The sequence below is a fragment of the Liolophura sinensis genome, chromosome 9 (assembly GCF_032854445.1).
Source record: "Liolophura sinensis isolate JHLJ2023 chromosome 9, CUHK_Ljap_v2, whole genome shotgun sequence".
Classification (NCBI taxonomy): Eukaryota; Metazoa; Mollusca; class Polyplacophora; order Chitonida; family Chitonidae; genus Liolophura; species Liolophura sinensis.
The window spans coordinates 14,469,325-14,613,503 of NC_088303.1; the positions used below are offsets into that span (position 1 = coordinate 14,469,325).

Below are 144,179 nucleotides of genomic sequence, written 5' to 3' on the forward strand. Positions count from 1 at the left end.
TATATAATTGTAAAAGTACAGCATAGTGACATCTTCTTGTCTCTAACTTGTCGACTTTTTTAAATCGCTGACTCACCTTCTTTATGGAATGACGTTTTTCTAAATTTTCCTTTGGCACACATCTTTTAGCTTATTCGGCGACAATATAGAAAGACTATATCAATAATCTGAGGTACAGTATTTCGGTTTTAAAATAAACTATGATAAAAAACCCTTAAAAAATGGACAAAGAAAATAGCACTTTCGAGATCTATTCTAGCTTTATTTTTTTGGGACAAAAAATATATGTAATAAATATATAGTGGAGGCAACCAGATTTATATTTAACAAAAAAAATGACTTCTTGTCTTGACGTACTTTAGTACAAGTCTTACTTTTATAAGGCATGTGTACACCATTTGGAAGCTGTATACTAGCTAATGGCAACACATATCATAACATATCATATCATTTTGAGGCGGAGGAAAGTTTCATCTAAGGCTTTATTAAATGTGATGGCATCACAGCATTTTGGGTTAATCTACTGGTGTGGCGCGGAATCCTTTATACAGCAATTAAAAACGCTGCATTTTATTTCCTTCTTGGGCGCGTGTTACTGCTTAAGTATTCACATGAATACTTAGAATAAACCATCTTAAGCTAAATTGGTACAGATGCCCAATTTCTCTGGTTACTAGAACCATTTGCTATTTATCAAATTGTCGTCGCTGTTCGGGTTTTATTGTCATTTCAGTTGTCTTTTAGAGTGGGATCCCTTGTACTGAGCAGAAAGAAAACGCGAAACACTATTCTTTGCTATCTACCAGTCTTAAATTGATAAACATTCTAGTTGCCTTTAAAGAAGTATTGTGTTAATTATTTGGCATGTAAGCCATAAAGTCCATTTCTCAAGACACACAAAAGACATTAAGTAATATAGACGTTAAGTGCTGTCAGGCGCTGCCTGTATTTCCCCTTTAGATCCTGCTTTTTTTCCTGTCGAGTAAAAGTCCTTTCATGAAGAACAATACATTCAACTACAATACATACAATACAATTAAACATGAATAATAACGTATTCACATTTGTTTCACAAAATTAGAATCAGGCGCTCGTGGACAGATCTGCCTGAAAATGTGTGTGCAGTTGTGGTTTGACCTAATACCTTTCCTTTATCAACTGTTGGTCTTTTATGCCTAAAGACCCGCTGTTAAACGCCTTGTGCACGGCAAATTAGAATTTGCCCTTTACATGTGGTATTGTAAAATTGTGTCTCTGACGTGCTCTACTCCCCTGAATGTAAAAATAAACTCATATTATCGATTTTAGTTCGGTATTTTAGTTGTTTTAATATGGTTTCTTTCTTGACTTGATAAAAATTACTGCCGAGTTGAGGGTAACATTTCCCAGCTTCCAGGACGAGAAAGAGCGGTGTGTATTTTATATATACTGACGTTTCTCAACACGGCTGTGATAAGACGGCGTTCAGCCAGATTTGTGAGAGTCTTGCTTTGTTTATAGAGTTTATTCGGAAGCCGCACAGGTGCTCTGAGGATCAGAGTGGCGGAAAATGGAAAAATCTAACAGCAGCTTAACATTGAGGGGGTTTTGGTCGTGTCTCTTTTATTTTATATTGCTAAAATAACCGGTGTAGGCTCAGGAATCAAGAAAATTTCCTCTCAAAGGCAGTGCATCGTTACCATTTAAATAAGTGGACCTAAAAGGGATGAAGGTATGGTTTGGTTTATTACAAACCCAAATTATTCTTCAAGTTCAATAAAGTATATACAGAGTTAAGAGAAATTTGCATTTGTCAATGATGTCATCACTGGTTTCAGTGGTTCTATGGAGCACCAAACCTTCCACTGGCTCTATTCACATCAGTTGCGGTTACACTTGGGCAAATTAGTGGCTGGAGAGCGGTTCCGACGTTTACACTAGCGAAAAGGGGTCACCTACACTAAGCCAGTTTTATTTCTGATCCACCAAGTTTGGTGACTTAAATTACAGCCAGTTCCGTTCTACGTTGTTGTTCCAGTTTCATCCTTATTAATTTCTGGAAAAAAGTCTGTCCTGAGACTTTCTCATAATTCTAATTTCACCTTGATCAGATTCCCCAAAATGCTTGTTAAATCTGTCTTCATACATTTTCCCTTACTTCTCCCTTACCCGATTTTAAAGTATCATTATTTTACCCGCATAACATTTCACAAGATGCTTATTTTAATTTCACAGGATATTAATTTCACCCTGACCTGGTTTTGTATGATGTTCATTTCGCCGTAACCCGATTTGACAATAAAAGTTTCCACTGAAAATTATTTTGGGTAACATGAGCACAATTTTGATTGTACACTTATACATCAAGGTTCATCAAGTACAAGAACTTATATTTCCAAACTGAACGGTTACCCTTTTAACCCAGGGTATATTTTTTACATAGGTTGAGGTAAGGCGAAGAGAACAAGTTCAATATGATTTGAAATCCGCTGTAAATATCCCCACACGTATGTTTGCAATACATGTCCTAAACTGTCTGCTCAAAAGCTATGGATATCTCATGCATGTGTTTCGACGAGTAGATCCATAAGTTTCTCTTGCCCAGATTCCCACTATATACAAATATATCCTGAACGTCTTAACAAATGAGGATGGTGGTGGTGGGGGATGGGGGGGGGGGGGCTCCATTGCTCCGTGTCGATTGCTCTGAGTTCAAGTCCAGTTCATGCTGGCCGTGCATGGGAATGATGATGAATTGTTTCCCCAAGGCTATGCCCGGTTTCCTCTCACTATATTGCTCGCCGCCGTCGCATAAGTGAAATGCCCTTGAGTACAGCATGAAAACATCAATCAGATAAATAAATAAATCTACGTTGTCCTCCCTAACATGCCTTGTATACTGTGACCTCAACATCTAAAGGAATCTCTTAAATGCCCTAATTTGTGAGCACTATGTCCTCAATATCTCCGAACTCCTCCAATCCGGACTTTAGACATTTGTTCTAAATTGCCCTCATAATAATGTCATAAGCTGTCTCCACAAAGCCAACCATCTTCACAAATATCTGCATTATTAACGGACTTCACAGATATGTGCTCGATTAGCCTATATTGCAATTAACATGACCGCAGATTTTTTACCTAATTCTGCTTAAGCCGCTGTGCTAGCGTTTAAGCATTTACATGAACGGTTAGAATAAAACCCTAACTGAGGTAATTGACAAGAGACCGTATCTCACAGGTTACGTGTGACCATTTGCCCGCTAACACACTGTCGTCTCTGCTTTGGTTTTTCTCTTTATGCTGTAAGTCTTAATTATATTCCAATTCCATAAGCCAACTATCACAGTGTTGTATGGTTGCTCTAATTTTACTCAGCACGCTCATCTTTTGTATTGTAGTTGTTTCTTAATCGGACATCAAATCATCAACTGAAGAGGATTTCTTAGCGTAACACATCCCATAACAAGCGACAAATGTTAACTTCAGTATTAAGATAAGCAAACCTTGTCACTAGTACCAAGACAAGTACTTCGTCTTAAATGCTATGTGTAAATGCTATCAAGACAAAATAAAGTCCCTTAGATTAATTTGTAAAGTGGAATTCGAATTGTACTTTATTTAATGCAAATATCGGACATGTCTTGTTTGATTGATACATTTTCCAAATGCGATACGGTTGTGAAAAAAATATGTGAGGAGAATATCTATAATGTTAAACTTAATTCTTTTTGGTGCGGTATGTGAGTGTCTTTCTTGACTGTTTTTAATACAAACATTTTGATATGAGAAGTCACTCTTAGTCTAGTACTTGTTGGCGACTGGTGGCCGTCCTATGGTCGATGTAATCGTATGCTGTTTCCTTGGTGATAACGCATTTCCAGAAGTTTCTAGTCAGCTCATTTAATTCCCCCGCCCCCCCCCCCCCCCCCCCCCCCAACACCACACTCACATACGTGAAAAGTGACTGCCACCAATAAACACGGTTAATTCCAATAAATGTAATATACCTTGTGCTTATGCATTTTGTGTGGGTGTGTGGTTCAATAAAAATGATGAAGAGGTCAAGGTATCCGTACGTAAATTTAGCTGACCTTCTTTCTCGTCACTGCCACACTTTCCTTGCGCGTGGACTATTTTAAAGAGCTACCAATAAGACGATGTGTCCACGAGTGTATTGCAATCAGACTTTATTCGCCTTTGATGGAACGCAATACTTACGTATTTTTGGTGACTTGACTGCCTGTCTCATTACCATGACCCCGAAGACCCTTGCTAAGGATCTGTGTATGCGCTTTGCTATTGGGTGAGTACAGCATCATGATCAAAGTTCCACTTTAATGCAGAATTTAATAACCTGAAGAGTATTAACTACAACCGCAATCCCCGGGTTTGTCAGTCCTTGTGAAGAAGTCGATGAAGCCCTGTAGGCTATAAGGCCTAGACACATGGGAAAATAATTTCAACGTCTACCTTACTCTGTGTAGGTACCTTGCATGATTAACTATAATTAAGACACACACATAATTAGTATGTGTAAAAGTTTAGCTTTATCGCTGAAGACTACATCCAGCTTTTGCTGACAAAGGTACATTTCTTCCCTTTCCCAAATCAGATACAGAATGGCCTGAAGTCTTGACCATGTTCTATTAAGAGGTTTACGCAGGCGCCATTATGCTTCTGAAGAGAACAGATAATACGTTCGATGCCCCCGGGCTAGAATTGCGATCCAGTCAACAGCTTAGAAGCACACTAAGTGAATGATTTTTTTCCACTGATAGTTCCACTGATGACGGATGCCCGTGATTGTTCTCCAAAGATGTAAAGGTATAGCAAACAGGCCACAGCTCAGTAAAACCAACAGCCTTTCCACTCAATACCAGATAAACTTGATGACTTAAACATACAGGGGAGCCAGCGAGAGCTCGGCGCGAGCACAGGAACGAACCCGTGAAAGGCTGTTGTTTCAGTGCACCATTCTGGATTTCTTGCATTTACAGCACTCTCGGTGAGTTAGATTGAATGAATGATAGTGGCGGCGTCTCTGCAGTTTTTCAGCCATATATCGTGGTGAGCACACGGTCAGTTGTACATACTGTGCTTAATGACCATGGTAATCATCAGCGAGAAGCCCGGCGCAAGTGCCAGTTACATGCCATGGATGTCATCACGCAATGCGGGATTGAATACCTTAAAAATTAAACATTTAATTACATTTATTCTGTCCAAAAAATCTAAAAAAGAAAAACAGCTAGTTTTGGTTATAATATTTAGTAGTGATCCAACTGGAGCTTACTTAATTTTTTTTCAGTGATTCCCAGAAACTGTTAATTTAAACGATCGGATCGGATGTCCTATTTTCTTTAACATAAACATTATTACTGAAATACATCCTAGTTATAGATGCGTATAAAAAGACTACAGCATACAGACAAAAGACAGAAACGCGACCATACCATGATAGCTGGCAAATGGTCATGCGTAGCTGGTGAAATCCAACTTCCCGTCAGTTTACCTCAGCTAGGTTTTAATTCTAACTGTTCATGTAAAACTTTAGGTAGTAGCAAATTACACGTTCCATTGCATCATAACTTAAGCAGAATTAGTTTTAAATGATGCACTGATGATAATTGCGGTGTCACTGGTCTAGAAATAGCTCAGTATGGCGCAGCAATTGACTGGAGATACTCATCCAGTCACGTCTGTGAGTAGTGATTAAAATCTGTAAAGCCCATCGCGCAATGCATAGGTCATTTCGTATGGAATGATCTAGTTGCCGAAGAAGCGCTTGATTGTCCAGTGGTCTTTGAAAGGATCGCAGACATGCGCATGCGCATGGGTCCTTCATGCTGATATTGGTTTCATCCGCGATGTGTTCAATTATAATGTTCCCATTGTAGGAATCCAAACGAGTATTGCTAAGGATGGAATTTAACAGTTTTATGGTCAAAAAATACCGTTCTTACTTTGGCTTCCTTGATGTTTACCACGAGGGGTTCATCACGAAGGCTACGTTTGATCAGATTTGTGAGAACCTTTGTAGAGTCTACAGCGCCAGTCCGGAAAAAGTGCGTTTGCTAAAAGCTGAGGTCCCAAAATGGTGGGTACATTTCCAGGATCTTGCAGAAAATGGAAAAGTCTCCGAACAGCGCTACATTGATGTGATTCAGTCTTGTTTTTTCCTGCCCACGACGCTCAAAACTTACAGGGACAATATGGCCCGAGCTTTTGGAATTATATTTGACATCATAGATGTGGATGGAGATAACTACATTTCCATTCAAGAACTCCGTAAATATTACAGCGCTTTTGGATGTACTGATCAGAAGTTTTTGAGGAAAGTATTTGAGGCGCTGGACATCAACCGCAATGGGCTGATTTCTAAAGAGAACTACATGGATGTTAACGACAAATACTTCTTCAGTAGGGATAGTAATTCTGGATGTGCTTTTTTGTTTGATTGGTCACGAAGTGGGGACTAAACTTTACAATTAATCTGAAACTACAAGACAGTTCCTGGTGTGCTCAGTGTCATTCTCGTTTACATGGTCACTACGGGGGCATTTACGCTAGTCCAGCACAACGAGCTTTCATTATATTTACAACTGTAGCCTCTATTTTCGAATTGTTTATTTTGGAGGCGACTCAGTTCTGATTTTGGAGGTGACCCAATTTCGAATTTTTTAGCTTTGATCAGTCTAAACGGTTTTGCGTCAAATTAGACTGCATAATAAATCAATGTAGGCTGATTAAGCAAAAGGTAAAAGGAGAACCATGCAGAAGGATGAAAGTCGAGCCTGAATTATTTGACTTGATATCTGTCGTTTTGAAATATGTTCCCACGGTCATTAATAGTCTATTGCATGAAGATAACAAAAGACTCTCAGGGCTAAAGATGGCAGGTGTAATTGGTAATATTCGTATAATTTGATGTTTCATGAATACAGCGGAGATGTCACAAACTTGTGAAATAACAAAAAGCATACGATCTGGATTGGTTTTTATTTCTTTCAGTTTTACCATGATGTATTAGCACTTCTTTTTGTCCTGCCAACAAGATCTACTTGGCTTCTGGCCTAGGGCCTCAACAATTTTCAGAAAATTACCAGTTTTTACGTTTTGCTACCGAGCAAGTTGCATAACTTTCTACAAAAAGTCTGCTTATAGTCACAGACAAACATTGGAAATTCAAGCAGCAAGTCAAAAACCTATATTTATATATGACACGTGGTATGATACAATATGAATTTTCTATTCTGTACAACACATCATTTTTTGACCAGATTTTTTGACTTTGCTGCTTTTCTCTCTGTGCTGTATGTCTATAATTATGTTATATGCGTATACCTATATAATATAAAATACCATAGTTTAGAGAGCAAATCTTGAGCAAAGACGCTATTGTGATAATTAGCTTAATACTTGCCAGTTGTCTATAATTGTGAAATAGGAAAAAATACTTTAACTATCTTTTGACTTGTTTGTGTATCACCCTTTGGGAAATACTAGCATCACCAATTACGTCTTGATCAACTTTTCCTATAAATTGCAGTGTGTACTTAATGTACATATGAGTTCCACAGGTTGGACAAAATAGCTAGTGCTGCCTCTCTTAACTATTCCGTTCGCATGAACTACTTGTGTTAAGTAAAACTTAGCATAAGTTTTAAACCTTGGTCGACGAGTTGCCTCCCTAGAACGCACAGCAGTTGGGTTGCATCTGTCACGTGTTTTGAATATTCAATCATTTTCTGCTCGTCTACTCTGCCATTTGGTATTGCTGTATTTGTACAATTCATACTGCTCCCAAACCCCGGGATGTTTCAAATCAGACGCAATTAAGATATGATTTGATTTGATTGAGGTTTTATCCCGTACTCAAGAATATTTCACTTATACGACGGTGGCCAGCATTATGGTGGGAGGAAACCAAACAGTGCCCGGGGAAAGCCACGACCAACCGCACTTTGATGTCAGGTCTTTCCATGTACGGCAGAAGAGTCAACATGAGCTGGACTTGAACTCACATCGACCACATTGGCAAAGTGGCTTTCGGGTCATTGAGCCGCGCTGGCACGCTAACCACAGAGGTCACCGCGGCCGCAACGATTCAAAAGTGAATAGCGTTATATAGTTCAAGCTGAAGTAGTCACATGAATGTACAACTTCTTTTTATTCGTAATGAAGACGAAAATAAAGAGAAGTAAAAACAAATGTATAGGAAAAACAACACTATTTATTAAATTGCAATATTTGTCGTTCTATGTTTTTCATTCAGTTGAACGTAAGCTATCCGTGTTTATATCTTTGTTGGATAACATAAATGAAGACTGTGGGAACATATACTCAAAACCACATGTGTTGCAAAATGTAGATGTACCCGACTAAATGCTTTCAAGCGTCCAAGTGGGATAGTAATAAATATAAATTCATGGACCAGTGTAATATTAAAGAACCCTGGTTTAAGTATGAAACTGACTGACTACAATAAAGATAAAAACAGTGTGTACTATAAGGTTAAAATCTCTTTTTTCACCATGTCAGCCTCTGTCTTGATCAAACGGCAGTATGTTCAGTACAATTTAGTATGTTCCCATGGAGACCAGATTTACATCACACTTGGAGTCATTTCACGTAGAAAGGGAACGAGGTTTCAATAATATAAACGCTCACACCTGTGTGAATTAATGTTTAGTCTAACAATGCCAGGTTTGCCAGATGTGCAAGGTTAAGTTTTGTTTGAAACTTAGCCAGCATGTGCGATCGTCATTGTCTGAATGAGAAATGTGAAAGATCTAAGTGCTACTAAAATCAGCTCTTACTCATCCTAGGTCAGCATTAACGTCATTACCTTGTGATTATATGGGTAGTGAACATCGTCTGGATTTTTTGTTTTGGTATATCCATTAAACCATACGGACAACTCGTATTGTAGATAGTTTTGTGTCTAACAGACATAAAATAATGAGTAATATTTTTTTCGAATTTGTTGAACAGGACATTGTCGTTCGAAAATGTATTAGCTAATACTGATATTAAGTCATATTATATATCTGAAATTTGAACCAAACCCAGCAATCAATGTAATTATCAAAGTACAAAGTGTAACAGCCACAAATTTAGTTCATACTTAATATACTGTTACGCAATTAATTTTGGCTAAGTGCCAAATTGAAAACTAAGTTAAATCTAGGAATAAGTCTTCAAACAGTTTTGAACAACCGGTCCTAGATATAGATAACAAATAAGGATGATGTTAAACCAGGTTAGTGACAATGCCGTGATTGACATCTGGCTAAAGACGATCTGTAAAATATTGTCACTTTATTCAGTTAATGTTTTTTCACTCTTGTTAAGAACGTCTGAAGGGAAAGAAAACATCTGGAACAGAGCCACTTATTTCCGTCATTTTTACTCCTCATGAGATCGCATGAAAAGAAAGACAGTCGCTGAGACAAAGACCCCTTAATTCAGTCATGTTTTTAACTCTTCGAAACAAATGAAGGGTTTCGTATTGTAGACCTCATTTAGCATTATCAGCTAACAATATAACAGTTTAGAGAATAAAACTGGCAAATAATCACGTGACCAATCAAATTAGTCCTTTTGAAAATTTCCACCAGGTTCTGAGAGTTCATGCAAATGCTTACATGGCGCTATGGCTTAAGCAGAATTAGCTAAAAAAAAAGTTAGTTTCAGTTGTTTTAGAGGGTAATGTGCATCACGCTTGGGTGAACTATGGCATTTCAAGGTCAAACAAGTTTCGTGCGACATGGGTTAAAACTGGGCAAATACAGAGACAAAACACTAGCGAAAGGTCATGGAAACGTCTATTCCCGTGACGTCTCTTGTAATAATAAAAACGTTTTTTCAATAAATCCAAGCCTTGAGTGCTCATTGCTCAAGTGCGCTGGGAACATTGGACATATGTTGAACAACGTGAAGCAAAGCGATTGCAGGGCGATAAACCCCGAGGCCTGATCCCACTGAATTCTTTTCATGTTGATTAAATGTGTTGATAACACAGCATTTAAGTAGTTCTGGACCAGTGACGTGAAACAAATTAAAATCACTGCACTTTCTTTTTACCTAATTTTGTTAAGGCCATGATGCTAAGGGGCATTTAGGTCTCCACTTTCTAAAGGGTACATCAAACGGTATTTTACAGCGAAGAATATGGTTTTACGGAAAATGAAAAAAAAATTAGAAAAAAATATCATTTTTGAGGCGCATTTTACATTTTTTAACCACCTCTCTATTTATTACATATTGCCCTTCAATGCTGGGATATATTCGGAAATGACGTCATCGATGAACAAACTAGCAACGCGGGACCAGCGAAGCGCCCAAAATTCGGACTCTTCCCCGAAGACAAGATTGTTTTGTGGGCTATCAACGATGGCATCAACACTACAGGCTAGTTAATGTCCGGACTGACTGTTGAAGATGTAGGAAAACTGTAGTTTAAAGCCATTTTACGCCCCAAGAACAAAACCGATAAGCTTTTTCGTATTTTTATATGTTAGGCTACATCATTTTCTCCGTATTAAGAAATGAAAACCAAGTGTTTCAGTATTCTGTAATAACCATTTACATGGATGGTTAGAAAAAAAAAACTTGACTGAGATAAACTGACAAGTATCGGAATTTCAAAGGTTACGTGTCGTCGTTTGCCAGCTATGGCACTGTCGTTGTTGTTTTGGTGTTCACTCTCTGTACTGAAGTATTTTGTATGATTGTATGATTGAGTATTCGGATTGAGTATTCTGTAACAGGCAAAAATCACTGATTTATTTCTGAAACCAGGTGTTTGACATATCCTGTATTCAGTTGAAGCGTATAAACTTCATTAGCCGTAAACGGAACACACTAGGGAAATATTCACACCAACTTCCAAACAGTCGCTGTATGAATACAAATTACTCTGCTAGCCTGGAAAAAAAAGTAAAAAAAATCCTGAAGGCTGGGGACGTAAAATGTTTTAGACGCCATATATGTGTTACCAGTGTGCAGATCACTGATATCAGAGCACAGATCACTGTTATCAGTGTGTAGATAGTTGATATCAGTGTGCACATATGTATGTCCTCAATGTCCACATCTTTACTAGGTAACATTAGAACAGCAAAATAAATATCTGAAATTCTAACATCTGGAATCATTGGTTGGCATATGGAATCAGAAGATCAACATTAACGTGTGATATCAAAAATAGTCTTTTAGTTCTTGACATATACTGAAAATTATAGAAAATCGGACCTACAGATTCTAAATATCTGATGAGATGATGCTGGATACAAGTTGTGTTATAACAACGAACATATAGCCACGGGCCGTGCCTGGTGAAGAAGGAAACTATCTGTTACACGACAATTCCTTATGAAGCATCTCGTAATGAAACTATGTGTTACACGACAATACCGGGTGAAGCATCTCGTAATAAAAACTCCACGTTAAAATATTTGTAGATTATTGTGGAACTTGCTGACGGCATTGAGCAGAATTCAAGAATTCCAGGCTTGTGCGACAAATAACGAAGAGGTTTCCCAGGACAAAACTTGTTTTCCCTGTACGACGGTATTACCATGGTTAATAATGCTTGATTTCTAACGATAAAGAGCCATCCCAGGATTTAATACAAGGCTTCCAGGACTTTGTAACAGACCGAAAGGAAAGTAGAGATTTGGCAAAAGATAACTACATTTTTTTAGCCAATAACCTGTAAGCAGAATCTGCAAAGAGAGGTTAATGACAACAAATAAATGACCCCCTCCCCTACTTGTTTTCGGAAACAGCCCTTTAAGCACCTCTGTCCGTATCAACATCTGAGTTAACCACTCCAAAAGCCAGAAAGTCACTTAGCCAAAGGGGTTGATAAAGATGAGAATAAAAAGAAAGTCAGTTTTCAGGCGCCAATACTGCTTTATAAGGAAGCTCTTACCTCGTCTAAAGACATTAAAAAAGGTAATATTAAAGACTTAGAGCACAGAGAGAAAATTAAGAGTAGCGACGGCAGTGTGATAGTTGTCAAATGATCAAGCGCTGCTGGTGAAATACGGCCTCTTGTCAATTTACCTCAGTTCACGTTTTATTCCAACTGTTCGTGTAAATGCTTAAGCAGTATCAAATTACACGCCCCTTTCATAATGGCTTAAACAGAATTAGGTAAAAAAAAATGCATTGATGGCAGCTGCAATTTACTAGAGGTCAATGGTTTGGAATTGCTCCAAATTCTAAACCCTTGATCCATTTAGCTCTTTGTTTGACGCTTCACAGAGAGTTCTTTCTGAATGTAACTGATGCGTTTGGAAAATGAACATCTAAAAATTATTTTTGTTTGCTGGCAAAGGACAATGTCATATTCTTTGATTTTTGTTACTTTGTCACTTACCACTCAACTCACCATCATGGTGCAATCGTCTGCAGTAATTTATTTTTCTTCCACCTGGCAACAACATCTTTTAATATAAAAATACATCATTTCATCAAATAATAACCGCTCACTGAAAGACATTTAAAACTTACCGAGATTGATATTTAGGTGAAGACCTGATCCAGGAAAACATACTTGTCGCCAGGGAGCTTTGAGTTGCTATTGATGAACAGATATGTACCTCTACTGATTATAAGTCAAACATTTTTATAACATTCCTCGGATATGGCAAGCAAGCGCCATGCAAAAACTCAGGATGTTCACTGTGGCTTTAGTTTGTATTCTTACACGCAGGCAATTGATTCATGAGACAACAACGCACGAACAAGACGGCGTAAGCCATTTTCATTGCATCTATTTGTCAAAACAGACACTCATATACCACTCATCGAGCAAAATTGACGTTTCCTATCAATAATCGCAAGGCCATTTCCCAAAACGACGTTTAGCACAAACCACCTAAGAAATTAGGCACAGTCACGAAACAGAGTGCCAGAGATCATGAACGCTCTTTACTTAAAAGAGAATTGTACCCGTAAAAATTAAGAAATTTAGCGTGAAAGCGTTTGGTGGAATAACCCTGACAAAGTAGATTTTGCAGAAGTAACTTGTGACGTGGATTGAAATCGTCACACAACAATCAAGATCTAACAGATGCTACAAAGCGAGATATGTACACGTCATGTGCAGGACCATCCGGAATATTGCTATCCAGTAGCTTCGTGAAATTTATTTTAGCGATATTTATATATTTGATTGTTGATTAGCGTCACACTCAAGAGTATTTTACTCATACGATAGCAGTCAGTGATAGCGTGAAATTTATTTTAGCGGCATTTATATATTTGATTGTTGATTAGCGTCACACTTAAGAGTATTTTACTTATACGGTAGCAGTCAGTCTATTGTTGGATTAAAGCGGCTTAAACCATCGACCTTTGTCAAGTTACTGACAAATTCCTAAGATTTGGCGTACATATATGCACACCACATGGATCTAGGTCAAATGGTCTTCTACGAAGGTTAGACTATGCAAACAAATTGGGTGTCGACCGCTTATTGTCACGAAGCACCTACATACAGTGACAACGCGGGAATCCAGATATTTGAAAGCTGTCCAATGATGAGTTTAACCCGCATTACGATTGAAGTATTGCAACTGTTTGTGCATAATTTAGTCCGAGGTTTTGGATTCCAAACTTTTACTCTGTCACTCTATTGTTTCGTTCAAAACGAAACTATACAAGTCTCAGTTTTCAGACATTTGTAGTACACGTTGATATTATGTAGTTTACCCGGCTCGGGGAAACATTAGTCAGATATCATTAGTCAGTGATAGATAGATCACTGTGTTTTATTAGTTATACATCAGCGAAATTACAGTATTTCTTTCATTGATAAAAATGATATCTTCATTAGTTAGATGTCACTTTTGCTATTACATTTTGCTATTACACTGCTGGAGACCGTGAAATCTACGTGGACCGCATCACAAGGCCGTGCACTTCGGCGCAATATATAGTTCGCCAAAAAAGACGTAGAAATTCTTCATGTGTAATTTACGTAAATACCTATATTGCATTAGCATCAAGCAACTTTGTAGAATGTATAACTACTTACAGACAGCGTTTAAAGCTGTAAAAAGGTTTTGTGAGCGCGGACGTGAACGAAATTGCAGCGCGTATGAATAGAATCAGAAAAACGACGAAGATGGCACATTGCTTATTTTTTAAACGGATGCTACCGATAAACTGAAACGCATTTATATACATGTAGAGAAAATGTTAGAATATAAATAATAAATAGAATATTGCAAAGTGAAGATTGAATACCATAAATATTGTTCGAGTGAGGGGTGGAAATGGCATTCCATGAGGCGCAAAACGTCGAGTGGGTTATCATTTCTACCTTTCCTCTATTTATTGTTTGCAAAAAATTCTTTTTTTCGTATATGAATTTGTACTATAGCGCTTATTTCATCGTTTACATTGTGTATTTTTCCTGTCTAGTAGCTTTGCTGTTTTGGTCTATCGACTGCGCTCTCCTGCAGGAATCTTGGCTTCGGCAGAAAACTTACAGATCAAATAAAATGGTATTAAGGCTTCTCTTCACTAAAGCAACATGCTGACAACACCGCAAATGTTAAATGAGGCAAGATAAAAAATAGCCTTCGATCAATCCATTGTACCGCCAAGTCCGCTCTCCCAAGGCACTATTTCACTATACTATGTTTGTAATACCGGTATTGTATAGACGTGACTATTAGATCGTCCGCATTGGCTGATGTCCCGTCCCGGGTTTCGAGGCATGGCGCCTCAGGAAGACAACACACAAATGTATAAGTATATGAATACTACAGGGAGACACCTTGATGATATTGCTGACACCCCCAAAACACGCACAAAGACCACATAATGAGCATATTACTCATTGGCGTGAAAATGAGATCCAGTGAAATAGTTCAAGGGCTTCAGATAAAGTGACATTCGGGCAGACATACGCATCAGTTAAAGCCATCAGTGTAACGAAGATACAAGAAAAATATGTACCACCAATTTTGTTAACACACAGAAGGAATTATATTGTCAGTACAGCGAATTACTGTTTATTCGAAATCGGTGTAGATGAAAGATAACTATGCTCTTTAATATATTTAAAGACGTATACCACAGAGAGTAAAAGAAAAGCAGCGACGACGCAATGGCAAATGGTTTAAAGACCCACTCTATACATACATAAAAGCCCCAAATAAATAGATAAATATTTTGCAATATATATAATGTTGTGTTGTTCTAGGCGTTTAACACTTTTTATTCCTTGAGGTACAGACTGCATGCAGTCCATAGACTTTTAGTGCCATTCTAGCATATTCTGTATATACTTGTATCTATGTGAGTAGCTTATAATATAAAGGCCTACAACACAGCGTGTACAAAACAAATCAGTGGTGCGATGGCTGGTAAATGGTCATTTTACCTCAGCTACAGTTTTATTGTAAGTGTTAAATGGTTAAAATGCAGCAACATAATCAAACCTGTGAGACCAGTAATGAAGTCTCCACAGAGGTGGCCACTCGCTTTGATTACGGGTGTTGAACGGTCATATAGATGTGTCTGACCATTTGTCAGCCATCCCACTATCAGTTTTACTGTCCATGCTGTATTTTTGGATAATGGAATGCACAAATTGTCGGAATCGAATGGCAAACGGCAAACTTTTTCGACTTCATCCAAGACATATATAAGTATATGTTACTAATACAGAGATGATGACATATAATAACAGATAACAGAGCATAACACTTTATAGGATAATTAATAATGGATTTGCTTGTCAGGATTTGGGGTGTATTTATCTTAGATTAGAATTTATGCGTCGAAGCCGACATTCGTATACCAGCCGTCAACCAATATGAACGTTCCAGGTCAATTAGCAAGACCAATTCCCAAAACGACTTTTAACACAAACTTTCAAAACTAGGAAAGTATATAAAGTACAAAAAATAGGGAAAAAACATGCAAAAAGTCTATTCTCAAGTTTCAGGTTTTCTGCTTTAAAATTTGAAAAACAAAAAACAACTGTTTTTATCAAAACAGATTATTGCTGATGTAAATTGGAGATAAGGTAAGTTATTTTGAGATTTTCTTGAGAAACTTCCAACTTCTTCTGGCCATTAGTTGCCATGCCGGAGTCTGAAAAAGGGGTAATTCGGTGAGATCAGGGTTCTGTGGAAGATTACAAAGCTGGTTATGCTAATTTTTTAACATCGCCATTAACTTCAGCTAAGGATATTGTCCGACGGTGTGCTTGCAGATCGAAACGTCTATTGTTTCTTGATTTTACAGTAGGTGAGAGGCTATAGCGCTAAACATCAAGCTAATAACTTTAAAAATTAATATGTTAAAGTAGTCCAGGTACTGGTCGAGACATAAGAGAGCACATGTCCCAAAGGAATAATGAAACCAGGCTACCGACAATCTCCTGAATGCTATAATGGAAAAAAAATCTGCTACTGGTTATGAAAATAACCTGTTCGTTCTCTTTCTGTTACAAAACCGAAACTAATGCATCTGGGTATTTGTCATTGCGTTGATCCAGTGAGTAATGAAATTGACAACGCCAAAGATCAAAGTCAATGAGATACAAAGGACATTGCACTGCTTCAAATACATGGTAATACACGCCGGATTAACATCTGAGAGCACGATGAGATTAAGCTTTCTGGACTGATGTCTTTGATGCACCGCGTTCTTGCTTGTTCGACTAATCCCCACAAAGTCAAGTCTCAATTGTCAAGACTACGGCCGACGGAAGGAAAGCGTACCGAAAGGGCTCTTTTTCACAAAAGTAGTTAAAAACTGAAATATACTGATCAGGAAGGTCACATATGAGAACAGACATTTAGAATTACGTCAGGGGGGCGTTGACGGTTCTTTAGTTCTAAAACGTGATCGTTTTGGTATTTTTAACCTTTTGATGTTTTGCTCAACGAAAACAAGCTTCTTCTCAAGGTAAGTCAAGTGAAAAAAACACACTTTAGTGGCGTACATCAAAAAAGACTACATCATACAGAGTAAAACCAGACAAACGAGGACAGTGATAATGGGCAAGTATATATGGTCACCTGTAACCGATGAAATCCGGCCTCTACACAATCAAATAACACCGATATAACTGTGAGTAAATATATTTATTGGATTCATGAATTTTCACAGTTACAGCCTCAGTTGCTGAAATATAACAGTTAAATGAACGTGTTTTCTATGAGTTCAGGATCTACATAAAGGTATCTAACACCAACGACACCTGTCACTGCAGTGACTGAACGATGACGTGTGTTCTTGGATACGACACATGATGTTACAAACACAGACGAACGTATGCACTGGGCTGAGTTAAGAGCGATATTAAGAACCATGAAATGTTGCATGAACTGTGCATGAGTTTGATACAAAACTTCACTTCAGGCCCAAACAGAAACTGTGTAACATTTAATATCCCTAAAATGAAAGCCGGTATGAAGTAGTACATGGAGGGATTTCCCTCGTTGTATATCAGACAAGTTCTCGTATATAAACCATTGACAGGTGATATGTAACTTAAACCCAAATACAGAACATGTAGAAGGCTTAGCATGTTTATGAAAAATCAAGAATTCATGACAAACAAATGGAGAGATATATATACAAGCCAAGAGCATGAATATCGGGATCATAGTTAAGTTCATGTGCAAGCTGTAGATTTCAAGTAACAATGCACATGTACACGCATGATGCCTAATCAATTACCTGCAATGACTTCATCATTCAGTCTTTTCATCTAGAGGCAGTTCAGCAAACAGTGCCGTACGGTCCGTGCATATATCATATAGTTAGTACTACTCGACCATGTACATTGTATCTACCTGTCATACATGCAATGTACATGACAAAACTAGAAATTGTTGCTGAAATAGTTGCTTTGAATGTATACTATCAAAAAGTAATTGGTGACTAAATAATACAGTATCTACCAATAAACTGGAACTGATATGATATGACCTCTGTAAGCGTTATAACAACATCAAAATGAATAACTCAACTACACAGATGCATGTCCCATAGAAATGTGTTAATGTGATTAATATGAGGTTAACTGTTGAAATATTAGTTGGGTCGGTTTGACACCAGTGTTGATTTATCTCGTGTAGCATGTAGAGGACCTTGGCCCTAGTTAATTAATTTAATGATTCTGTCATAGAGAGCAGCTGTAGAAGGAATGATCAGAGTGCAAGTCCTAAGCCAGTTAGAAATGTTCTAGGATTAGAAAGAAGCATTGGCGTGATCTTCACCATCAATAAGTACGGGGCATGATGTTGAAGAGGTTTAGACAGCAGGCACATGTATGCGCCCCGATGTATTTCACACACATCTGTATATGTAATGAATGAATGATTATGGCTTAACGCCACATGTATATGTTATGAGCAACCTTGCCTTGATAGTCTATGTGAGTTATGTGGCGGCAATCGTAGCAATGGCAAAGATGACCATCTGTTGCCGTGCAATATGTGATTGGGTGGGATTCCCTTGGCATATTCTTCAGTACCAGTGCTTGCAAGATATGGCTTGATTGTATATGATTGTAGTAGAAAGTGCTAAGTTGCTAACACAATGTGCTACAAACATAATTAGTGTGTTCTCAGAAAGTATAGGTAGCAGAAGATATGAGCATGGCGTCCCAAGCATAGCGATGAATTCTGCTTAAGCCATGGGGCAAGGGGACGCGTGAATTGCAATTTTTGCATTTACATGAACTTTCAAAATAAAATCCTGACGAAGGTAAACTCATAAGGGGTCGTATTTCACCGGTTGCGTTTCACACTGTCGTCCCTGTTCAGGTTTTACTCTTTTTGCTGTACATCTTTAATAACATTGTAATAAACATTGTAGTGCGGTGCGGTGCAGTAAAATTCCAATGCACTGGGCTTTATTGCATGGTTAATTAATAGTGGTCTATACTGTTCGGTCGAATATTGCGGCTTGAGAAAAGGTATCAAAAAAAAGAAGATTTTAGGGCTTGAGCTAGAGCCGAAAGCCAACCTGACACAGCAATAATACTTACCCTTCCATTTTATGCAGAGCGGGTGCCAATGAGATGGCTTATTGGGTAGATTCCTGAAAGCATCTTAAATTTTTTTTTCGAACAACTGCGAAAGAGTGGTCATCTTTAAATGTAAGGTTGTTAATGTCGTCATTATGAGGACGCTCATAAGAGGAAGCCAGGTCAGTGAAAATCCGGTTCTTCCTTGAATATTTCCCTGTCATGACATGTGGAAAGATCTGCAAGTTTATGGACTTCAATTTAAATGGGGTGAGATGTGTTTGTGTTAGTCACATCTGACGATCTTTACTATTTCTGTTGTGTGAATTGTTCTCTACAACATATTTGGTTGTTTTTGTAGGACAACCGATCTATGGTTGGACTTATTACAAATATCCCTGTTTTGTAATAAAGCTGTCCAGGGACCATATCTGTCAAAATTACTCTTATTTTCTTCCCGAGGTAGACTGTGTACATAATTAAGCTTTTGGCAAAGCAAAACAGCCTATTTTCGCTTTGATTGCAACTGCTCATACATCCAACGTAGGTATCTAATTCAAAACGATGAATATATCGCCCATGGCCGATAGGGTTTAGCGGAACACAATCATAAACTGTGACATTGATTGAAGTCGGAAGGAGGGTTGAGGGGGTAAACTAGAATTACCGTCTGTTTGTCTGTGGACACCATTTTGTCCGTGCATCTCCTCCCAAACTACTGCGCCGATTTTGATGAAACTTACGACTTACTTTAAAAATTTAATGGCAATCGGGTAAGCATTTTCATAGTTATTCTTATTTAGATCTTTTCTTAACAGCGCTATTCCATGTATTCAGATATTGTCCATGCAAATCTTCCTAAAGTACTCAACCTATTTCCATGATACTTACCATACATCTTCCCAACCATCTAAACTTGCGCATGCTTAAGTTTCACTACAATTGGGTAATTGTTTTCATAATTACTCCCGGTCACGTACTTAGTGCAACAATGGATTTTCATATACACAGATGTTGTCAATGCTACACCTACTAAAGTGTTGTATTCATTTCCTTGCAACTTAAACGCTCCAACTTGCCTAGCAATGGTGCGTGTCACAATCGACACATTTATACACGTCCGTTATATGATGATCTACCTCTAGTAGCCAGTCGTCGATACATGGCGTAGTGAAGTGATATATAATTTACGAAATATAATTACTGACCTTACGTCAGACAAAAAAATGGACTGACACAAGGTCTCCTAGTTATAAGTGTGTAGTAAACAGTGTTGTCAGCTCATTCGTCATTACTGCCGGTAAATGATTTAATTGGCTGCATGTGAGGTCCCGCAATCTGAATATGCGGAATGCCTCTGATCAAACCATTAATACTGAAGCACGTCCATGTGGCCCAGTAATGTGAATTGCACAGAATGCACTCAGTCAGCCGATTGAGTTCCAGTACTGATATTATTTTCAATTTATTATACGTCACTCATCTAGCATTACTGAAAATGTCATGTTGCCATCTCATTTATCAATATATAATCACATTAAAATAATGCCAAGGAACCATGTCTCGTTGATGCTTATTCCATCAGCAGAATCCTGGTTTCTTCGAATTTAGCACATTTGGTTCTTGGTTTATAAATGTTATGTTCATTAGAAATACTGCGCTCTCGGCACATTTCAACATTTAAAGCTCATCGTTTTTTTCGGAGAATGTAGCCAGCCTGATGCTGACTGGGCTCTCAGTGAAGATGCTGGTGAACACTACCTACATTGGTTATTCTCTGAGTTCTGCTTGGTTTGACTTTGACCTAACCAGCGCTGAGAACAGGTAAAAAGTACCAGGAAGACTAGCCTATGATCAATATATAACCCCAAAACAAATGTCCGTTGATTTCAGAAGGCTGGTTAGTTACATGAACCTCACACAAACTTCAAGTGGGCTTACAAGTTATACTAGCGTGTTGGCATTGTACTGTTCTTATTTCAGTCATGGATACTACATCAACACGATGGTAGACTACAAAATAGATACACGCAAAAATACATAAATCAATAGAAGAAAGCCATGTTATTTTTATATGACGTCACATTTGCGTACTCGAAAAGAACATTGAATGGTACCAACAATCACGGAAACAGGGAGTGGAACGCGGACCTCAACTGTAGAGCATGACCAGTTTTTCAAGAATCCAGTTGTTCACCGTCAGGTCACTTTTTCACATTTTAAGCGGTTTTAGGATTTGTTTGCCCTTGCCCATATTTTCCGGTCCATTGATCAGCAAATTTGTTTTGGACATATTTTAACTATTATATGGGACATAACTCTTGTATCTTTTGGAACATATTTCTTTAACTCACACCGATTTGTAAGAAGGCCTGAAATGATGCATTGTCAGATTATTTGTTTCACATTTTTTCTGAGTAGTTGTCTGCACTTGTCCGTACGGCAGAATATATACGTTTAATTAAAGACGTGCAGCAAACAGAGTAAAACCATAGCAGCGACGACAGTTATGTAGGTTGCAAATGGTCACACGTAACCGGTGAAATACGGTCCTTGTCGGTTTTCCTCAGTAAAGGTGTTATTCTAACTGTTCATGTAAATGCTTAAAGAGTAGCAAATTAGCAACATGGCTTAAACAGAATCAGGTAAGAAAAATACGATGATGTTGATTGTAATTTGTAAGACATGACTGAGCTAGAATTACTCAATTGCTGTGTTGTCATCACATTAAACATGCCTGACGATTGTTGTAGCCTCCCACCAATGAGAGGTGTTGTACTCTCCATGATTCTAAGTGGGTAAGCCAGTGTTAGTGGAAGCTTGCCGAGTAGCGTGTCGTCCTCCTGGCTTTGTCAGGCTTCCTATATATATATATATATATATATATATATATATATATATATATATATATATATATATATATATATATATATATATATATATATATAAGAGAGTAGTACAAGCTATAACCTCCTCCTGCTATTTTTCTTGTCGTGCATTTATCCATGTTGTCCAGGTTTGGTTTCATTTGCGTCTTATGTAGGTTGTGCACAAGTGCAGTCAACGTTTTAAACTTATGTTAATACTGCGCAATAGCTGATTTTGCTGTATTTATATTTTTCTGGGGGGATTACATCTTTGCAATTTCTGATTGCTTTCTTGCCATTATCATTATTATTATTAGGAATAATGATACATGCATATTACAACAACGCTATGCTATGCGCATTTAACTATAGGGTGGAAATCCTTTGTGATCGGATAAGATGAGAATTGGCCAGACTTATTTAATAGAGCATGTGGTTCTAAATATTTCTTCCCAGCTGCAAATTTTGTTTGTGTGCCAACGTACATTAACGTCCATCCTTCCCAACTTTAATGTCGTTTAGTTTCAATCGTACAGAACGATTGCCTTCACCTAAAAAGTTGACCTTAGTAAGTGGTCCTGAGTGCTGCGGCAAACCTCGAATTAATTGAATAAATAAGGTAATATTTATGCTGTTTTATCTACATATATGAAAGGTATCTACATATATTTGTATCTGTTGTTCAAGTCTTTTATCTATGTTTTTTTCAAAACAGCTGTGTTTTATCAAAGCACGTTTACCTTGACCCGGTCTTGTCAACTGTTCCAGATCAGCATTAATTAAGATTTCCCTTTCACGTTAGATCGACAGAAAACAATGAATGCAAGGCTGGAAAAGTAGTAGACCTTTATACACCTCTAACAACTGGGTAAACGTAGTGCCTTATAAATCTTTTATAGAGTATGTTTTCGTTTTTACCATGAAAACGTTTTTTTTTTCTATCCCAGCTTTTAACACTTTAATAAATCGGTTGCACCATGTATTTAGTGCCATGTATTGTCGACATTTTATGAAAAATCCGAGTCAGTAAGTACTTCCAACGTCCAGAAACTAAACATTATGCAGTTCATATAATTAAGGTATTGATGGCAATTAGATTACCTCAGCCATGTTAGCGGGATGGGAATTTGTTAACATTTAAGGATTTACATGAACAGTTAGAGTAAAAACCTCTATGGCCAAGGTTGACGCAGTGACGCAGGAGCCTCTCACTAACGCGGTCGCTGTGAGTTCAAGTCCAGTTCATGCTGGCTTCCCCATAAGTAGGAAGGTCTGTCGGCACATAACACGCAGGATCTAACAAATGCTACAAGGCGAAAAGTGTATACGCCAAATGCAAGACCCTTTTTGTATAGTGTTGTCCAAGTAAGGATAATTTACAATGCCAAAATTGAAATTATCCCTCCTGTCGAGGGAAGTCTGCGAGAGAGGAAACCGAATGCATCGAAGGTGGGTAAATATCTTTACAATAGCTATCCAATCATTAAAATACCATTTAGTGAATGAGAAAGACCGCACTAGTGAGGATTATTCCTTAATAGTTTCATCATATAGTCGTATTCATGTGAGAACAGGTATAGGTCGGCCAAAAGAGGATTTGAGGCATGGGGGGACCATAATATATCTAAGCTTTTTTCATATTTAACATTTTGATCTAAGCGACCCGAAAGTGTGTACTTTTCGCGGGTCACTTTGAAATCAATTCACTTTCTTATATCACAGCGTTAATAAATGCTTTAAACAATTGCTTTATACTCCTGTGGATATAGACACGGAAGTTTCTCGCTCTTATAATCTCAAAACTTACAGTCTGAAGTCCATATCCAAAATGCCCAGGCACCAGGAACGCATGCAGGTAAAAGTATATACACCAACTCGGAGACACTAACAGAAATCGATTGACATTTAAGGGCAGTAAGTAAATACCTGGCGTCTGTTTTATCGTTAATTGTTTTATCGCCCGTGGTTGTTCACCATTTTGATGGAGCGCCTCAATAAAAAGGCGTAAACACACACGTACACAATACCATCACATCATATGATAAAATACAGAAGGGATATGATTAGTAGGTTCTGATAACATATGTCTGTGACACCTATCTTGCTACATTAGTATTACTGAAATCTGCGAGCTCATGTTAGCTTCCTCTCCCGCCGTAAGTGGGAACGTACAAGTGAAATATTCTTGAGTACGGTGTAAAACACCAATCAAATAAATCGAATAAACAGATTCCTGCAATCTGACTTGTCAACCTACACCCTACCGTACTGCGCGGTAAAACCATCCAGCAGTATTGTTTTTTCAAAGCCACGGAGCAAACAGTATAGATATAGAATGGTATAGCATCGTATTTATTTTCTTTTTCTTCCAAAACATGTCATGGTTCAGAAAACAAACATTTCTTTAATGTAGCTGGTCGGTAGACTCGATGTGCTGCCTCACTAAAATCATCGCGTCAAGCCAGGCATTGGTATTCCACTGAATGAAGGGCGGTCCAAGTCAAAAGAATTTAAAACACCAGTTCACAAAGAAATATGTAAGAAATAATATATAGATAGTAAATAAAGTAGGTAACATGTAAGCGAGGAGCAGACAACAATTTTCAGTGATGCATGGAAGATTTTCTTGCAATAACATCTAATTCAAATTTCGTAGCTCGTGAATAACGTTAACGTTGAAAAAGTCTCAATATCGGATTAAACCGGGTTGGGAAATGAGCTTTCCCGCCGCATCTTTCCAAAAGATGTCTTGACAGCTGAAGACTCCAAAACACTACAAATCTAGCAAAAACAGAAAGCTTCCTAAATTAAAGGATGGATACATGTACACACAAACTGTTTGTTGGTGCAACACTAAATGACACAACACACCACATAAATACAGATTTTTCCAAATGCAATTTATTATTCGTGCGTACAGACAGTAAGATATTCCCATCTCCAAAGATTCCCCGTTAGAATAGCATTTATAGCCCCTTATTTCCATCGAAACATAATATTTCAAATATAAAAGAATGAAATATCAATTTGTATATATGGAAACATAAACTAGCCCACACATAATTAAAGCCACAATCCACTTCTTAGATAAGGCAGAAAGGCTTTTTGCGAAATATTAGTCTTTGTGCTGTGTCCAATCAAACAAATATTCACACCCTGAACTAATGTCGCCAACGAAGAAGAATTTGTAGAAAATGTCCATGAACTCTTCTTTCGAGATTAGTCTGTTTTTGTTTGTATCAATAGTTCGGAAAACTTTGTCCAAGAACTTTTCATCGGTGCACCCAAAAGCGCTGTAATATTTTTCAAGCTCTTGAACTGATATATTGCCATCTTTATTGGCATCGATGATACCAAAAACCATCTCGTTACCGCGAACAACATTGTCTTTGTAGGTTTGGAAAGTTACCGGAGTTGAAAAGCACGACTGAATTACATCAATGTATTGCTGCATGGTGACTTTTCCATTTTTCGCTATTGCTTGGTAATGGATCCACCATTTTGGAATCTCAGCTTTCAGCATTTCCACGCTTTCTGGAGAGGCTTTATAAGCGCGACAAAGATTCTCACATATCTGGTCAAACGTTGCTTTAGTGATAAACCCTTCGTGAAAAATGTCGAGGAAATTGAAGTAACTACAGTATGTCTTCTCAAGAAAGTGGTTGAACTCCATTTTCCTCAACAGCGTTCTGATGTAACCCCTGCAAACAAACGGAGATTTGGTTTAATTCGTGTCCTAGAATTTTCACCTCCGGTTTGGGTTCCAACGCTGGTCAAACCTACTTTTGAGATCGGCTGACCATGTTACCAGCTTCACTTCCACATTTACCGCTCTGAATCTTTACATTCACTAATCTGGTATTTAGTTGTGTTGTCGCCAACATTTAAAGCTACATAAATAAGACCACATAATACCACATAAATAAGATTCACATAAACTTGCTGTAATACTGACTTCAGTGCACCTTGTCCGCAAAACTGCGGAGGCCGTGGGTTTCTTAGGGCTTTGCCCAGTTTCCTCCCACTCCTGGCCGCTGTGGTAAGTGAAATATTCTTGAGTAGAGTGTAAATCATTAATAAAATAAATAAATAAGTAAATAAATGAATAAATAAATAAATGAATAAATAAGTTTTGTCCATGAATTAGAAAGATAGCTCAGACAGCATGTAAACATTGCCAACCGCCAATGAGCATCACGTTGTTAGTCTTGTCTATAATACGTGGCTTGTACTAGTTAGTTTCTGGCGTTACGACATCAAGGTGATGTAATATAACGTCCTCACTTTACGGCACAGCGATACAACATAACAATAATATAAATATATTTATTCATATAATTTCTCTGGGAGGAGTTTTCATGCACATGTATAACCAAAACCAAAAGGGCACCTGATCTGTGCTCTCTACCTGTAACGTATTAATACCATTAAAGACGTACAGCTGCTGCTGGAGTAGCTGCTGGAATACGTATTATAGCGTCAGTGAAGAGCAAATGGATGCTAAGTGGTCATATTAATATCATGTAGATTTTTGTTATTGCGGATTTATCTACTGACTTAACAGAGAAATTAACCAAGATGTTTTCTTACAGCTTGGGGTTCCCACACTGTGATGTTCCTAAAGCTAATTCAGTGAAACGACAATAATACCGTAAATGGACCTCTATCTTCTCAACTCACAGCAACAGCAACAGCGCGGAACGACAGATATAAGATAGCTCTCAGAATACAGATCTTTTATTCAGTAACCAGGTCCTCGTCCGATTATACACCCTGTGCTGTCATCAAATGTTCTGTAAGTGGTTTTCTGTAATTATGAAGTAATTCTGACTTTAAATTACTTAGTAGTTCAGTTCGTGGAGAATGAAGATTATCACGTCACAATTAATATGAATGCATACTCTCTGAAAATGGAAACGTATTATACAACTTTAATAATGTTAAATCCATCATTATGGCGGTGGTGGACGAGAGAAAGCATTTATAACGTTAACTTGACGCTTCCTGTTTAGAAAATGTCGAGGTCTAACACAGTTAACACTTTCAGGTGTCGTATTCGGCACCACAAACGTTAGAAACCGTGTAATATTAGAAATCTTCTAAAAAAATATTTCAGGAAAGAAAAGTCATTATGCATGACATTGTTAACTATTTCTTAAGAAATGTGTTTTCACGTTTAACCAAAGGACGAATGGGGCTTGTGAATATTTCTGGTGTGAAGATGTTTATTTATTTTATTTTATGTAATTTGATTGATGTCTAGCTTCGTACGGCTGTTGGTGGTCAGGACAATCAAGGAACCTATTGAACTGAGATAGACGAATAAAAAAATGGATTCCCGCCATGGGAAAAAAAGAACTTTAACATCAATGTACAAAGCGAGGCATTTGATGAAAGGAGACGATTAAATTCATGAAGCAAAACCTTCAAGAAAAAATCATTTAAAGGTTAATACATACAGCATAAAGTGAAACTTTACTGTCTAACATTTTGAAACACTGTCGTAACATTTAAATGTCTCACTCACCTGTTGAAAATACAGTTGCTTTAACGTTCGGTCCCGCTTTTCCACCTCCTGTCCCGCTTTTCCACCTTCTGTTGAAGATGAATAATTTATTCTGCCCGATGGTTGAAAAGATCTAATATTTACAAGCCATGGACTGGCCTCTGGGCAAATACAGATAGGGACTGAGAAAAAATTTTAATTAAAATTACAGATAGCCTACAGATGCACATCAATCAGCCCGGCCGGTTTAATGAAATCGTACAAAAAAATCCATTATTACACATCTGTGAACCGGAGCCATATTCTTGCACATAGATGAATACATGCTTGATAAACTGCGTGCACACAAATATATATAGGGTCGGCCAGAAAAAAACGATAAAACTTTCAATCGAAATTCTTATTTTTAAACGTGTGTGACTGAGCATGGGAGCGATGTTGCTAAATAATAGACAACGCGATTCAAAAGAACTGTTGGACATAATTTTTCGTCTCCAAATCATGATGAGTATGGTCAATTTTGACATACCTGTTGATTCTTTGACCTGAACAGCATCATCTGTTGCTTTGCAGTCTGTGCAAGAAATTGGCAAACTTCAATAGTAAATGGTAAATGAACAACATGGCCCCTCTTAATTAACCACAAATTGCCCAAAACGTCTCGATCCAAATGAAATTCGCATAAACTCACGTTATAATACCCCTGTGAAAGGAAGTGTTCCAATGTACAGCAAGCACGATTATGGTGCAACCCTCACGTACGCTTCCAACATTCGCCACCCGATACCCCAGTAGGTGTGGTTTCAAAAGTTACCACTACTGTGGGGGCAATACAATTTTATATTTCATAAAAGATATATGTATTCATTCACAAACCTGTTCTTTCTGGAAATGCTAAACATTAGCAATAACATCAGAAATCAGGTCACACATGCTCACCACGAACTCCACACGGAGAAGTACCCAGGCCATGGGCGAAAGCATTATACTGGCATAGGATCACATGTAGCTGGTAAAATCCGGCTTTTGTCGGTTTACAACAGTTATGGTTTATTCTAATGTCCATGTACAGTCAACTCAGGCTAAAAGTCAGTTGTTTACCGCTCGTATCGCGCTCCGAGATAGTGAATAACGCTCCACAGGCAAACTCTCTACTGTGCTGTATCGGAGATGTGGTGAGGCGCCAAGGATAATCGTCGGAAGGTGTGAATATAGTTCCGCCTACAGACACTGACCTGTCCTAGTTTGCAAGCGAAGGTGCAGTCCCCGTGTTTCAGCCATTTGAACATATACTAACCGTAAAAAGCGGAAAATTTATCTCGCAATATATAACCTACCTCTGCACAACAAAATCAGTTCATCAACTTGATTAAGAGAGTAAACGTGTGATCAAAGTCTCCGACTGGTGTCAACGGGTCGGCACGCGAATTTAGATCTGCTTTGTTGCTGTTGCCTATTAAACACTCATGATATTTTTTCACACAAATATAGTGAACACCAAAACATTACTGTCCAAACTGGTTCCTGTACTGTTCTTTGGCTGCCACCATTTCTTCAAAGGGATTCCCTGGTAGATATTAGTGACACCATCAGAGTAATTAGCCAGATCTGTATCAATCAGCTTTACTATCCTAAGCTCTGTCAATATTTAGAGCTCGATAAACATGTGTTGAAAATTATATGAATACATTATACTGATAATATCAGATGGTAAAGTGTATTTATATGTTTTGATTTTCTGTATTTGAAAGATAAAAAGGCCCGCTTATGGTTAAGTTTAATAAGAAAATGTGTCCAGCGTGATTTGGTTCGGAACTGAGAATTCTGCTTTAGGGAGTTTGAACTATATCACAAATCTCGTCTTATTTATGTTATGTGAATAACTGCCGTCAGCTTCTAAATTTAGCTTGCCACTGTTTACATATGCTGAGTCCGGGGCCTGCTGTCTGCCTCTGCCTTAGAATATGCTCAGTTCGGGGCCTGTTTGTTTACAAAAAGTGTTCTAGAATTTTCTTATTCTATAAAAGGAGAAAGGAGAATTATTGAGAGTTTTGGATACTTTCGCTGTGTGTTACTTTAGTAGGCCTTTGTGCTGAATTTTGGTGTCTTTATAGCCTCTGGCTTTGTTATATCATATTTCCACCGAGCACTTGTTCAGTCTGAACTTGTATATTTAATTTGTGCTCTTGTGTACACAGTGCTTATTAGTACAAAGACCCTGTATGTGGAATTTTGTGTATATTTCGTCATACACTCAGTTATACTGTGGATTTTCCCTCTTGTGAATATTGCCTCTGTGCATTTTTAAGCATTGTGGAGTATATGCGTCCGTTTGGACTTGACACCGTTGTACATGTAAGTACTTTAGTATTTGTATAGATATTGCTATCCTTTCTTGTTAAACTTAAGTACCTTAGTATTTGTATAAGTCTTGTTATCTGTTCGTTTTAAACCTAAAAAATTGTTGAAAACTAAAATCTGCTGGTTTGGTTACTTTTTGTGCGGCTAAACTATCGAGTATTTCGAACAAGCCATCTCTTTATAATACAGACAGTTTGGGTCGTAACATTCATAATGTTGCCTTCTGTTATCTTAATGCATAATTAAAGACGTACTACACTTTTACACTTTTCGAAGTGACTAACCTCCTCTATTGTGAACAAGCAGGGGAAGTTCGTTTTCATTTGTCACCGCTGTTTCCATATCTCCAATTATTCATTTTTGGTCGATGGTCTTGGGTAGTAAAAGTTGTCTTGGTTGAATTCTGTTTTTCGCTTTTGTTTTCCATTTCCATCCACACTATATGTCACTATGTATATATTTGTCACTGTGCTCTCCACATGGCCTTTCTATAGATAGAACCGTCAACTCTCAAGAACTCACGTCTCAAGTACATGTGGATAGTTTGGAAATTGGGCAAACCATAAGCCAACGGATGGAAACCCGTCACACAATGAGGACCTTTTAATTTAGGCTCTTGCGGCTGTTTCTGGCTGTGCTCTAAGGAGTTCTGAAAACGTCAATGAGAACAGATGTATTTGAAATGATGAAATGATTTTAACCCAACCGGTAGAAGTTAAATAATTAAGTCACCGCTACTTTTACTGACTTCTGATAGCAAAAAAGTAAAAACCCTTGTGAAAATTCCACATCAATGTCGCTCTTATGGCTTTAATTCAATCAACTCTATCATCTTCAAGCCTGGAAATAAGCTGCCTCTCAAAAAGAATGTAAGGCAGCATTTTTTTGAATATAATTAAGACATATAGCATCGAGAGAAAAACCAGGGCAGCGACGACATTGTGATAGTTGGCAAATGGTCACACGTAACTTGTCAGTTCACCTCAGTTAGGCGTTTGTTGAACTGTTCTTGTAAGTGCTTAATCAGTAGCAATTTACACGCCATCTAGCACCATGACTTAAGCAGAATTAGGTAAAAAATTGCAATTTATTAGACGTCACTGGTCTAGATTTACTCAAAATGTTGTGTTGTCGTCATATTTAAGATACAATATCATTATACCCTCGCAAAAGGGCATTGCTTAATGAATAGTATGATAGAGTTTTGAAAAAAAATGTCCAAACGGAATTAATAAAAAAAAAACATGCTCGAGAGTTAAGCATATATCAAAAAATTAAAATGAATGTCAATAAATAGTGCAAACTTACTACAAAATTTACATCATTTTTGCGTCGGAAAACACTTTTTGAGTATTGCGCAGATACTAGTTTCCGCAAGTTGGCTTGAGACTCTTTCGGGTCTCAAACTATACAGATTTCGAAGTCAGTCACTTTAACTTACTGTAAGACCTGAAGACTGAGATTCTAGGCTTGAAACTGTCATATCCCAAGTTTACAGCACTGCAATATCTGTACTTTATTCAATAAGTTATTTCAAAACGAAAATAAGGTTCCTATATATATCACTTTCTAGATCACAAAGTACTTACTTGAGAATACAGTTTTTGGGCTGGGGTCTCCCATTTATTTATTGATTTATCGGATCATCATTTATCCGATCGTTGTATACAGATAGAGTTCCTGGTATCACTAGACTCGATGCTGGTCTTCCGATCTCGGGGCGAACGCTCTGAGCATTACGCTACCCAGTGCAATTTTAAAGTAAAACTGATGATGACACTCTGTCACCTCAAAATAAATGAAAAATCATGATCTAGTAAGAGGTCAACCTTCCACTTCTATTATAACAGTCCACCACACTTTCTGACTATAGAAATCGTGTTTATAAACATCAAATCATTTATATTTATTTATTTATTTATTTGATTGGTGTTTTACGCCCTACTCAAGAATATTTATAATATAAATATATAAATATATGATATAATTATGGTTCGAAGAAGCCGGGCAGAGCCCGGAGAAAACCCATGATCATCCACAGGTTGCTGGCAGACCTTCCCACGTCCGGCCGGAGAGGAAGCCAGCATGAAGTCATTTATACATCATGAATAAATAACATTAGCAGCTATGGGGTTGCTATTTTATAGGTAGCCGACCTATACAAACACTGAGTTATGAGCGTATAGTGATATATACGATAAGGTATAATCACCTCCGACAATAATGCAACTGAAACATTAAGTAGGGTTAAGCGGAAACACATTTTCTAAGTCACCTTTCCTGCAAATATTACTCAGACAAATGCAAGCGCAGACAGAATCAAGATTGCCACTCTAGTTTTTTACCGTTAGAGGTACAGCACATTTTCCGCTCGAGGGTACATACTTTATTGCTTATCCTTTGTAAATTATTGTTCAAGGTTACATTTTTCATGGGTTAAATGTAACCATTAAAAATATAAGCATAAGGACAAGTTCTGTCAATGCCACATTAAAGGAAATGGACTTAAAGCACCAAGGTAAATGAATACATACGATCTACTGAAATAGACTCGTTCTTAATCCAGCTAGCTGAAAGGGTAGGGGGGCAAGGTTGCTCATTTGTTAGCGTGCCAGCGCGGGGCAATGACCCAGGAGTCTCTCACCAATACTGTCGCTGTAAGTTGAAATCCAGCTCACGCTGGCTTCCCCTCCAGCCGCACGTGGGAAGCCCTTTCAGCGACCTGCGGATGGTCGTTGGTCATGGACTCTGTCCGGTTTCCTCGAACCATAATGTATGCCGTCGTCGTATTAGTGAAATATTCTTAAGTAAGGGGAAAAACATCAATGAAATAAATAAGCTGTATTTTTCATATCAATTTATTAGATGTAAAATCCCATTTCTATCGGCGGAGAGACATCAGAGATTTGTCAGATAAAAAGGATTATCTCCAGAGTTAATCCGGCATGTGGAGATCACTGACTGTTGAAGCACTGACTACTATGATTATTATTGCTCTGCGTGAAGGTATTTATAAATTCTGTGTTTCATTTACACTGAACAACATCCATTTAAATTTCTTTAATTCAATTAATTCTTTGAATTGTTTCTTTCATTTGAATCATATGCGCTCATCTGTGCTTCATTTATTCTTATTTGTGTTCATTTACCTTCATTTGTTTTTATTTAGTATCTTTTTGTGTCATTTTACATTCATTGTGGATATTTGTGTATTTCGTAGTAATGAATGTGGGTTAGTACAAACATACGGGCTTGTGGTCAGAAGTGCACTAGTAGTTCTACTCTCGTTACCTGCTAATTAGAGCACCATATCATATTACTGACCAGCACTCATATTTATCCCTTCGTTTTTGAATTTATTTACGAGAAAAAATTTACGACAATCTAGCAAACATGATGTTAAATATTTATTGGCGGGAATTCATATAGTGGACTTGGTTTTCCTGTCGGTTTACAGGCATGTTATGCAATTTTTTGGCCTTACACTATAGCAGAAGTATTTAGAAATTTAAACTAAATCATATTATAGTTCACAAGAAAACTTTTGAATACTCTTCAAAAGAATAAAAAACAGCAATTCACTTTTATATGTTACTGTGTATTTTTTTCCATTTTGCGTGCCCTACATGGATGTATATGACAAATAAAACGAATCAGTGATCTTAACGTTAAAGCGGAAGCATTCTATATTACTTGCATAAATTAAAATATATATATTCCCCGAAAATCGAGAAATACTAAAGAAGTCTACATTTATGGTTAACAATTGCCGTGTTGCAGCTTGTGTTAGCGTTTATTCCTCCATAAATGTAGACTTCTTTAGTTCCAGGAGGTCAAGCATTCTGTTTACCGTTGATTTACAGCTCTTTCCGATGTCGTAAAAAACGTTAGAATACGTGGAGGCCGAACGAATAAGAAGGGGCTCTATTGATTGCAAACACGTAATGAAATCTGAAATGTGACTTCAGGGAGAGTTTCAAGTTTTATCAAACAAGCAAACAACTTATGTCATTTATCCATATACACTTCATACTGATCAAGTTGCTTATGTCCTCCGAAGGTTTTGTCCGTGGGGGTTTTGTCCCCTGGGACCTTTGTCCCATGCCCGTAATAAATACCACCTCTGGATATAACACATATTTAATAAATATAGTGCACTAGAATTTGATCTCTTCGGCTAACAAATTGATCACATTTATTTTTAATATGTCAAATGCATGTGTTTGCGTAACAACAAATTTGCATTCAAATAAATTTATTAGACATGCATCACATCCTTTTTTAGAACCTTACTATGTAAAGACAATATACTCTAAGAGGTGGTCCCAAATATATACCACCATACAAAAATAGCTTTAAATACCATTTTTTACATGAAAGAAAAACAATATTTGCAAATAACTTTTTACGCTCTTTCACCTGATTGTGGCATTATTTATATGTTTTATTCTCCTTTAACGTCAAACTAAACAAATTGCCACGTATACGATGGCTGTTCTACCACTAATGATGGATATTCAGATTATAACTGAAATAAACTTTTTATTGGGTAAAACAAATGAAATGAAATATCATGAATTTTAAATGTTCCGGTATCATCATAGAATCAAAATAGATAAACATGGGGATAATGCCTATACAGTGTAAAACATGGACAAAACGTACGACAAAGCGAGGTAAACCAAACAGAGTGAAAAATGACCTCTGGTCACAACAACAGCCATTTGATAGTGTGATAACTGACCTCTAACCTCACAAAACCGTCAAGTACATGTACAGCCACTTTACACAGTTAGACTGACCTCACAAAAGATCCAAGTACACATACAACAACCTGATAGTGTGATAACTGACCTCTGACCACACAAAACCGTCAAGTACACATACGGCAACCCGATAGTGTGATAACTGACCTCTGACCACACAAAACCGTCAAGTACATGTACAGCCACTTGCAGTGTGATAACTGACCTCTGGTCACACAAAACCGTCAAGTACACATACGGCAACCTGATAGTGTGATTACTGACCTCTGGTCACACAAAACCGTCAAGTACATGTACAGCCACTTGCAGTGTGATAACTGACCTCTGACCACACAAAACCGTCAAGTACACATACGGCAACCCGATAGTGTGATAACTGACCTCTGACCACACAAAACCGTCAAGTACATGTACAGCCACTTGCAGTGTGATAACTGACCTCTGGTCACACAAAACCGTCAAGTACACATACGGCAACCTGATAGTGTGATAACTGACCTCTGGCCACACAAAACCGTCAAGTACATGTACAGCCACTTGCAGTGTGATAACTGACCTCTGACCACACAAAACCGTCAAGTACACATACGGCAACCCGATAGTGTGATAACTGACCTCTGACCACACAAGACTGTCAAGTACACGTACAGCCACTTGACAGTGTGATACCTGACATCTGAATACAGAAAAGTGATGAAGTATAGCACTTGATACCTGGTGTGATACCTGGCATTAGATCCCGCAAAACCTGTGGAGTACAGCCATTTGACAGTGAGATGACTTACATGACAGGGTATAAAAATGCTTTATGTCGAATGTTTGTCTTCATACAGACTCGTGTTCACGTGTCAGTGATAGAATTTTGAAAAATATCTCACACTTAGAAACGGGATTTCGCATTACATGAACGGTGTCCCCTCTTGACAGTGTAATATCTGATCCCTGATCATACAAATCCGGTGGAGTACATCTGTTGTTGTACGTGGGAAGGCCTCCAGCAACCTGCGTGTGGTCGTGGGTTTCCTCCGGGCTCTGCTCGGTTTCCTCCAACCGTATTGCTGACCGCCGTCGTATAAGTGAAATATTCTTGAGTACGGCGTAAAACATAAATCAAATAAAGAAATACATCTGCTGTTCATTACAATCAAGGTCTACCCCTTCATACCAACACAAACAGCATGATATTCAGTACATCCCTAAGACTTGACCAAAACTGACTGGTGGGAATTTAATTATAGCTGCCATCTGTTTACGTGATCACACAACTCTCTGTAACTCCTCTGTCATTGAATTCTGGTGGTCGATAACGTTCCGAAGATCTACTCCAAGTGTAGCTATTTCTTCATCCAAGTGATCAAGGCGTTTCTCAAGCTTAGTCGTGACTCTCTCCAGGGTTCGTTTCAAAAGATCGTCTTTAGCCGAATCTGAAATGGTATACAAATTTGTAAATGCTGCATGAAACTGTAAGAATTTGTTCGTATTCTGTACAAAGGCAAGCTTAATTCTGCGCTGATATCGGTACATTTGTAATCTGCCCGGCTACGTATCTGCTGAATGTGACGTCACGCTACCGACACTGCTGTGCAACGTTCAGCGTCACTAAAATTATGTAATGTGACCCATTCGTATGTTTTCAGGTATCCAATGCGCTCACAAAAAGGCATTGTCTACTTACTGTAGGCAAAAAAAGTAGTTCGGTCACTCCCATTTGTTAGTGATTTTTCATTCTGACAATGATTTTTATAGCAATTTTCAAAACATTCCGAATGTTAGAAGTGAATCGAAAATCCATGCATATATCTGTGTGACTTGCGATCAGAAGGGTGCCCAACACATGGATAGCACGTGGCCCACAATCATGAAATTAATCCCATGGATGGTAAAATTATAAAGTAAATCCTGGTATTTTATTTTTACACTTCTTTTATTTCAATAAGGCGTACAATTATCTTTCATAATAATCATTAATTATAATTATCACATAGCACATTTTTATCCACAGCAACATGCCACTTTAATCTGACAAAACAGAGCAGTGTGATAAGTATCTGCCAAAGAAAATCTGCAGGGAAAGAAAACTTAGGCCCTATCTGTAGCAGACATATGAATGCAAAACTTCAGCTCAATGCACAAAGTACTAGAGTTAAAAAAATAAAATAATATGCACACAAAGCGATTGAACCTCCCCCTTGTGTCACTGCGTTATAAACATGCAATACTTCAGCTAAAAACATGGAGTACTTTTTTGAAATACCCCCTTAACACTTTTTTTAGCATTGATTAGGATATACAATACGGTAAGTGAGGGAGTCCGGCGTAAAACACCATTCAAATAAATCTAAAAACTAAGTCATGAATTTTGTAATGAACAGTATTTAGTATGCACATCCCTGTCGTGTTATTGTGCTCTACATGTGGGAAAAACCTGAGCTGAATAAATGCAGTGCATTTTAGAATACCACCCCTGACATTTTGTTTAACATTGCCATCAAGTTAATTGGACCCCGACACCGACGCTCGCGGTATGACATAAGCTACGAGCATAGGCGAGCTCAAATTACAACCAGCCGAATATATGGAATCTTAGGAGACGCATACTGCAAGCAGTGTGGAAGTCCATGTTATCACATTGATGTTTTATTTGTTTGTTTTACGCCGTATACTCAAGAATATTTCACATATAACGGCGGCTAGCATTATGGTAGGAGGAAACCTGCAAAAACCGGGGAAACCCACACATGTCCGCAAGTTGTTAGCAGGCCTTCCCACGCACGACCAGGGAGGAAACCAGCATGAGCTGGAGTATAGCTCACAGCGACCGCGATGATGAGAGGCCCCTGGTCGATCGTTCTGCTCTAGCACGTTAACGACTTCTTCTTACCAGAGGTGGAATATTTTAGGTACAGTGACACTTCCATAAGCCCAAGGCTTACCGTGGAGAAAACCTTTATTTGAGCCTGAAATATTTTCACTTACCTTCATCTTCTTCAAGCCTATCTCTCTCCTCCTTCCTGACATATCTCCGTACGAGTCGAGACAATACACCCTAAAGTAAACGGATGGAAACACTTTAACATCCCTGTAATAATCTGCAGGGTTTTTTACGCCCCACTGTTGAATGTTTCACGACGACACTTTAGGGTTAAGAACAACCGATGGCTTTTTGATTTATTTATTTATTTCATTTTATATTGGAGTTTTACGCCGTACACAAGAATATTTCACTTGTACGACGGCGGCCAACCTTTTGGCGGGAGGGACCTGGGCAGAGTCCAGGGGGATCCTTCGACCATCCGTAGGTTGCTGCAAGATCTTCCGACATATAATCGGAGAGGAAGCCAGCAGGTGGCTTTTTGAGTGTCAAGACAAAAAGATTGATGATACAATACGAGGACGCTCAGATTCGAGGGTGAAGAACACTCGGTTGTTCAGATTTGAGGGTGAAGACACCCGATTGCTCAGATTTGAGAGTGAAAAACACCTGGTTGCTGTTTAAATGTCATAACAAAAAAACTTATGATATAGTACCACGTTCAGGCACATTACTGGTACGTAGAGATAGCAAAGCAGCATATTTTTTATTGCTCCACCTCGGTGATAATTCATTTTTTTACTGTTATCGAAACCATATGTAAAGGCATATTAAATAAGCACCATTCTGCCATGATTGACGTAATAAAAGGTTTTTTTTCTGTTCGGTGTCTTATAACAGGACATTTTGTTACAGGAAACAACAAGTGGAGAATTCCTCCTGTATACACTATAACAAAATAACATTCTGTTTGTTGCCTGTCGAAATTTTGACGAAAATATATTCAGGGGGCACCATTCTTAACTGATGCCGGATAATTTTCTCTCCGTGAGTCATTATAAGTATTGTTTTCTTTTCTTACAGCAATAATAAGGAAAGTGAAATGTTTGCAATGCACATTTTTGCCATAAACAGAATATATCAAAACATTACCAGATTTAATCAACAATTCGTCATGAAATTTTTAAAAGACATTAAACTGTATCGTACCCTTCGAACTTTTTCCGTTTCCGCTCTTTGTATCAGTCCAATTTCATTTGGAGGTGGAGAGAAAAAGTTGTTGAGTGTGGAACAGAAGCCCAGAATGCTTTTCGTGCTCGGAATGATGTTAAAAGGAGGAGGAACAGCACTTCCGGGCTCTATAAAATTCAACCATAATTCCGTGCGTCCAAATTTCCATTCAACTTCTCTCTCGTCCTGTTAAGACATAGGAGGGCAAGGCAAGTACTGATGAAGGATCGATAAATATATTACGGCATCAAATATACACATTGGGGGTAATTGTATAATAAATAATTTGAAAACATCATCGATTCGTTTATTTGTTGTTCGACCCTAATTCTAGACCAGTGACCTCTCATACTAGTAACTTGCAGACACATTACTCCATTACATTTTTTTACCCAACTCTGTATAAGCGATGGTGCTATGGCGCGAGTGCTTTACTACTATTTAAGCATTTACATAAACAGTTAGAATGAACAGTTAAACCGAACTGAATTAAACTGACAAATAGTCGTAATTCCCGTTTACGTGTGACCGACCATTTACTAGTTATTGCACTGTCAAAGCTAGTCATGTTTTACTCTCTGTTCTGTACGTTTGTCATTCTATCGTCGCTTATCAGGTTCTCTTCTCTGTGCTGTACGTCTATCACACTGTCGTCGACAATCAGGTTTTACTCTCTGTGCTGTACGTCTATCACACTGTCGTCGCCAGTCAGGTTTTACTCTCTGTGCTGAACGTCTATCACACTGTCGTCGCTCGTCAAGTTTTACTCTCTGTTCAGTACGTCCATCACACTGTCGTCGACAATCAGGTTTTACTCTCTGTGTTGTAGGTCTATCACACTGTCGACGCCAGTCAGGATTTACTCTCTGTGTTGTACGTCTACCACACTGTCGTGGCTTGTCAGGTTTTACTCTCTGTGATGTGCGTCTTTTTTTTAATACTTTATTATGTTTTACACGGCCAGTTTCCTTGTATGTATTGTTGAAAAAAGCAGCTGCTGTTTATATGTTAATAAACATTAATATCCCAATTTTCGCTACGTAGGTGTATTTCGGTCTACATGAGCTACATGAGGTTAGGAATCAAAACACACTCTACACAATGTCTAGGAACCGCGCTGTCAAAGTACAGTCCGTCGACAAATATGACCTGTTTATATGACATCTTATATTCTCAATCCAAAGGCAGAAACTTGTGGTAACATGGTACATGGTGGTCATCATGTGTAATAACAATGGGGTCTGTTTTCATTGAGATTACAACACATCATGCCATTAATATCTGCATATCTAAATTATCTGCATTATTGTTATTCCAGGGAAATAAATCATCACCATCAGCTAAGGATCGCTCATTTTGAAGTCAGTCATAAAGGTTATCCTGTATGATAATCACTCTTTGTTTCAGATCATGGGATTTAGACGGCTTTTCGTATCACAGCGTTGTCTCTGTGTCATAGTTTACACGTTCATAATGCTTGACTGAACACTGTGGCGAGGGCACCAGGCATGGCGTTTGACGTCAGTTATTCTGGAATTGTACAATCTGGCTTCACAAATGAATTTAAATATAGTGTCCTTGTGTTTCGCGTTACACGTCGTTTGAGAAGTGGCCATGCGATTACTGACCCGGACAGCCCAATCTGGTTGGCGGCTGGCACACGAAAGTCGAAGCATAGATTCTCGTCGAAGTACTGCCGTCTACCGTGGAGAGTTAGAGGTACATTTAGTGACAATGGGCTGCCCTTAAGCGACAGTACTGATGCTGTCACAGTTCAGACATCTGTTGTCACATCTAGGATGCATATGAATAAGCCGTCTGTTTCTCTATATGTAAAACTGACAGTCAGCCTAACCATATGACACATCTGACTGTACACTATCCTTCAAAGTATATGAGACCTCGACCTAGAATTTATTTGTTTATCCACTTGATTGCTGCTTAACGCCACACTACCTTGACCAAGAAATAAACACGAAAGAAACGTGAAACAGAAATGTGTGTAAAAGTACGGATCACAAAGTTCAGCATGACTATATGCTGACTATATGCTGATATATATATATATATATATATATATATATATATATATATATATATATATATATATATATATATATATATATATATATATATATATATATATATATATATATATATATATATATATATATATATATATATCGACCAGCATATATCGACCAGTAAACCTACCTGAATGTCTTGAAAAGTGTTAGCCATCATAGCAATAAGTAAGTTCATCAGAACCACGGCTGTTGCAAAGACAAATATCATGAAAAGGATGGAACCGATGTTAGCGATGATATCTGGCCGAAGTGGGAAGGAAGGGTTAGGCTCAGCCTCTATATCCGTCGAGGCGCTGTCTCCCATACCAAACATCGCCCACGTCAGTGTCCGCATCGTCTCGATTAATCTGGGGCAGGAAAAGTGAGGCAAAGCTACAGGTACAATCAGGAAATATTACAGTGTAATTAAAGACACCGTCGTGAAATGAACGAAATAGTGTTGAAAACGTCTTTTTAAAACTCAGAAGCAAACAAAATGACCGTACAGTTGAATTGAAGTCACACCAGAGGAACAGAATGTGACATTCGCAGCTTTTCGACGAGCCACATAAAGACTCGATAATAATTATATCTCTGTTACTAGATTCCGTTCTACCTGGTACATGACATTCTTATGGTATGAACAGAATCAACTAATGCGACTTTCCATCACTTTTTGAGAACGAATACAGAAAATTATGACCATTGTTTGGCACCCTTACTTAACATCACTATTGTTTGGGCCTTATAGCTTGAGTTTTAAACACAAGTTTAGTTTCGATATACATAATACATTCCCGCTCACCCAGCAAACTCGGAGTTGTTGCAGGCCTCTGCTCCGTACAAAACCGTCATCCCACAAGAAAAGGCGACGAGCACGAGGATAAACATGGAGAGGAGTTTTACGATGTCCCCCATCGTTCGACCGAAACTGACCAGCATAGTGCCGAACTGCTCATTAGACGGCATGATGAAGGAGAAGCGACTGATGCTCATGAGGACGGCGATGGAAAAGGTGATGTCGGAGAGGAGGGACGGGTCCGGCAACCAGCTGGGCTCCCACACGACTAAGGTTTAGAGGATAGATATAAAGTTGTGCATGGTCGCTGTGTAAAGTGATTGGTTGACTTCTTGATTGCAGACTAATGAGGAACTGACGAACCACTACTATAGATTTGAGACTATTCTGAATTAAAATTGTGAAATTTGGAAAAGAAAAGATAACGTCGGGGAATCAAGTGTATTGATCCTGATTTACATACATATGCTGTCATTTCCCAAACTATGTTGAATATTACAGACTTTGGCTTTCAGAGCAATGGTTTCGCCAGGCATAAACGTTAGTGAAGTACATTTTGTATCTAGCTAGTCTCAAAAAGCAAATGTGTACCGTGATGTGTGTCTGTGACACACATCTTTGTACTTTTTGTATACGGTTGAGTTTAGAGAGTAGCTGAACACCCTCGGATTAATTCCCCTATGTTGAAACTTTGTCTGATTGCATATATAGTCTGACTCACTTAAGGGCTGTCTGTCTTTGTAGATGTTTTCACAAGTGAAAGAGTTCTCTCTCAGTTTGGCGCAATAATCCGGTTCTCCAGTCGTCGCGTACTCCCGAATATACATGTTCTGCAGAACACGTGGACCAATCAGCTCCAAACTAAACGTACACATGTACAAGGACAACATAATTGTGTCCAGGATGTTCCAGAAAGAGGAAATGTATTCCTTCCCGCCAGCCTCGAATATCTGTTTACTCTCCTGCCACATCAGCGCTGTGAATGTAGGGACAAGAGAATATATCATAGAACAGAACGGAGAGTAAAACTAGGAGAGTGACGATAGTGTGATTGCTGGCAAATGGTTGAACGTAACCGATGACATAATAAATATTTACTTTATAAATATATTCTTGTCAGGAACAAGAATACCATACACGACATTCATAGGTAATATATGAATAGAATGACTGATTTTTGATTACTGCAGATCTATTAAGCCTTGTAACAGTTGAACAAAAGCCAGCGGATCTGGCAGTGTTTATCATCATTCACGATCATCACATCGGGAAGATAATCACACCGGGAATACAAGTGCACCTAAAGAGCTATATTATTGTCTTCAAGAAGGCCTGTATAGATAACATTTTAAATAGTAGATACAATAATACTATTATATTCATAAATTGGTGCTTTATTAAGAATCCTACAAATTAACGCATCCTCGTATAACACCTTTTTGGCCCTCTCTGGTCTAGGTTGTTCGAGGAATTTGGTCGTCTGTGCATAACTTCGAATGACAGAGCCACAAATTGTATTTGGATAGTTGCAGTACTTTCGAGTCGTATTTCTTTTTGAACACAGCTTCGATAACATAGTCTACGATTTGAAATAGTCTACGATTTGAAACAGATTTCCCCTATATCCGTGAGACGTTTTGCCTCTTATGGACTCATTTACTTGAATATAATTGTATCGAGATAATTTAAGTCTCATTGAATTTGATGGTTGGCAAATCACGGATTTCGTCCAGTAAAAAGTTGTAATATTCTTCTGACATGGAATGCACAAGCCTTTCCAAACTCGTGCCTACAGACAATGGCTTCCTAAACAGCAAATGTATATCTGTTTGGAATTTATTATCATTTATCTCTGGCAGGGGCGTATTTTAGCTCAAATATTTATCAACCTGTTTTCACTGGGTTATATCCACGGCCGCATCACGACTGTAGTTCATTGCAGCCAAATGTTCCTAAGTCATAACCCTATCTCGCTGGCCCAGATGACTAAAAACTCTGGCCCGCTGCGAGCATCAGGCCATGGGCTAATGACGTCACGTGTTTGAATTCAGCTCTCAATATTTCGACTGCGGCTTTGAGTCAAGACGTTTGCTAGGTACCTGCCGAATGTCGGTGGTTTACTCAAAGCAATGTTGTCTCTACCATCCGTAAACAAGACTGCCGCCATTGAAAGTGCAAAATTTTTTAGTATGGTGTTAAACACTAATCAAATATGCACCGTGTGGTAGTGATTAGCGTGCTAGTGCTTACAGAAGAGCCAGACCAGTAGAAACCCGAACAAGCCCTGCTGTACAGGACTGATGATGTTACATCCGATTTCATTCATGCTCATGCCGTAGTTGAGCTTTGCCACCATGACAAACACCAGGAAGGAAATGTAGGAGCAAGTGTAACTCACAAATCTCATGATCGGGGTGTTCAATAGCTCGCCCACCTGTGGATATAAAATTGGATAAGAGAGACTGGAATGTTTTAGTCTGTGAATATCACAATAATCTCTGTCCATTCTAACACTATTTACTTTTGAGTATTGTTTTAAACAACATTCAATTAATTAAAATACACCATCCATTCACCCATGCATGAACACCTCATCTGTTCACGCATGCATTAACACCTCATCTGTTCACGCATGCATAAACACCTCGTCTGTTCACGAATGCATAAACACCTCATCTGTTCACGCATGCACGCATCCACCAATCAATCCACTAACGCATCCATCAGTCAATTCCTTTCTCCATTCCTCTATGTTAAAAGTACGGCATCCACTTCAACGTATTTTTTATGGGAAATACTTATCTTCCAAGTACTGAATAATTATAGTACTAAATTGATATTTGCAAAGTTATATTTGAACTACAGAGAGTAAACATAATACAGCGACGACAGTGTGATAGATGGAAAATGGCCACACGTAATCCGGTCTCTGATCAGTTTACCTTAGTTAAGCTTAAGTTAAAAAAACCAAAACTCCAAGACGATCCTTTAGGTCATCCTGTGTCAAATGTGGAGAAAACATAAAAATGGAGTAAACTTCAGACGAACGAAAGTGTAAAGTTATCTGTAAATATGATCATCAATAATTTTTCCGATTTTTCTTTAAGGAGAAAATGACATTCGTAAATATTTTTTGTATGGTGAGTATTTGGTACAACCCCTTGGTATCGTCTGTGCATACTACAGGCCTAAATAAGGATGTGACTAATGTCCAATAAATATATTTGGCCATGGATTTGGATTTTCCTTCTAGCAAATGTTTTTAAAAAATAAATATTATCATAATTCATATTGTACGCATGTGTTTAGATATAAACAACAAATTTGCATTCAAATAAATTTATTAGACGTTCGTCACATAATATGGAACATTATTATATAAACACCATAAAAGGTGATCCCAAATACCCACCATACAAAAATTATTTTCAAATATCCTTTTTTCCTAAAGTGAAAATCGAAAAAATATTTGACTATCTTTGCGAATAACTTTTTGCACCCTTTCATCTGAAATTTGCATTATTTTTATGTTTTCTTCTCATTTAAAAAGTAAATATGTTAGTAATCTGTCTGTAGTTTTACACGCGACTACAAAAAATCTCAACCTTTAATATCTGCTTAAACCATTGTATGCAACGACTCTAGGGACTCGCCTGGCTGCCTAACACACCGGTTATAAGTCCAGGTTTCTATTTTCATGTACTTCTTCTTGGTGGCAAGTTTTGGAATTTATTTACATGAATGAAAACTTAATTCTGTACTCCAAACCCTTTCTTCAATTCTTTTATTTTTAATTGTCAATCGTCCATGCATTGGGCGACAGCCCACGAAGAGACAAAACACTAATGAGAGATGAAACCATTTAATAGTCACCTTGCTAAACGGAAGCATGAGGTAAACAAGTGACATGAGAGGTATGACAACCATTCCTACGGGTATAGCACATGCCAGGTAGCCAAATCTATTGAGGTAGCGCAGCGCGGGTTGACCACTGAACCACAGCTGTGCAACCTGGGCTTGGCAACCCGGGTGGGCAACAAACTGAAAGATGACAAAACAAGAGAGCAATAGAATAGTTACCTGCTGAAATCAAGTAAGCAACATGAAACTGAAACCGGACAAAACGAGAATGGTTAACAGGACTGGCAATTGCATTACAATTCACTAAAAAGGAACCAGCCTCTTCTTCGCTAATACGCAATATTTTCCATGTGTTTGCATGTATATTTAGATAAGATGAACACAAGGTTACATAACCAGGGAGATGCAGCACAAATTCTAAAAATCATAGTCATTTTTTGTTATATTTTGATGTTTCAAATGCAATACAGAGAAGCTACAGACAGAAACAATGTAGGAATTATGTAAGATTTGTCGAATCGAGATACCCAGCAAGCAACAGTTAGTACAGCTAGGCTGATGTGTGGAGATGAAAAGGAATATCTTCTTTCTGCGGACGAAGTCGGGAGACCCGGGATCAAACGCGGATCGGGTCATACCAAAGACTTCAAAAATGGCACTTGCTGCTGCCTCGCTTGGCGCTCAGCACAGAGGGGTAGAGTGTGAGTATAATATAACTGGATGGGGTGCCATGTCTGGTGTCTCCGGCATGATTTTTCAGTGGCGGTAGCTTTTTACGGCATGGACTCGCCTTGTCACAAGGAGACACTGTATATACACATACACCTAACGACTCCTCATTGTCATATGACCGAAAAATGGTCTTTTTCACAACTCCCACCTAAAGTCTTTCGGTCGTAAGCTCTGCAGTTTCAATGTCCTTTTCTACATTTACGATGACGTTTTATGGTTAAACCGCAACGTATCACTCCATTATTGCAACAGAACAGAGGTCATTTAAGCTTGCGCCCGAGTCACAATTGCACAGGAAAACGTACTCCAGTACAGTAACAAACTAAAGGAACAGATTAGCCAATGGGCTAATGACGAAAGCACTATGACTAGTGTGCCGCCACTCACCCGTTTCTGCTCAAGACGCATGGCTAATTTGAGGACGGGCAACATATCGTCCTCTCCATCGGAATCCTCGTCCACACCGTGCCCACCGGTCACCTTACCAGACAGAACTTTGGACACCTCCATGGATGTCCGGCACTGGTCCACCAGATCGATGGCGAACTGCTGACACTGCTCGTCTAGATCTAGATAGGTTTGCTGGCAATGTGACAAAGCAACAACAATTAAGTCATAATAGACTCGATATGGTTTGAGAGGTTGGTCAAGACCAACGATAGAGTCATGTTTATTTAATTACATGGTAATTATTTCTGACTGCAACCCAGAATGTAACAATGTCTGGAGAACAAGTCGCAACGTGTGTCAGGAATTTGTGGAACGCCCGCTTTCACTCTTCGTTAGGCCTTGGTGGCACTGAAGTGGACGGCCCTCGTTTGTACCTTTGCCCAGTCTTAACAGCAAAGAAATTAGTGACGCGAAGTTTATGTCAGACGAAAGACTATTAAACTCCGTTCATAAACTTTGAATTCTACCATGGCCTTTCTGACCATATTAGGACTAGTTACGTCACATCAGGTTTTTACCACTTACCACACAAAGAGTGTTAGTTATTCTGTTATTCAAAATGAATATGCATATAAATACATTGTCGAATGAACCTCGAAACGAACTGTTTCAAGTAAAAATATGGAAGTGACGTGACTGATGCCCTGTGGGTGACATCAGACAACCGTGAGATCTGATGTTTAAAACCATTTTGCTTGGTTGGAAAAATTAAAAAAAAACTCGAAATATTTTCTTGAACAGTGTTTAATGGTCTTTCATATGATAAATACTTTATCTTAATATTTTCTTTGTCTTTAACTATTGCCGAAGACCGCTTGCCTTCCACTAACATGGTGTGGGCAAACATACGTCACACACAGAAAGTTACAAGCAATATTAGAATTGCCATATCAATGGCTTCGTCCACCCGTGAAGCACTAGTATGATTGCCATATCAATGGCTTCCTCCACCCATGAAGCACTAGTACGACTGCCATATCAATGGTTTCCTCCACCCATGAAACCGACTACCATCATATAAGTCGTACATTTTTGAGTGTGGCTTTAAACAAAAATCCAAAAAATAAGAAAATGTAATGAGCGTTTTAATCTTGTGCAAAACTTGTGGCAATGGGTGGTGATAATGCCCAATGTGTTATCAAAGATTGTCTATAAGCAACTCAGTGTGTAGCTTAAACTTGTCAATTCACAACCTGACTGCACTGTTTGCATTTTAAAAAAATAGTTTCTCCTTTATCTTGGATTTGTTTCTACATTTCGCTCGCGTATGTACGTTAAGTCCATATTCTGAAAATCGATAGTGGTCCACTAAAACATTTACAAACAAACAAACAACGTGAAAGAGGTGCCCAGATCAGAAAGTATACAATAGTTCTTTGTTGTTTCTCCCTAAACACAACTATCAAGCTGACTCAAAGTCATATGGGTCAATGTTGAAGAACTTGGCGGTGATTCTAGTGTCACTTGGAGAGCTGTCAATGATCTCCCAGCGAAAGAATACACAGTAAATCTGCACTAGGTGTCGGTGCTGTACACGTACCTCGTTTGTGCATTACTCAGGGTTTGTTCACTCATGCTGTGTTTATTTGATTTACTGATTTGATTGGTGTTTTACGCTGTGCTCAAGAATATTCCACTTAGACGACGGTGGGCTAGCATTGTCGTGGCACTCGCACTATGGTACATACATATTAATGGCTTGAAGAAACGGGAATGCACTGAGGAAACCCCCGACATTTGGCAAGTTAAACTGGTGAACTTCAGAACAGCATACACCTTACTCGACCAAGACCCGCACCTTCCTCTACATGTGAGTAAACACGTTCTGCGAAAGAGGTAAGGATTTTATATGGATAAAACATGGCGTCGTACAAACATAATACTTGCGCCATAATATCAATAGATCATATATAAAAATAGCAATACAACAATAAATGAGAAAATAAATAAATAAATAAAGAAACAAAATGTTGTTTGTACCTTATATTCAATTTCAATATCCGAAAGTTTTCGGAACTTGTAGCTCAGCTGAAACGAGCCAACAATAGGGTCCTTTTCCGTGATAGAGATATAGGCGGGGCTGGCCAGAGCTTTGAAAGTGTCTAACCGTAATTTTGTGTACTGCATCATGTCGGAAGCCTTTTGTGTGGTACAAAGGGTACACAGGCAGAAGTAGTCGTGAGGCGGGTCTATATAGGCCCCCCGAAGGACCAGCGTTCGCACAATGGAAAAGTTACACTCTCTGGCAGCTAGGGTGAGAGCTTCCCTCAGCAAGGAACTGCGATCCTTTGGAATGTCCCCCTCGGGGTCCTTGTTTTGAAACGTTTTATTTTCATACATGGTGTCCTGTTGTAGTTCCTTGACTACTTCTGTACCTTCCTCCTGATACATTGGGTGTTCCAGGATTTTCTCAAAGATGACATTGCGATCATTCTCAACGGCGCAGAGGAGCGCTCTGTGGACAGTGGAGTGGGAACACTTAGGGAGCAGATACTCCACGATTTCCATGTTATTTCCATCAACGGCCAGATCTAGAGCGGTTCTCCCGGAAAGATTCAATGCCTCCACGCTAACATTCTCGGTCTCCAAAACCTCGATCAGTACATCCTTGTCACCCACTTCAGCCGCGTCCAAGAATTTCCTCTCAGACTCGGAAGAGTCGGCTTGTAATCGCTCCTCCACCAGTTTCCGCCGCTTGTTAAATTCCTTCCTGGAATCCGGCGCTGGCGCCTTTGAAGCAGACATCTTGAAATTTCTTGACAAGAAATCCGAAATACCCAAACCAACCTCCTAAACTTTCTGATGTGTTGTCCGTACTTTAAACTTTATCAACAAACTTCCTGTACAAACACTTTAAAGCCTGAATATCAACACATCCAGAATGTAGTCTAGCTGATTTGAGCTCATGTGTCATCCGTCATCAGAGTCGATTGACGTCGTTCAGTACGAATAACCGCGTCACATTCCCCCCCGTCCTTAAGATGTCCTTGGGCTGACCTTCTCTTGACTCAGATACCTGTAATAAATACAAAGAGTGCATACCGCTTCTCATGTCTTTGTCACAGCTCAATACAGATATCCAGAATCTTGTAATGTGACTCTAAGAGTTTTAGACTAAGACACTATTTCCATAGTGGAACATTTCAGAGACTTTACCTCTTTCATACTTTGGAGGGTTAAATAGTCTTCAACGTTCGATAAGTTCAAAAACTGCATTTGTGCACTCCGTCATTCTAATATCAGCGAGATGCCCACCTGTTGCACCTGCTAGCGACGATTGATCGTGATCTCAAATACACTCTAGTGGATGTAACAAGTGCGGATGTCTCCGTTATGCGATCTGCATACAGCTGACAGCAAAGATCAATAAGTCTACTACAGGCGTTCATTTTGACGGTGTATCCCGTATTGTTAGTTATGCTTATTGATAGTGGTATTAACATGAGGATGAAAAACATTAACATAATGTCGTAACCACAGGTGTTACACCACGTGTACACAGTTTTAAAATGTTAGCTCAGGGCAACCTGACCCTTTGACCAAATGAACACATGGGGAGGTTGTGTTCGTACAACTGGTTAGAAAACAACACTGTGAAAAGCTCTCATCATAGGCTGACCTGATGCTCCTGCCCTAGTTTCACCCTTGACGAGACCTCTCATCCTAAACTGACATGTTGCTCCTACCCTGGTTTCACCCTGTTATCCTAAGCTGACTTGACTTTCCTACCCCAGCATTACCCTTGATGAGATCTCTCATCTTAGGCTGACTTGATGATCCTGCCCTAGCTTTACCCTAGATGAGATCTCTCGTCCCAAGCTCACTTGATGATCGTGCCCTAGCTTTACTCTAGATGAGATCTCTCATCCTACGCTGACGCTGTTCCTACCCCAGCATTACCCTTGATGAGATCTCTCATCCTAAGCTGACGCTGTTCCTACCCCAGCATTACCCTTGATGAGATCTCTCATCCTAAGCTGACGCTGTTCCTACCCCAGCATTACCCTTGATGAGATCTCTCATCCTAAGCCCACTTGATGATCCTGAACTGGCTTAACCCCACATTTGGTACCACATTTTTTTAAGCTCACATCTTGCAAACCATTGGGTGTAAAAATTTAACATTCTACAAGGGTAAATCAGGCCTAATTTCCTAAAAGTTCAGGAAATTATGGGGTTCTGGGTGATTTCACACAGAAGGAGCCTTAAGCAAAACTGTATCTGGGTGATTTCACACAGAAGGAGCCTTAAGCAAAACTGTATCTGGGTGATTTCACACAGAAGGAGCCTTAAGCAAAACTGTATTGCTCAGTTGAGTAACTTATGTCTTGTAAAGAAGTTCTTTCGCAAACATTCAATGCTGGGCTTAAGAAAAAAACTACTCACTTGTTTACTGAACACAGGAAGTAGCCAGAAACCCTGACCCAAGAAATGAACTGACAAACAGCCCAGCTATATAAGCTGAAATCTGTCGTGAATGGCCCAAGAACTCAACCTCTGTAAAAACTTGGCGTTTTCCTCCATGTAAGTAGATGAAACTCTTGCAATAACATTATAACATTAACATAGGTACACCCACCAATACACAGAGGTATGACCATGTTCATACCTCTGAGACAAAAGTGCAAAAGTACATGGATAAAACAAATAAAAAGAACCAAACCCTCATTTATGAAGACTTGTTTTGTGTTTATTTTTTCATTTTTTGACTTTACATACATTGGTAACCACATTAAATAACATAAACATGGCATAAACCCTTTTTGTCGGCACGAAAAACAGATATTTTCACATCTTCATTTCTTTATCATACATGTAACTATAAAATCACAATGTGACATATCCTGTTTCATTTCTGGCAAAGATCTGCATGTTGAATTAACCCAAACATTAAGCCAAAGAATAACACTGGATATCGTCCATATTCCACATTTAAAATCTGCATGTAAGACAAAGTTGAAATTGTCCGTCAATCAAAGCTGTGTTGATTTCACTTTATACCATATGTGCATCATCAGGTAAATCACATGGATCAAAGCATAGTAAACAGAGTCACACATGTATATGTACACTTATGACAGAGCATCACCTGTGGTCATGTCCATGTAGCACTCTGACTCCAAGCATATGGTAAATCAGACTAGTCTATTCCAGCTAACAGATGTACTCTGTCATGGTCAAATTTTAAAATTTGCATAAATAAAAACCTTATCTATCAATATCACAGTAGGTTTTGACTGTTTCTGTCACTTAGGATCACCTGCTGTTCTCAGCTGTGGGAATCTGCTGCTGTCTGTGTTTGTCATCTAAAGAAATCTGCCCAGTGGTACAAAGATCATCTGACCCATGTCCATCTTGCCCTAAATTACCACTGCATTCCAATCCAATACTGTCCTTTGCAGGGTTCGAGTTTAAAAATTCTGACTTTTCCTTATTCTGTTCAAAAGTCAGATTTACATTGTCGGTATTATTATCACACAGTACACATTGAACATCTGGGCTTTCACTCTGTTTGCTGTCACTTTCATGATCAAAGTTTTTACCTAAGTGTTTTGAGCATGAAATTAGAGATGAATCTTCTGATTTTGCCCCATGACTTGAGGCACCGTCTGAAGCACTAGTAGTCAAAGTCTTAGCTGACTCTTCTGACTGTCGAACATCGTTATCGTCGCGAAATGCATCTGCTGGAGTCATCATTCTTGGGTCTTTCAGATTGTTGTATTTTAGGAAAACCAACGCTGCCGCCTGTTCTGTACACTTTTTGGACTTCTCCCTGTAAAAAAATCCCACAATTTTGCAAGCTGTTACTAATACAACAATATCTGAAAAATTTGTATATTCATTGTTGATTCATGTCAGACTAAGGAATTTTTCACTCTCACAACGGTAGTCAGTTGTTTGTATTGAGTGCCCAGAACAAACCACTGTCCTTTGGCAAGTTACTGATAAACTTTCCCAGTTGTGATGTACAGACTAGTATTTGAGTAAGGTATGATGTCATATACTTGTAGCACACAATGTACAGCTCTTTTAATAAGGAGTACACCAAAGTGACTGAAACATAAAGGGAAGTAATTCTGATTTAATATCTGGGCCATGAAAATTATTTAAGTACAATTTCTTTCAACTGGGTGACATACTATTTTGACCGACATTGGTAACTGATCAAACCAACCAACCCAGACCTATCACATACCCTAAATTACCGTAAATTTCGTCCATGACTAACTTGCCCATACTTCCTGATTCTGAGAGTTCTATTGATTTTAGAAAGGTGTTTTGAGGTTTGCTTGGAAGATGGGATGATAATCTACTGGAAAATTGTAAGTTTCAACACTGTAAATAACATTTTGCGACATTTATTTGTCTCTTAAAATGCACTTTAGAGGGTGAAATTTTAGGCCATTTATCTGCCACACTATCAAAATTTTACCTGTATTTAAAGACACAATATTCTAAAAAAATAAGTAAAGGTATTTTTCGGACAGGTTTCTCACAGTCTTTCTGATGATCTTTATCACATTTTTGTGATTTTTTTCCTTTTTAAGGTGATTAAATGGCAAAGAAGATGACACAAATATCTGTGCTTCAACCTAATTAAAAGTCTTCATCTGTATGGTTACATGTACTGTGAAACATTACAACTTTCCTGTCTCAAGCTTACCATGAGGTAGCAGCATACTTAACATCATCAACAACAACTGTGCAGTGAAACAATCGCTCCTCAGCTTGATAGATCTGCAGTAAAGAACAATGCTATGTGAGACATAACTATGTGTATTACTTACGTGCATGTACCTGCTTACGAATAGCATTACTAAACAAAAAGTTTAGTATAACATTCATCATGCGTTGATGAAACAATTCAATCTCGATTGTACCATACTAACATAGAATATTCAGAATTGCAAGGATTTACTAGAGCATTCTCTATGGTCTCTCTCCAGAACCCCCTAAAAAACAACCACACCTCAAGAACGTACCCCAAAATCCCGACATAAACTTGTGGGAGTTCAGTTGGTCTTGAGTAAAGTTTAGTGACTTGGAGTTCATTTCATGGTGCTATGTGCACTTATCAACTACCAGGACAAGGAAATACAGTCCTGGTTGCCATGGTAGTTCACTGCATGCAAAACAATGCGTGCACCTTGTGAATCCCAGAACTGAGCCAGTGCACCCTCAGACTAGCAACGTAGCTATACATTTCACTCACAGTCTGGTATTCCGGTGGAGCCAGTTTATTCTTCTTGGTGTACTCAAATAGGATTAGTTTTGGGCTGCAGCCTTGACGGTAATACTTCCTGGAATTCAACAGAAGTGCAAAAAAATAAAACAATAATAAATCAATAATTAAGCAATTTGTATCAGGATATGTGGATTTAGTAAAATGTATTCCGCACCAACTGGAGTCATCAGAATAACAGAAACGTGTACAAGTTAGGGTACAATCCACAATGTAACAAATATGGCCATCATTGGTATGAAAATGGATGAAAACTACCCAAAAAATGAACCTTATTTGTAACTAGTCTCAGTGAAGTCCTGCACCAATCTTAATTCATTAGCAAAGGAGCAAACCATTTTCCAAAACAAATGTCTGTAAACATGTACGAAACAAAGTGCAGCCATAATTTCGCTAAAAATTACACAAATCCTCACAAACTTTTAACTTGGTCTCTTACCAATATGAAGCCATTTGCATGTTACACCAAACATGAGGACCCATTTTGCAAAAAAGTCCTGAAAACTGTGGACCAAGTTTCAATTCTATAACATGAACCATTTTCCTGTTTTAGGGTATTTAACCTCTAATTACAGGAGTGCACTATTGCCTCTTGTCATGCTTGTAGGGTAGAGCAAAATGTTTCATTTGAACCAGAGTAATATTTTAAAGTGAAGTCTTCACTTGGACAAGAAAACTATGTCCACCACTACCATAATTTTCCTTAACATTTCCAATACAATACAATCAATACTTGCTGCACTGCTTTAACCATTTATTTGATTCTTGCTTAACATCACATTCAAGACATTTTTTTCCCTGACCTCTTACTGACCACCTTTCCCCCATGTGATGAAGAAAGTGGAAGAAAAGTGGTCTTTGACAAACATTAGACAGCAAACAGCCTTTGTGGCAGCTTGTCACCAAGCCTCCAAAAGCAGTGAGAGTGGACAAATCTACAAATTCACTGTTCACTTATTTATACATCCTTACATTTAATGATGGTAACAGCCCTAAATGGTTAAGAGGAATATCAAAAAGGACAGTCAGGACCTACCGGATGTATTTCAATGGCATTTCTATGAGAACTCTGCTGTCGTCAGACTTTCGGCGTTTTACTGACATTTCTCCACAGGTTTCCTCTGTACAGAGCTGTCCCCTCAAGGCTTTCAGTCTGGTGCGCATCTCGTTGTAGAAGTCTGTCAGACCCCAAATAGCACTGGAAAAGAACATTACATAGCATGAAGCCTGTTGCTGCTTCTGCAAGTCACAGTGAAACTATACCCTCTAACCTTCCTTATATCAGTCAACGATTGCCTGAGGCATATTGGTTTATTTGCTCATTTCTCTGAATGATATTTAACACCCTTCTCAAAGACAGCCGGATTTGAAGGTACGACCACCCGGAAAATTGCAGCAAAGCAGCATTAGAACGGTCTCACTCAGGGAGATATTGGGCACACTCATAACAGCTTGTCAATCTTCAAGCTGCTGCCAAAGTTGCTTGTTAGTTTGCTTTCCAGAATTTTGAACTATTTTCCTTTTTTTTTCTTTTTTTTGATCAAGCGCACATATAACTGCCAAGCACACATTTTTTATACTCGGCTCAAATTTCAAGTTTCATTTCACCGAAAAAATCATAGTCATCAATGCAAATACTTCAACAAGACTACGCCTATCAGTTCAAATAGCTCTAAGAAAGTAATGAATATCCAAATAATATTTAAACTGAAAACTGGTTGAACTTTTTCTGTGGTAATGACCTAGCATACACCTTGTAGTCCTGTCGCCCAATCATAGAGGCCAGGCTACCTTTTTGGCAGAACTCACAGCATTTTGTAAAACCAAACATCACCATTCTATGACTGCAGCTAAATGGGCGTTACTGCTTTCATCTACTGAAAAAATGTACACCAAATGGTTTGTAGTGAGATACTGCACACATGCAAATGCATCTGGCTTGTAACGAACAGCACTTGCAGACACACAACCAGCTGGGCCTTCAGCCTGGAATGTGGTCTATGTTTCAGTATACAACACATGTTTACATATGATCTGGATTTAACTCTTCTCCTTTCAGGGTGTACCAGTAACTGTACAATAAGCAGGAGATATCTGTAACTAGCACTACTAAGGTTAATTAAACTAGGTAGTACAGACTACTTTCTCATGAATCTCACCATGTGTCCTCCATAGTATAGGCATGCTGAGTTGCCTCCCCTTGTGGAATGGTGCTTATACCATCCTGTAAGGATCGCAGCACGCAGTACTTCACCACTGGCTGAGGAGTCTCGTACCGAATTGTCTGAAAGACATGTCAAAACAAAATACATGTAACATAACATGTATTACAAGTCTTCAAGAGGCAGAATAAAACCAGAAGCTTGAGAATATCCTGAGACAGTGTTCATGAAGATTACTTAGGGTTAAGTTGCCCTTAGCTAAGTGCCCTTTATATCTGTAACATTCGTTGTCAGGGTACTTGAGGGCATACTTAACTAAGTGAGGTTCATGAAACCGGACCCAGCTCTTAGCACGGTGTCTGGCTTTGATCCTTGTCTCAAAACAGTGGAGACCGTTTATAGTTGCCGTTGTAGCTGTTTCCAATGCATCTGCTTTGAATTAGCTAATTAATTGTAATAAATGATGAAGATTAAAAGAGGAAAAAGCATTAAAATGATGCAAATTTCAGATTAAAGGCTGTATGTCCGGCACGTGGGAATGAGTCTTGTTATTCCAATATACAGGCACAGGTACTGCTGATAGACACAATACCAGAAGCTAAACAAATGAAGTTGTTCTTCTGTTCTAACAAATAATCAAAGCCAATCCCAAACATTGGAATAAACTTCCATTCAAAGAAACCTTTCCTATAACATCCCAGGGCCAAAGCCTCAACCATGGAATCAAAATGTCTAAAGACCTTGTTGTTATCCAGTAAAGCATGCAATGTGTTGAACTGTAACTATGGTGATTTACACTTCAATGTTAACGTCAATCTGCTGAGGTATGTACAGTACATTAAATGTAGCCATGTAAAGCCTGTACCCACTTGGTACATTACATATTGCTCATATAATTCATGCCTTAAAAATACAGTACATTAGAACTCTTATAGAATGAATACCATATATGTGGAGTTTCTATAGGTTCAGTTTATATCAACTGTGCTGTGTGAAATCTGGATTTAAAACACTAAATACTATCCAGCTATTTAAGGGTTCATTTAGTAGTTCATTGATTCAAGTTGAACTCACATATTTTATGTACTCCTTGAGGACGTCTATGATGGGAAGCTTGCCTTCCTTTCTGAAGACTGAGTAATTCCACAGTGCGGCACGAGCCAACATGACTGATCTACACCCCGTCGCCTGCCGGAAAGTCTCTATGTCTTCATGTGTGGATATAGCTTTGGAACCTCCACTGTGGAAAGTGGATCAAAGTCAGTGCACAGGAAAAAAACAAAAATCAAGGCATAATGGTAACACACACTAATAGCAACAATCCACATTACTGATAACTGATACACACACACGTATAAAGATATTACAGTTTTGTGTCAGGCACAAAACTTACAAGACAATCCCGCAAACCTCCGCCACAGCTACAGTACCACCCGGATCCCGGATGAACATCCTATGCCCCCATAGCCGGATCATACCCCAACATGCGTGGACCCCGATCCTCTCCCTACTGCCATCCTGACACGTTCGTCCGCCCATTGTGGAGCCATCATAGTACCATCATGAGCACATCATTGAGCCATCCCAATCAAAATTTGCTGAGTTTGTTACAAACCTATTTCGTAACACCCATCGTATCTCCATGTAGATAGAGAAGTATGTTTTTCTGATCTCACAAAATTCGACAGTACAAGTGTAGCATGTGTGCGTTAGTAGCCCACTACTTCAGACTTTCCTGATGTTTTAAGCATGCATACGCCAAGCACATACATGTATAATACCATGCCGTTTATAAACTTGCCTGTTTGTAAATCCTGGGAACATAGGCGAATGATGCTGTGACATCATAATCAGCTACTAGATACTGCACAAAAAGTTACATTGTTGTAGAATTTTCACATTGACGTATAGGCAGAGGCTGAACCTGGATGTCTGTTTCGTGACAAATTCTAGAGGAATGCAGACTTGTGGATTTTAATGTAGATTAACATTTGATTACCACTGAAAAATGCTGACTAGGCAGAATTTATTTATTTGATGGGTGTGTTACACCATGCTCAACAGCATTCCACTCACACAACAGCAACCAGCATTATGGTGGGAGGAAACCATGGGTGTGTTACACCACGCTCAACAGCATTCCACTCACACAACAGCAACCAGCATTATGGTGGGAGGAAACCATGGGTGTGTTACACCACGCTCAACAGCATTCCACTCACACAACAGCAACCAGCATTATGGTGGGAGGAAACCATGGGTGTGTTACACCACGCTCAACAGCATTCCACTCACACAACAGCAGCCAGCATTATGGTGGGAGGAAACCATGGGTGTGTTACACCACGCTCAACAGCATTCCACTCACACAACAGCAGCCAGCATTATGGTGGGAGGAAACCATGGGTGTGTTACACCACCCTCAACAGGATTCCACTCACACAACAGCAACCAGCATTATGGTGGGAGGAAACCATGGGTGTGTTACACCACGCTCAACAGGATTCCACTCACACAACAGCAACCAGCATTATGGTGGGAGGAAACCATGGGTGTGTTACACCACGCTCAACAGGATTCCACTCTCACAACAGCAACCAGCATTATGGTGGGAGGAAACCATGGGTGTGTTACACCACGCTCAACAGGATTCCACTCACACAACAGCAACCAGCATTATGGTGGGACAAAAACCGTGTCGACACGGCTGTAGAACTTCTGAGTATCATTATATGAACGAATTTGTTTATATGTTAAAACGCGTGGCTGTTGTAGCAAAAGGCACAAGTATATATGTACATGTGCTCGTCTAAATGTCATAAAATCATACAGCAATCATGCGCCCATGATGGCACAATGATGGTACCGTGATATGAGCATCATGATTGAATCAAATGCTGATGATGTACCAACAACTGAACACCATCCAACCATTAAGGGCACACCATACGCAGACCGAGTAGCCAAGACGGGCGTAAGATATTCGTCTAGGATCCAGCTGTACCGTACATCTACAAATTTCCCAACTACAGATAACTTTGTAGACTATATTCAGCATTTCCATCATATCTGTCAATGGTCAAGAAATGCTAAAAAAACATTCCTAGTTACCCTGAAGTGCACTTAACCTAATACATATGCTCGTCACTGGTGAACTTTCAAATGACCTCCTAATCTTACTTACCTCTGACAAGGTATCTATTTCACTTCCAATATCCTCATCATGTAATTTTAACAATTATTTTACTCAAGTACAACTTGTACCTTGCTGATGACCCTATGAGACACATATAGACAGACCAAAAACCTTACTTAGCTATGACTGGTATGTTGACCTCCGCAGAAACAGCTTTGATATAATCATTGTGGTTATAATGTCTTGGTCGTTCTTCTTTGGTTCGACCGTGAACTGCTATGGCCTTGACCCCAGTGCTTTCTATGAGCCGCACGAGGGACAGAGTATCTTCAAGCTGGTAACAGAAAACTAATCATTACCATTGAGTGTATTTTACATTATCTATCTGATTGGTGTTTCATGCTGTACTCAAGAGTATTTCACTTATACCACAGTGGCCAACATTACTGTCGGACTTTATACACATTATGGTGTGTATGAAGCAGTGGTCACGTTTATGTGTGGACTAAAAATGATTCACAAATCAAAAGGTATCATTCAACACTCCTGACATAGTCACATCCAACCAAACAGAATACATTTTTAAAGGCATAAACTAGCAGTACAAATTATTAATAATGGTAAAAAAAAAAAAAAACCCAGAAAACTCTTCATCTAAAAATGCTTGCTTACCGACGGAAGGATGCGTATTTTACATGTCACGGGAATAGACAACCCATCCACTAGTGTTGTTAGAATCTGTAATCAACAAACCATGCAATATGGGTTGAACTGGATGATATGCTGTAAGTGCACATATTCAAAACTAAAGACGGTTATATTTGCATGCTCCTGATGGAAATATGGTTGTATTCATAATTTTGTGACATTCTAAAAAACCTTCAATGCTTAAAAAAGAAAGAAAGCATATCCTCAAGATGTGACAAGACACAATCTGTTTTGACAGCAATTTTTTAAACCATGTTACACGTAAACTTATCAACAGATTGAAAGAAAAACCCCATAATAATGTCGCACAGTGAAGGAGAGACTTAACGCTGTTAACCTAATAACATGCACAATAATGTTCTTTGAAATTTATATACAGATATACAGAACTAATACATCAGCAAAATTTAGATTTTTCTCCATCACAATATGAACTTTATGTATCCTGTTCTCTTCAAATAGTAGGAGTAACAATTTCAAATGTCAACTAAAGTCAAGTACATTGCTCTTCGTGGTCTACTTTCTTACAAACCAAACTGCAAGCCATATACAGAAATTGGTCTTGCTCTTAAAAGCATCTGTTCAGTTTAACAGATATCCCCAAGATATACCAAAAACGAGGTCAACGTACTATTGTACGTATTAATCTCATCAAATAAAATCATACGAGTCCTCCCAAGCATCCATTCAAAACAGGAATTTGTTACTATTACATGCAAAAATGCAAGAAGTTGCTTCCATTTTCCCTATTTTTGTCAGAGCTTTACTTTCAACTGGAATTCGATTCCTGTCATGATAACTCGCGTAAACCAAAATTATGGGAATCCAAGTAGATTGAAAAAAGTCACATTCAAACTCATGTACATATTAAAATAGAACATACATTATTTCGCATCGTTAAAGTTATGAACATGGAACCATCAAACTTCGCTCATCTTTTTATGTATTACAACCTTGACTTAGAGCAACAGACTTGTAGTACTAGATTAGAATGAGACTCTTCAGGATTCCTGTAAAGCAAATGTACGGAAATCCTTTTAGACTCTGGTAAGGAACAATGAAACTGAGCTCTAGATTTAAAGTGCTACTTTGACTTCTTTCGAACAGGATAAATACAACATGGCAAAGGTTACATCTACATATGTTGATATGTACGTCTGTCCTTTGATTTTCTCTATCACCATTCATCAAAGTAACCGACACGCTTGACATGCGGATTGCTGAGGTCACAAGCAAAAGCAGTGTTGTCATTTTGCAAAAAATTCTGTCGTATGTACAAATAAGGAAGTGATGACATTATAATCAGGCAATGCACTTGTGTTCAGGTAACCATCTATTACTAGTATCCTTACCTCTTTTATTTTGTCTGGTTTTGTAAGAAGAGCAGCACCCATACCTCCCTTAAAGAAAGTGAAAAAAAAGAGTATGTACTTTTCAGGCCTTTCTTTACTGCTTTACCTCTGTAGGCTCTTGGAAAATAAGGTTTAATTGGGTGTTAAATGTGTTTTGATAAGAACTGAAGATAATGAGGTCAAAAACAAAAGTTATTAGCCAGAGATAAGGGATGAATACCCTCTGAATGTCACAGTATGAACAAAACTTTGACATGTCCGAGTTGAACTATCAAGTACTCTGATTCTACAACCTTTTCAAACAGTAAAGCATTTTTTTCAGCATACACTTATTCAGAAAATGACACTAAAAATGATTTGCTTGTGTCACTAAAGATGCAAGCTTCATAAAACTGTGCATATCATTTCAGTACACTTCTCATGGAATCTTTCAAAAAAACTGGTTGCAGAGATGGTTGAAAAGGTTGAAGAATTACGATATAAATCTCTAAAAAGAGGATATTTGGTTGTCAAGCCAAGATGTAAAGTGTAGGCCTACTTAGCAGAGCTTGTAAAAATCATAACTTTGTAGGTTTACTACTTAAACTCATAAAATAAGTTGTGAATTCGAGTGAAGTTCACACCTCCTGTTCACAACATTCCCATGCACCACATGAGTGGAATGTAAACGCTCTAGATAAATGTACTGTAAACCAAAGACGTTGTACACACCTGCAGTGAGAAGGATTTTGGACAGCCCATGTTCACATCGATACCAGCTACATCTTTTTCTCTGAAGTAAATAAATATACTAGTCAACAATGTATGTGGCATCAAAACTGAACACTTGATTGATTCATTTATTTTCATACGTGTGAATTTGCAATGTTCAAAAACCATTCACTACAGGAAATGGTTTTTCAGCTTGTTCTAGTACCACATCATTTCAGTTGTCTATTTGTTTTATGTAAGAAATAGTTATACAAACCATTGGGTCTAAAAATCATCTGGAGAGAATTGGATGTCTTCATTCAATTAATTATCTGGAGTTTAATGCAATACTCAAAAAACATTTCCTTTTTTAAAACAAGTGATAAAAAGATAAACACAAATCCTTCACCTTATCCTGAAAATAGTTATTTTATTGAGGGTTTTTTCAACACCTTGACTTTCTTCATGTGCACTTACACTTTTCGGGCAGCAGCCAGAGCTCTCTTACCATTGGATGTGCCCTGTGTAGAATAAAACACATACACGTATAAATGACCTGGGCAGTGCACAACACAAAACTAGTCAAGCAGAAGATCAGAGACAAATTTTCATTTCAACATCAGCAGAAGAAACAAAACTGATAAAATTTGCAGATGATTAAGAATTCTATGTGAACAAGCATATCAAATGAAAAATCTTTATCTGAAGCTGTTTAACTTGTACAGAGGCCACTTTGTTGAAATTAAAGTGTTTAGCTCTTTGTCATGGAAACTAGAAATTTGATCAAAATTGTCACAGTTTACATAGGAACTTAGTTCTCCTCAATGTCAACTTGTATACCCCCAAAAAAAAATCCTTATCTGAAGCCACTGACTTATACTGTGATTGTGTCATGTTTATACAGACAGACTGACAGACAGACATCTTGACCCCATGCATAATAAAACAAGGATAATTTCCTATTGTTTTAAAAATGGAACATTCTCTATTTCTAATAATCTGCCAATATCTTTTTTTTTTAAAGAAGGCATCAGTTCAGGCTACTAGGACAAGTATGTTTCATTCTATGAAGCAAATGTGGCCCGCATAAATACATGTAGTTTGTTTCCTTTACAAAGACACTTGCCATTTGGAAGATGACTTTTCCCTTCTCTCTGGCACATGTTTGAAACACAACTGTTCCATCGGGTAACACAAAATCCACTGTTTTCAGAATAGCTGTAACAATGCACGAACAGTTCAAATACTGTGAAACTGAAATCTGAAAACAATATTCAATGGCTTTCATACCTTTCTGCAGAAAATTCCAGATATTATTATTTAAATAAATATTTTGGGTTAGACACATTACATGTGGTTCAAAGTTTATTGTACTAGTCATGTAGAAATAAATATTTAAGTTTGACAGAGTCAAATAACACCAAAAGTACATTACCTAGAAGTATGCAACTTGCCTATAGCTAGTCTCCAAACCACAGTACACATATAATGTCATCTGTAGACGCCCGCGCCACCTGGTGGGGAAATATGCCAACCTCTTGTGTGGAAATTGTGAACTGAATCATGGGTAATCTAAACGTAAATGGCTGCTAGAAGAACCGGCCACACCTTGAAACCGAAACTCAGTATTTAATAACTACCATTTCAATAATCATTGTTTGCACGCGGCTATAAACCCACTTGCTATTTTTATATTTAGTCGCAAAACAATTTCTGTCAAAGACATTGCTGTCCTTATACAACACTCTTCGGTGTAGTAATTTTTTTAAAGTCTATTTCAACACAAGCGTGTTTGGATCCCACCATGCATCAGCTGTTTCTTAAATGTTAGTTACGCAATAAAGAGAAAAAAAAATATGACTGCACAGAACCATCACATCATGTGTTAAAGATGGCAGAAAGGTGCTGTGGAGACTAGCTATAGGGAAGTTGCATACTTCTAGGTAATGGACTTCTGATAACACAAGTATCCCAGAATGAAAAGAATATATTCATGCAAAATGCATACATCTTTTAACGAAAGAAAGGAAAACAAATTGTTACTCACAGTTTTCTTGTCTTTTGCAATTCAGTATCTTGAAGTCAATAACTTCCTACAAAATAAAAAAATCTTCATCATGTTCATATATTTCATATATGTTCATATAAGGCAAGTGTGTGAATATAAATGTAAGACCTATATATAGACCCATACAGGACTGATTTCTGTGTATGTGTGTTAACACATGGACCTGTTCTTGATATGACATGGTTGCAATATTGCCAAAGTGGTGTTAGTCCTTAATCCTTCATTAATTCATCAAAGAGTGAAGTCAATAAAAGTAAATTCACTTAAATCTTTGCCATTGTTTTCAGAATAGCCCAAATGACCACCTTTCACAAAATGTCAACCTCCTCCATGCACACGTTACCCGGCTGAGACCGTGGGAAGCACACAACCATCTGAAGGTTGTGGCAAGACCTTCCCACATATGATCTGAGAGGAAGCTAGCATAAGCTAGACTTGAACTCACAGCAATCGGTGAGGGACTTCTGGGTCACTGTGCTGCGCTAGCACGCTAACCACTAGGCCATGGAGTTCCCTTTAAATTTTATATCTTTTCAAGCTAGAATTATTTTACCACTACAGATAGGACAGGTGCGAGTCTGATATTTTTCAAAAGGTAATAATTTGAACTATTCTTGACAAATGGAGAAACTTTGATTTGATCAGCCTCTTTAACAAATGAGATTAGACACATGTGGACGTTTTGAGCTTCATGTGAGCTGTCACAGTTCAATTTACTGCCACACAATGTGCACATGCTCAATCTCATAAATCCAGCATGGCTTCAATACTGTACACGCAGGAGTCTAATCGGGTGCAGGCAAAATCCAATTATCAAATCAAGAGTTATTATGCTACGCCACCATAGACAGCATGACTGGCAAGTGGTCAACTGAAGCAAGTTATTTAATTCAAGATGAGTTTCAGCTGAACAATTGTGGTGTTTTCAGTTTTTTTCCGGCTACCCCTGGTAACACAGGGTAACTCAACCAGACAGAATGCTCAATCCTGCCTGGGTATATTTTTTTTAAGCTGTGTTCAGCTATTCACTTCAGATTAATGCAAATGCTTAAGGCACAGGTTATCCTAAATTCTGAATCAATATCTATGTGACTGCTTACATAACAGTAAAATATATTACATTTCTAAGTCAAGTCCCTTTTGCTTCTTTTTTTTTTTTAATGCAAAGACTTGTTCGGATAGGATTATGTCTTCTATTTATTTACCGGTACTTTTGATTGATGTTTTATGTTGTACTCAAAAATATTTCACTTATACAACGGCAGCCAGCAATGGTGAACCGTGAGAAACCTGTGATCATCTGGAGATTGCTGGCTGACCTTCCCACTTACGACCGGAGAGGGAGTCAGGATGAGATTAACTTCAACTCACAGTGGCTGCATTTATGAGAGGCTCCTGAGTTGTTATGCCACACTGGCACACTAAATCCTTGGCCACAGAGGTCCCTACTTTGATTTAGGAGGTAAATGAATATGTTTCAAATTGAAGCCAGGCAATGTTCTTTCAGCCACAAAGGCAGGAATGAACTTAGGTATTTTCTTTTTATTTGTGTTTTAAATCGTTCACGTGGTTTGTTGGGTTAAGCGGTCAAACATTACAGTGTCAACCTCTGGCAGTGGATCGATCATTTGACTAACCTCTGAATACACAAGATCGGCACCGTAGTCAAGACCCAGTAATCGTGCAGGCAGCAGGCTGACCCGTACCATGGGTCCCATGATAAGCGCATCTCTGTACAGATCAGAGCCAGGACTGTCCCCCATCTTTTCTCGCCTACCGGTACTGCTAAAATACACAGCACAATTACAATTTTTCTGCATATGATTTACTATGACCCTTGAACCAAGCTGAAACAAATCATATATTCAAATATCCTTATTAATTACTTCGTTACTTGATTATCATTAAAGGTGCACATTTTACTCCGAGTGTTACACTGTACTGAAGTCTCATCTTCTCAAGAACATTGGAGACTTCTCAGGTTTATGGTCGCAGAAAAGCGACAGAAATAACATTAAATCGCTTATGAAAAAAATACAGTCACCACCTAGGCTAGTGGAAACCCATGCTACGAAGAAAACCAGATTGGACAGATTCAGTAATATCAAATCATGATGATATTTTTTGCTGTTTAAACTTTAGGCTTAAACGGCAAACTTTTACTTTTATCTTTAATTCACAGCTGTTAGACAGAACTTAATCACTCGTTATTAACCCAATACAGAGCATAGAATCTAAGGAACAGGAGGATCTTACTTTGCGACAATAAATACTACTCGGATATAAAAAAAAAACAAAACAAAACAAAAAACAGACGATGTAAAGTGTTGTCAACACAACACGTGTAGAAGTCTCTCAGGCTGATGTTACTGTTGTTGTTGTTGCGTTGACGCGCCCTCATGCGATCTTCAGGCATATCAAGGGCAACTAACTCTTCACCCTGAATCAGTGTTTTAGTCCATATCAGATCCTATTTTCATCATGTTGTGACAGTGTTACAACTCGGCCGAAAAAGGTATGTTGTGAATTTTGATCTTCATTAACAAGTTGTAATACTTCATTTATTGTATACATGTACATGCTCGATTTACGATCTTGAAATTCCATGTGGCTGTCCACATGGAGCCATACCTCGAGCCTGTTTTAGGGACTAAAAGGCTAGTGCCCTTAACCCCTACACCTATGCTCCATGCCAATGTGCTTTAATTACTTAGAAGTATAAGATCAGTGCTGTACAGGTAAATAGTAAGTGCAGCATTTTCACTTTCTGGACATGAGTGGAAACCAAGTGAAATCATTGCATCTGTCAATTAAAGCAGGTTTACCTAATTTAAAAACCTATAGCTGAGCTAACAAGGGTTGGATTTGAACCTGTGGCCTCACTGGTAAAGGATACAGTTATCCAATATAAGGCATGTTGATCCGGATATGTGCAACCTATATAGTCTACAGTGAAATGCCACTCACACACCTTAAGTTATTCTCAATATAGAAAGAGTTTAGGCTTTCGGACACGATTCTGTGCGTAATATAAGATTTCTTTTACCACTTGATTAAATCTGCAATCAGGCCATAGGAACTTTGATTTAAACAAAGTCTATCAGAATAGTCTGGTATTAGCAAATGACTCTTAATTATTACTATTTTTTACCACCTGCTCACAGAGGCAGGCAGCCATTAACAAAACATAGAGATGATGCAAACTTAATCAGATGAAAGAGCATGAATAGTTACCCGTAAATAGGATTCACAAATAATTTTTGCCCCCAGATTTTTCTCTCAAGAGAAAGGAGTGTTTGAAAATATTTTTTGTATGGTTACCACCTCTTGGCAGGCCTACACATCATCTTAGCCTTGGAATAATAATGTTATAGATATATAAGGATGTGATGTAAGTCTAAAAAATGTATTTGAATGTAATCTTGTGTTCATACATATACACATGTTTAATCCGAATTATGACAATGTTTATTAAAATAAATGTGAATTTATTTATTATTGTTAGAATTATTATGCAAAGCCAATATATACCAAGAGGTGGTCTCAAATACCTATTGTACAAAAATTATTTTCAAATGTCCTTTTCTCTTTAAAAGAAAATCCAAAAAATACTGAACACAATATTTACAAAAACTGTAGCTTTTCACACTCTATTATCCAAAGTTTACATGAATTTTATGTCTTCTTTTATTAACTGTTTTTCCAACAATCAACATAAAATACATGTAGCTCAAAGTGCTCTCTTAGAAGGTGACATTTTATTAATAAAACCTGTAAGATATAAAGACATTTGACACGCATACATACATGTATGACTATTAACAGTTATGACAAATTAAGCAGAATTAACTTTGCCATCACACTTGCATTCCATATGCTGATAATCCTGCACTTCATTAACCTTGCAAAAGTTTGTAATCACAACATTACAATGATATGTCAACAATCTGAAAACATGAAGGCCTACATGTACTTTGTACATGTACATATACATTTGGAAAAATTAAAAGTAAACCTTTCCAATCAGAAGATGAGCTTACACTGTAAGCAAATGTAAATCTTGGTGAACTCTGTGAAGTAATTAACAAATTGAGCAGGACACATTAATAAAAATTACACTTTGACACTGGTCAAAGTCAAAAACATTCCAAAATCATGAAGAATGTAAAATCATTGGTCAAAAAGACAGCCACAATTTTCATTTGTTGTGTAAATTCAATCAAAGTAACTACTGTAACAGAGATGTAAAAAAAAAATGTTCATTTTGACACCACATTACACAGGCTTCATTTATTAACAACATACATGTTTATAGATCATATAAAACTTAGATATAGCAACCAACACATGATTTCCATATCATCTTTATTAAAGTACTGTTCAATTTTTTTTGGTGTGTTCATGGCGAAAAATATATTTTCTGCCTTATACATTTATAGTATGCCTGATGACATATTGACCTTTGGTTAATGTGATGCCCTTTGACACAGAAGGTGATATATACGATTTGCACTTGTATGTTGCCACATGTTTAGACACACACAGTTTACCTTCAAACAGGTACACATACATGTACATAAAGACAGAGGTTTACAACAACAACGTTATTAACGAAAATACACTTAAGTGTAGACTGTATATGCATGCATGGGGATACATTCATTATAAGATAAAATGTTGAAACATGTTCCAAAGGTATGTGAAAATACTGGGGTAGGTATCACAAAGCAATATTTGAACAAGTGCAGAAACCCTTCAGTTTGGCATGCAATTTCAATTTTTATTAAATTTCACATTTGTTTCTGTTGCATTGAAGAAATGTTAGTTTTTACTTTTTAAGTAATAGTATACTTGTTACTCTGACCCTCTTTTGGGGCTTGTACTAATGACTTATGTTTCCAATCAGCACTGGTCTTTGCATAATTTATCAATATTTTCTTACACTTCATAAATTTTAAAAGTAATTAAATTATACATTTGAATCAATTAGGGATTTGCAATAACTATAGTTATCAAAAAGTTTACATAGCCCATTGATCTGATAATGTCTCAACATATACACATCATTTAAACTTAAACACACGATTAATTTTTCACACTCTAACAACTGTACTTACGTACTGTAATGACACAGCACACAATGACAGAAGTAAAGTAGGACAATCATCAGTTGATTGAAAGAACTATGGTGAACCTTGGTGACATAATCCAAACAGTATAACCTAAAAGGAGCAAATTTCAGTGCGGCTTATGTACATTTTTAGTACGATTTTGGAGACAAAACTAAATTGGATGTATTGGCCAATTTCAGGGCTTCAAAACAAGTATAATTTCATCAGTCCACACAGACTAATGTCATCAGAATATGCTTCAACACTCTCCATACATGTGAAAAGTTTGAAGAATTACAGTACAATACTCACAAACGTCAACATCAAATGCTCCATTTGAGACATTTTGTTTTATTGAGATTGCATGATTTTTTGCTTTCGTCTGTTTTGTTTAATTCCATGCATGAATTTTTGGGCCATTTTCAACATAAACAACATCTGACACTCATACCTACACGTAATTTCAAAATGCTTTACCACCCATCATGTTAATGAGGATGCTGGTACCAAAAATAAGAACATCTTCCGCTAGTTTAGCCCAAAATTTTTCTCAGCAAGCAATACATATGTTCTGGTAATGGAGATCTTCTGTGGAGTCTCTGCGCTACATGTGCATTGACATGAAGCCTCTCAAATTTTCTGCAGATGTACAGATTTTCCCATCTTGTAAATGTACAAGTAAAATGCTGAATGACTGTTGGAATCACATTTCAGTACATGTGCATCCGTCTTCGGATGATAAACAGGCTGACCTTGACCTTCGCACCAGTTAGTTTCGATGCTTCATTTCTGTGAGTAAAAGAGGTAAAATTCAACATATTAACATAACCACTAGCATATCTATATTATAGAGTACATGTACATAGAATAAGTACTGTACATTGTACATAAATAAAAATACAATGGTTTTTAGTGCTTCATTTCTGTGAAAAACAAAGGTGAAATAAACTTTTTACATCACAACTCTCATATCTCTTTTACAGTTGACATACAACTGAAAATCTCCGGCAGTGAAGAAGCAGAGTGTAAGTTACCACTCCTTCTGCTTCCCATCACACAGATGACATGTTAAACTACCTTCCAGATGATTTTAACTGCTAATGATATAAAACCAAGTGGTTAACATATCTGTGTTATAGAAGTGGAGTTTGGAGGAGACCCCACATATAACAAACAAAACAGGTTTATCCATATGACAGCAGACTTGTTTATGACGAAAACCTCCGCTCACAGATTTGCCCCCATCCTAGCTCTCTGAGCACACCAACGTGTACCTGTCTACATTCACCTGATCTCTGGCATGTTGTAGTCAACCTATCTGAGGTACAGTTATACCCCATAGGTCCCATCCTAGCTCCCTGAGCATACTTCTGTGTACCTGTCTACACTCACCTGAGCTCTGGCATGTTGTAGTCCCTCCTCCAAGGCTCTCAGGGCCAACCTATCTGAGGTACAGTTACACCCCATCAGTCCAATCCTAGTTCCTTGAGCACACCTCTGTGTACCTGTCTACACTCACCTGAGCTCTGGCATGTTGTAGTCCCTCCCCCAAGGCTCTCAGGGCCAACCTATCTGAGGTACAATTACACCCCATCAGTCCCATCCTAGCTCCCTGAGCACACCTCTGTGTACCTGTCTACACTCACCTGAGCTCTGGCATGTTGTAGTCCCTCCTCCAAGGCTCTCAGGGCCAGCCTTGCATTATCTGGGGTACAGTTATATCCCATCAGTCCCACCCTCCAGATTTTTCCTGCCAGATCACCTAAACCACCAGCAATCTCAGTATTGTACCTGGTAAAAATAAAGTCCATCCTTTCATTCTTTTGATTTATTTCATTAATATTTAACAATGTATTCAAAATTATTCCACTAATTCTTGTCAAATTTAGTTATATGGTTCTAAGCCACACACAAGATCATTTGTCTGAACACAATGATATTGTGGATCACTGGTCTGGGAAAGCATGGCAACTCACCGGGTACCTGATAAACCTCCCTACATAAAACCCCAGCCAACCACAATGGTTTTAGATGAAGTTCTATTCAGTTGTGTACCCTCACTGGACAAGGGCTAGTGGCCTGAATTCAGAGAGTCTCAGAACCCATTAGACTGCTCATCATTCTGGTTTCAAGGCAGGTTTACAGTAGAATGTCCAATCTAACATCAAAACTAATCTCGTTTTTAACTTACTCTTTCATGGCAAAGTCAGACACAACTTTCCAGTTTACATCATCTGGGACTTTAATACCTGTCACTGTTGGCAACTGAATTGACTGAAACAAAGAGCAGAGTTACTGAATAAGAGGTGGGAAGTACCTTGTGTCATTTAAAATAAGAAGTATTTCTAAAGACTACATTACCACACTTTCTGTACAAAGGGAAGGTAACAAACTCAGCACAAGACTATATCCGATTACCATTTTAACCTCCGTCTTATAAAACCTTTTTTTTTTGCAAATGGTGCACACAAAATAAAATTACTATAAAAATGTGATGACCAGTGCCTAAATACATTCAGCTGCACAGTATCTTAGCATTGTTTAAAGCATTGGTAAAGGACAACAGTCGCTCTGGTTTCCTTTACACATAAACCTGACAGTAATCATGCAGGTCAAAACAACATCAAACATTAAACACTACCAGTAATCAAATAACTTGATACATCAAAAAGGACAGTATTTTTCTTCTTCCTGTGTGTATGTTGCTTACTCTTTCAGTGTTTTAATAACAGTGACTTTAATATATATCGCCCCAGAATATTTGATTTCTTAAACACTGGAAGTGAAGCCTATCCTAAAAAGACGACCAGTACAGTGTGAGTACCACCTGTGTTTTCACCTACCTTATCTTTGACCAGCAGCTCCAGTCCTAGCCTCTCCAGTCCGTCATACAACACCTGAGTTACTTCCCTTTGTTTGGCCCACATGTTTTCTAATCCCTGGAGAAAAAAAGCATTTACCATTTCTTACTTTGACCAAAAAAAAAAAAAAAATAACAATAGTTCTACAATACATGTGCTGTCTGAAAACAAGTAGATATGTGCCACAATCCAACCTACTTGTACATGTTAATCTATCTTTTCTGAAGTTTGTCTTGCACAGCACAATTCGAAAAAAACAACACATGCAGACACTGCCAGTTAGTGACAGGATTTACTTGCACAGACATGGAGGTCAGCATGGGAGCTAATACAAAACTCTGCATCAAAACATAAAACCAAAACTAGGTTTTGTTCACAATTTATGTATGTTATGTAGGCCTTTCTGTTGCCTTAAATTTCCAGTTGTTATCATAAGTTTCTGTGAACTTTTGCTGATATAATTGTAGTGAAAATACAATAATATCATCCCTGGAACTAACAGAGCTACATGCACATACCTCCTCAGCTACTCTGGCCAGGCCTTCTCGGATAGCAAATATTGTACTGATGGGTGCAGTGTGGTGGTATCTAAAACAGAAAGTAAGCAGGTCACCAAATAGTAACTAATTTTAAACACAGCCACTGACTTATAGGAATTACTGCATATACAATGTCTTTATATTAGCCTGATTAAAAACAGGTAATACTTGAGATCCCCTTGCCGCCAATATCCCTATAGGCCACAGTGGAAATGAGAGGTTGATGGTTAGATGCATGGTCTTACATGAAGTTACCTCACACCATTACGGCAGGTTGTTAAAAATCTATCTTTTACTTGCCCATGTTTGCTCCTCAAGCAAAACACATACATCTTAAACTGAATGCAGTTGTTTAGGTGAACAGTTCTGGAGAACAGGGTCAAACATCAGTGAAATATGTAAAAGTAGTTGTAGAAGCCACATACAGAGAGTTTACCAAATATATAAAAAAAACATTTACCAGTTTCCTTGTTTTTGTTGGTAAACAATCCCAGGCAAGCACTGTACACAACATGGTATCAAGAATACGTTTGCACTCTGTTATGGCATGATGTTTAGAAATTTTGAACACTAGTTTTCTTGTGACTATTTTCAGAATGGGAGTCTCTCCATGGATGAGGAGGCACGCATTGTAAGCGCGGCGCAATGACCAAGGAGCCTCCTCTTCCAGCTACCTGCAGATGGTTGTGCATTTTCCCGTGGACTCTTCCTGGTATCCTCTCACCATAACGCTAACCGCCGGCGTATAGGTGAAATGGTCTTGAAAACGGCATAAAGTACTAATCATATAAATAAATATTTTCAGAAATGGCGTTGTAAACCATCTATAAAGAGATTCTTGTTAAAAGTCAGTTCTGTAAAGTTTTGTCAATATGAACCATGATTCAGAACAAGACAAAAAAGATCTTTGGGACAATTTACTTCACCTAGACAAAGCTTCCAAATATATTTTTTCCTCACTTAATGATAAGTAGTATTACCTCCTTGGTTTGTCATCACAGCCCCAATAATTGGCTAATTCCATAGCATCAAAATAATATGACCTTGGCTTTGTTTTTCTGTTGAGAACCTTTTGTCTGCAGTCAAAATAAAGGTAGACTTTATAGCATCTCAGCAACAACAAAACCACCAAGAAAATGAGTTATCAATACAAGAATTTCAATAAAACATTTAACACTTTGTCTTCTATACCTATGATTCTTATAAATATCAACTAGGTAGGCCTGTCAAATGCATGTTTGTTTATTTGTTTGCTTTCTTTATCTTTGTTTTAAATTCCCTTAAATTTTTTAAAATTACAAATAACAATTCAGGAAACACCAGGGCCTCATCACATAAGTGAAAAATGATTCCTCATCCGTAGGTTTACATTTAAATGTCTGTCTCTTGTATGCCTGACATATGAAGGTTCTTAGCATTATTGTAACACCACGTTACTCATCTGTTTTCATGGAGTGCTTCACTGTTCTAGGCATCACAGGCCTGCCACATTAACATGTACAGTAGTACAAATACCTGGCTCTTTCACTGTAGGAGATTGGACTAGCCCCAGGGGGTGAGCTGAGAACTTTCTGCGCCCCGGAGTAGAGACAGTCAATACCTGACAGGTTAGGAAACAAATAAGACAGCATCATCAGTTTTATATTATTTGTTTTTCCTTTGATTGTTGTTTGATACCTAGATCAAGAATTCTTCCCATATACATCACTAACCTTTTATAGCGAGGCACTGACAAACTTTCAAACATGTGACGTAATGGTATGCACACCATATTGGTGGAAGACAAGATAGTGTTCAGTGAACGCTAGACTGCAAAATGGCCACATGATTGACTTACCCCAAGCATCCATGAAGAGAGGGACTCCACCCAAGGCTGCGACTGAGTCTACCACCAACAGGCAGTTATGTCTGTGAGAAAAATAACAATATTATATTAATGCTTTCTCAAAGTCTGAAGTACTTAGGCAAAACTATGTGATGCTCTAAAAAAATCAAACAGAAAAAAAGCAACAACGGGGAAAATCAGGGCAAAGCTTAACCAATGTTCATATAAAAACAACTTTTTGTAAAGTGTAAAATAACAAAGGGGTATGTCTAGACAAAACAATGCCCATCAAAACAAATTTAGAAATTCTGAGAGTCAACTCCATAATCTTCAAGGTAAACTGACCAATTTATAAAGGCCAAACAATGGCAAAACAAAACTAAGAAATGGCTAGAGTGGTTCAGTTGTAAATTCCATTCATAAAGTATGATCATCTTTTAAGTCAAACCTTTCTCAGAACCGTGTTAATCCATAATCAAACAAATATATAATTGTGTGGTCAAATATAGTTGCAACTAAAATGATTAACACAATACTCTAAGTAAACACAAATTTCAGTGACACAATGACAAGTCCCTCATTGATACACTGTAATTGCTTGGCAGTAACCCAGTATTCCAATTAACATATTCACATTCTTTTCAAATTTTTAAACTTTGTATTGTTCATGGTTATTTATAGAATATTCCCTGACCTATCCGTGCAAACCTTCTACTCACTTGTGACACAACTCCCCAACCCCCTCCAAAGGGTGACAGGTGGACCCTGATGATTCCCCCCTGGGTCAGAAACAACGCCGCTGGCTTGTGCTCCTTCAAGCCCTGGTAAGATTTAAATTCGCAGGTTTTTCATTACTCAGTCTTAAATTATCAGTATCCTTTATTAAATTGCAAATATCTGTATTGTTATTACATGACTGTACACAGGGTCAGCTGGTCTGCACTTCTTGTCACTCTCTCTGTTGAATACATTTTCCGAAAGCAGAAAGACTTTGAAAACGCTATGAGTTCTTTCTCTTGAATCCCTGGATATCCCATGTATATTACTGCTAATTACTAATGTACCAAAGGATTTCCAGTTTTTAACTGCACTAGAGGCTAGTTTGTAGCAAAAAGCCTCCTTAATTTTCCAATAATAATCCGGCAGATAAAAGGTTTTGGAAATATTAATGCCACAATTTGTTCTTGTCTGAACATTATCATTATTAAAGTTAATTGAGGAGTTTCGAGTTTGAACTCTTTTGTCGCTAAAATAAAAATAGTCCTTTCATATCATATAACTTGTCAAATATGTTAAGTAACATTTGTTGACATTAATTTACTTATCAGCTGTCTCATCATTTTTTAGATACACAACTGACATCGCTATTCTTCAGGAACTTCTAAAGCTCACAAAATCTTTCTTCCTCAATCCTCTTCGTTGTTTGTTTATTTTAAACCCTTTTTCAGGTACCCATGTTATAATAAATATAATCAAAAATAGTTGTCTAACATTTTCTACCTGTTCTATTTCATCCATACTAAACACATGTCCCTGAGGTTTGGTCATTCTTTGAACCACACAACCTGCAAAATTAATAAGATGTATTCAGATCTAGCATATTTTCCATTTTATTTATTGTCAGGATCAGGGGAGATAACCCAAAACACAAGTGGCAATCAAGGGGAGACAACTTAGCAACCTTAGATCTCCCACAATGAATAGTGTCAAATTGTGACAATAACAAAGTAAATTGTATTTCATGAAAAACATTTCTGTCAAAGCATGTGATAAAGCAAAATTAGGAAATTAATGTTGAATATTTCCAACGATGGAAAGTACAAAGTAAATCAGCTTTGGAACTTTTAGATGTACGAAATAGCTAATTAGCATGACAACAAAGCCATGAGAATCTGGGATCAATACTGAGAAAAATAATTACTTATCTATATATATATGTGTTGATATTAATAATACATGTATATTGAATCTGTTTAGACACACACAGAACTCACCATTTCTGTCTGCCATTTCTGCAAACCTTTGCCCCCAGAGCCCATTAATACCTACAAGCGCCACCTCCCCAGGTTCTAATAGATTACAACATGCGGCTTCCATAGCACCATGACCTGTTATCAAAAGACATTAACAGCTTAAACACAGGTGATTCAATCCTTCTTAAACTTCAAACGTATGTGAGACATCTGTGAGCAGTCGACGGGTGGTCGTGGGTTTTTCCCAGGCTTTCATCCCAGAATATTGTTGTCATCCTATAAATGGAATATTATTCTGTACGGTGTAAAACATGAATGAAATAAATGAATACAACTCAAACAACAGTTGCTTGATGCAACTGTTTACTCATCAGCATGAATGGATATCAGTATTTAGGCATTTAATGTATGAATATGAAATCAAAATGTTGAATTCTAAATAAATATGGATATGACATTTCTCAATTAGTGGAACCGCTGAAATGTTACAATAAAATGGCTGAATAACGAAAGTAACAGTCTTTTGTTTTCGGTTTGCTATACACTTGTCACATACAAGAGTAGGTTAGTTTTATATGGAAACGACCTATTAACCAAACTGAGACAGATATTTTGTAGGTGATATCGTAATTTTCTGAGAGCTGCTGCACATGACATATGTTCATTCGTCCTTACCTGCAGCAGATATGACATATGTCCATTCATTCTTACCTGCAGCAGATAAGGCATATGTCCATTCATTCTTACCTGCTGCAGATATGGCATTTGTCCATTCATTCTTACCTGCAGCAGATATGACATATGTCCATTCATTCTTACCTGCAGCAGATATGGCATATGTAAATTCATTCTTACCTGCAGCAGATATGGCATATGTAAATTCATTCTTACCTGCTGCAGATATGACGTATGTCCATTCATTCTTACCTGCTGCAGATATGGCATATGTCCATTTATTCTTACCTGCAGCAGATATGACATATGTCCATTCATTCTTACCTGCTGCAGATATGGCATATGTAAATTCATTCTTACCTGCAGCAGATATGACATATGTCCATTCATTCTTACCTGCAGCAGATATGGCATATGTCCATTCATTCTTACCTGCTGCAGATATGGCATCTGTCCATTCATTCTTACCTGCAGCAGATATGACATATGTCCATTCATTCTTACCTGCAGCAGATATGGCATATGTCCATTCAAAGCTTACCTGCAGCAGATACGACATATGTAAATTCATTCTTACCTGCAGCAGATATGGCATATGTAAATTCATTCTTACCTGCTGCAGATATGACGTTGTCCATTCATTCTTACCTGCTGCAGATATGGCATATGTCCATTTATTCTTACCTGCAGCAGATATGGCATATGTCCATTCATTCTTACCTGCTGCAGATATGGCATATGTAAATTCATTCTTACCTGCAGCAGATATGGCATATGTAAATTCATTCTTACCTGCAGCAGATATGGCATATGTAAATTCATTCTTACCTGCTGCAGATATGGCATATGTTCATTCATTCTGACCTGCAACAGATATGGCACACGTCCATTCATTCTTACCTGCAGCAGATATGACATTCTTACCTGCTGCAGATATGGCATATGTCCATTCATTTTTACCTGGAGCAGATGGGGCATAAGTAAATTCGTCCTTACCTGCAGTAGATATGGCATGTGTTGATTCATTCTTACCTGCAGCAAATATGGCATATGTCCATTCATTCTTACCTGTTGCAGATATGTCCATTCATTCTTACCTGCAGCAGATATGACATATGTCCATTCATTCTTACTTGCTGCAAATATTTCATATGTTCATTCATTCTTACCTGCAGCAGATATGGCATACGTCCATTCATTCTTGGTCTGGAAAACATACTGAATTCCGGCTTTTGTTTCATCAAGAATCTGAAACATACATTTCACATATTGTGTATTTAAGGGTTTAACTGAGTCAAATCTTGAGAATGCGCAACATGCGAGAGACTTGATGAGGTACGAAACAAGGTTCAGCGATATCGGGCTACGCAACAAACACCAAGACAAAGATGTTAAAGTCTATTCTACCCCAAAATTGAAGAAAATGTGGGAAAAACTGCATATTTCATGATGCCATTCTGTTTTACTTCCTCCTCAGAGGTCATGCATTTTAGACCAATCAACGGCAAGCTTAGGCTGTAGCAGTTGACCAATATAGCGTATGTATGACACTGTGTCTCATTGTCGCGTGACGTAGGAATGTAAAAGTTTACTGTACATGTATTATGATGTCATACTGCTGAGCTCAGATTGGAAGGTCTTGAAGCAAATATCTATAAACTGTGCGAGATAATACTTTCGTCACTGAAGGAAATTCCAACAGTTCAATCTAACAAGTAAACAAACTCAAATTATTTTACTTGTAGACATAAACAGATTGAAATGATATTACCCAGGGTGGTAAACGTACCGCCAGGTGTGTTGCTGACACACTCGATGTTGTTTGAATGGTCATCTCAATTTAATATGTATATTTGCACACGGCCCTTAATTAATAGCGTGGTAGAATTATATAGAAATTACCTTCAATATTGTTTTCAACATCATTTGTGTCATGCCCCATAAGTGTTTTCTTCTATCCGCCTAGTCTTATAGGTGCTTTATGCTTGGTGCAGTATCACTAGAACACCATGCTAAGAACACCCAGTAAAACAACAATGACACCAACTAGTTCATGGCAAATCACTTTATGATCACTTTAAAATAATGAAATACCTATTTTTTTTTACAATTTTGAAGTCTTTCATCCAATCCAACCGAAGATTCTGCCTCTCACAAGCAATGCTTTGACTATATGCAGTGAGGTCAGATACATGCATCAATATTTGCTATATTAAACACATCGGCATTTCCTGTCAGACTGTTATGCCTACTGTACATCCATATACATTATGAGCAGTTAATCTATAACGTAGACAGGCAGTAACATTTCTTCTTAGATCCAAAAATGCAATTATCAGAGAAATATCAGGGTCAGATGTTCATTTTCTAGACAAAATTGGGGTATAGTTAATACAAATGAACTGACCATTACTTACCTGTTTTATTTCATGCAAGCTCAACACTTTTCAGGTTTAACAATGATGGATCAATTTTGCAATGACAATGAAAGAATTTGTGATAAATACAATGTGATAAACACACTTTCATATCAACCATAGATATCAGTCTGAGATTGTCATACCAAAGATACAATGTCTGATATTAAAATGGGTATATAATAATCTCTACAATGTACTGAATAACAACAAACAACAAAAAACATCACATCAAAACAAGTTGCTGGAACACAGTAATGTGAAAGAGGATATTACAAAAAATCCTCAACAACATAAGCAAAAATTTCATAGAAGATTCTTTTCTTTATTACCACCAACAATTCATACCAGAGTGGTATTACACTAGTACTAGTGGTAGAAAGGAAACAAACATCTGTGACATTTTACATACTTTTGCATTTTCTTTTTATGTGTACCACATATGTTCAATTGGAAATGATCCATCCTAGACTGCAGAAACGGTCATATGAGCAGTGTTAACATGGATGACTTACATGTGACTCCCCACAGGTGCATGTAGAAGTGATATACATTGAAGTCAATAAAGATAAAATCTATGCCATGCCCATATGTTTGATTAGAAACAGATGAGATAATCATAAGTTCATGCAGTGTGTGTGTTTGCTGGGAACAGTGTAAGCCCATATATAAACGTAGCAAGTATAAAATAAATATCATTATTAATTAATCATGAAGAAAGTTGCCCTGAGCTGTTACAAATAATTCATTTACCTAAGATTTCTATTTTAGTTAGAGTGTTCAAGTTTTAGCACCTTGGTTCTTTGCAGGAGCAGGTGGTGACAAATACAAGGATATATACATGGGCAAAATGCTGATTTTTGCAGATTTCTCCAGTTTTATACACTATTACTCTTCCAGAAAGAATTTCGTATCTAAAAGCTTCATTTTTCTTTTATGGTAAATTCTTATTCAAGGCCTACATGACTTGGGTTAAGTTGGCTTTTTTTTACATCTCCAGTACTCTCCTCCCCTAACCACAGATGGTGCCAATGCTCTGCTCAGAGCAGCTATAACATTGCTGCAAAATTATGATATTCAGCAGCTAAAGCAGAGATTTAGTTTCCTTGATTAGATCTACCCTGTACATCTAAATAATGAAAAATATTTAATTTTCATTTTTGGGTAGCTGTACCAAAGGCTTGGTAAATATTAACACTGAAATTTCTTATGGATTTGACATTTCACACAAAAGGTTAATGAATTAATTACATCGAGTGAATGTCCAATATCCTGCACGTGTGTAAGTGGGCGTCACCATATGGATGGTAAATACATGTAAACAAAATTAACTAACCTCAAAGAAATCCGTGTGCATATGCCCAAGAAGTGGCAAAGCATTGGCTGCCAGGACCCGAGGGGAAACGTTTGTTGGCCCTGGTCCCAAAAGATGCTTCAAGGGGAAATTCAAACGTTTCTTCAAGCATTCTGGTGGTGCTGTGATAGATGACATCTTTCTGTTTCCTTTGGTGAACTGTGAAGAGCCAGATAACACATGTTGTCAGTTTATAATCCATCTATACATCAAAAGGTCAAAAGTGATACACGTAAAATTTGATTGGATGTACGCTGACATCCCGTGACCTCTAGCGACTCCGCCCACCAGCGCGAGCCATTCTGCGCCAAAACACTGGCGTCGACTAAACATCATGTGACAGGATAAGCTGGTGTTAGAAGTTATATGACATTACAGTTATCCGACAGACAAGCCCTCCTCAATTATAATCCTATCAAACGGATTACAAACCAAATGGACAGAAGATAAGACAATTACAGGTAAGAGACTGACATAGAAGGTTTTTAGAAGGGTATTTCTTGTCGGACGGCCTTGAACTTTAAGTTTTACTGTTTTAGCAAAATCACAGTTCTGGATTCGGTAGGCTACAAGCGTGACCAAGCATATCATATGACATAAATTCGTGTCCGCGCAACTCTGGTGGCAAACTGAAAGCGGCTTGTTTTCATGGTAGGGCTTGCACTTAGATCTCATCATGGCGAATTCATAGTATACTTACGCTGTTGGGCTTCAACTGTCCCGATTTCGAAGCCACTATTCGCAGTCGGCTTGCAGATGCAGTGGCCATTTTCGCCGTGTTCACACCAACGTTCACTTCGATCTGTTTCACGAAAGAAAGTTTGCAACAAGACCTGGCTATGTTTTATCAGTGGCTTACATCTTACTGAGATATGTCGGTCATCAGTCCGAGTATTCCACCGAGTTCAAATCGGCTCAGATTTCTTATCAAACCACTTCTTACTGGTTAAAGTTTTGGCGGTTGGGCTGACGGGATTCCCGGGCGCAACATGATCAACCTTCGCTGTAGACTCAAAACTCTCAGGGGAGAACACTCTGCACAACGTGCCGTACTCCCTTCACCGAAGCAGTTGATCACAATTCATGTCCACGTCTATACATGCACACGTATGCCGCTGGTCGGTTGGTAAATTTACCTGTGGTTTGGTTGTGCTTAGATGGTCTTATAAATGCTTGAAATCAGTATGTTTTAGCCTTGACCTCCCAAAGGTTATAGTTATAAATGATACCTGTGCATATACAAATAGTGATCTTTGACTCGATGGAAGCATGTATGATATACAAAACAGGTGATAGAATGACCTTTTACTGGGTCGCCATGTTAGTCACTGGTAGCAAACATTGACATTTGGGGTGAAAAAGGCAAATCTCAGGAAAACAAGTATTGCAATCAGATATCTGCCTAGATAAAAGAATTTAGCTATGTGTTGGCCTACATGTAGATCTATGCGTCATCACATATTAAACTTTAAGGCTATGCTGGAATTGCTTCATGTGAAGGTGGATAAATCCTTATTAAGATGAAAGAAATTTTGATAGAAGACAGCATTAAATGATTTCTTGATTTCCCAATATATGCAGTAGAAAAAATGTATATATCCAACACATATTTGAAATGACATTTGAAATTATCATAGAAACATTTCTTTGACTATTGACCATTTTGTGTGTAATATTGATACTCACCGTTTAGGCTGTTGTGACTGTATTGTCAGAATAGCAGGATCTGTCTCTGGCTGTAAGGCCAGACAAGTAGTACGTAATACTTTTGAATTCGGTAGATCGTAGTGCTAAGATTTCATAATGCACTTTGATAATTTTGGTTGTCGTTCAAAGGTTGACTGATCTAGTTTACTGCCCTTTAGAAGACTTGCATGCGATCATCTAGTATGAAGCAGTTTTGAGAGGATTTAACTAGTTGTCTCTGGGGCTTGATGTTTGTTGCAGATATTTTGACCTACATGTACATTTTCATTTGTTCTGAAAAATGGTGCCTCATTTAAACACGCAAGGCTGTGGGGGAGATATAGTAATATCTGATTGTTTTTAGATTCATTTCAGTGGATTATTTATTTGATTGCTATATGTTTTAACTATTTAGAATATGGAAAAAATGATTTTATGAGCATGTATGCATTTACACTTAGAAATGATGATTGAAAAACTAAAGTGAGTTATTTTATTGACATTCATGACAATAATATGTAAGTGCAGTCATCAGAATGCATGTACATTTATTGTAGATCAATTTCCACATTAAATTAATTCTGTAAAAATTGTTGAAGTTATATCAGATAAAGGACAGAAAAAGGGTTAAGTTACGAAACACTTTAGCTGTGTTATTCTGCCATATAAATTGAACACATACAAATGTAGATGTATCTTGTATTTATGTGTGACATTAGAGTGTTTGTTTAAATAGTGCAGTCATATATGTAAAAACAGAGAGAAAACCTGTTTAAAATCACAGATGACATGATAAAGTAAGATGAAACCAAGATAAACCAGTTTGCTGTATCTTATTTGCCAGAAGATGGCTCATGTGATGATACAATGAATGAATATGTTTACATGTATTCTGACAGGGGAATGCTACTCTGGTTTTTACAAGTATCCTTAACCATTTCACATGTAAAAGAGCAACTTTCAATGCAGTTTATGCACATTTTTAATTTGATTTTGGAGACAAATCTACATTGATTGGATTGACCAATTCAAAGACTCCAAAAAAGCATAATTTTAGCAATCGACAAAGAATAATGCCTTCAGAATAAGATTAAATAAAACACCTTGCAAATATGTGAAAAGCTTGAAGAATTACACTAGTTAAAATGCCTTGTCTTTAGAAATGCCCAATGTAATTGTCCTTGACAAGGGTATTCTCATGTGGCCGTCATACATGGAAGTCATGGGAATTTGTGTAAATAAAAACACAGTGTTTAAATGGATATATTGCTTTTTTTTAAAGTTTAGGTTAATAGGGTACCAGTATCCAAATTTGATAAATATTAAGCAGATTAAAAAATTTAAATCAGTGAGCCTAATAATAGCTGAGTCAGAGTAGGATTCTGCATCGTGTAGGAAAGAGAGAAAAAGCAACATGTGTTAACTTTTGTGTTTATAATTTATGTCACTCTTATGTTTTCCACTATTGATTTAGCTGCATGCTAACTATGTTAATCTTATAGAAACGCCAAGTGTTAGATAATCTCTATCATATTGCTTGTCACTAAGGCCATAAGCAACAAAGGTAAAACATGTCTTTGTCCACAGGCAGTATTGGTACATTAGATCTACATGTTTGCACATATACTGTGGATATATTACAGTTATCTAGATTTTTGTACATATAAATAGGACTTACATATATTTTTTTGTTATCATTTGTTCTTGATGGAGAGCATGTTACTTATACACTGTAGATGCACATGTAGTGTTTCACCTAATTATAGATAATACAATGTATAGCTTACTTGTTCAGGTAAGCAATAGCCCATTGTCATACAGCAAATTCCATGTATGTGCATGTATGTAGTTATTAGAGAATGTTGTCTTCGACCTGTATGAAAGGACACTTTTATTTCACCTCCCACTTGTACTGTCTTAATTATGCCTTCATTAGAATAAGAGCATGGATAAATTAAGAGCTTAATGATGTTCTAAGATGATATAAAGGCATCATCTAACGCAAGCGTAGCTCATCATTCGTGTCATATACTTAAGTGCTTATAACATGCACAAACTTTGTGTAGGATAACATGAGTCAGGGCAATATACAGGCTTGTGACTAGTACTCGGTGTACATGTAAAGTTCTGATGGCCAAATTCAGCTTAGAGGATAAAAAGATGTTCATGGTCACTCCAGGAGGACTGAAAATTTCAAATATGCTTGATAACTGTGATGTTAAAGATGTTTTAACATATGTTGCATGCCATATGTGATGTTAAAGATGTTTTAACATATGTTACACGCATATGGCATGTATTTATCAATTCCTTGTTTATGAGTTTCATGGGAACTCGATGGCAGAGTGGTCATGATGGTTAGGGAGATAGCACAGCACAATGACCCTTACCAATGCAGTAGCAGTGAGTTCAAGTCCAGCTCATGGTGGCTTCCTCTCCAGCTGTATCTGGGAAAGTCTAGCTGCCATGAACTTGCCGATGGTTATGGGTTTCCCCCAGGCTCTTTTTTGTTGCACCATAATGCTTGAAGTATGAATGGTGGCACAGAAGTCTTCTTGAGTATGTTTTATGAAAAAAAAACAATCAGATAAAGATGATGAGTTTCACATGTAGCTTAACATAAAGTATATTTCAGCACTTCCTGTGGGCCTCCGTGGCTCAGTTGGGTAGTGCGCTAGCGCAGCATAATGACCAAGGAACCTCTCACCAATGTGGTCACTGTGAGTTTAAGTTCAGCTCTTGCTGGCTTCCTCTCTGGCCGTACGTTGAGAGGCCTGCAGCAACCTGCGGATGGTCATGGGTTTCCCCTGAGCTCTGCCCGGTTTCCTCCCACCATAATGTTGGCCGCCGTCGTATGAGTGAAATATTCTTGAGTACAGTGTAAAACACCAATTAAATAAATAAATCAATCATCACTTCCTCAATTTTAGTTTTTATTAAGCTGTCAGAATTTAGCTTTTTTTTCTCTTACTCTGTGTATGTATATGAAAATTGCCAGTGTTAGTCAGATATACATATAGCATGTTAGTGTACAGAATAAAATAAAATTGCCTGCATGGGATTATGATATTTTCAAACAAATTTCAGTGTGTATAATTATGAACAGCATAATATTGTGAAAGTACATCTGAACATGTAGATGAAACATCTGTCATGTATGTTATGATTTAACTGGAGGCTTTTCATATATGGTGCATGAAGGAGCGAATTGAAAGTGAAACCTGAAGCTTTCAAACATGTACAGCGTACATTTACAACAAAAAAGTCTGTAAGACTCGGCTGACTTTGTGTGAACTATCTGGGACATTTGATTTGATGGTGATTCACTTGCTTGTGCGATATCATTTTCCTAAATATCATAAAGGACAGTCATGTGAGCTTCACAGCAGTATCCGTAGGTTTTGTTCGGGCATTTGTGTCTTGTCACCCACTGGCTCATAGAGACCTTGAATCCCCAGTTACACCTGTGGTTGAGGAATATATCCATTGTGAACCTTGTCACCTGTAATTCTTTGTTTGATGCAGTTAATTCTCCCAGCAGCTTTTGTGTGTTTGTTATACTGTACTGATTAGACAGCAATGGTTGATTCAAACTGTCAGGTGCTCAAACTATTAATGACTGCATGAGCCTGCAAAAACTGAAATAATTCTGAATGATTTCAGTGAAGGCATGAACACGTTTTTGTATGTATATATGTCACACTGTCATGACTGTGCAGTGCATGGTGCAGCTTTCTATATAGAGCGGAATATCTACATGTAGGAAAAACTGGACAAAGTAACATACATCTGCATGCATATCTCGATCAATATCAGGATTAATAAGAACAGGAAACTTATGTGGTCAGAAATTTCAAGTGGCATCTACATTGTACATGTACATGTATATTCTGTTACACACTTAACTGCTTGATGAAAACATAATGCATTGTGGGAGTTAAGCATGCTACGGTGGGTACTAGGGCTGTATGACTACATGCAGCATGCAATCCCTAATGTTTGAATTTTTGTGGCTGATGTACAGTGGCCTAACTTTCAAAGCCTGGTCTACTTTTTGTAGCGCTTGAATAGGAGAGTAATCGAATGCCAGAAGCTGCCTACTTGTGTGTGCATAAGTCTCGGTCTGTACATATGATGACACACATTTAAGTTTACAAGTATATGTGCGTGGACATGGTGAAGGGTAACAGTGCTAAAATATATAAAACTAGGTGCTAATTCTCAAGCAGGAGTAAAACTCAGTTTGCTGTTGGAAATAACACTTTTACTATTGTTTTAGTGATATAACAATATGAATGTAAGAATCAAGTTTTCAAAAAAACGTATGCATTTACATGAAAATATGTATATATATATATATATATATATATATATATATGTGTGTGTGTGTGTGTGTGTGTGTGTAGCTTTTGGAAAATCAGATTTTGATTGGAAAGTGGAAGTTGTTAATGATGTTCAGGAAACTACATTTCGCCCTATATGGCTTATGACGGCTCTCAAGTAGTACATGTCAGCCAGCCCCGTGATGGTTTATAACTGCATTTTACATGTATGTAGCTGAAACAAACTGATACTAAGAATGAATTTTATTTTCAATTGTCCAGTGTCACATCTGAATTTTAAATGGAATTATTATTCTGGACCCACTTTCACAAAGCTTTGTAAATTAGATTTTCTAGTTAATCATGGTGCCTTGAGGCATGTGTCCACTACAATTATAAATTTTTTTTAAAATCTTGCTGGAAAATGGATTGTGTGACAGTGAGGTACATCTGTTTCCAAAAGATATAATCAATGGGCACTTGTCAAAAGCCCAGCAGTACGACTTTGACGCTATTTTATTGATGTCAAACGTTCATTCCCCAGTTGATCATTCTTGTCAATATGACGTTATAAAAGTCAACCTTACAGTAGAAATTAATACCATACACAATTTTTATTGACGAAAAAAAGGCTCGAGGTTCAGCTTCGCATTAGCACCACCTCATGGGATTAAAGGATTAAAAAATATGTCATGTTCCCATTGCATATGGCAGCAGCAGCTTGGACAAGGAATTTGCCTGCTCTCAGCTCAGTGGTTGTGTGCTAGACAGTATGACAGACAGTGAAGCATTGGAATTTTACATTCAGGTTGTTTGAAGAACGCTTGTCATGATAAGTCTGTAGGTCACAGGTGGAAAAATTGATTAGTACCTTGCCAAGGTCTGGCATTTTTTGCTAACCCTGAACTTTCTGATTTACTCCACTCATAAATTTAAACTGACTTCCATTACATGTATGTAAGTGGAAATTCCTTGAATACATCAAATCATATAAGAAAATAATATATCACCAATGTCCACGTTATCATACTGACACATACTAACAGGTATTGATTTGCGGAACCCTGGTTTATTGAATAGCAGTTGTCCAAATAGAAAATATATGTAAATTTTTTTCAAGATATTTCTTTTCAGTTGTTATATTATGACCAGAGAATATAGCAACATCTGTTACTTATTGCTCATGGCGTAGGCCCACATATTTGTGCATATATACTGTGTATTGTCAACACTGAGAGAAAGGTATTTGTACTGGCAAGAGCTAATGTGTGGGAGTCACAAGCCACGGTTTATCATAAAGGCAAGCCACGGTTTATCATAAAGGCATTGAAGTGTTTTTATAAAAGTGTTTAGGCATATATGTATTTAACTCCTCAGAATATTTTTTAAAAATATTTCATTGTGTGAAAATTTTCAGTTGAGTGGAGGACACAGAGCCTAAAGGAAGTTGCCTCACCTATCTGTAGTATCTCTGTCACCTCACCACAACCTTTCCACTTGACCAGGTACTTGTAAATGACACCTTTTAATAACATGCATGATATTAACTCATAACTAAAACAATGGCAGCTTTATTGATTCAAACATGCTGTCTGATTAGTCAGCGACTAGTTGCTTCGTATCTGCAATATGGCCCCTTTATTATGATACATTTATAATTACTACAATCCATCTGGCTTGCTGAAGGTCTGCTAGTTGCAGTTATCAATCACTTTGACCATCATAGCCGGCAATTATTGCTTGTTGAGACTCAAGAATTTTTCACTTAAATGATGGCCGTCAGATTTATGGGTGGAGAAAATCCTAACATAAACCACAGACCTTTGGCATGTTGCTGATGAAATTTCACACACATTACATACAGCCTGTGCTGATATGGGCACCATATTGGTGGAAAGCCAGTGTTACTCAATAAATGAGCATTATGACCGCTTACGGTCAGCAGGGTCACACAAGCATTGAGAGAGCAGGAGAAATCTGTACAAATTCCCACTCTAAGGCCGTGACCTACAGTAATGTACATGGATGAAATGCCACACTTATTATACTATACTATATTATACATACGAATTTATACGACTTAATTTGACATGTGAGCATTTAGTGACTGTGCAGAGTTAAGCTATAAAAGCAGCTGTGAGGTCTTCATATTGGCATTTCACCATACAGTAGCCACAAATTGATAGCATCTACCATATCTGTTAACAGGGCTGACCTATTGTGTTTCAGCATAGGGCTATGTCCTGGTTTTATAGGCAACTGTTGAGGCTCAGTGAGGCTCAATAGACCACCCCCTTTAGATGTAAATATAGTGTAAGTCTTTGTCCCTTATACTACATACACTGTATATATAAACTCTTCCAATCATATATTTGATACAGTACAAAGTTTGGCCTTAAAAAATGCATTTACTTTTGATGCCAACATTTGTGTTTTTCTGATAAGAAGAAATATTTTTTTCACAAAAAACACTGGTGGATGAATTAGTCAGAATCAATCAAAATATGTCATTTTAATGAAGAAAGGTAAACTTTAGGTGAAACACAGTATTTAAACTGGGATGTGTATCCATGCTGATACAATAATAGGCCTATGCCAGGCAGTACATGTACATGCATGTATGTTTCATCCATGTATATTTCAATATATTTCAAGAGGCAGTGTGTTTGTCAGTCATGTTAATATAGGCCAGGGCTGCAAAGTACCAGTGCCTTTTCTTAACTGGTTGATGCGAGCAAATAGTCCTGTGGGCCTGCTTTATATCATTGTGTACTAAATACCATTGCGTACTAAATATTATTGTGTACTAAATATCAGTGTGTACTAAATACCATTGTGTACTAAATACCATTGTGTACTAAATACCATTATGTACTAAATATCATTGTGTACTAAATACCATTGCATTCTAGATACCAATTCGTACTAAATACCATTGCGTACTACTTTGTACCACATGTACATGACATTTTAGTAGTCCTTTTAAGTAGCCTCATATGTCCCCGAAATTTGCATGCTGGTTTTCATGTAGCTTTTGTTTTCATTGTAGCACTAATTTTTTTGTCATTGTCATTAGGAAGTACTAACTGGTAAGATAATGTGTGTACAAATTATGAGGTCAGTTAAGATGTATATGCTGTAAGAGCATCCACATGTTAAGTTATCTTGGTAAAACCTACTATTGCAGCTAAGTGTATATGTATGTCTCAAGTTACATGTGTCTGAAATTACATGTATCTCAGTTACCAGACTAAGATTTCTTTATTTGTTTATTTTATTGATGTTTTATACGGTACTGACGAAGATTAGATGAGGTAAAAAATTACAGTATTAACCAATAATATACAGTAATGTATTTAGACTGAGATTGACCTATAGTTACTAGTTATGATCCATTTCTTTTTTTGCATATATACATGTACATTGTACATTGTGAGCTTTTTTAACTGGTGATCCATGGCCAGCCAGTGTTTGTGTCTGCATGTAGGTTAGTACCTTGAGTAAACATTACCTGTGCGAAATTATTTGCAACTCATCTCCGCTATCATGATAATGGGATCGCCCTTCCTTGTTGAAGGTACATGTACCTTTCAGTGTCTGTAAGGAGGAATTGATCACAAACATCCTTCGTATGTAATAAGTGCATTTTTATTTATGTGTTTTAGTTCATGTGTGACTTAAGAATTAATTGCCAAAAGTGAATGAAAAAGCTGCTGGCCTAGTCCTACAAAGTACACAAATTTTAATTTAACAAGGTTTGTGGCCTGTGATCATATAAATGTTAGTTTGAGTAGGAAATGGTGAACTTAGTCAGGTGCATGGTCACATCTGAATTATTATCGAGCGATCAACAGGTGTTGGATTCAGAGTGCCTAAAACACCCCCAGAATATCCTCACAACACTTCCAGTGTCAATAATTTCCCAAGCCATGGCAGGCCAGAGAAGTTTACTCGAAATTTCATGTTGTGTGAAGCCTGTCATTCACATGATGAGGAACATGAAGTATGATCATTGTGGTACATGTAACAGTTACATGCATGTGCCTGATACAGGCCATGACACAGCAAGGAGCAAGAATTGGACAAGTAGTGGTCAAGTACATGTTGTCTAAGTCAAGATGTTTTTATTAGCATGATTGTGTTTTATTTGGCTGTGGATTGAATCAAAAAATTAGAAGTGGCATATTAATTACAGGTACATTATAGGCATACTAAGTCATTGTGAGGATTGTCATGATGGCTACTTTTATCAGTTGTCGCAACCCCTATTGAAATAAACTACACCTATTAAAACAGTTACTTCAATAGGGGTTGCAGTCATAACCCGTATTTCATTAGGGGTTGCATTTTTTCAACAGGTGTTGCGACGGCGGCAACCCCTATTGAAGTAAAGAAGATTTATTTCAATGAGACACTTTTGCACATATTCTACTCGCCATTTGAAATATTTCACACCTTTGTAATATTATAGTTTCAAAGGCATTATCTCTCTAATTGATAGAATACCACGTATTCAAAATATCAGAAACTCATTCATTTTCTACAAATATTTTGAGCTGTTGATGATTTTTCCATGACGGGTAAGTGGCATTGGGTTGGGGTGGTTTAAATGTTACTGAAAATCCTGTTTTATGGTAGTTCTGTTCTGTTCACAAGACTTGCTGAATTCCGGGTAACATGTAGGAACCTCATAATTCTTACTCAAGAGGCTTCTGACCAGTGCAATTGTGAGTTCAAACCCAACTCATGTTGGCTTTCTTTCCGGTTGTACGACAGCAACCTGCAGATGATCGTTGGTTTCCCCCAGGCTGTAGTCCGTTTCCTACCACAATAATAATGGCCGCCGTCGTATAAGTGAACTGATATATATATATATATATATACATGTATATATATATATGTGAGTACGGCGTAAAACACCAATCAAATAATGAAATAAATAAATATGATTAAATAACATTTTTGTGGCAACATTTGTAGCCTTAACTGTACTAAACCCTTATGAACCAATTGATCAATCTACCAACTAAACCAACTTTAGTTTCATGTTGTACGACATACTTTATTGAGACGTCAAGCGAAATGAAGAAACTGGATTTCTCAGGTCTATTGACGCCTTTTCAACCTCATGCTCATTTATACTTAAACAAAGCAATACAAAGGATTTGCACAGTTGGTGAAGTCTTTCTGCTGTCAAGTCACCCTTTAAATTGCACAAATAAACAGTCATCACTAATGTTGTTCACAAATAGAAGAGATCATTAAAATGATGCACCTCATCAACAATCAAGAATAGTTATTTAAACACAGAATGCAACAGATGGACTGAGGTCTGAAGAGGGCCAAATTTGTAGTGGGAGTCTCTGGAAAGCATAAGATCTACTGCAAGTCATTCAGTGGCTGTTAGAAGCCATTGGATATTAAAATGGAAATTACTCTATGCTATGGAGCAGACGATGGAAGGGCGAATATTGAAATTGTTCACTGATCGCATGCACCTCAGTGGTTTACTCTTTCAAAAGACAGAAACAAATGAGACCCAAGAAACAACAATACTACATCTAAAGGTATTAAAAATGGAACGACATGTATCTGGACATCTCTGTTACACAGCACAACTTTGTAATAATTTTCTGTTTCAAAAGAATTCGTATAAAAATACTCATCACCCTGAATTTACGTACAAACTCCTTTGAATATCAAACCTAACAATATTACAGTTTTACACAGTACTAACAAATAGAACATTGAAATGAACATAACTTGGGGTCTAGTCGACTTATTTCAATAAGGGTCATAAATGTTAAACAAAGTGCTTATTGAAACAACATTGTTTCACGAGGGGTTGCAGTTGCAACCATTATTGAAATATTTTTTCATTAGGGGTTGCGAAGTAATTGTTTCAATAGGCGTAGTTTATTGCAATTGGGGTTGCGACACCAGTCAAAGAAATATTGAGATCTACAAGTAAGTAAATATGCTCCTGGAAATTGGCTGTTAATTGGATTGTAAGGCAACACATAATACTTGTGTTATTTTTTAGGTCCAGGTTTTTAGATCTTTTGGTATTTGCGCTCATTTTCTTTCTGCCAGCTGTCATAGGTACATGTATCTAATTTCATAGTGGGGACCAGTCAGCAGGACTTTGATGCCATTTTATTGACGTCAAACGTGGCTTCCCATATCATCAAAATGTCCTCATAATAAAGGCAGAATGATGTTACAATAGAAACTGATGCATTGTGGCATGTCACAGGTATTGATTAGGGTCAGTTTTTGATGTAACAGTTGGTGGGTGAGTGAGTGAGTCCTTGGGGTTTAAGGTCATACTTAACAGTATTTTAGTCATATGACGACAAAGGAATCCGTAGAGTGCATGTGATGTGCTTGTTGCAGGACGGATTTCCACCACAGTTGGTTACTCAAGATCCATCTTCACATAAGTGCCACCTCATAGGATTCAAAAAATATGTTCACAGGAAAATATTAAACTGCTTATCCGCAAGGATATAAGTCCATTCCTTGACTTTAAGGTTAATAAAGTTTATGTTTGATCTTCCATATTGTGCGTCATATACATATATACTTCATCATTAAGTATTGATTGTCACACTGTGATTTTGTTTTAGGGAAAATTAACCATTGAAGAAATTGCAAACGTCCGTCAAGAGATTGATGATGGAAGGTCACAATGAAATGTCATGGTCAGCAGGGTGATGAGCTCGGAGAACAGGAAATCCACAGGAGGACAACATATCTCAGATACCAGTTACCATGGTAACCAGGGCTCTTCTGGCTCAAAGGTCAAGGTCAAAGATCGTATCATCACTTTTGAAAAAATTAAGGATGCAGTGACGCATGCTGATGACAGTAATGATCACCAAAATGTCTATAGTGACGCATTGTCTTCAGTGGAAATAACTGACGATGAAGGAGTATACAGCGATGCATGGTCAGCAATGCCCATATCAAAGGGAGATCACCTCACAGAGAGATATAATACATATAAGCAAAATGGAAACATAATGGCCAATGAAATGCCGGAGACTTCAGAAATCACATTAGCCAACACCCAGCTGGATCCAATGCAAACACCTGGTGCATCAGGGGGGGAAAACGTGTCTGGTAGTCCAGTACATGTAGCAGCTGAAAGCTCACCAGTGCAAAGTGTTGCGTCCTTAGCCGATTCGACAATATACGACGAGGTTCCATCCAAAGATTCATCCTTGGACTGCTTTACAGAGTCACTTCCTGACAAACATGGCAGGAATTTGTCTGACAGAGAATCTGCCTTTATTTCATATACACAGTCTCTGCCGCCAAACTTCAGTCTGGCGGACAGGCCAGAAAGAGCAAGTCTGACAGGGGAAAATGACTGGGGTAGTGCGGAGAATATAAGGGCTGCCAAGAACAAATCTCTGACGCTGAGACGACGGTCTGCAGAGGACAAAAACAGAGGCAGCGGAGAAGGTTCTATCTTTTTGACATTTATACATTGTAGTTACAGCATTATTTGTTTGAGATTCTCTTAAGTATATTTCAATCCACTTGAAAATATGTACATACAAATAGCCAAACACTTGTCAATATACATGTATACCGGCTTGCATTGTGTATTGTATTAGTTGTGGTTTGATTTTTCTCTGTTATAAAGTTCTACTGTTGAAGTACATGTACCTGTATTTAACTTACTGGCAATGTGATGTGATGTCTGAATTTTGAATAATCGAATAATGGTAAGTTAAAAACTGCATAAAACACTAGGGCGCCATCTCTCTAACATTTACATCTCTAGATAAATCTTTGAATTGTTTCTTTGTATTAAAATCATGAATGCATGCATATTTATGATCAGAGACTTAAGGGTACCGTTTTGACTTTATAGCCGATATTCCACTTACATGTACATGAAAAAGTCATTGTATTGCTAATATACCTTTTCCTTCTGTTTGACAGGACAAGAATTTTATGCTGGGGACCAAATGGGTGAGTCTTCATGCTATATGGATCACCTATGAAAAGTTATGATGTACTGGCATCGCGGGTACATGAAGATTTCTGAATCGTGATCAAACCTCTGCTCAGTCCAGGGCGACTTGCACAAAGCCTAAGTTGATTGTAAATAACTAAGATCTCCATCGTACTCTTAGCTGACAATGGACACCCCCTTGCACAACGTTTTTCTCTGTTGTATTTTGGTTTAGGTGAATTTGATGAAGATGAGAACATCTATGAGTCAATGTACCTTCAGCCTCTGCCAGGTGATAATGAGTATGATTCTGATGACATTTCATGGAGCAGTGACGAATTTGAGTCCTACGAGGATAGCATTCACAATGAGGCTGTCCCTAAGGTCGCGCCTGAGGTCGCACAACCAGCGACAGTTATTATGGGACCTCCTGCGTCTCGAGTCCGCAAAATTCATATTGCTCATGGTTTGGAGGAACCTCAGGTGAGCTTGATAGTTAATGACAGATGTGTATGTGGAAATGTGTAGTGCCCTAATTCCTCAACCTTTTCACATATGCAACTGCAACTTTAAGTGCAATTTATTCAGATTTATAATTACATTTTGGAGACAAAACTACATTGGCCAATGGAAGGGCTTAAAACAAGTGTAATTTTGTGAGTCTACACAAAGTAATATTTTCAGAATATGCTTGAAAAACACCATATGTATCATGCGAAAAGATTGAAGAATTACACTGGTCACAGATGTCTGTGAAGAAATGTGTAGAAGTTCTTTCATCAAATTTACATCAGTCATTTATTTTGAAGCTGAAGATTTTGAAGATTGTTCACAGGAAGGCTAATGTACATGCAAATAAAGGTAGAGAATACGACATTTTCAGTCTGTGTTGTCGGAAATGAAAGGTGGCAGTAGGTCATGGCATAGATATATTTTTCAAAACAGGGTTAAATAGCTTTGACCAGATGCACCAGGTGCTGGTCAAAGCATATCCTAAATTACTGAACAAATTTGGCTAGTTGATTGTAACTTTTGATGCAATTTGAAAATGAAATTCATAAGACTTTGAGAAGTAAAATATATTGTTTAGGAATGGACACATATTTGCTTACCAGAAATTATGAAATAGCCTGTCCAGGTAACATTGCACAAATACGCCAAAACATGCTCTACATCTGTGGTTGAATTTGTTGAAGATTTAGGGTAAGGCCTTTCCGTGAATATCCACTTGTTTGATGTGGACTTCAGGGACATTCAGAGTTCTTTCCCTTGTCTTGTATTTCAAGGCAAACTTCTGGGAGCCATAACTATACATACTAGATGCATGTGTACGTATGTGGCCAATGAGGTTTGAATGTACAAAGGCACAAGATCTGTTCAGGGGGTGGATGAAGAATACCTGAACAGTAGAAATCAAAAGCATGTGTATTCCACATTTTCATTTTTTTCATTTCATTGATTTCATGTATCACCTGTTACACTATAGCTTTCACTCATGTCCGTGATTGAATTACACTTGTATCCGTCATTGTTGGTAGATTTGTCACCTTAATTATTCTTGATCTAATTTATGACATCATGACGTTATTTTCTCTTCTGATGTACAGTACCCTAGCTTGCTTCGTAGACTGAAGGAGAGTTTTAAAGGTTCAGCTGATTTATCCAGTGGGGAAGAAGACAGCCCATGTTTACCTGTGGAGATTTGTGACATCAAGCATCCACCACCTGTCCTGCCCCCTCTGCCAAGTGGACTCACCACAAACCAAGTAAGTTGGCTGGAAATACAAAGAGTCAATTAATATCCAATTAAATCCTGTTAAAACTAATAGCTGGTGAATAAAAGTTAAATCTGCAACAAAGTATATTTTTAATGGGGTACCGGCAGATTTTCCTCTCATAAAATTAGAACTTGCACGTCACAAGTCCTTTGTTGCATGACGCAAAACATGTTGCGTTCTGCACTTTCATCTGTGACATATTTGGTCTACCTGCTGTGACATATTTGGTCTGCCCACTGTGATGTATTTGGTCTGCCCACTGTTACGTATTTGGTCAGCCCGCTGTGATGCATTTGGTCAGCTCATTGTAACGTATTTGGTCTGCCCACTGTGATGTATTTGGTCTGCACACTGTGACGTATTTGATCTGCCCACTGTGACATATTTGGTCTGCCCACTGTGATGTATTTGGTCTGCCCACTGTGACGTATTTGGCCTGCCCATTATGACCTATTTGGCCTGCCCAGTGTGAGGTATTTGGTCTGCCCACTGTGACGTATTTGGTCTACCCACTGTGACGTATTATTTGATCTGCCCACTGTGACGTATTTGGTCTGCTCACTATAACGTATTTGGTCTGCCAAGTGTGAAGTATTTGGTCTGCCCATTGTGATGTATTTGGTCAGCCCACTGTGACGCATTTGGTCTGCCCACTGTGACATATTTGGTCTGCCCACTGTGATGTATTTGGTCAGCCCGCTGTGACGCATTTGGTCAGCTCGCTGTGACGTATTTGGTCAGCCCACTATGACGTATTTGGCCTGCCCATTATGACCTATTTGGTCTACCCAGTGTGAGGTATTTGGTCTGCCCACTGTGACGTATTTGGTCTGCCCACTGTGACGTATTTGGTCAGCCCGCTGTGACGCATTTGGTCAGCTCGCTGTGACGTATTTGGTCTGCCCACTGTGACATATTTGGTCTGCCCACTATGACATATTTGGTCTACCCACTGTGACGTATTATTTGATCTGCCCACTGTGACGTATTTGGTCTGCCCACTATAACGTATTTGGTCTGCCCACTATAACGTATTTGGTCTGCCCAATGTGATGTATTTGGTCTGCCCACTGTGATGTATTTGGTCTGCCCACTGTGACATATTTGGTCTGCCCACTGTGACGTATTTGGTCTGCCCACTGTGACGTATTTGGTCAGCCCACTGTGACGCATTTGGTCAGCTCGCTGTGATGCATTTGGTCTGCCCACTATGACCTATTTGGTGTGTCCAGTGTGAGGTATTTGGTCTGCCCAGTGTGATGTATTTGGTCTGCCCACTGTGATGTATTTGGTCAGCCCACTGTGACATATTTGGTCTGCCCACTGTGACGTATTTGGTCTGCCAACTGTGACGTATTTGGTCTGCCCACTGTGATGTATTTGGTCTGCCCAGTGTGATGTATTTGGTCTGCCCACTGTGACGTATTTGGCCTGCCCACTGTGACGTATTTGGTCTGCCCACTGTGACGTCACGCTGTTGATACTGCAGTGGAATGTTCAGTGCCACTGAAATGATGTAAGATGTCCCACTTCGGACTTCTGCGGGTATCACATTAACAGTGTTAAGTGTGTTTATTTTCAAAATTGACATCTGATAATTACTGCTGCTATTATTACTTTTGTCATGGGAAGACTTTTGTGTAATAGATGCACCTGTGCATGTCAAGTTGAAACAGTTTATCGGAAAATTCATAACGTTTATATTTATTTCTTGTTTTAGGTGAAGAGACGACATGCTATTGGTGTGCTAATTGACAGTGAGAAATCATACATTGCCTCATTGCAGCGTCTGCTTGATGTAAGAGGTTTTTTTGCATTCAGGCTCTAAAATTTTTAAAAAGTTTAAAAAGTACTTAAGAAATATTGCATGGATTGAGCTCAGGTATTGCAGACATTCAGAGCAAATTAGGGGGAGATGGGGGATGTTCCATCATTGATTCGTGGTGTGCATATTAAACACCATAAATTACAAAATTCATGACTTAGTGTTTTGTGTATTAGAATCAATGTTAAAGTAAATGGTAGGGGTGGAAGTTGAAAAAAAGACCTGTTACTCACAAGGTGTGTATTTAATTTCTAGATTCTTTTGCAGTCATTGGTCATTCTATCTTGATGACAACAAGTGGTCAACATTGCCCATTTGCATACATGTACGTGTAATCTGACGTTAAGTTACAACTTGGCTTCCAAAAATGTTGTGAATATTATATCTCTACGTCACATGTGGCAAAGTTTTTCTGTACATGTAGCTCGCCACTGGCTAGTAGTTTGTTCCGGGCACTCTCCTTTGATACAACTGAATGCCATGGTGTAAGTGAAATATTCTTGAATAATGTTGAACTACAGTTAAAGAAGTATATTTCTGGTTGGTACTGTACGTGTGAAGTTTTTTTGATCATTTCACAGTGTGGGACTACTATGGACCAATCAGTCACTTGTATGTGTATTTGTTTATTGGTTTCAGGACTTTAAGGAGCCCCTGTTGGAAATCCCTTCCTTACAGCGAGGCAAGGTACGAGTCGAGCTGGTGAAAGCAAAGGATATCCTCCAGTACCATCGTATGTTCCAGATAGAACTTGCGGAACAGGTGAAGATGTGGCACGCCCAGGAGAAAATTGGAGATGTCTTCACAGCTTCGGTAATGCACTCCACATATTTCCCCTTATACCCTTACTTTCATTGTTCATGGGGCCTTTGTGGCAAGAAATGTGGGACGATGTATGTGTGGCCTGACATGATGTTTCCAGGAGACTGATTTAATAGGGGAGTTTTAAGTTGGAAGTCTTTGTTATCAAAGGTAAAAACCGTCCTACTGTGTTGTGTGGTGAAAAATGTTAGGTAACCTTTGCTGACAATAATATGCCGATCACCTGTTTCACCTTTTTCCAGGAGCACAAATGACACCTCTTTCCTGTATGAACTTGTCAAGTTCATCAACATTCAGATTCTCAATCTTGTCTATCATTCCTCCTTTCTAAAGTACTGTTTATGACACTTTTTTCAGATGCCCGTGTTATAGTGAATGTGATCAAAAATAGTTACCTAACATTTCTGTCAGGTCACATGATAGAGTTGGACTTTTTGTACCTTCGACGATAAAAGTTCCAACTTGAAAGGTGAGAAAGTAAGCCAGTACCTTGCCAAAGTTTTGGGGTTTACTCCCAAGACCCATGAATTTCCTCCGCTCACAGGACATGCCATATACATCACAAGTGAAGAAGTAAATACCGGTATACATATAAAGGAATCCAGTGAGAAAATTGTGAGTGCTGGCTACTGTAGCCAAAGTGAAATGGTTAAAATGTAATAAACATATATCTCTACAGTACATAGTAAATATCTTCAAAATGTTGAATGATATTTCACTTTCGTTGTAGTTCTCCAAAGCCATAGTCTTAGATGCGTACAGCGAATATGTCAACAATTTTACTGCAGCAATGGAGGAGATAAAAAAAATGACACGACAACGAGCATCCCTCAGGGACTACCTCAAGGTAAGATGACCTGTAGAATTAAGGAGGGACCACCATGTTATGAAACCTCTCTTTGCAAGTTTAAGCTATAAGATACTTTTTTTTTTTGTTTTTCATCAGCAAAATTGGATAGGATACCTAATATTTTTCCTAGTTCCTATGTTTTTTGAACCTTGGTGTTCTTACCATTTATTGTCATTTTAAGGTTGGGAAGGTGTGTTTCTTTTTATTTATTTATATAATTGATTGGCCTTTCAAACCATACTCCAAAATATTTCACTGATATGATGGCGGCCAGCATTATGGTGGAAGGAAACCTCCGCAGAGCCCAGGAGAAACTCACGACCATCCGCAGGCTGCTGGATTGTTTCTTTTTATGAAGACTTGTTAATGACCGAAGCACCTGAAATCTGAGTGCTGATCACTAAACTCTTACTTAATACTGATTTTTTGTAAAGATACATGGAAATACTTTTTTCTTTTTCAATAAATTGCCACCATTTATCTGTTACTTACTGGCTGTTATATAGGATATGGTTAAAAGTCCAAGCTGAATTATTCACACAGTGAATCTGCATAAAACAAGAGTACAACTGTGACCAAGACATGAGATATAACCTGTGATCTCTGTGTAGCCAATCAGCAGTGACTTTGTCTTAAGAAGGAATTGTTATATTATGATCCCTGAGAAATTCTCCAAAAGGGTTCTAAAGATGGTTTATGGCTTGTCATAAATGTTCATTTGATTTTAATTATTTTGACCTAGGAGCCTGCATCGGGAAGTTTACCTAGCCTACTGTATTTCTCCTACGTTTAGAATTTTTAAAGGAAAACATGTTGTTTGATTCTGATTGGTTTATCTACCTTACTTAGCCACTTCAACTTTTTTGTGAAGTTTGATTAATTTCTTATCAGAAAGACTTGAGTCGTGGTGTTCAAAGCATGATATGTGGGACTTTGTGTGCTTCTGAAAGTGCATTTTTAAATAATACACACTGGATGAAATAGAGTAATATTTGCTCACAACAAGCACGAACATTTCTTATACTTACAGGCAAAAGAGATGAGTAGTCCTGACAGACTGGGATTGTTTGGGCTGATGGTCAAGCCAGTGCAGAGGTTCCCTCAGTTCATCACCTGTCTACAGGTCAGTGACCAGATTCTAATGTACCATGATGACATGTGACGCTTGTCGTCACAAACATTTTATTTTCCCTTATCACAAATATCTGATGTTTAAATAGCTGCTTTTTGTCCATGAGTAAATAATACATAAGAGATTCATCAGGTGAAAATAAATATTTTTTTATTTCAAATGACTGCATCCAAAATAATTGATATAGTCTGTAAAGCCCAGCATAGAATTTCAGCATTCAATCAAAACACTAATCTAAAAAAATTAGTCTTTTGTTTATAATTTTCAAAATGCTCTTTTCACTGACACCTACTCATTTTTTTCCTTCACTTAATTTGATATTCATCATACAAGTTTGATTTTTTGTTGTTGTAGGATTTGCTGAAATACACTCCTCATGATCATCATGACAGACTTGGTCTTCAGCGCGCACTGACTGAGCTGGAAAACATTGCTCATAAACTGAATGAAAGGAAACGTGAAAGTGAACAAAAACTAGAAGCCAAAGCTATGCTGGCCAACTTTAAGGAACACATGATAACCAAAACAGGCCATGAACAAAACCGCAAAATGATCCGTGTTGATGATTTAGACCAGGTGGTAAGTGGATAAGTGGAGTGGGCTTTGATTTGTCCTGGTGATAAGATGCTGGATATTGCATTTAGTTAATAGGTTTCTTTAAAGAAAACATCAATTTGGATATGTGCAGCACTTTTTTTGTTTTATTTTTACAAAAAAATATTTTTGCTTTTTTACAGAAGATCAGATGAGATGTGCACTGTTTAATGAAACATGTGATTAGTTTACACATGGTGTTCAGGTTACATATCTGAAAAGTTTTCTGCGCTTTCTTTATGTTCAGGTTGAAGCATCAAACAAATTCAAGAAAAGACGCCTTATCTTGCTAGATGATCTCCTCATTTTGACAACAGTTATTCCAAGGTTTGTGTTAATATTAGTGAATTTTAGCTCTCCGGTTGGAATTTAAAAGACATATTCTTGTATGTATAATACAATAATATAATGTGTGATAAATTTGACGTAATTTTTATATATTTTCTGTGTTGGTTGAAGTATTAGCTTTTATTATGTAGAGACTGAAATCATGAAAGAATTTAGGAACTTCAGTTGATGGCCGGTTGAATAGGAGAAAGATTAGCATGGGTGGTCTTGCCTTATGGCGATAGTTTTACATTTGGCTTTCTAGTTACTTCCATCTGTAAACCTGGTCACCATTTCTCTGAAAGTGAAAAGTGGTTTTGTACCCTGAAAATCTGGGATCAAAGTGACAGTTGTACTGGATATTTCATTGTTCCTAGTGCAGAGATTGCTCTGATATTGACTGTCATTCTGTAGGACAGTTAGCTGTAACTCCATGAGTTTTAAGAATTATCCCCTTAGGTGTAAGGGGATCACATATATTTCAACTAGGGATTAAACTCACCATTGCAGAGAAGCAACAACAGTCTTCAGGCAGGATGAATGAGTAAATTTGACCATTTTTTCTCTGGCAGTCGAGATGGTGTCGAGCCAGAGCGTTACAAGCTGAAGTGGTGCTGCCCCCTGTCAGAGGTGGAGCTTAAGGAGAGCTCACTGTCATCCAGCATGCAAAGCTCTGTACGAGGTGAACCAGGCAAAATTACCGTTGTTTTTGCTAAACCAGGTGAGTATTATTAATGGACGTTGTTGTCACTAAAGTTTTTTGTATTTTATTTCATTGGTGTTTTTTGTGAAGTTTAGGAATATTTGTGGTGAGGTAGAGTTTAGAGTAAGCCAGTGTAGCCACCACACCTTGCCAGGTGTCTGATAATCATCATGATTTATTGTGTAGCTTGGCCAGCAAAAGCTGAGAACATAAAACCCTCATTAGTTAGAGTGTAATCATCTCCCAGGACAACCAATCAGAATGCTCTGTATGTTGTTATTGCTTTGTGGGCTCTTTACATGCATTTTTATGTTAAGGTTTGAATTTAAACTGACAGGTTTATAGATTGAATAAACTGAATAGGTTCAAGGGAATATGCGATGTACAGAGGAGAAAGGTCATCATTAACTGCCCATGGAAAACCTTGATTGTTAGGAAATTTAGAAAACGTACGAAAATACATCTGTGTAGTTCCTTGCTGTTGGAATATGTGTATCCGTTCAAAATTGATACATTTGTGGAAGATCATTTGTATTCCCTCAATCATTATGGCAAGCAATTCTGTATTTACTAATTTATTTATTTGATTGGTGTTCAACATCGTACTCAAGGATATTTCACTAACATGACGGCGACCAGTATCATGGTGGGAGGAAACCTGGCAGAGCCAGGGGGAAATCTACAGCTAGCCCCAGGTTGCTGTCAGGCCTCCCCATGTATGCGAGTAAGAATGTTTGCCATATGTGAAAAAGTTTGTGAGTAAATTGCCAGAGGTTGGTGGTCTACCTGTGGCACTCTGTGGTTTTCTCCACTTGTAAAACTGACAGCCATTAAAGAAGTGAAAAATTCAAGGAAATGCATTAAACATCTACCAAATTAATCATACTGGTAACCCATAATTGAATGTTTGCTATCTTTGTAAGATTTTTAATGCTGTGTTTTGTACAGAGAATCCTGATGAAGATCCCTTTCATCTGGTCACAGATTTGAGTGAACTTCATCATGACTTCAGCGTCCTGAGCAACGTTGTTGCACTGGTCAGCGCCCTGAAAAGGTCTTACACGGTAAGTACCAGTTAATTAGTTGTTAAAAGGCCATGGATTTCTAAAGTTTGGCAAGTTTTTGAAAGGACATGTTTTAGTTTAGAGCTATTCAGGGTGCAAAATGTTCACATGTTAAGCTGTAAATTTCGCTTGTGACAGGTTGAATGAAAACTTACCTGGCACATGTCATAAGTACAAAATCCAGATACTCATCAGTGGAAAATAAATAATGTATATTTAACGTGCATATCACAGTGAGTTATGTATGGACTTTTATGGGCTCTCCCTACTTGGCTGAACATGTAGGTCTTATTCATATCTGCAAACACTTATGATATAAACATGTAGATTTTATACATCAAAATGGCATGTATGACAAGATGGTGCTTGTCATTATTCTGTCACCGTGTCCACTGTAGGGGTTGTCGGAGGAATCTGTCCACGCGCTGATCCGAGACCTTCAGCGGATCATCCACGTGAAAGACGAACAGCTGAGACTGGTGAAGAGCTGCTCCATTACATTGTCGGTGCCGTGTAGGACCGTTACTGGGGGGTGAGTGCTGTTTGGGATCTTGACGGGGGAGGTGAAGATGTACATGTAGGGGATGATCACTGGTATACGATGTTAAAGAGAGGCGTATCTTATTATTATTTATTTGATTAGTGTTTTATGCTATACTCAAGAATATATCACTTACATGTCTACGACAGCAGCCACCATTATAGTGGGAGGAACAGATGGAAGCATAATAAAGTGTTATGTAGACTGATAACAGTGTAGAATGGTAGAAAGGGAGTAAATCGTGTTTTAATGGAGAGATAAAAGTGGAGTATTAATGATGTGTAGAGGTGAAAGGGGTGTACAGCACCGTGGCTGAGGTGGGGTGAGGGAGTGTATCTCAAAATGGGCGTGTACAATATGGATTGGTCTAGGGAAGATAGAAGGTTAGGTCAGAAATAACGCACTGATGTCTGGAAGCAAAAAATTTAAGTTTGAATGCATTTTAAAATCCCTGATTTTCCAATGGTGGATATTATTTATTTATTTATTTATTTATTTATTGGATGAGTGTTTTATGCCATACTCAAGAATGTTTCACTTACACGCCGGTAGCCAACATTATGGCAAAGCCCCTGGAAAACCCACAACCATTCCCGGCTTGCTGACAGATCTTGCCATATACGACTGGAGACGAAGCCATCATGAGCTGGATTTAAACTCACAGCAACCAAAACAGGATATTAAACTACATGTATGCTGTAAAGGTGTGAAATATGTTTTATAATTTTTTAATTCTAGGGATAAAAAATGGCTCGGGCGCTATGCCAATTCAACATTGTATGACTGAAATTCTGTGAGTAATGTCTGTCTATGATGCTATCTATTGTCCAGGATGGGCCGAACTAAATATGTGTTCCACACTCAGTCTCCATCTGCTCGGGAAGATTGGTGTTTAGACCTACAGATTGCAAAGATGGGTTTAGGTGAGAAATGTGATCTGATGTAGATTATAAAACTGGTAGATGGCATTACACTCTTCAAGGCTGTTTATCTTGCAGTGTTACCTGTTGTGAATTTTACTCCTTGAAGTCTAACTTCATGTATGAGTCGAATCTTAAACAATCCTTTAGAAACTTATCAAAACTGCGATCTTTTTTAACCTTTTCATTTGTTCACAAAACTTAAATCTAATGACTAGAGGTGATCACCAGTTGACTTGTTAAATTTCCATCTTGACACGGATGTCCCACATGTTGAATGGCTTGATACAGATGTCCCACATGTTGAATGGCTCAATAGGGATGTCCCACATGTTGAATGGCTTGACACGGATGTCCCACATGTTGAATGGCTTGACACGGATGTCCCATATGTTGAATGGCTTGACACGGATGTCCCACATGTTGAATGGCTTGACACGGATGTCCCACATGTTGAATGGCTTGATACGGATGTCCCACATGTTGAATGGCTTGATATGGATGTCCCACATGTTGAATAGCTTGATATGGATGTCCCACATGTTGAATGGCTTGATACAGATGTCCCACATGTTGAATGGCTTGATATGGATGTCCCACGTTGAATGGCTTGATACAGATGTCCCACATGTTGAATGGCTTGATACAGATGTGCCACATGTTGAATGGCTTGATACGGATGTCCCAGATGTTGAATGGCTCGATAGGGATGTCCCGCATGTTGAATGGCTTGATACGGATGTCCCACATGTTGAATGGCTTGATACGGATGTCCCACATGTTGAATGGCTTGATACAGATGTCCCAGATGTTGAATGGCTTGATACGGATGTCCCACATGTTGAATGGCTCAATAGGGATGTCCCACATGTTGAATGGCTTGATACGGATGTCCCAGATGTTGAAGGGCTTGATACAGATGTGCCACATGTTGAATGGCTTGATACGGATGTCCCAGATGTTGAATGGCTTGATAAGGATGTCCCACATGTTGAATGGCTTGATATGGATGTCCCAGATGTTGAAGGTCTGATACGCATGTCCCACATGTTGAATGGCTTGATAAGGATGTCCCAGATGTTGAAGGTCTTGATACAGATGTCCCACATGTTGAATGGCTTGATAAGGATGTCCCACATGTTGAAGGTCTTGATACGCATGTCCCACATGTTGAATGGCTTCATACATGTACATATACATCTACAACTGTACACGTTTTTTGACTTGGTTCAATCTTGTACAGTGTTTCATAGAGGCCCATACATTATGACGGCAGTCGTCATTATTGCATAATGTTTTGTATTTTTGCTTACATTTAAGTGTGAATTAGAGCATTTCTATAATCTTTTACAGAGGCCCGTAATAACCCTGGCTGGGACATCCCCCATGCTGTGAATGGGATCTCGAGTGTGATGCCAGCACTGTTCATTAAGGCTTTACCTGTTGACGTGGTACGCCATTATACTAAGGTAACTAATCATGTGTTTTTAGAAGTGTTTTTGAGACTGTTTCTAATGTTGGGTTTTGTCAATAGCAGAATGCCCTGCCTCTGAATGAGATTGTCCATAAAGCACATGTATGTACACTTAAAATCTCAGATTTTTGAAAATATGTGTAACATTTCATAATTGGAAAGTTTGCCAGAATAATTTGCCACAGGTCATTGGTGCATGTACACTGGCTTCTCTGCTTTCCTCGACCCACGATATACTGGCAAAGGGATAGTGCTCTGCATCCTGTCCTACGTGTATCTGTCAAGATGTTCAATAATTCCTGAACCCGCGTGTAATACGGATCACATCGAAAATTCATGGGATTTCTCCTTTACAGCCAGTCTGTAAAACGTCAGCAAATGCTCTCTGGGCAGTGGTAAGTAAGAAGAGAATGACACTCTTTCTGTGAGTGCCTGAATGATTTCTGATATCTATTTGTTGTACCAGGTGCGTTGTGCTGTCCCTGTGTTTTTATCAACCCCGTCAAACATAGGTGTGGGGATGCAGCACCTGTGGGTCTGCAACACGACGGCCACCAGGGGGCAGGTCTCCATCGTATCCATCCACTCCAACCGTCCTCGGGTCATCGAGTCGTACCAGGCGTGTGACTGTGAGATCGTTTGTGTTGAGAATGTTCCTGGCTACTCTGCAGAGAATGATCCGTACTCATTCAAAATGGACACTGTGTGGATGGTCACTGTCAAGGCTGAGTATGTGTCTCAGATGTGGGAAATATACAGTAATACACCAACCTACTTTCCAAACTATTGCGTAAAGGCAAAAAAGTGAACTTTTTTCCCCTAAATTTAATTGATTGGGGTGACCAAAATGTCATGTTGGGTAATGAGAAAATTTGCATTAAATCATGAATTAATTGTACATGTACACATTTTGATGTATGCTGTAACTGACAGCTAATCAGTAGTTTTCAATACCAAATGTATTTTCCAATAATAATGCAATTTATGGAATAGAAACTTGTACCAATAAATTTGTTTTGTTAGAGCTAAATTTATTTGTTCGTTGTGTAAGTAGTGTGAGAAAATTCAACCAGTAATTGAAATAGCTTGAAATGAAATGAGATGTGTACCATTATGTTTTGATCAGGGTGTTAATCTATCAGCTCACAAGTTCTGACGGACTCACAAAACGCCAGCCCTCTGCCACATTTGCCCTGCCCTCACCGTGCTCCTATCTGAAGTACGTAGATGAGTGTGTGTTTGCTGCTCTGGACAATGGTCAGATGGCTGTGTACACCAGAGATATTGGTGAGTGAAATTCACGTGTGGGTGGTTGTGTCTAAGCTATGCTCCTAAATTTGTGCCTGCTGTAATTATCAAGATGATCTTCACCTGCCAGTGCCTAACTTCTGGCCCTGATGTTTGCTGTTTTCATATCTTGTCCTGCCTTAGTTTACTATTCTAATCTTGACAAGGAGAAGATGGTGATCTCTATGCTTATAATGTGTATTATTCCAAAGGCAGTGTATTTCAAGATTACAGGAATAATCTGCTCTAGTAACACAGAGTTTATTTATATATTCAATTGGTGTTTTACGCCGTACTCAAGAATATTTCACTTATACGATGACGGCCAGCATTATGGTATGAGAAAAACGGGCAGAGCCCGGGGGAAACCCACAACCATCCACAGTTTGCTGACAGACCTACCCAGCATGAGCTGGACTTGAACTCACTGCATTTGCGAGAGGCTTCTGGATTAGTAGGTTGCGCTAGCCAACTGAGCCACAGAGACCCCCCAGTAACACAGAGTTATAGGTTCCAAATGTATTGGTTAATAAATATGTATATGATTGAGGGTTAACACTGTAGGCTTACTCGAGATGATTTCACAGGTTTGGGCTGTGGTGAGGTTTATGTCGTGGAGAAATAATGATCTACAGTTGATTCTTGAGAAAGAATTGACAAGGCAAAGAGATGCGGAAACGTGTTTGTAGTAACATAACAACTATCGATTCTTTTTAAAGAATCTCAGGGTAGCATGGTTGATCTGTCGTGACATGAAGTTTTAGTGTAAGAGTGTTAGAGCTTTCAGTCACTGGGAGTCCAGTCAGTTGTAGTCTATATAGATTACTACTGGGTGTGTAAGATTTTGGGCAGTGATTAAGTCTATGATTAGTTATGAGGGAAAGTAAATCTGAATTGATTGAAGCTTACATATAATCTAATAATCTAATATATAATCATATAATCTAGTCTGACAGTAGATTATACAATCTCTGTCACATTGACATAACCTGGCCTCGAGATTTCCATGTGCGTAATCAGAATGCCACAAATAAGACCCACCAGTTCACCTTGCTGTTCATATTTGTGACTAAGAGAATTGATGACGCTACTCTGCCTCTTCTCATACTGGCAGCATTTGGTGTATTTGAAATGAAGGCAAAAAACGAAACTGTTAGAATACGAAGTTCACACTGATGAGAAACAAATGGACCCTTCATCTATAACATTCTTATGATCGGTTAGACAAAGGATTGACTTCACAACACACGTTTAAATTTGTCCAGAAGGAGGAGGTTGCATGGTCTTCGCGAATAGCTGAGTGGGATATTGGAATGTTTTAAAGCCTTGTGTTCATGAGATCAAATCCATCTCTATGGTATACCAGTCAAAAGTGCACTCAGGTGGTACAAGTCGTCACCCATCACCATCAAACCACAAACTCGCAAGGGTGGATTCTTGAAAAATAATTGACTGTTCAGCCATTAAAGTGACGTCACAGCAAATGTTTAAAGTGCGAAGAGCCTGGAGAAAATCAAACCTCCTTAAAGCTAGAAATGAAACTATAACATTGTTTTGTCTTGACATTTGTAATGGGCTAGAATAACAGTCCTGGTTAGACAAGGCCTTCATATAACAGATGTTCACTTATTTCAGCAGTCTCTAATTACAATTACATAGACCATACCATTTCTTATTTCCTTTTGAAGAACATTGCGTTCATAAACACAGTATTACTGCTAAGCGGAAAAAAAAATCATATGTTAAGTCAGTGTTCATTAGGGAATAAGACAATAAATTGTGAGATAAAAAATAATTTTCTACTTCTAGCTATTTGTCTCTGACTGCACAGGCTTTCAGTCAGTTGAAATACATTCACAACTGTGCACTATGCCTTGTATGAGGATAAATTTAGAAGAATTATTTTCTTTTGAATTTAACAAGCTTGGTTTTGAAGCTTTAGATAAAACCAAATTAAATCATTCTGAATTGTGTTTCTGTTGATGACAGCTGGAAAGTGGAATGTCACCTCCCCCTTGTACTTGAACCTGGGCACTAAGCCTGTCAAATGTCTGTTTCCTTTGGAGAATCACCTGCTGTGCACATCAGGAAATGTCATCCATTTTGTCAGCTTAACAACACTGGAGGTGCAGGTTTGTTCCCATGCTTTTTCTTTATTTATAAAATAATATATAGAATGAAAGTTTGATACATAGTTTGAGCAACTTATTTAAGATATATTGGAGTTAGGGATTTAAGATGTTGGGATTCAGCTACATTGAAACTTTGTCAGGTAATGGAGAAGCTTTCCTTATTAAAATTATTAGGGTCCAAGCTGTGTAGTCTATTGTTCATTGCTTGCTGTTGTGATGATGATGTGTGAGCAAACTCGTAATGTATTACTCATTTATTGCAAGAAAACAAAGGGCATTTCAGCTTGGACCCAAATAACCATTTGACAGGAAAAAGTACTTAAAGCTTTTTTCACCCATAAGATGACGTCTCTGTCTGCTTTAAAGTAGTATTAACTATGGTATGAAAAAGTTAGAAATAAATTTGTATGTTTTAATTATTAATGGACACAATGATGAAAAATTTGAATTTAACAAAATTAGAAATCTAATGGAAAAGAGGGCAATATGTTGTCAAATTTTGGAATGAAGGTAACATCATGTTGTCATGTTAGGGACGTGGAAATGGACTGTCAAACTGCTGGTAAAATTTGCAGTCGCAGGTCTGGAAATAACTTCTTGAGGCAGGGCTGACAAATCTCAAAGCCCAGCTAAAGGTCTCTGGTTTTGAAGACTCCCTGTGTTACTTGCATGTTAAGTTTGTCAGGCACCATTTAGTTTGTACCTGACAAGATGGGTTTTTATGCCTGACTGTCTTTGTCACACTGCTTATTTGCAGTCTTGTAATAGGCTGGGTGTAAATGCTGTTAGGAAGTACAACAGTGCTGTCATGCTGGTGGTAAAGCGAGGAGTCTGTATATACTAACATTTCTGTTACAGAAGTCACACAAATTGTCACCAGATGATGATGTGGTGATTGGTCATGTGACCAGAGCAGGCGTGGGATTGTGGGTATCATACGAGGACCAACCTTTGATCCATGTGTATCATCTGGAGACATTAAATCAGCTACAGGATGTAAACGTCTCATCAGCTGTCCAGAAAGCTCTAACAGGTATCTACCTTTTCCTTAAAGAGTTGGAACCTGTGAACATATGCCTACATGTATGGTATTGATTTAGGGTATGTTTTATGTGACAATGTTTTATACCATTTATTTTAGACTTGCTTACTTTAGAAAGAACAAAAAACAAAGAACTTAGATTGTGTTGACTTACCTGGGCGTACAACATGTCCACTGTGGTCCGTGCTCTCATTGTCATGGTTTGTTAATGTGTAATACTTCAGTTAATGTGAACTATTTGAAAACTTAACAGTTGCATGTTGGTGTGTTTACTGTGGACAAAGCAGGTTTGCTAGACTACATGTACAGTCAAATTATTTAGTATAATGAGACTTAGTATGGGTATTTTTTCTCTGTGTACATGCATCAGTGCCTCTGGTTACGTCTATACAAATGGAATGTAAAACACAGTCTTTACTCACAAGGATCATAAAAATCACTAGAATTCTCTACAGGTTTGTAAAATTCTGGTAAAAAATATATATAATGAATAAATTAAATTTGTGTAACTCTGAAGAATCTCCTGATGGTTATAAAATGAAAATTATTGAGTGACAATGAAGTCTTGTTGATGTTACACTAGTTGTTACACATATCAGTGGCACCAAATGACTAAATATAAATTAATTGCCAGTGAAAACTTTATTGATTTATCTAGTTGCTTTGCCATAGTGGATGTTGGAGTTTACCATAAATTCTCAGAGAGACTGAAATTAAGATAAGTTTTAAGAATACATTCATAGTTTCCCATCCATCTGTGTGTTGATCTTTCTTAATACCTCTCCGTTATGTCCCTGTTCCAGGGCAAGTTCCAGAAGATATTCTGTCCTCAATTACCAAAGACATCCAGGTATCCTGTCTTCTGGCAAGCAAGGGTCTACTGTGGATTGGCACTTGCAAGGGAGTTATTTTGACTCTACCGTTGCCTCGGTTACGTGAAGGTGTCCCTCAGATCGTCAGTAGACCGTGTGTCTCCTTCCACGGACATTGCGGACCAGTCAGATTTCTCCTGCCCATTTACTTCCTCACACCAGAAGTGAGCACTTTGAAAGCCAAGACTGCTCTCAGAGAATATGACTATGTGCCATTTAAACCTTCAGTTGAAAAGCAAGAAACTCAGTCTGCTAAGGAAAGTGCAGAGGCAAATCCTGTGCAAAATGACAGAGACTTTGATGAAGCTACCAAAGCAAGCATCAGGGATGAACTTGCCTCAAAAACAGTGTGGGATGAAGATAACCCCAAAACAGAACTATCCAACAGTAATCACAGCATCACCAGCAGCCAGCCTAACTCAGAAACTGCTGGTGCACCAGCATTAGAATCTTTACAGACTCTTCCCACTGACCGCTCAGACTTGGGTCAAGCTTGGCCAGCAAAGACACTGGCCTCAGAGCTCGCAGCCTCTCACTTTCCACCAAAGGCCAGCCCAAGCATGGCACGAAGGAAGGATTTTTGGCAGTCAACTCCAAACCTGGCAGCAGATTTTGATGGCACTGAAGATATTTCTGTGCTGTATGGAAGTTTGATGCAAGGCCTTGATAATATACATGAACCTTATGGACTTCGCAGGAAAAAACAAGCAGGTGTCTTCGACATGACCAAGAGGCATACGCTGCACACTTCCGCCAGCAAGTTTGACAGCCAGACCTCTGGAAAGTCAAAGCTTTCAAAGTATAAACGCTCAAGAAAACGGTCAAATTCTTTGCTCAAGGATGAGGACCTTGGTGTTGTTGAAGAAGGAATTGCCCAGATCACTCCCAGTCCCACCCAGAGTGAGGCTCCTGTAACCGACACACCAACACTTTCACCCAAAAGCTGTCACGAAGCATTCCCAGGTGGCACCACATTGTCATTGCCAAGGGATCAGACAGGCAAGAGCAATGCTCAGAACCCTGCCAGCCCCAGCAATACTGATGACGATCCTACCTCCTCACAAGGAAGACGTCAGTCATGGGGGACAACTCTTCCTCGTAAACCTGTGAATGCTTGTAAATCTGTGATTGTTGTGAGTGGTGGAGATGGTTATTGTAGCTGGAATAAACTTGATTCTAGTAAAATCCAGCGCACCGAGGAAGCCACCCTTCTGTTGTGGTTACACAAAGTCAGCTCCTGACCAGCTTAACTGATACAAAAACATCCTGTTTAATGGTAATAATCAAAGGGTACAAGCACCACAATTTTTCACAGCTCTCACATATTCCTAATATGTTAGTTGTAGACAACTATAGAATTTACCTTCGGAACTATTCCAGTGTTTAAAGTTGATCAAAATTCTCTGCTAGAGTGTTCTAATGAAGGTACATGGTAGGTGTATCGTGCCATATTTGAACCTGTTAAAGCGGATTGGGCAAAGTGCATATGGTTGTTATTCCACAGGTGGGGGTGGTGACACCTTGAGTTGAAGGTATTGTTGAATTAACTACAAATGATGTCGTGTCAGGAAAATATCTCTGCGTTAGCCCAAGAAATAAGCTAGTTGCAGCATACATTTTTAGAATACTTCCAACATAGTTTGAAGGCATGTTTTTTGTCTGTCTGTTTTTTTTTTCTTATTTTCGATTTTTGGTTGCTGTGATATTTAAATTGTCTCATTTGCATTAAGATAAAACTAATATGGCTTACTGATTCACTATGGCTGAAGAAAATGTTGGAAATCGTTGTTACCTTTCTGTCAAACAAAGACTGTATACTTATAGGTGTGTTATCTTTTCATTTGCATGAGACTCTGCCAGTGTTAAACAAGTCTGCGTGTTCCAACACGTGTAAATCTTACCCAATGTACTGGCCTGCTGAGATAAGAATGAAATGAATATAATGTGTTTAAACATGTAATCTTGAAAGCTGAAACATATTATCATTTGATACTTGTTTTGAAAGCATGGTATACATCTGTGTTTGTTTAAACCAATAATGATATGATACATTATATACACATGGACGTGTTCATGTGCTTATTTTTACCAATGATGTTGTTCATGTATATATATATATACATGAGATATATATATATATATATGCATGTGGGTTTATTTTTACTATTAGTGATATATGTACATACATGCGGTATGTTTGTATATTTGATAGGCATTGTTTAACTTATGAGTGGTAAAAATGTATTTTTAGACTTGAATTTGGAGTAAAGAATGTGTAAATATTTTTTGAACAATTGCAAGCAAATATAGACCTCCTGCTCATTTTGTGTCCGGGTGTTTTACATGTGTGTGTAAATTCATTGGTGTTTATTATTTTTTCCTACATATTTATGTAAATGTTTCTACATGATAGCTGCACAGTGTTAAAGGTGTTACAAGGGGTAGCTTAAATCTCTTAAAAGTTAAACCCTGAGCTAAATCGTTTTTGTCATTGTTGCTCACCAAAGTAATAAAATCTTTGACTTTGTCTTCAATTAAAAATGTAAATAACCGACAAAAAATCGTTAAAATGTGTCCTCTGAATTGTTACTTATGTATTTGCTTTACATATATACCCTCAGAAAGTGCGTGTTTCGTACAATCCTGTATATGGATGTACAGTTACATGTAGTTGACACTATTCTAATTTATCTATACTACCTGCGAAACATCTGCTATAAGCTGAAGCTTTCTCTCACATCAGTGAAAATAGAATGAAGCTGCGGTTGCACTGTGGACATTACTAACTTACACATTAATTTTCATCTAACAATTCTGAAAAAGTTTTGAATTTTACTTTAAAGTTTCAACTAAAATAAGGAGATTAAATTTTTTGGTTACGTTGGGTTTAATGTGGTAAGTTTTCTCAGATTTTAAATTATTATAGATAGAATTGAAGTGGTATAGTGGCTTGGATCTGCTGAAACTTCGAAATTTTTTTTCTTCTTCTGGTTAGCCCATTTTTCGCGGTGGTAACCATGATGAGAAAATAGAGTAAATGAATTTTATGTTGAGTTTTTGAAATTTTGTATTGTATATTTGAACTTTGAATACTGCGTTGCAGATTCAGATACAAAAATCAAGTTTTTTTTTTTCAAACGGAGTTTTTGCCTACAAAAAGCCTTGTAATACTGCTAAATAGTGTTGTCTACCCATGGGAATGGTTTAATATAACAGTAAAAAACAGATGTTGGTTCATAGTCCTCTGAGAATTATGTGCCCCTGATGAATGCACAAGATCAACTTTTTGATATCCAAGATACAGGCATTTCTTGCTTTTATAGTCCACGCTTTGTGAGCTTTGTAATGTTATGTCTTAGCTTGCATAAATAAGGTTCATAGTGCAAATTTCCTGCAGCAGAATCATTTTTATAAAATCTAGGGCAAATTATATCAAACTTGTAATAGAAGCAAGGGTCCTCAAGTAAAATTTTTATTCTCGTGTATTACATACATTTTTAAAAACTGATTTACTTTTTAGTTTTGAAATTGTTACATATTGCATACTGTTGGATTATTGAGAAATATTTCTTCTCTTTGTGAAGTGATATACGGCTTGAGTTGTGTTCAGTTTTTACATGTTCGGTTGTTTTAATGTAAGGTTACTTGATTATGTTCCTTGATTGGAGGACATTAGGTTAACATAGTTAATTATCTCCACTTTGTGATATATATTGTTTTAATAACTTTTGTGAACACATACGTTGAAGTGTAATTTTTGTAAGCTTCATGAAGCATTGACTTCAGTCTGAAGAGATCAATTTGTCATTTATTAAGTATATGACACAATGTTGTAGGCATTCATCATGCAATTACATGATACAACAGCTGGTACACCTTTCAGTTTGTTGTTTAGAAAGTTCCCATTGTCTCCCGACCTTTGTCATAGCTTACATGGGACCAAGTAAATGTTTATTTTGTCATGAATAAAATATATAAAGACCAAAAAAACGAAAAATTGTCGTAATTTTTTTGGGAGACTCTAACCCCAACTCTCCAGTAATTCGAAATTTTCATTTTGTCACGTTTGCAAGAAACTCTTGAAAAGGGCTATAAAGTACGGTATGTAACAATTCTAGTACGGGTCATCTCAGATATACAAACATCTTTAAACTATATCTTCTCAGATTTGTTCAGCGTTGATACTTGAGAGTTTGTAAAATAAAATTAGACATTTGACATCAGACAGGCTGTTCTCATAAGCAGGAGCTAATATAGGTAAAAAGTTATGCTTTATATTGTAATATGCACAGATGTTAATGAAACCCAGCGATAAGTGCAGCTGTTAAATGATGGATGGTAACAACAGAGGGTTCAGTTCAAATTAAATATATCGTTGAATTCAACGTCTTCTCTGATGCAGGAAGGGCCGAACTTTTCATCTCCACAGATTTTTTTCTCATTGATCTATGAAAGATACTGTCACATCTGCTTCCATGAACAAGGAGTTGACAGTTGTTATGGCGTATAGTCTGTGAGTAAGATCAGCTGCCCAAAACAGCACCAAACACTGGCTCAAGGAAAGCATTTACTCTCGGTTGCATTGATGTGAATTCATTCTCACACCTGCCAATACGTACGGCAAGCTTGGAAAGTGTTCGCAACAGAGAATAAATATCTTCTATTGTTGAACAAGAAACTGGTGCTGTCTGTCAAAGGTCATGACGAGCACTATGGGGTTGCCTGTGGACTATTTGCATGATATGCCTTCCTCAGAATTGTCACACAACACTCGATTCCAGGAATTTCACTGTCATATTTCTGCAAATAATTTAATATCTGTAGAATTCACAAGGATGAAATCTGTATCTCTGTATATCTGTGATGAATCAGATCTTCATACACACGATACACATCTGTGTCAGGTCTGCAACCAAAGAGAATTCATTGGAACATGATCCTTCTGTATCCATAGCTTCATCTCCGACAGACCTGATGGATGGTGAATGTGCACCCTTTGCAATCTTTGCAATCAAAGAAAAAGTAGGTCGTCTCTGCTGGAAAAGGATACCTGATCCTAGGCTTGTCATTTCCAGAAAGTCTTGCAGATTTTATTTCTTCAGTTCGTTTTCCATATCGTAAGCCTGTCTTATGGCGACGGCCAATTGACTTTATCCCTCTGGTTTCCGAGGCATTATTAATCAACTCTACGAAAAGTAAAAGAAAATTAATTTTGGGTTAAGACAGTTTACAATAACACAGGGGGCTAAAATGTTAAATCAGCAATAAGCTGAGATCTATTGTGTACAAATTGTGCTTCGCCAATCAATAATATTTTGACGAGACCTGAATGGCACATTTTCAAACGAGAGGAACTTTTCCATTCTTTCGCCTTAAATGTATATGGAAGCAGCCTGCTATATCCACATGGTCTATCAACATCGAAAGGAATCAACCTCCTCGACCCATTCACCTGCTTACAGTGAATTATTCTTCTGTGCAATACACCCTGTAATATTACGCAATTCTATGTACCCTTTCTGCTCTAGCTGTTTTCATTTTATATGCCTTAATGTTGTAAATGTATGCAATAAACACCAAAATGACTGAACTGAATTCAATGAATACACCCCCAGCAATATTTAATGTATGTTGTTGCTAAAATTGACATTTCACTTATACATATTTCACTTATACGACAGCTTCTAGCATTAAGGTGGGAGGAAACCGGGCAAAGCCACAACCATCCGCAGGTTGCTAGAAGACCTTCCCATGTATGGCACTTTAGAAATAAAAATTATGACAAAACTGCCCACTTCTTACAATTGTAAACATTTTAACACAAAAAAATATTTATAGCAAAGAAATTATTCAACAAACCATGCCCAAAAATGACTATTCAATGTTTAGGTAAATTAACATTGAATATTTAAACATTATTTTTTATGCCATTGAAAACTTGCAACGAATATGCGTCATGAAGACGTAAAATTATTTACATGGCAATTACCGTCCTTAGTATCAGATTTTAGTCACTAGACGAGTCGTCTTGCACGGGTGGGTTTTTGGTCAGATTGCAATTTTAAGTGTGATTTCCGTACCGGTAGTGGGCTTCTTTCACTTGTGTTGAAGGTAGCCCTACCAAATTTACTGGTACATGCACATTGGTGTATTAAAAGTACTACAAGAGTTAAACACCCAAACGAAACAAACTCGTTTTCTCTAAAATCGACAAGGCATTCAGAGAATACAAATAGCTCGCCCGATTAAGCAGTTTGTATAACTGCAAAATGTTCAAGTCATGTGATACATTCATATATTGGCCTCTAAACCGTCCAAAAACGTGGAATGATTGATACTATCTTGCACAGACATTATCCTCTAATTATATATATGGCGTTAAGATCTCGCCATTAAATCATCAAGAAAGAACAAAATTATTATACCGTCACAACTATCACTGTTTATGTCAGTGTATGTGTAGGGATTGCAGAGCAGTGACTTTATGTGTTATGAGTGCATCAGTGTGGTGGTAAAAGACATTGTGGGGAAATTTACCACAGAGGTGTTTGATATATGCAAAATGCGCACTGCATTTGGCAATCCATGTACTATAGGGGGTAATTGCAACTCTGTGAATAGCTGAGCAAAATGTTCAACTATGAGGTAAAAGACTTCCTTGGTCTTTGATATGGAATCGCTACCGACAGTTGGTTATATGTGTACTTTGGGTGGCCACGGCAACCCTAAGATTGGCCAAAAACTTCAACCAAAGTGTACAACGACATCACCACCGCTAGCATCTGATCACCCTCTTACAATGCCTTTCCTGTCTTCGTAGTAAAATTTGAAAACCCTATTTCTAAGCCGTTTTCAACAACAGAAAAAAATGTACCATATTGCGTAATATAAACATACAATTACTTTAGGTATATTTTCTGAAATTATGTTATGTTAGCGGTGTTCAGGCTTGGGTCATAAAATTTGGGAGGCGAGGGGGTGGAAACTCTTGGAAGAAGTGGAAATTGTTGGAGACGCAATTTAGGCGATTTCTGGTGAAAAAATTGTGATAAATCCGGGATAAACTGCACGCTGCCCTTCATTTATTAAACATTTTTATTCAAACCGCTCAGGCGATGTCATTTGGTCAGTCAGTCAGAAGTCAGAAACACAGGATTTCAGCTTTCTGCTAGGAACAACATGAGTATAGCCGTGATAAGGAAGTCCCTTGTCTGAATTGTCCCAATCAGTTTTGTGATTATTTAATTATGAATGACCATAAAGGATTAAGACATACGAAAAGTTTAACATTAAAGGCGGTTTAACTACCTGCCTGTTCATTGCCAGTTATGTACGCCTGAGGACCTGGAACCCAAGAGAAAAAAATGTCAACGCAAATAGAAAATACAGAGGACAGAAAAACTACTCCGCGTGGTACAACTGCGCATTTGGATGACGTAAAGGCTGCCATTGCCTAATGTAAGCCACTAAGAGAATCTAAATATAACGAATATACTAAACTATAATAGTTTTATATCTGAAAGAAGGAACAATTAAAGCATTCAAGATCGCGTCTAGTTCTGCTTAATACACGGACAGATTATCTCAGTCAATCTAAAGACGTTTTCATAACGCAGTTATGGTACACAGAAGCACCAAACGTACCAGTCTGAGGGCATGATAGCATCGGTACTAACTTGTATATAAACAGACCAATTTAAACCAACATACGCTCACTGGAAACCCCATCACTTGATACACTGGGACGTTATTGTGCAATTGGTCTTCTAAAACGCGTATTCTAATCCAGCATTAAGATCCCCCATATGTCTGAAAGTTTCCACGAACAGAATTCTGACAAGTCAATATTTCAAACCTTGCCAGAATGCTTAGTTTTTGGTAATGGAAATTTGACACAGTTGTCTTAAGATAACATTGATAGGTTGGTCAAAATTTTCATCCACAGGGTCCCAAAACAAGGTTTGACCTAAGTCAAAATTGACGTTATGGAATCGGCCCCTGGTACCTATCGAATTAAGGGTGGTTGTTTTATTCAGTGCAACCCTGTTTCCTCCATGTGTAAAATGGGCACAATCATAGATATGGTCCAAATTTGAAGATTTCTTGGTCTTGTATGTGTGTTTTCAACCAATACCTGTATGAGTCCATTACAGGAAAGTACCAAATTAAGACATTTCTTTCAAACTATATTAGGGTCTTGTCGCTGCGGAGACGATAGTTGGGACTGCTTACTCTTGCTCTCCAATTGAATGTGGAAGCCGTCGTCCAGCTTCACTTTCATTCGTCTGTCTATGACCTGTGTATGCTGTGAGCGCGATAATTTAAAATCAAGGCGAGGAACTGCTTTCATATTTGAATAGTGTTCATTCTATATATGCTGTACGCCTGCAGTTGTACTGTGTTCCTGCATAAACCAGTATTCTGCAGGTGGACTAAGCTTCCCGGAGGCCTGGTCTCTTTGCATGGTTTTAATGTTATTGTATGTTAAATGTAATGACGACACAGCATTTGGAGTAATTCTAGACAAGTGACGTCTAAAAAATTGCAGTTGACATCACTGCGTTTTTAAAAACCTAATTCGCTTAAACTATAGTTCTTAGGGGCATGTAAATTGCAACTATTTATACATTTACATGAACAGTTAGATTAAAACCCTGACTAAGGTAAATTGGCAAGAGGCCGTATTTCACCGGTTACGGTTGACCCTTGCCAACTGTCACACTGTCGTCCCTGCCCTGGTTTCACTCTCTGTGAACAATATTTAATTATAGTGTCATTATTGAGACTATGGTTAAGATTGTTTTTCTCTGTATTCACGCCATGACCTATTGACTGCCGTCACCCATCTTAACATCCCTTCATCTGTTCTGTGAATGTGATATCTTGATATCACATTTTTTGAGATTACATTGTTTTAATGTCATTGTTACCACATTTCTTTATTATCTACTGCTTTAAGAAATAGTGCTGTGGGAACGCTTGAGTTGCTATACTGTTTAAAAATGTACATGGATAGTAAGAGTAAAACTCTAAGGTAAATTGGCAAGAGGGCGACTTTCACCGTTTACGTGTGACCATTTTAGGAATGATCACAGCTTTGGTCTTCCATCTCCATGTTGTAGTCTTATTTCAGACTTGGACAATACCTTCCCACTCCTCAGGTGATCGATCCAAGTAGGCTGCTTTCGGCTGTCTTAAGGTTGAAATTGTTGGCTGTAACCCAAGTATATGTAACCCATACAGATGTTCAAACTCTTTGGCGGGGCTACTTGTCTTGTTCTCCTGGAGGTCTTGATAGGACTATGTTGGTTTCAGATTTGTTGTGTTTTACTTGTGCCAATTTACAGTTCATATTTGATGAATATTGTTCAGTGCCTTTCAGACGCGTCCAAAGCAAATTACAGATAAGTATCCACTACAACAACTGCATTTACGTAGCGTTTTTCTTGATACATATCACCTCAGTAGGTAGCTGTCAAACATCCTAAACGTGATGTGCGTGAAGACGGACATGTATTTGTACTAGCGAGAGCTGATTTACGCTTGTGGCCTCTTTGGTGAAGGCTCATTGGTGGAGAACAACTTTCTCGTCCATTGTGGTCATCTACAAGCAATTGGTGCAACATAATTCAAAACTTTTGTGTATGTATTTCTCAAGATAAACCATTAACTAGAATATAAATGCTGTTCCCCAGACACTTTAAATCAATTGTATAGGAAATAACGCAGGGTTTTTATACGTTACACTGTACACTTATTCACGGCGCAGTATTTTTTGTTTAACAATGGTTATACAATTCGCTATTTGTAGCAGTGAACTGCGCTATGTTTATACAGTACTTTGTCGCTGAATGTCGGTTTTGGTTTAGCCCCAATCATACCCAAACTCACGACTACGTGATCTTTGCGAATGTGCTAGAACCTGAAGATATCTTAAGCCACCGCGATTGGCGGTTGGTTTGGACACAAGTGTGTTTTTGTGCTTTGCACAAAAACCACCTAAAAGCCACCTGCGTACATAATACTGACTAATATTAAGCAATTCGACTTTGTCATACGGGTTATATACATACGAGCATTGCAAACAGTCTTCATGAATCGTCTACATATTTTTGGCACTGATTGATTTCACGCAATCACGTGACTATCGTGGAACTGTGCGACTGCAAACAATTTCGAATCGTGGTAAATCGAGTTAGTAGGTAATCGAAGCTTTACTGCTATTTAACACTATACCTTGAAGCATGTGAATTTGATCAGTTACATTAACATATACATATTTGCACTCTCTACTCAGCGGACATTTGTTCTTGTTTTGTTTCTTTCGTTGCTTACTGTATAATTATACCTACTACAAGTGTTTGTTGGTTAATGATGTTTTTTTGCGATCAAAACAGAAATGTTCGGGTTCCAGGCCTTTGCAGAGACCTGGTAGCTATAGAATTACACACTAACTGAATGGTTTAGTTATGAGCAGATGTAGACGTTTTTTTCTTTTTGAGGTACATACACGCAACATATGTATTTGAAATGTTTGTCGTAAATATATAACTATAGTTCCTTTCAAGATAACGATCCTATAAGCCTAATGACCTATGGAGGGCAGACAAAATCGAGACGGTTGTAACTTCTGTTATGAAAATTCTATCATCTGGCAGATGTTAACGATGAACTCTGTAAAACCATTCAAGATGCCGTGTTTAATTGTAGGATACAGCAGAGTTGTTAGCGTCTGAGGCCTTAAATCTGGAGGTTTTTGAAGGTACTTGTTTCATTTGGGTTCCTCGGACTTCTTCCATCGATAAACATGGCCGCCGTAATATACACAATAAATTCTTGAGCTCGGCGCTAAAAGCCATTTAAGTAAATAAATCGGTTATTTTTTTTAAATTATAGTTAACTATGTTGGTAAAAGCGCAGTGTTAACTGGGCTATGTTTATACAGTCCCATTGTTTGGCATTTGGCGCGCTTTTGGCTTTATAATTTACAAGGTCGAAAGTGAGAAAACACGAGTGGTAATTTAGCACTGGTTATATTAACATAAATAATGCAGTCTACTGTCAAGTAACATTTGTTTTTGTTTTGTTTGTCGTTTGTTGCTTCTGTATAACTATGCTCTACACAGGTGTTAGGTTGTTCATGAATAATCCGTTAATGATTTTGGATCTTTCGTGGACAAAACAAAATCAAACGACTGCTAGGCTGTTACTGTTATGGACCCGATGGCTGCAAAACTGCACAGAATATGAAGTGATTGTGAGACATTTGAGATTAGATGTAGCATCCAACATTCAGACCTTGACTTTGATACTGCTTTTCTTCTAAAAAATGACATTCATATTTGAATGCTTTATGATGATTTGTAAATTGTCCCTTTGAAGGTAACGATCTTGCAGGTCTGTTTTAGCCGGAGAACATTGAAATGGATAATGGACATGAAAATCTTTCCTCTGGAATCTATTGTGATAAAAACTCATTGAAAATGTCGCGTTTAATCTCTGAAGACAACAAAGTTGTTATCGACGTGGGAGGACGTCGCTTTGTTACAGACGTGCCCACTTTATTGAACGTCCCCAACACCCGATTGGCTCAGCTGGTGGATTGTGACAAAAGCTCAGCCACCATTCAACTGTCTGTGTTTTTTCTCTACAGGAATTGCTTTCTGTTTGAGTACATTTTGGAATTTTACCGGGCTTGAGAGCTTCACCTTCCGCAGGACGGCTGTGGAAAGCCTTTGGAAAAGGAACTAGACTTCTGTGGGCGGATATAGCCAGTTGCTGCTGGAAAACATTCACGGATTCAACTGACCAAGTTTCAATCCAAACTAAAACTGAGAAGGTGTTTGACGCACTTTGTGAAAAGAAATTTCTGTCCAAGTTAGACTGGTCGATGAAGTCCCAGATTTGGGCATTTTGGACCTATCCAAAATCATCTAAAGCGATAAAAGTAAGCCAGCCGCTGAAGGTTCGTAATCTGTAGAATATGTATTTGTATTGAATACCAATTGCATGTAATAGCTGTTTCGTTAGGAAAATAGCGTATGCTTCAGTTTAATTCTGTAAATGCGTACTGTATCGTATATCAGGAACGAAGGTTTTATATTTTAAATGTAAAATAATATCCGTTTTCAAAAGTATTACCTGCAAGCAAAAGGCAGAGGTCGCGGAAAGCGCGGAAATGCCTCCGCGACCTCGACGTGTTCCGGTTTAATTTTGTTTGATGATATGCATGAGCCGTCAGTAAAATAGCAATAATATCAGGAAGGATGAAAAGGGCACTCGCTAATGTACTTCGTCCAATACGGCCTGCAGTTTTATGTTGACTAACATTGTATCTAAATCATTTTGGACAGAGAACCACACAAAGACATTTATTCTGATTTTGTTTTAAGCGGCAAGTCAATTCAACCCAACAGCAGTTGGCCCAGGCGTCTGAAATACTCCCTTCAGTGCTCATTCATGATGTCTGTTGTCTGAAAGGAATTAGTAATATTAGTTGTGAAAGACTGGCTTGACCATCTCTTGGTTTTTCTCAAAGCTGAATTTCAGTTCTTTGGGGAATTAATGCTTTTATATCACAGATATTTGAATAACTAAGTAACATTATGCTCACATGATAAATGTCATTGATCTGACCGGCAAATATGCCTAATATGTGTACTTCGTTTTTGAGTTCGTTTGAACTGTTGAACAGGCATACGCTCACATATTAACGCTATCGATGCTCCGAAACAAATTTGACGAAGCTCATTGATGTACAGACCTGTCACATGTTTGCCTTGTAGCCTGGTTTTATGGAAACACGTAGTATTTCTTTGGGGCTAATACGTCTGAACACCAATCACATAGCGCAGATGCAAACGTAAACATGGTCGAGCATACATTACCTTACCTATAGTCCATTTCTTTTAGAGAGTCTCATATATTCAGCCTTCAGTCAGTGACACGTAACAACACAAGCACTACACATAGGGATGTTTGAAGTTCATATTCGTGCAAAGAAAATGAAGTTAGAACTTTTTTCTAATTCATAATTTTGTAACTTCGGTTTCCACGGCAAGTACACATTGCCTCATGTGACATCAGAATTATTTAAAAAACAGTGGCATGCTGGATATTGGACGGAGTTCAACATGTTTCACTGAGGGCGACACCAGTTACCTGTAAACTGCTATGGCCGTAACGGTAACCCCTGTTACTGACACCGATATATTTGAAATTATTTACACGTTTTAGTTTACCATAATACTAATAAATGAAGTTTATTTTATTTCTTGTAGTATGATCTCACGGCAGTATAGATTTAGAGATGGATATTGGGACATTAAAGCCATGTAGTCTATTCGCAGAGACAGTAGTGTGCTGGTGCGAGGAGTTTGTTCTAATCTCTTGTTAAGACAGGCATAGTCAAACAAATTACTCTCCACTCCCATTGTCCAGCATGCAAGATGCTTTAAAATAATTATGTCGTCACCAGAGGTAATGAGTTCTTGGGGTCGAAATTAAACTTATGGAGTTTAATATTATGATTTAGAAAAAACATCTTAGCTGCATTTTCTTTCCAATAAGATGGATGTTCAGCATATCAATGAGTCGAGCTTGTGTTGTTATGTGTCACTGACTAAAGGCCTGACTAATTTTACAGACAGCTCAATATAGGTGACTCGCTAAAAGAAATGGACTATAACGAATAACCGTCTGTCTCTTTGCCTTTTACTCAGCAGTGTAGAATACTGTCAGACCAATATGCATGAGCAGAAATTAAGAAGATGCGGAGGACGTGGAAGGCGCGGAAGGTGCGTTGCGCGGGGGAGCGGGATCGCGGAACACGCGGAGGGCGCGGTTTTACAAAACCGCGGGAGCGCGGAAGGCCTGGTGAAAATGACCGATATCTGCCGTTACAATTAAACACTTGAACTGAAATAAAAATAATTGGCTTGGTATAGCTAAACGTACATTGGGCATACTATGGTGGCTGATAGCCGCCATTATAAAAAATGGATGCTATCAGTCAACATGCCATACAAGATTTTTACCACTGCATTGCTTACGAGTGGTACACAAATGTCAGACTTAGCTGACTTTCAGAATTATTGCTTTCCTTTAATACAACTGGTTTGATTAATATACCTGTGTAAACACCACAATAAGTACCTCATTCAAGACTGATGATGTACTGTTTTCTTAAGAAAGTGACGCAATTAAATATGTATTTTTGCTTTTCAAACAAGAATAAGCTATGACGCATATATAGGTGTACTGCTTAGATGGTCTTGTAGTCAGCGATTCTTCTTTGACGAGACATATAGCCATTATGTTATATATAACTAAAGTCTTTTCTAATCTTGATTGCAGGTGTACTCGTTTTCTAGCAGCTTCTTGGTGCTTTTATCATTGGTGGTGTATATCTTGAGTACAACAGAACAGTATCGTACGCCGATGCCATTCAGCAGCACAACCTCCCTAAACACTGGGCGCAATGCGTCCACTACTACTGACGTCTTCCACATGCTGTCCACAACTATACAACTTTCAGCAATCGTTTACTTTGATTTTACTCTGGCCAATTTAGTCTTCGTGGAATTCCTCATCACGTTAGTTGTGTGTCCAGACAAGAAAGCTTTCCTCACCTCATTTGCTGCCCTGGCCGATATGGCTCATATCATTCAAGTTTTCACGTTGCACATCTCTGGAATGGTAAATAGCAGTTTCTGGAGACACGGGGATTACCGCGGAATTTGTCGCTATCCGTCTCTCCGCGAGTTTTACGGATCCACCGTTTTGCCTCCTATATTCGCGGATTTAACGTTTTGGCCCTTGCTTTACGGGCGAGCCTAAAGGAACTTGTCTTACTTGGTCTTCTGGCGCTGTTTCCTGCTATCTTTTTCGCCTTTGCTTTGTTTTACTTGGAAATGACCTCACAAGATTCCTTCTCCAACGCATTTCAGCCATGTGGTGGGCCTTGATTACGATGACGTCAGTGGGTTATGGTAACTTTTACCCGAAAAGTCCATTAGGCTGTGTTTTAGGGGTGTCATGTACATTTGTTGGACTCATTCTCATCAGTCTGCCTGCTCCAATTGTGGCAAATAACTTTATCCTGTACTACGACTATAAAGAAACGTGTCCACCAAAATCGTTACAGGCGGAAGCGAAAGAACTGAACTACCCGTGATAGCGAACAGAGTTGAAAACACTAAACTGTGAACTTAGTTTGAACGCAGACAGGGGAAAACTAAAGTTTAACTACAGTGGCAAGGAATTATTTCACAGAAGAATCAAATGGCCTTGTCGTCTACCGAATCATTTTGGATGTATACAAAGAGAAATTTTCACACCGTCGCACTCATCATCAGCTTTACGAACTGACGAATGTTCCGGTTCAGTTCCTTTGATTATTTGATTATAATAGTACAGAACTGAGCAGAATTGGCCGACTTTTATTGTCGCAGAGGTTGCCGTCAGCCTGCCCATTTGTCCATTTCTTTGTTAAGGTTTTATATATACGATGTGACCTGCAGAGCGTGATATGAACAGTGGTATGAATTAATTGCCGATGATAGTCTTCAGCGTTTGTAGCCTGATTCATATATGCGATGTGACCCTGCAGAGCGTGATATGAACAGTGGTATGAATTTAATGGCCGATGATAGTCTTCAACGCTTAAAATAGCAAAATGGAGCACATGTACCTATGGCATCTATGTTAAAGATTTTGGCACGGAATAACTCATTTTAAATAAAATACAACAAGGTCTTTGATATTCGTTTATGTTGATGGATTGTTTTTCAGGAAAAATATATTTTTAGATGTTTAATTCTCACCTTTGGGTTATTTCGTTTGAGAAAGATTTTTATTTCGTTTGAGAAAGAAATGGGTAATGACGAAAACGGGATTAATCTGCCGATTGACAGTCCGCATATTACTTACACTAGGGCTCACATAAAAGCCTTCGACGCTTTACAGGGTTTGTAATCCACTTATCATCTATAACTAAAAAGAAGGCTTTTTTATTTCGTCCCAGTCGTTGTATGTTTATATTTGGAAAGACAGGGAACGAAGACGTTGTATGCCTACTTGGCATTCGTTGAATGAAAAAGTCGAAGGATGTTCTTGTTTTGATGTTTTGTGTGTAGGCGTATACGGGTGATGGATAACAGTCGTGGGTAACAGATTTACGAGCCACGGGGCTTAAAAGAAAAGACAACACTAGACTAAATGTATATATGTATCGATGAAGCTGATTGGTTGGTTGGTTGATTGAAGTTATTGGCGTCTCCATTCAGCAGAATGATGTGCACCACAAACAATGGAACAATGTATGCAAAAAAAAGAAGCGGTCATACATACATACTACACAAATAAGAACTACATACATGCAGAAAAAAACACACAAGATTGCTAAGCATGCAACGTAACAGGGTTCACGAAGAATTGACATAAGGAATACATGCACGTATATGGAGTTAAGGAACATAAAACAGTTAGACACATGCAGGAAGGAGGAACAAAAGATTCAGGCTCATGCAATCAACAAATCATGCAGGATTAAACCAGGGACATGCATTTAAAAACTTAGCAACAGCTTTAAAGATAATATCACGGTTTGTTATCGGCCTGATGATAGATGTCAGGCTTGGATCACAAATTCCTGCACAAAGCAAAGTGTAAAAAGTTAATCCTTCAAGTAGTATACTTATTGTAATAATAAATGTGAGACTGTGTCCTCAACAGACACATGTCAGATAATATATTATCATGACGATTAAACCTGTACGGATATGAACCAAATTGGATGTGTCCCGAGAGAAGCCTGCACAGTAGAACTTCACGTCTTCGAGCATGCATTCTTATGTCAGACACAACACTTGGGTTAAATTTTAAAAAAAAATGTTCCCATTGTTGAGCATTCCCAGTTCCTTTGTCATAGCTTTGTAAAATAATGTTTAAAAGTGATATAATCATATCAGCAGCAATGGGTTTATGTCTACCCCCATGCATACACCAAACATGTAGAAAACACCAAACAGCCAGTCACATATACTGACACCGGGGAAACCAGTCTTGTTTTCTTGCTCTAACCTCTCGTGCTCAGCGCAAAGTGAGGCAGCAACAAGTACCATTTTTCAAAGTCTTTAGTATCACACGACTCGTGTTTGATCCCGGGGCCTCCCGACTTCGAGTAGGGCGCTTTAACCAATCCACCGAAGCGGTCAGGGGATCATCTAGCTTAAACATCTCAACTGCAGGCGGTAATTGTTGCATATACAAACACACCAAAACTATCTAAGAGGACTTGACTTCGATGTGTTGATAATGAACTAATATAAATTAAATAAATAATTATTGCTTCTGAGAAAGTGTTTAGTCTCCTTAATATATGTACAACATGAAGGGCCCCTTGCTACTTGATTGGAAATCGTCCCCTGTCGCTCTGGCCGATTGCCCATCTTCTGACCCAAGGCTTCCCCGGTATGTGATTTTGTTGTTATGTTACAGGTATAACCGATGGAATAGACCAAGCTAAAGTATTCGTTGCTTACCATCAATCTGCTGTATGTCGTTAAATGCCTAGAATAACATCCTTTTTTCGTCTAATGTTGGTGTTTGAAACACGTTTTATGATTTATACCGTGAACATATGACAGTGTATTTTATTACGAAGCTAAACTGATAAACTAGTGCCCCCTTCCTTGATGTATATATCAGGACGAGGAGTCATTAGGTGTGTTGTACATATATTGTGTCCTTCTTGTGGCAGGGCGAATCCATGCTGCTAAAGTGCTGCCGTCACTGACGCGCAACCCAGTCACATTTCCGGGTCAACCTGTCATGTTTCCTTGCTCTGACCTCTCAAATCTATGCGTCAAACAAGGCAGCAGCAGGTACCATTTTTAAAATATCATCACTTTGATATGACCCGACCCGGTTTGATCCCGACTTCAGTCAAGACGGACGTATTGTAATTGTGAGATATCCTGTTGGCTGAAGTAAGTAGTATTTCATTAGAAGAATACTGTATATAATCTGTATAGATTTACAATAATATATTTGAACTTATTGAATACATAGCTTGACAATATGATCAAATACAAAGAAAAAAATCTTGTTGTGGTTTAAACTGATCCCCCCCCCCCCCACTCCACTACCTCACTTTGTTAAGCACTAAAAAAGTGTTATCTCATTCAAGATTTCAAGGCACACATGTTACCATTGAATCAATGTGGATAATGCTTTAAAAGCCCTGAAATATTTAGGTGAATGTAGAGCTCTTCTCAACTTCCCAAATTATTTCTTTTTGCCGGTGGGGTGGGGGGTTAATTGCGTGAACTAACACGATACTTCGTTACAAATTACTAGCCCCTAATTATACACCAATTATGTGGAAATGATTTTGGTTCACATAATCATATTTTTATTATGAAGGGAATTCCGGAAGGAAAACACCTTAAAATAGCAAATCTGCTTTTGACCGTATTTTTGTCTTTTGATAAAGCAAAAAGTATAAATCGCATCACTCTGCTCAACTCAGTTTTTTGTTCCTAGACAGTCATTCTGATTGTGTTATTTGACATATATACTAAACCGTAAAAAAATTTATAAGCTGGCGTCGTTTTGGTCAATTTCAAAATCGAACTGGAGGTGTGGGTGAGGGTGGGAACGGTGCGCTCTTTCAATATTGTATGTAATACATCACTCTTTCTGTATAGCTGTATTCGTATACCAGAGCAGTGGTTCATAAGCCCCACAGCGGAACAGCAGAGTACAATTGGCTTTGACACAGCTGGCTTGTGTTATATGTTGTGAAATATTGAGCTATAAAGCGAATTCAGCCCAGAATCTCGAAAATATTTCTAAACTGACCAAGAAATAGTTAACTCAGTTAGATACTCTAGCGACAGGCACTGCTTCAAACAACACTTAAATAAGAACGGTGTACGGCAACCTCAGCTATTCTTACCGATGAGTTCACGTGTTCGAATCCAACTTGGCTTCCGTAATATGAGCAACAAATTCTTCAGTACGGCACTAAAAATCAGTTAACCAAATAAATCGGTTATTCTTTTAAATGATAGCGCTTAACTGTATTGGGGAAAACGCACAGGTAACTGGCCATGTTTATACAGTCCCGATGTTAGGCACTGAATATGTGTTTGAACACACCAACTTTCGACCTTCGTCTCTTTACAAGGTCGAAAGAAAAAAAAAACACGAGTGCATGGTAGCATCGACTTCCATAGTCGAGTCATTTAGCGCTGGTTATATTAACATAAATAATGCAGTCTTCTGTCAAGTAACATTTGTTTGTCGTTTGTTGCTTCTGTATAACTATGCTCTACACAGGTGTTTGGTGGTTCATGAATAATCCGTTAATGGTTTTGGATCTTTCGTGGACAAAACAAAATCAAACGACTGCTAGGCTGTTACTGTTATGGACCCGGTGGCTGCAGAACTGCACAGGATATGAAGTGATTGTGAGACATTTGAGATTAGATGTAGTATTTAATATACTCATTCGGAGCTGGACTTTAAAGGGGCTTTTATCCTAAAGAATAACATGCACATCTGAATGCTCTATGATGATTTCTAAATTGACACTTTGAAGGTAACGATCTTGTTGGCCGGGGAATAATTGAATGGGTAAAATTTCTGATATAGAAATCGTTTTTTGGAATCTGTTGGCGATAAAAGCTCATTGAAAATGTCACGTTTAATCTCTGAAGACAGCAGAGCTGTTATTGACGTGGGAGGACGTCGCTTTGTTAAACGTCCGCAACGTCCACAAAAGCTCAGCCACCATTCAACCTACCGAGTTTTTTTTTTCGACAGGAATTGCTTTCTGTTTGAGTACATCTTGGATTTTTTACCGGACTGGGGAGCTTCATCTTCCGCAAAACAGATGTGGGAAAGCTTTGCAACGGAGTTAGACTAATGGGGGTTGACGAAAGCGGACATAGCCAGTTGCTGCTGGAAAACATTCACGGATTCAACTGACCAAGTTGTAGCCCAAGCGAAGATTGAGAAGGAGTTTGACGCAATTTGTGAAAAGAAATTTCTGTCTAAGTTAGACGGCTCGATGAAGTCCCAGATTTGGGCATTTTTGACCTATCCAAAATCATCTACAGCGGCAAAGGTAAGTTAGGCTCTGGCGAGTCGCATTTATCACCGTTGAATCCACGACCGTATAGAGTATCGATTCCTTTATGCTCCTCTTAAAGATATCGATGGTTAGAAATCGCACGAAACATAGAAGTGGGTGAATAATGTATTGTTGGCTCAGTGACATGTAATGTAGGCTAAGATGATTAAACTGATTCGATCGTTCATCTATATGTGGTGTTTGTGTATGGGCAGCTTCAATTCGAATAACACTGTATAGCAATATGTAATTTTGCTTAACATCAGACACATTGTTCAAATGTTATATATGATGTACTTATTCATGCATTTGTATATACAGATTGATTCAATATGACCTATTAATAAACTGCCTAAATATATTAAAGGCATCTTCTGTAAACTGCAAAGTGAAAACTAGTATTACTGTTGGTTTTGCACACAAAACTTCATTGACGAATTAGTCGGCCGTTATATGATATTGTGTGTGTATTAATAAATGAGTGGTTTGCGTACTTGTGTAGGCCTAGTCATTAATTATTGTAACTAATTCGTTACTATTCTTGATTGTAGGTATATTCGCTCTTGCCAGTTTAGTCTTCGTGGAATTCCTCATCATATTAATTGTGTGTCCAGACAAGAAAGCTTTCGTCACCTCATTTGCTGCCTTCGCCGATACAGCCCATGTAATTCCAGTTTTCACCCTTAACATCGCCGGAATGGTAAACAGCAGGTTCTGGACAGATAGTGGGCATTCAAAAGCATTCATTGCTATTCAGATATCCGTCTCTCTACGCGTGTTACGACTCCACCGATTTGCCTCCTGTATTCGCGGATTTAATGTGTTGGCTCTTGCATTGGCGAGCGAGCTTAAAGGAACTTGTCTTACTTGGTCTTCTGGCGTTGTTTGCCGCAATCGTCTTCGCCTTTGCTTTGCCTTACGTGGAAATGACCTCACAAGATTCCTTCTCCAACGCATTATACGCTATGTGGTGGGCCTTGATTACGATTTCGTCAGTGGGTTATGGTGACTTTTACCCGATGAGTCCATTAGGCTATGTTTTATGGGTGTCATGTGCTTTTGTTGGACTTATTCTCATCAGCCTGCCTGTCCCGATGGTGGCAAATAACTTTAATCTGTACTACGCATATAAAGAAAGAAACGTGTTCACCAGAAGCGTTACATGTGGAAGCGAAAACTTGAATGCATGTTCGTTTGATCCACATCTTTTAATATTATTTAGGAAAGTGTTATAAACAGCGGTATAAGAACAGTTCAAATCTATGTATTATTCCAGTTAAAAATCTACTTCGCAAAATACCCTGTATACATTTTTTTTCTTGTATGAATTGATGTTTAACGGTGTATTCAAGATTATTTTACGTTTGCAGCTGTGATGCATGTCACAGATTTAAAAAAAACGGAGTAAATCAGCGACAATTGCCAAATAATCGATCATAGTTCACTTTATCATTTCGAACATCCGAGTTCTTATCCGAAGGGGACATGCAACCAACAAATTTGATTGTTGTCTGTAAAAACTATTCTTCAGGCTTGGAGGAATTTCATCAGTCAACCACACAACAGTGTCCAAATGTATTCTCAATCCTGCAAGCAAATGAAAATCCTCAGGCTTCCGGTATATGCGCGAGCGCCCCAACTCGGAACTCCCGTGAACGAGTAACAGTGTCTCTTAAAAGGCAAAGAATGCACTAACATGAGGTATATATCAGATGAAAGACCATTAAAAACTGTCCAGAAAAATAGTTCGGTTTATTTTTTTAGAGTTTTCAAACCGAGTAAAATGCCTTAAAAAAATCCGCTTCTACGGTGATCAATTGGGACAAAGAGGATATCAGTGACGTCACATCCATATTTTTGGGATGAAACAGTTGGTTTCAAGCACTGTGTGAATCCATTCATATTTCTGTGTGTTTTTGCGTTTTCACTGATTATTTCTAGTCTGTGTGAGTCTAGTGTCAAGAATCTGATGCGAGGTCACGGGTCGTAATATATCAAGAAATGACCAACGCAGAATGCAAAGTTTCAAATGCAGTTCAGCAGGATAAAAAAAAATTGTTAAAAGAAATAAATCGAACTGCTTTCCCAAACAGTGTTCACTGGACTTTGATCTGACATATACTTCATGTTAGTATTGTCTTTGCCTTTAATAGAAATGTGGTTTGGAAGACAGCGTCGGTGGCCCAATGGTTTGAGCGTCCACGTCGAAGTCGGAAGACCTGGGAACCAATCCCGTTACACCAAAGGCTTTGAAAATGGTACTTGTTGCTGTTCGCTTTGCACTCAGCACTGAGAGCTTAGAACAAGGAATCAAGACTGGCTGGCCTGGTGTCAGTATAATGTGACTGGGTGGTGTGTCATGTTAGGTGTCTTGGGCATGATTCTTATGTGGGTGCAGCACTTTGGCGGCAAGAACTCGCCCAGCCACATTAACACACAGTATATGTACACACACCCAATAAATCGTCGTCATCATACCTGAAAACTCCTATCCGCCGTACGTGGGAAGTTCTGTCAGCAACCTGCGGATGGTCGTGGGTTTCACCCGGGCTCTGCCCGGTTTCCTCCCAGCATAATGCTGGCTGCCGTCGTAGAAGTGAAACATTTTTGAGTACGGCGTAAAACACCAATCAAATAAATAAATGACTGAAAACATGTCAAGTACGACATGAAAAGCCAAGGAAGAATACACACATAAATACATACATGCATACATACATACATACATACATACATACATACATACATACATACATACATACATACATACATACATACATACATACATACATACATACATACATACATACATACATCTCTTCTGAAGGATTAGAAACAGTTCGGTATCAACTGTATTAAGTAATATTTCTTCGTCATATGACTGAAAAGTTGTTAGGTACGATGTAAAACCTTTTGCGTACATACATTAATATCTTATTAATAATGTTCCCATTACATAATTCATATTAAATGAGTCAAAATCAGAAATAGTGTATTGTATTACGTTTTAATGGCTGGTGCTCTCACTGAGATAGCCAGTCATTAACAAATAAATAATTTACCTCTGAATGGTTACATTTTTTAAAAATACATAGCCGACTTAGTCACTTATCACTGTGCACAACTTGCTACACTCATGATTACTCGATAACAACGCTGGCGTATAACTCATGTTTACCAGACATGCAAAAACTGTTTTCAAAATGAAGTTGAAAAAATCGTACACTGTCGAGCCCCTGGGGAACGTTAAGCGTAAAGGTAGGTTAAATGCAGCACCCATGAACGTACGTCCACTTGTAATATAACACATCTAAACATATTCCAAATGTGTAAACGAGGGAAACCACAGAATGATCAATAGAAGCAAATTCCACCGCCGCACTGTATCGTTGTTTAATATTATAAAAGCAGCAGCTCGGTATTCTAAGCTAAGTATTTTGCATATACTTGTCGACGAATGGTGAACTTGAATTGATAAATGCACATCTACTGGGGATTTCTCCACTTTCTATACTACTCTTCCCCATACGGATTTGATAGATATGATTTCATCATTAATTGTTTTGGTCTTTCCGGTCACCGATATACTAATGACAAAGGCAACTAAGCTTTCTTTAGTTCCACTGCATACAAAATCATGGGATGTTTTGATGTTCATCGAGTTGCTTGAATTTCTCATTATTAACATCTATGTAAAATTCGAGGAAACCAACAGGGTATAGTTATTCCCATAGGTACAAATTGTGCCCCCAAGGGGCGGACCTATACTGAAGAATTCTGCATATGGTGTGTACATATCTCGCCTTGTAGCATTTGTTAGATCCTGTGTGTTGTGTGACGAATTAAATAAGAATTCATCACGTTGGATATGTGAACAGTTGCAATCAAAGCACAACTGAGATATATATTTCGTTATCGACAACTTCAATTCTAGCATGGTACACGATTTGAATACTTGTTTCACTGAATCGCCTAGAACATACCTTTCGTCTTTTCAACACCATTCAAAACTGTTGAGTGCTTTTCTTTGCATGATTCCGTCCTATTTTTGTATTTTATATACTTTCCTGTTTCTTTGATGGTTTGTATTATACGTCATTTTGGGAATTGGCCTTGCGATTATTGATCCGCAACGTACTTACTAGTTGACGGCTGGTATATGTTTGTTTCCACGCATAGATGCACTAGAATGATGAGAATGTCCAACCGTGCCTTTATAATTTTTTTTCAGTAAACATAATCAATAAATAGTGAAAGCCACATATGGTGAGTGTCACGTGTAAATTGAACAAGTAGTTGAATTAAATTTAAACTGTATAATGTTACATAAATGATATATTCAAATAACTGTGCTTATTCACAGGCACGAAAGCACCGATCTCTTTTCGTAAATCACGTCGACTTTTGGCATCATAACCCATCCAACGTATTTCACGGAAAGGGTCACGAAAAATGTAATTTGTTTACTGAACGTGACTCGGATGATAACATACAGTGAGTTATTCTATGAAGTGTGGACTGTAGACTGTACACTGACTTTATGAAATGATTAGGCTACAGGACATCGTTATCAGATATGCTTATTTTCATGAGCGTCCACTCTAGTATCACACTCCTCGCTGACAGATACAACTTCAGTTGTGTAATCTGTCAATATCTGTTTAATGATTACCCCGTTGCTGAGATTGCAGACTCGTCACGTGACCACATGTAGGCTATGCCATAATCACAAGAACTCTGAGCTCACAGTTTTCATCCCTTTATTCTTAAATCACACTGTTGTCGCCGAGACGTGTTTAAAAGTCTCTGAGAGAATTGGGTGAAGTCAGGGAAGATTGTCCGTTCCCCTCTTCAAGGTGTTTCAACCATCCAGTCTATGCTACTATCTTCTTTAGTCCGATGTCATATATCTGACACCCATTCAGATACTAAAGTTATTTTTCAATTCTTAAACTTATCACTTCCGGAATTTCGGTCAGAGAATAAAAAGATTTGGCAATGCACCGTCTTTAGGAATACAAATAAAAAATTCAGATGAAATCGGATGTTCCAGGAAAAACTGACGCAATCACGTGGTCTGGAAAATTTTAGTTGGAAGTTTGTCCTATTTCTTGCCCTCCCCTGTTAAAGCCATATATATATATATATATATATATATATATATATATATATATATATATATATATATATATATATATATATATATATATATGCTATACAGCTATATAAAAATCAGAAAGCCATATGTTAAAGCCATATATACATATATATATATATATATATATATATATATATATATATATATATATATATATATATGGCTTTAACATATGGCTTTATGACTTTTATATAGCTGTATAGCTGGGGGTCGCCGTGCAAACCAGCCGATACGCTACAAGTACATCAAAACTGACATATTTTTTTTATTGTGGGTTATCTTGGCTGTACCAAATGGCTGTCACTTTGCTGTGGTAATAAAGTACCTTGTCACGCTGTTGTCGCTATACCTTGGGGGGGGGGGGTTACATTTTTTTTCGACTATTAAATGTTGTTTGCATTGTAATAGTTTAGTTTTGTGAAAAAATTCTACTAAATAAGTAAATGTATTTTCAGGTACTGTTTTCCAAGTTCTTTCTACGATTGCTTAAAATTTTGGTGTTTTGCTGTTTTCCCTATATCACTCCATATGTTGTAGTGCCTGTACTTTGCTCTTACCGCTGGGCTATTGCTTTCGTGGTGTTTATCGGTTGTGTGTTTATCACGGCTCTGAGAGTAGACTTAAGTTTGGCCATAGTTTGCATGGTCAAAGAACCAAACAGGACTATCCAGTATTCAGCCAATGCAACAACAGTTACAGCAGAGAACGCATCTGCGCCTACGGTGTGGTTGACATTCGATGATGTATACAACGATAATAATACAAACATTGGCAATAATGACGGATGTAGAGCGAATTTCGGGGAAAGGTCAGAAGATGTAAGTATGCTGCTATTTTATCCTGAGTATACATCGCTGTTACAAATCTACATTGGACCCGTTTGTTTGACAGAAAGACTGAAAAGCGTAATGGGGGAACTTTTCCCGCTTGAAGTAAGACGGGCCAAAGATATGTTGTCTGTTTCTCATTTATGCCTTTGCGATGACGTTTTGTGAGCAAACTGATGCCATATCCTGTAATTCATTGCAGCAGAGTATAGGTCAGTTGATCCAAGCCGCCATAGTGCAGGAAAAGGTAGCGGTACCGACTGAAGAACGTTAAACTTGTTATAACAAGCACAAAGGAATACAGTTGATCAAAATCACCGAGTGGAGCCTAACATTATAAAGTCATAATTGAATGATCTGAGTGCTTGACAAAATACCTGACTGCTATGCATATAGCGGTGAACCTATCGAGGTAAAAGTGAAGAAAAATTTTCCAGTTTTCTGGACCGAAAGGACATTTTATTTGTGAACACACATTCCTTTGGGAACAGTGACTGCAACAAATTCGGACGTGTAAGAAATTTCGCTCAGTGACGTCATTACATCATCAGTTTGGCTATGAGGTGGACCTACATGTCCAAGGCCTTAAGATCTAAATATTTATTTCGGTCATTTATATTAATAACACTGTTATATTACACTGTTATATTACTGGATTATTCGATTGTTTAAGGAAGACATAGGCGAGTTTGAGTGGGACAAGCCTCTCCAGTCGGAGGTGCTCTCTGCCTTCTTCTATGGCTACGTCATTACACAGATTCTGGGTGGTTGGCTCGCCAGAAAGTACGGCTGTCGCCTAATTCTGGGAATCGGAATGTTGTTGTCAGCCCTGGCAACGGCCTTGTTTCCGATCTGCGCTCGCACTCACATATACCTCGTGTTCGCCAATAGGTTTATCACAGGACTGGGCACGGTATGACTTGTTTGATTCATTTCCACAAATCCAAACAATGGTACCAACAATTTTATCTAAATGCTTGTGCCATAGAACTGGAGGTCTGCTTAAAAATTGTGCTAAATATCACTAGAAATACAGTCGGGAATATGCAAGATGACTTGACTGTTAAAACGTTATGCATTTTGGTTGTGGTATTTACATCTATGTACCAATGGTTTTTTACAGCCTGAATACATACAGTGAAAATACAGAAAAACACAGAGTAGACAGAGATCCTCTCCAACAGTAACACTGTCACTTCAGTGATCAATCACAACCTTCAAAATTGTGTTTTATATATGCTTCATACATGTATATAAACCTGTGAATTTCATGCATGAATCTGTTCTATCCCCCAGAGTGTATGCATACCGGCAGTCTATGCGTTATGGGGCCGATGGGCACCCCCTTTAGAGAGAACCAAACTCATATCTTTCTCTATGTCTGGTAAATGAACACTATAAAACATGGACATGATACAAAAGAATTTGTATTCATGCTTGTCTCTCCTCATCAGAAAACTCTGTGAACAAACTTATATATACAATTCTGTAATGGTTGTTGTTGCCAGTCTTGTATTGTTAAGTTTTTAAGAATGAATGACTAAGACTTTCAGTCAAACTATTGTAAGAGCTAGGTGCACTATGGCTACGCTGTTAAACAATTTGTCTTCTTTCAGTAGTGGTTGTCTTTAATAAATTGCGATTTTAGAAATGCTTAATATATTTTCACTTTTATATACTGCGTACTCCACGCGTGGTAATATTGGACATTACATGCAGTTCCTATGCGTTTTCCATAGGCGTATCTCTTGGTGCTATCGTTAGTAACAGTCTCTCGGGATATCTATGTAAATATGGCTTTGATAATGGATGGGGCTCCATCTTTTACGTTTTCGGTAAGTTCTTTAGATACGCTAACTGTGTGAGCCTGCTTAGCATCACTTCTGTACATGTTAATGTACACTTCTGTTAATACATTTTATTACAGAGCTTTATAATTTACAGCCTTGACACGATTTCGTTTCCTTTAGTAACGTGTCGAAGTTATTAACTTGTCAATTTATTAATTTATTTGACTGGTGTTTTTACGTCCAAATTTTTCACAGATATGATGCATGGCGGCTAATTAATAAGTCGATGTAATTGCAAGTAGACGCCATAAAAGACGCCAATTTATCAGATATTTTGATAACTAAAGATATAAATGGAAACAACTGTTATTTATTTAGTTGATTCATGTACTTTGGTGGGGCGCAATGATTTCCGCAATCAGTGGTAAACTAAACATGTACTTGATGTACCGTAAAATTTATAGATTGAGAAAGGTTTGAGAAAGGCGTTATATTATATACTGGTAGTAGAAAGAAGTGTTTGATATATACGGTTTGTTTCTCTAGGTGGGGGTAGCATTCTGTGGCTCACTCTCTGGTTCTTCGTGGTTTACGACAGTCCGGCGGACCATCCCCGAATTTCAGCCGCCGAGAGGGACTACATACAGAAGAGCATGGGGATTGCCTCGTCACACACGGTAACATATTTACATACTATCGCTTCATACATCCCAGATATTCTCAAGGAAACAGCTTTGGTTAACATTTTCAGTTTTCAGATGGCTGTTTAAACCTGACTTTCCGAGACCCGGATTAAATTCTTTTTCATATGACTGAAGGATACTGAGCACAAGACTCCGTGGGTGGCCATTCTCAAGTCACGATCAATATGGGTGGTGGCCTTTGGCCATTTCTGTGTCAACTGGCTGAACCTCACTCTGGCCACAGATTTACCAACTTATATGAAAGAAGTACTAAAATTCGACGTCAAAGCGGTATGTTTAAGATACTGTTTTTACTTGTCTTAGAGTATAACTAAAAATTATCTACTTGATTTTATAAAAAAAAACTATCCTTTCCTTTTTATAAACGCTACTTGGTATCACTTTGAATTAACCTCCGTGTTGCCGTCCTATTCCGTCGTTTTGGAGGACAAGAGTCAAATAGATTTAAATATATAATATCCATTAGGACGTTGGCGGTTAAATACTGCTTCTATATATGCTTTGTAGGCTGCTTCTGGTATGTTCACGATATTAATCATGTTTACAGAACGGGTTGTTGTCGTCAGTGCCTTACATCACCAACATCGCCAGCTCCATAACGGCAGGAATCTTGGCAGACAAGGTCAGAAGGAAAAAGCTCCTGTCTACCACAGCCACCCGGAGGGTTTTCACAGCTGTAGGTAGGTCCTTGAGTGTCTATGTTTTACCACATCATTTGTGTTGTTAGGTATTAATGAACTTAGGTTGACTAGCAAAGACTTGAACATGTCAGATTTAACCAATAGAAAATTTTTATCATAGAGGTTGACTTCCTATCATTATCAGTTAAATCGAAATCGTTTATGCGGATGTCCATATGCAATATTTAGTGCATATTTCAGTTTTGGAAGTTTTTCTTTGATTTCCACCCAGGTGAAACCATTTTCAGCCAGGTGGAAATACATGTCTTGCAGGGAGCGTCATAAGACCCTTTTTAAAATGGCGGAAAAGGCATTATACATTACTTATACCATACTTATACATTCACGATTCCATGGACCAATGTATTAAGTTTGGGGGTAATCCAGAAAATTTTCAACGATTCTCCGCCATTGCGAGAGGAAACATAAATGCTGAGTATTAGCAAGTTATCCCTTTGTACATTTACATTGCTACGGAGGTGTGCACTCTCGAAGTGCACTTTAGTTTTTCCTTGTTATGGTGAGTTATTTACATTGCTACGGGCGTGTGCGCTCTCGAAGTGCACTTTAGTTTCTCTTTGTAATAGTGGATTATTTACATTGGTACAGAGGTGTGCGCTCTCGAAGTGGACTTTAGTTTTTCCTTGTTATAGTGAGTTATTTACATTGGTACGGAGGTGTGCGCTCTCGAAGTGCACTTTAGTTTTTCCTTTGTATAGTGAGTTATTTACATTGCCACGGGCGTGTGCGCTCTCGAAGTGCACTTTAGTTTCTCCTTATAATAGTGTGTTATTTACATTGGTACGGAGGTGTGCGCTCTCGAAGTGCACTCTACTTTTTCCTTGTTATAAAGTGAGTTAAGAGAATGATTGTTTCATGTCCACTTTGATAGTAAAACTCAGCTATTAGGTGAGCTTGTGAACATAAGAGCAATTTTTCAGTTTCAAATTATACTCTGTTGGCATATAAAAGCCCTTGTGTGAGCATAACAGAAATTTATCTCAAACATTTGTTTCCCTTTCTGGGTATGTACCAGGAATTGTCTTTGGACTTCATTTAATGTTATGTTGGCATAATGACTGGCGTCACTCAGTCGCCTAGAACGTATCTTGCGTCTTTCTAACATCATTGAAAACTGTTGACTGCTTTTATTTGCATGATTCCATCCTATTTTCTTACTTTATATACTTTCTTAGTTTTCTTGTGGTTAGTGTTATACGTCGTTTTGGAAATTGGCCTTGCGATTATTGACCTGGAACGTCCTTACTGGTTGGCGGCTGATACACGCATGTCTGCTTCGACGCATATATTTATGTTTATTCTCAGCATTCATTGGTTCGGGAGCGTTTCTCGTTGCTGCTGGATTTGTAAACTGTGATTGGCGTTGGGAAGCTGTCATCTTTCTGGCAGTAGCCAATGGTTTTCTCGGACTCACCAGGGGCGGCTGCATGGTTAATCACGTGGACTTTGGTCGCAGGTAAGCGCATGCGCTCCAGTATATGCAAGAATGTAGGCTTTTGATATTGTAAGATATGTTTCACGATTTGTTGCCATTGCCAATGCCATTACGTTTACTGCTGCAATTAGTCAATATTCTTTATGACAACAGGTTAAAATGCAATATGTACGCTGGGAGTATCATCTGGTATACATATGTACAGTACCGTTACTGCGTCCATAAACTACTGCATCAATGAACATACCGACTGGCCGTCGCTGGTTTCACAACGTTCATCTATATAACTTCGCTTTGAAAAAACAGAGATCCAAAAACTCTTTCATGTTCAGTGAAAACTTCACTCTGAAAAAAAGCTTTAAGTTATTTTTATTCTACAAAGCACCATTAATGAGTTTGTCAATATAGTTAATGACTAGTTTAATGGGAAAATGATCTTTTGATTTCCCTATCAAAAAACAAAAACGCTAACGCAACCGAATATAGAGGAAACGAATTTAGAATGACCACTTTCTCTCAAACTCCCAGACATTACACTCAAACTGTTTCCCGCCAACCTGCGAAGCACAAATCAACTGGTTATTTTAGGAAACAGAAATCAACACGATTAATCCACACCTGCTACAATTAAATATTATATCTGTAGGGCAGGCATATATCGTGATTTCGTGAACATTGGGATGGAATGATGGATTGTTGACTTATTTATGGCTTGCTTTGGTCATAATCCCAAGGTATCTCCATGGTGCAGACTGGTTCCAAAGGCAGCATATTCTTGGTATTTTCCATTACACAAGGACGCGATGCCAGATGTCAGACATGACACCCGGTCCAAACACATCCCATTGTCATGCATGATGTAAATCTAAGACTGTTTTCCTTCCACCACTATAAGTTGCCAGTGATCAGTGTTTTACTTCTGGCACTCTGATTCCAGCTACCCATAAAAATAAACGGCATCTTTGCATTTTATAATGCTATTGAATGTTAAATGTCATGGCAACACAGCATTTTGCGAAATTCTAGACCAGAGACGTCTAAGAATTTATTAATTGCAATTAACATCATAGAATTTTTTTCTTACCTATTTCTGTTTTTTTTTTTTTGGTGTTAGGGGGCATGTAATTTTTTTGCTACTTAAGAACTGACATATTTTGTGAAAAGTGACAATAAAAATTCAGGTAAATTGGCAAGAAGCCGTATTTTACCGGATACATGAAACCATTTGCTAACTATTACACTTTCGTCGCTGCTCTGGTTTTACTGTCTATGCTGTAATCCCTTTATTATAACATAGTAGAAACTCCCTGAGTATGCCTTGTGTTACTAACAAACAAATGAACAAATAAATTAAGTCAAACACCCGGCCATTGAATGTATATAATAAACTATTAGTATTTTTAAGCAGGGAAGTCGTTCATGCACAAAAGGGTTTAGATTGGATCTATTTGATTTATTTATTTATTTAACAGGGGTTTTACGTTGTCGATCAGTATTATGGTGATGGAAAGGCGGGCTCACGGTAA

General features: G+C 38.1%; 6 protein-coding genes across 6 annotated transcripts in view; 3 read left to right on the plus strand and 3 right to left on the minus strand.

The window, feature by feature from the left end:
* Nucleotides 1-5,903: 5,903 nt before the first annotated feature.
* Nucleotides 5,904-6,461, plus strand: LOC135475624 (sarcoplasmic calcium-binding protein-like). Its single transcript, XM_064755555.1, has one exon. It carries the CDS (start codon nucleotides 5,904-5,906, stop codon nucleotides 6,459-6,461), a length of 558 nt encoding a protein of 185 aa, XP_064611625.1.
* Nucleotides 6,462-34,939: 28,478 nt separating this feature from the next.
* On the minus strand, nucleotides 34,940-49,228 carry LOC135475625 (short transient receptor potential channel 3-like). Its single transcript, XM_064755556.1, has 11 exons — nucleotides 48,425-49,228; nucleotides 46,382-46,576; nucleotides 45,275-45,442; nucleotides 43,652-43,835; nucleotides 42,123-42,377; nucleotides 41,408-41,669; nucleotides 40,751-40,970; nucleotides 38,516-38,722; nucleotides 37,467-37,540; nucleotides 36,920-36,924; nucleotides 34,940-35,906 (listed from the first exon to the last, which is right to left on the minus strand). The coding sequence occupies exons 1-11, from the start codon at nucleotides 49,187-49,189 to the stop codon at nucleotides 35,752-35,754; spliced, it is 2,490 nt and encodes an 829-aa protein (XP_064611626.1). The 5' UTR covers nucleotides 49,190-49,228; the 3' UTR covers nucleotides 34,940-35,751.
* Nucleotides 49,229-51,135: 1,907 nt separating this feature from the next.
* Nucleotides 51,136-65,858, minus strand: LOC135475378 (tRNA-dihydrouridine(20) synthase [NAD(P)+]-like). The gene is made up of 14 exons (XM_064755248.1): nucleotides 65,441-65,858; nucleotides 63,783-63,828; nucleotides 62,862-62,953; nucleotides 62,213-62,256; nucleotides 61,757-61,817; nucleotides 61,046-61,093; nucleotides 59,658-59,723; nucleotides 59,162-59,319; nucleotides 56,924-57,089; nucleotides 55,847-55,971; nucleotides 54,724-54,885; nucleotides 53,658-53,745; nucleotides 53,109-53,182; nucleotides 51,136-52,217 (listed from the first exon to the last, which is right to left on the minus strand). Exons 1-14 carry the CDS (start codon nucleotides 65,621-65,623, stop codon nucleotides 51,701-51,703), a joined length of 1,830 nt encoding a protein of 609 aa, XP_064611318.1. The 5' UTR covers nucleotides 65,624-65,858; the 3' UTR covers nucleotides 51,136-51,700.
* A 1,671-nt stretch (nucleotides 65,859-67,529) lies between these two features.
* LOC135474723 (alanine--glyoxylate aminotransferase-like) lies at nucleotides 67,530-81,599 on the minus strand. Its single transcript, XM_064754289.1, is given in 15 exon segments — nucleotides 67,530-69,703; nucleotides 70,561-70,705; nucleotides 71,106-71,188; nucleotides 71,758-71,853; nucleotides 72,294-72,363; nucleotides 73,295-73,390; nucleotides 73,830-73,914; nucleotides 74,152-74,222; nucleotides 74,859-74,917; nucleotides 74,919-74,960; nucleotides 75,640-75,704; nucleotides 76,134-76,247; nucleotides 77,957-78,035; nucleotides 80,541-80,717; nucleotides 81,259-81,599. Coding segments are annotated over 15 exon segments (1,257 nt in total). The 5' UTR covers nucleotides 81,328-81,599; the 3' UTR covers nucleotides 67,530-69,697.
* On the plus strand, nucleotides 80,707-113,981 carry LOC135474722 (rho guanine nucleotide exchange factor 10-like protein). The gene is made up of 21 exons (XM_064754288.1): nucleotides 80,707-81,019; nucleotides 93,196-94,036; nucleotides 94,523-94,552; nucleotides 94,771-95,018; nucleotides 96,143-96,301; nucleotides 98,034-98,111; nucleotides 98,778-98,951; nucleotides 99,691-99,807; nucleotides 100,841-100,933; nucleotides 101,297-101,521; nucleotides 101,784-101,863; nucleotides 102,436-102,584; nucleotides 103,515-103,630; nucleotides 104,029-104,162; nucleotides 105,003-105,094; nucleotides 106,445-106,560; nucleotides 107,032-107,294; nucleotides 107,692-107,852; nucleotides 109,842-109,984; nucleotides 110,843-111,017; nucleotides 111,830-113,981. The coding sequence occupies exons 2-21, from the start codon at nucleotides 93,268-93,270 to the stop codon at nucleotides 113,137-113,139; spliced, it is 4,632 nt and encodes a 1,543-aa protein (XP_064610358.1). The 5' UTR covers nucleotides 80,707-81,019; nucleotides 93,196-93,267; the 3' UTR covers nucleotides 113,140-113,981.
* Nucleotides 113,982-138,177: 24,196 nt separating this feature from the next.
* The window catches only part of LOC135475626 (sialin-like), a 7,262-nt gene continuing 1,260 nt past the window's right edge, over nucleotides 138,178-144,179 (plus strand). Inside the window, exons 1-8 of the mRNA XM_064755557.1 lie at nucleotides 138,178-138,270; nucleotides 138,697-138,936; nucleotides 139,320-139,407; nucleotides 139,763-139,858; nucleotides 140,360-140,490; nucleotides 140,632-140,787; nucleotides 141,065-141,197; nucleotides 142,524-142,674. Coding sequence (XP_064611627.1) covers nucleotides 138,178-138,270; nucleotides 138,697-138,936; nucleotides 139,320-139,407; nucleotides 139,763-139,858; nucleotides 140,360-140,490; nucleotides 140,632-140,787; nucleotides 141,065-141,197; nucleotides 142,524-142,674 — 1,088 coding nt within the window. The remainder of the gene's footprint in view (nucleotides 138,271-138,696; nucleotides 138,937-139,319; nucleotides 139,408-139,762; nucleotides 139,859-140,359; nucleotides 140,491-140,631; nucleotides 140,788-141,064; nucleotides 141,198-142,523; nucleotides 142,675-144,179) is intronic.

What these genes read in the sequence shown, in the direction of transcription:
- LOC135475624 (XM_064755555.1), top strand. Translation starts at nt 5,904, where the DNA reads ATGGAATTTAACAGTTTTATGGTCAAAAAATACCGTTCTTACTTTGGC.
- LOC135475625 (XM_064755556.1), bottom strand. Translation starts at nt 49,189, where the DNA reads ATGTCTGCTTCAAAGGCGCCAGCGCCGGATTCCAGGAAGGAATTTAAC. An exon ending in TGCGTCTTGAGCAGAAACGG is followed by an intron (nt 45,443 to 46,381) that starts GTGAGTGGCGGC and finishes GTCATCTTTCAG; the next exon opens with TTTGTTGCCCACCCGGGTTG. An exon ending in AACAACTCCGAGTTTGCTGG is followed by an intron (nt 40,971 to 41,407) that starts GTGAGCGGGAAT and finishes TTCCTGCCCCAG; the next exon opens with ATTAATCGAGACGATGCGGA.
- LOC135475378 (XM_064755248.1), bottom strand. Translation starts at nt 65,623, where the DNA reads ATGCAGAAAAATTGTAATTGTGCTGTGTATTTTAGCAGTACCGGTAGG. An exon ending in CCGATCTTGTGTATTCAGAG is followed by an intron (nt 63,829 to 65,440) that starts GTTAGTCAAATG and finishes TTTATTTTGTAG; the next exon opens with GAAGTTATTGACTTCAAGAT. An exon ending in GAAAAGTCATCTTCCAAATG is followed by an intron (nt 62,257 to 62,861) that starts GCAAGTGTCTTT and finishes TATTCTACACAG; the next exon opens with GGCACATCCAATGGTAAGAG.
- LOC135474722 (XM_064754288.1), top strand. Translation starts at nt 93,268, where the DNA reads ATGGTCAGCAGGGTGATGAGCTCGGAGAACAGGAAATCCACAGGAGGA. An exon ending in CCCTCAGGGACTACCTCAAG is followed by an intron (nt 99,808 to 100,840) that starts GTAAGATGACCT and finishes TTATACTTACAG; the next exon opens with GCAAAAGAGATGAGTAGTCC. An exon ending in CGTTGTTTTTGCTAAACCAG is followed by an intron (nt 102,585 to 103,514) that starts GTGAGTATTATT and finishes TGTTTTGTACAG; the next exon opens with AGAATCCTGATGAAGATCCC.